This window comes from Megascapheus bottae, chromosome 14 (assembly GCF_031878675.1).
Source record: "Megascapheus bottae isolate mThoBot1 chromosome 14, mThoBot2.hap1, whole genome shotgun sequence".
In the NCBI taxonomy this organism is placed as follows: Eukaryota; Metazoa; Chordata; class Mammalia; order Rodentia; family Geomyidae; genus Megascapheus; species Megascapheus bottae.
Genome location: NC_143522.1, coordinates 33,428,464 through 33,572,642, shown reverse-complemented (window position 1 = coordinate 33,572,642; position 144,179 = coordinate 33,428,464). Strand labels below are relative to the sequence as shown.

Sequence of the window (144,179 nt, the reverse complement as noted above, 5' to 3'; positions counted from 1 at the left end):
TCTTTTCTTTCTTTTCTTGGTTCAAGTTGAAGATCTGAGATAATTTGAAACAGCTAGTTACTTAAACTTTCTGTGCCTTGATTTTTCCTAACTGTAAAATGTGTATCAATTCTGGGGCCTATTTTACAATATTGCTGTGAGGCTTCAATGAGTTAAATGATAAGTGATTTGAACTATGCCTGGCACAAAGCAAGCACTCTGTAGGTGCTTGGTTGGTCTTTGAGAACTGAACAATATGCACTAGTAGAAGAACTTCTCCCTTGCTTTTCCTCTCCCCCTTCTAATTCCTTCCACTTCCTCCTCCACTTCCCCTTCCCCTCCCTCTCACTTTTGATTAGTTTTTACAAAGTTTGAGTAGTGGAAGGGCACATATAAAAGGCATAAAATCTTCCTCTTGTAGGAAGTCAACACATTAAAAAAAATCTTAAAATAGAAATAGTTGGGCTGGGAGTTTGTCCTAGTGGTAGAGTGCTTGCCTAGCATGCACGAAGACCCAGGTTTGATTCCTCGGTACCACATACATAGAAAAAAAAAAAGCTGGAAGTGGTGCTGAGGCTCAAGTGGTAGAGCTCTAGCCTTGAGAAAGTCCAAGGACAGTGCTCAGGCCCTGAGCTCAAGCCCAGGACTGGCAAAAAAAAAAATAGTTTTGAAAGTTATGGACTCTAAGCAAGCAAGGAAGAAGAGAGCTGGAAATAGTGGTTTTTCATCAAAAGCTTGGACTCTTTTTTTATGAGGTGGGGGGAGCCCATCAGAGCTTGAACTCTGGCCCTGAGCACTGTCCCTGAGCTCTTCAGCCCAAGGTTAATGCTCTACCACTTGAGCCACACTGCCACTTCTGGTTTTTTGGCCATTAATTGGAGATACAAGTCTCAAGGACTTTTGTGCGTGGACTGGCATTGAATCTCAATCCTCAGATCTCCCTCCTGAGTAGCTAGGATTACAGGTGTGAGCCACCACACCCAGCTCTCCCTCTCTTTTTTAACACTATGCACAGTGGCAGTGTGACTGATTTGTTTGACCAGCTCAGTATTTGAAAAATGTTATAAACACAAATATTTGACTAAAAATACCTTCCCAAAACATGTTTTTGGAGAACTGCTTTGCTTTTGAATTTTTTTCATTGTTGCTTGCTTTGCTTTGCCCCCACAAGCGCCACCTCCCTGGTGATCTCAGTGGTACTGACATTCTCTGTATTCATTTTAATTTAAAAAAATTAATAAGTAGCAAACAAAAAGAAGAGGGTTTGTTTAGGTAAATTGTAAGTAAGCTTTCCCTTGTGGGAGTCTTTGCTTAATTAGGCTGCAGCTGGTGCTAATTTTCTCTCCACGGATATCTCATTTTGGGCTTGCATGTGTATTTGCCTGGGCTTGTGTTTAAATATCATACAACTTAAAGCTTTCATTTGCTGGCATGAGTTTGGATCCACCTGGAGAGGCTCTGAGATGCTCATCCTACAGAAGAGTTTAGTCATTTTTTAATCAGTCTCTCTCTTTGTTTATTTGTTTTATTTTGCTGGGTTGGCTAAGTACATGATCATGCTTGATCTTATTATCACATCCTATTCTTCCAGTTCATGCAAGCCCATTCCTCCCCCATTAAACACTAGAGGAAGGGGAGATGGAGAGAACGGCAAAACGGCCTCTGATTGGCTGGTTGGTGTGTGCACTGGTCCATTCACCGAGCAAGACAATCTGTACTGAGTCTCCATCCAAAAAATATGGCTTCTTGGATGCAAAGTGGAGGGTCAATTGCTTGCTTTTTCCTTTTTTAAGTGATAAATGGGAAATGCCATCTGGACATATTTTTCTTGTGTCTAAAGAGTGCTTCTGCGGGGTCTGCTGGCTACCAATTGCATTTCATTCTCCTCTAACAAGTGGCATCAGTCAAGGGCTCAGCTCTCTGTGGGTCAGAAGATGGAGCAATGAACAGAACATATTGTTGCTGATTCTTTTCATTTGAAGAACAAGTGGTGTATTTCACTTCATTCCTAAATTCAATGTCATACTCGGAGATGAATCATTTGGTGCAGATTCTTACTGCTCTTTTATTTTTCACCACGTTCATATTTTATAGAACCCATAACCGACTATAACAAAAAAGTAATTAGAGACCAACTGTCAGCTGTTCTATTTATATTTTCTTTCACTTGTGGTATTGGAGATTGAACCCAGAGCCTTGTGGGCGCTAAGCAACTGTTCTGTCATTGAGCTGTGCCCCCAGCCCATCATCTGTATGTGGGTTTTTTTCCATGCTTGGGGCTTGAACTCAGGGCCTGAGCACTGTCCTTGGGCTTTCTCAAGGCTAGAGCTCTACTACTTGAGCACACAACACCACTTCTAGCTTTTTTTTTTCTATGTATGTGGTACTGAGGAATCGAACCTGCGTCTTCATGCATGCTAGGCAAGCAGTCCCTATCATCTTCTTTTTTTTTTCCTTTTTTCATATATTTTTATTGTAATTAATAGAAGGGTTACATTATATTCACCAGATAGAAGTCTACCACCCTTTTTTTTAAACCTTATAAACACAATACATTTTTCTTTTTTTTATTGTATTTAATAAAAGGGTAACATGATATTTGCCAGATAGAAGGTGCATTAATTCACATACATTGATACTCTTCCACATGTCTTGGTGCCATTACCCTCCCCCCCCCACCCTCTTGGTTCCCCCCCCCTTCCCTGTCCAATTTCAAGTAACTAAATACAAATGTATCCAATATATCAGATAACAAAGTGAGATATTGTGTCAATATGAGATAACGAACAGCAAAAGAGATGAGATAACATAGCACATTAAGGACATCAATCATTCATTATATGGCTTTTGTTTCAATATCCTAGAGGTCCATTCAATTAGCTTCATACTATATGGCCTTATGTATCAAGTTTTTGCTCTATTGCAAATCTCTGCTAGTAGAGCCCAAGGTTTCTACTGATTATGACGAATGAGGGAAACCATTGAGCCTAAGTTCCTTTGAGTCTGGCTTACTTCACTTAATATGATTTTTTTCTAAGTCTTTCCATTTCCTAACAAATGGGGCAATGTCGTTTTTTTCTGACAGCAGCATAGAATTCCATTGTGTACAAATACCACATCTTGTGGATCCACTCATCAACTGAGGGACATCTAGGTTGGTTCCATATCTTTGCTATGGTGAATAATGCTGCAATGAACATTGGCTATCATCTTCTTTATAAGACAAAACTAGGGATTCTTTTTTTACTTTCACATGTGTTAAATCATATCACAAGATATGATTTAGTTATTCTTTTTACAAGAGACTTACAGATGAAGTATTGAAAGTAATTAGAAACAAAGTGATGTTGAACTGAGAAGACATGCTACGTGGAATAAGTCACACAAAGAAATAAATGCTATATATACCCACTTATATGAAATACCTGGAAGCAGTCAACCCCTAGAATAGAAGTAACCCTGGGACTGAGAGCAAGGGAAAGAGGAGACAATACTGAATGAGAACAGTTTGTCTTTGAGATGCTGCAAAAGTTCTGCTAATGCATTATGATGATGACAGTACATCTTTTTCAATGAACCAAACACCACCGATCTGTAAATTTAGCCATGTATTTTATACAAATAAAGAAATGAAAAGCAGTATTCCCCATATGATACTAATATATTCAATATAACATAGATATGTCCTGCAATTTTGTAAAATTCAAATGCTTGCTGCTTTCTCTATACCCTTTGGGTTTTCTTCCCCATAGTATTCCTCAATAAGCATAGACAAGTTAAATTTACACATGCTGTTATCATTCTAATCCATGGTTCTCTTGAAATGTGCATTTTATTGTATCCTAATAAATATTTCAGGCTAGAGACTACCCAATTTGTTCCCATTCTTATCCCCAGTGAGTATGGATATTGGGTTTTGGATTGCAGTAGCTGGAGGCCATTGTAGCTGCTCTCCTCAAATGCATCCTCAACAGCTGTAGAAAGCATTTCCACACTAGCTCAGCCAAAGGGAAGCAGCGGGACTTGCTTTAGGATTCGTCTGAATCAGGGGACTCTGGCACAGAGGCGAGTAGCTACAGCTGCGCACGTAGGCTCTGTGCTATGGAGCTGTTTCCAAAGCATTGTCAACTCTTGTCTGTTTCATTACCTTGAAACTACCTTCTTCCGTGGTGCTAATAAGCAGAGCTGATGGAAACAACCAGCAGTATCCCTGGGAGATGTTTCTTCATCAAGCAGCCATTGAGGGGATCCTAGTGGAGGGGATCAACTCTAGGCACCATTGTTCCGTAGGAAGATGAGAACTAGAAGACTAGGTATCTGCTTTGCTGCCTTCAATGTGTTACAGTCATGCTGATGACCCAAAAGAATCAGAGAGGAAAAAATACTACTGAGTTTGTGAATCTCTGATTAATGCATGGTGTGACACCCTTAGCCCAGTGCCAGCATCTTTCCGTTTTCTGCACATATATAATTATCTTGGTCTAGGAGATAAGCAAAAGCACCTGACCCATAAACAGACCCTGGCACAGAGGCAAGTAGGAAGTTGAGAGAAAAAATATGCTGCTGTCTATGTTCAAAAAGAAAACCACCTCTAAACCCTGGAAATGGGGAACCATTGACTCCACATCACCCTGAGAAATGTCTAATAGGCCTCTCTAAGGAAGATCGGTTAGGACAAGGCCCACACCTTTGGTTGTCTTGTTTATGACTGACTTGCAGAGGTACTGTAACGTTAAAGCAATACAAAAGAGTTGTGTCTGAGAGCTTACGATGAAATTTACCCATGCAGATGGAAATGATTTCTGTCTGGAAAAAAAATTATAGCCACAAGGTCAAAGTCTTGTTGGTGCGTGCCGTTTACCAACTTCATATAGTGATGCTCCTCATACTCTGTTTCTCCCGTATTCCTCGCATGCCATTTTATCACCTCCTGGGCTCCATTAATGAGTTCAGTAGTTGTTCAGTGCGTGCGTTGTAGAGCCCATATACTTTGACACCCATCTGCTTCTTGTGGCTTACTGTAGCAGACCATCCATGGTTCTTTGGCAATGCTGCTCAGAAGCCACAGTTTTCTCATTAAACATCAAAGACCCAATAATAAGTTTCCAGGAAACATCAGTGTGTGTGTGTGTGTGTGTGTGTGTGTGTGTGTGTGTGTGTGTGTGTGTGTGTGTGTGTGTGTGTGACATCATGCCTAGAATCCAGATGGTTTTTAATTGCCAACAATTTCTCTGAGTTTTAAACCAAGATGTTCTAAGTTTACTATCAGAAGAAAGGTGCTTGGGGGAAGGGACAAGGGAAAAGGCTCTGTCCTGACTCAGTGAGTGAGTGAGTGAGGCAGAACGTAAGGGTAAACTTGCTGATTCTGATACACACAATCCATAGGGTATAAACTGGGCTGGACTTTGCTATATGGCCTCAAATGTTGGACTCCTTTAATAATGCAACTTGAAATGAAATGAAAAGGACCTTTCTATAATATTTTTAAAGGGGAAGAGGAAGATCAATACTTATCCCTACAGGGTTATTGAGGAATTTTACTATTTAGTGGATTGCTGTTGTATAAGACAAAGCTCTCTGGATGTAAAGTTGGAAAAGATGAAAACAGAGTGATGCATTGGTCTGTGTAATGAAGTAGAGGAACTGAGTAATTTTCCCCTTACATTTTTAGAGGGAAGAAGTTGGAGGTCCTGAGAGACTTAGAAAAGGAAGAAGATGCAGGGCAAGACTGCTCATGCGTGTAATCACAGCTACTGGGGAGGCAGAGTTTGTGAGAATTGAGGTTCAAGGCCAGAGGGGGTAAGAATCTATTTTGCCCAGTAAGATTGTGTATCTGAGATCCCAGCTCTTGGAGAGCCATAGGTAAGAGAATCTTGGTCAGAGGCCAGTCATGGGTAATAAACACAAGACCCTAGGGGGGGGAAAAGCAAATTTAAAAATGGGGATTTGGCTCAGTTGTTAAAATGCCTGTCTAGCAACTATGAGGCCATATGTTCAAACCCAAACCCCGTGTTGTTAAGAAAAGGAAGAAAGGAGAGAGAGGGGAGGGGAGAGTGAAGGAGAGAGGGAGGAATCAAGGAAGGGATGGAGGGAAAGGAAAGAAGATAAGTTTCTGTCCGAAGAATTAACCTAAAGTCACAGAGGCAGACTCTTTGGTGGAACCAATGACTTTAGAGACAGTCCACCTCTGGCAATTTACTTGGAACTTTCTCCTGTTGTTCAGTAGTCATCCTCAAATCCCTAGCCTCTTGGTGATAATCAGTGTCCACAAGTGACAGTTAATGCAGGCAGGAATTGGGCTGATGAAGTTCACAAGAAATGTGGGGAGAGGACAGCAAGCAACCACTGTAAAGGGGATCAGGCCAAGGTCGGTCTTGCAGCCCAAGGAAAGGTTCATCCCCAAAGGTAACAAGACAACCCAATCCTTCTCTCTACCAGCTCTCAAGAAACCTGCTGGATTTCTAGCGGGACTCAAATCCTTTTCCTTAAAGAGTAATCTGAGAACCCTGGGGAAGTTGGGGACCAGATTATATAAGTAAGCCTTAAATTTCATCATTACTTTTTAGCCAGCTTCCTGCAGCACCAGGAAGGCTGAGGCAGAGGATCATGCATGCATTCAAGGCAGGCCTGGCTGTATAGCATCGCCCTGCCTCAAAACAAATAAACAAAACTGAATTAGTGCATACTGTATGTCTGCATTGAACCAGCACTCTGAACCGCTTTGTGGACAATGAACATACATAAATTTAAAAAGTCTAAAATAGCTCTTGAAAAGTTGATATAACCCATGAACCCATCCTAGTTATTGCTGCAGTGACTCCCAAATCTAGAAGCTCTTACTGGTTCAGAACAAGAGTAAAGGAGGTTTCTGGGTGCTGGAAAAGGATCATTGAATCACTAAGACAAAACAAAGCACAGGGTCTGGGAAGGATCTTCCTTAACAAAAGCCCTGGAACTAAAGTTCTAACCCCTTCATGATCTAGGAACTTCTGCACGAGTTACTTTGAAGTAGGATTAAGGAAGTAAATAAAATGTTAACCAGGATTGTTTAATTTTTCATTTATTTTTTTGTGCACACACACACACTCACCCTGGGTCTTGAACTCAGGACCTGGCCTTTTTTAGCTGAGCTTTTTTAGCACAAGGCTAGTGCTGTACCACTTTGAGCCATAGCTCCACTTCTGGCATTTTTAGTGGTTAATTGGAGATAAAGTCTCCCAGGGACTCTTTTCATCTGGGCTGGCGTTGACTCTTATCCTCAGATCTCAGCTTCCTGGAGTTTGCTGTGATTACAGACATGAACCACTGATGCCCAGCTACCCAAATTTCTTTTAAGGAAAGTGTAATCTCTGTCAGAGCAGTCCAAACACAAGAACTGGAACTTGGCTCAGTTCTAGGGCGATGTTTATTTTGGCTATTGTGGGGATGCCTGAAGGACAATTTGTTACATACAAGAAAGGGGACTGCCATTCCAAGACTGGCAGGCCTTGATGGCTACCTAGAAGAGAGGTGACAGAAAGCCAGACACCAGGTGGCCCTCTGGGTATAGCACAGCAAAGAGCCTGTCTCTAGAGGCAGGAGGGGGGAGGAGGTAGGGGAGGAGTGAGGTCTCTCTCCTTCTCTGCTTTTAAACCAGAGTGGAGGATTTAGTAGTAATCCTTTTGTTTTTGCTGTTTGGTCTGGAATCCATTAGCTTGGGTGGTCCAGGCTTCTGTGTTTTGTTAAAATTCTACATTTATTCTTTTCCCACATCAGCAAGAGCCTTTAGTAGTCCCCTCCCTTCCCCCACTTTGTTTCATTTCTTATTTTCAGTTAGAAATGAAGATAGTGTTAACAGAAAGACAGAAAGAGATAAGCTTTCACTTCATTGTTTTTGTTTTAAGGAAATAAATTCCTGGAAATTCTCCAGGTTTATATATTGTGTGGTTCTATTTTTATGAGACTAATTTTAAAATTCCTCGGGCCATATGGAAAGTGTCTGATGCTATTTGTTTTTCGAAGCATTTTTAGATACGAGATCTCGTAAGATCTTCATAAGATTCCAATTAGATGTACCAAATATGATTTTCCTTCTCTCCTCTTCTCCCACTGACCACAATCCCTGTGCTGAAATCTAAAGAGTGTAGCACCAAAATCAAGCCAAGTCAGAGAAACCCCAAGTAGGCAAGCTGGCCAGTGGAGGAGCTCAGATTAGATCTGATTTAGCCCTCTGCTCTTTCCCTTCACATCTGTAAATAGAGTCTCCCATGAATTGCTCTTACTAACTGGAGTTGCTGTCTGTGACAGATGCCTTATTTCCATTGGTCCTAGCCTATGGCTCTGGTGGCTTGAAACATAATTCTCTCCTTCTACTGCTCTACCAAGAGCTAACTATGTTTGTATTGGGCCTACGAGGGGTTATTGTTCAATGGACAAATGAATGAACAGGTAGAGTATAGAGCTGTGGTAGAGGGTGGGCCTACTGACCTATCTCTCTGAACATAGGGAAAGCTTTTTCTGTTTCTAGAAGATTCTACCCATCATACTCACACACTAGCTTCTGCATTTCCTCCCTTCTGCAGTGGTCGCAAGCCGTCCTGATGCTCCAGGCCGCTAGGTGTGAGAGTTCCTCTAGACTAGCCTCAGGCTCTTACCCTTTCCTGGGTGTCCTCCACTGGTGGGTTCAACCATGCCTCTATAGACATCATCTACATGCCGGTGACTACAAAATCCACTCTCCCAGCACTCTCTGCACCCTGCCCCTCAGCCAGCTAGCTGATCAGTCTTCTTAGGAGGCTACCTCCAATTCTCAGCATGTTCCAGACTGAACGGGTTGGGGGGACCCTCACTCCTCCCCTAGGCTCTCCCCCAGGCTGTCCTATTTGCCACACATCCCATCGCCAAGTCAGCCATCTGCACACCACCCTCACAGCTCCTCCTTGGCTCCTGCTCCATAGTTGTCTTATCTCCAAGTCCTCATCTGCTGAAGTGGACAACTTGCCTCCACTCCATCGTTTCTCAAGTGGACTTGAAATAGCTTTGGGCCTGTTCCCTTGGAACCAACTCTTATATCCCTCTAGCTCACACTCATCTGATTGTCATGTGGGTCACTGCCCACCCCTCCCTGGAATGGGATGCAGCCACATTTCCTATCCTAGACTCTGCAAGCCACGTTTCTCAGGCCACCAATGAAGCCTTTCTTCCTCCTCTTTCCTGCTCCTGAAGACTCTCCTCCCTCCCTCCCCCTCTCTCTCTCCCTCTCTCCCCCTCTCCGCCCCCAGTCACCGTCTATTTACCCTTCAGTTCTTGCCTTACTGAGCATCATTCCTCAGGCCTGTGTCATAGTCCTCTGGGGGAACATGCAGAGAATGCTGTTCTGCATAGATGCAGCTGAGTGTGATAATTGCCATGCAGCCCTCTCTCAGTGGATTCCGCACCCACAGATCAAAAAATACTCAGAAAAACAATTCTGGCCGTGCTTCTTCCTGTCATCCTTCCTTAAACAATAACATGTGGCAACTGCTTACACGGGAGCTGCATTATGAAGCACTGATTTAAAGTATTCGAGAGGACGGGCCGAGGCTGTGGCCATCTGGTTTCTATAAGGGACTTGCATAAGGATTCCATTTATAAGAGACAATGAAAGCCACAGTCAGGTTTATCTATCGTAGGTCCTGGAGCCAAGCATTCGTGGATGCCAAGGGCCACCTACAAACACCTTCATTCAGTAAGTGCCCTTTACTCAGCACCTACCATGTGCATGCATTGCTCTAAGCACTCAAATAATGATGCAGGAATCAAGAACATAAATGTTTGGGTGTTTTCCATTAAAGAAATAGAGAAATTAAAAGTGTTCATAGTAATGGTAGTCTATCAATACCTACATGTCTTTCTTCATGGCTAGCTTTTAATTTTGTCATTATGCTGGGCTTCATTCATCTGCTTGCTGGTATGTGTCAGCAAGCATCAGTGCAGGCTGGTACCTGGCAGTGGCTCAAATGCCTGGAAATTAATGAATAGATTTATCTGTAAAGTGACAAGTTAAGGGCAGCATGGAAATTTAATATTGTAACCAGAAAAAGAAGCCCACGCACGATCCCCCATCAATACCACCTTTCCCCCTCACCCACGAGTCATTAAAGATGCGAACACCTCTTATGGAATCGCGACCTCCCTTTGTACAATTATTTAATAGTAACAGTCAGAAAGTAAAAAGATGTGAAGATGGAAGAGGTGGAAAGAAAAAGTGGCTGAACATTGCTGCCACCTTGTGACCCGAGTCTGTATCACACAGATGAAAAACCACAGCCCGGGGTTTTCTATTTGCTCTAGAGAACAAGGTGAACCTGTTGCCCCTTGGAAAGAAATCCGTGTCCACAGCAGAGCTGAGCTTACTTGTTGATCCACACGGCTGTCTCCTGTTCCTCTGCCCTCTGCAGCTCCTCACTGCTGCAAAGCTTACTATACCTTATGGAAATGGGGACTCACCACCTTTTCTATGTCAGAGTGACAGGGATTCACATACTCAATAGATGTTGGCTATTTTTATTGACACTATCGTTATCAAGACATCTTTATGAAAACCAGATGACTGAAGACTTGAGCTCTCCCTGAGTGAGGACCTCTGCCCATACTTAATACAAAATCACCTGCTCTTTTTTCTCCTTCTCCTCCCCTCTCCCTCTTTATATTTCTTCCTGTCTTCATTTTCTTTCCCTAATTCCTCCCTCTCGCACCTTTCCTTCTCCTCTCCCCTCTTCTGGAAAATCTATTAAAATTGTTTTTTATATTTGTCTTAATCTTTATTTTTTTGGACTAGTACTAGGGCTTGAACTCTGAGCCTAGGTACTCTCCATTAGCTTTTTGCTAAGAGCTGGTGCTCTGCCTCTTGAACTACTTGCTACTTCTGCTTTTTGCTGGTTAACTGAAGGTACGAGTTACAGATTTTTCTGCCCAGGCTAGCTTTGAAGTGTGAACCTCAGAACTCAACCTTCTGAATAGCTAAGATTCGAGATGTGAGCCACCCTATTATAGATATGCTTTATTTTGCCCAACATATTTTTAATGTAAACAATGTTAGGAAAATTATGAGAGGCCTCAGAAACTCTCTTTTAAAAGTACTTATTTTTGAAAATCATATTGCTCTAGAAAATTTGAAAATATGGTCTCTGAAATAGCTACAGTACCAAGAAATCTTCAGGCTAGACAATAGAGTATAAGAATGAGGCAAAGTCAACTTCTTTAAACACTGAAAATGAGATTTTTAAAAAGATGGATTTGTTCCATGAAGGAACTCTAGAAGGATTGCATGTATCGATGCATGCATAATATATACACTTATTAAAAGGACATAATCTTGGGGGTCTCAAAGTGATGTTTACCATAGTCTGCTTTCAGGAAAGCAAACATACTGGATAATCCAATGAAACAAAAACTGTGAGGCTAAGTGGTTCACTGGCTTTAGACAGACTCCAGAATATGTCAGGAAATGCTACCCAGCAAGAGAAGTTATTTTGTCCTTTCTGTGTCCTTGCTAGTCTGAGGCTGTCAACAAATACTTATTTAAAAAAATCCTATTTCACTAACCAGTCAAGTTCTCATCTTTTTTCCCTATTCAACACAATTCATACCATAGTAATTTAATGATTCTAATTTCCTAAATTTAACAGTCTCCTTTTAGTCCACTCCTTATAGCAATGTTCAGGAAAGAGAAGTTCAAAATTAGAGCCTACAATATGACCTAGAAAATGGAATAAAGCAGGTGACCAGAAACTTAGGAGGTTTTATACGCAGAAGCCATGTCAAGTGTGAGTCTTACTTATTTCACTAGAAATATGCCCCATTTCTATGTGAGCACAGATGCATCTTGAGAATTGGCTCCTGCCTTTCCTCTTCACTGCTGGCTAGCTTACTTCCCAGAGATGGAATAGCGTTACATAGAGGAGATTTTTAAGTCCTGGCTGAAAAATGCTCAAAGCCTTGAGCAGTATCACTTCTTTGTTTCACCTGACTCTTGCATGAAATAAGACACCTTCCAGCAATTTCCTGTGCTGACAGATTGAGAACAGAGCTTCTGAGCCAAGAAGAAATGGAGTCCTGGCAGACCAGGCTGGTCACTTGGGAAAGACTAACACAGGACAGGAGGCACCTGCCTGACATTACCTGCTTATTTGAAAACTGTTCTCAAGTTCAAGGATCTAAATGGGATTCTATGTAGAAGACAAGGGGCTATTCATCCATGTTGAGGTCTCGCTTTTCAGAAGGACCCCTGTATTTGGAAAGCATTAAATCCTCTTTGTGACTTTGGTGAAAGAGACATGAAATGACTGATGAACGCAAATGGGTTTCAGATGGGAAATAATGGTTCTTAAAGGAATGACTGCTGAACATCTGGCGTGCCTTTCCTTTGAATGAACATTAGTCACCATTAGCTAATCAGTTACACCTGTTGACCCAATCAAACTCACAACGTCCTGCTGAAGGTGAAAATACTGATATCTAGGTCCCACCCTCAGAGATTTCAGGGTCATTCCTTGGGTTTGGCTTAAGATTCGGGATTGCTAAATGTCCCTGGGTGATTTTAATATGCACCCAAGATTGAATCCAACCACTCAGTAAACACAAGGAATCATTACTGTACTGGGGAATATGATTCAGTAATGTAAAATATGAAACTAGAGAGCTATAAATTGCCTGTTGAATTTTATCATGTGTTTAAAACAGTTTAACGGTTTTTATAGTTTTCTTAAATTGCTTTAACAGTTTTGTATGAGATGTGTGTACACTTGTATTTCTAATTATCCCTTGTATTAGAAATGTATCCTGAAATTGTTAATACTCATTGTGTCCATTGTAGGCAATTATTTACAAGTGGAAAAACAATAAATCTGCACTGCTTGACTATCTGTACATGCAGCCCTTCCTCTTGAGGCTGCTCTGTTGTAGATTACGCACTGTTGAAGATGGACCGGGGTAACCATTGGGTGCTTTATTACTTTTCTTATTTTATAACAAGCTCATCTTGTCTATTTGCTCTTTTATGGTTGAGTAAATATAACCGATGCCTGGGCGAGAGTCTTACTCTAGCAAGAAATAATTTACCTAACATTGATAGAAATGTGACTCTAGAAAATCTGTTGTCTTTATCCATTTGTGCTGCTATAGCAAAATATGTCTATGTCAGACTAAGTTACACAGAATAAAATTTTATTACTCACAGTTCCAGGAGCTTGAAGGGTCAAGACAAGGCTTCACAAGGGTCAGTTTTGATGAGAGCTTGGGCTCTGTTTTTAAGATGACACCTTCTTGATAGGAATCTGCTTTGTTCTCATCACTCCGTGCTGCCCCCCTCTCAGCCCATTCTTTCTATGTTTCCTTCCTTTCTCCTCCATTTTCCTAACACATCACTATGTTTTCATGTGGCAGAAGGGACAGAAGGGAGTAAACTCACACAGTTTAAGCTCTTTTATAAAGGCACTGATCCAATCCACAAGGGTGGAGCCCTCGTGACCCTGTCACCTCTCGGTACCATCACCTTGGGGGTGACATTCTAATATATGAGTTTTGGAGCATGATCACAGTCAGACCATGGAAGGTATTTTGAGCATGTTTCTTTTTCTTAGTCATTACCATAGTTAGAAAATGAACATAGCCCTAAGATAGAGCAGTAAAAGTGCACTGCTTTCTGTGTCATGTACAAGGGCCTGGTCCACTGGCCCTCTCTTTGGGGTCTGGACAAGACGCCAAGCTCAATCTCTTTGTGCCACTTCTCTCCAGCTAGCAGAGCTTCCTTTCCTCCAATTAGAGAACTCTCCAAACTCAGTTAATATGGCCTGGTTAACATTTTTCAGGGCCAAACTGAGCTATGACCGACAGTAATGTCAAAGCAATACCCATGTACTCACTGGTCCTTCTGCAGTCCTATTTGCTGTTGCTTCCTGACAACTTGCACTATTTTAGATTCATCACACCTTTCAGTTTTAGTACATCTAGGGATTTGAAAAAAATTCAAAGACTCTCATTTAACCTGATCAATTAAAACAGGGGAAAGGGGGCCGGGAGTTTGGCCTAGTGGTAGAGTGCTTGCCTAGCATGCACGAAGACCCGGGTTTGATTCCTCGGTACCACATACATAGAAAAAGCCAGAAATGGTGCTGAGGCTCAAGTGGTAGAGCTCTAACCTTGAGAAAGTCCAAGGACAGTGCTCAGGCTCTGAGCTTAGGCCTACGACTGGCAAAAAAAAAAAAAAACAGGGGAAAGGGCATACTTTGGTACATTCATTTCAATTAAATATTTAGATAATTTTGTAAATGTTACATAGCAACCTTTTCTTTTAATGCCTCAGAAAATTTTTCTTGGCTGGCCTCAAACTTGTGATTCTCCTGCAGCAGCCTTCTGATATATATATATATATATATATATATATATATATATATATATATATATACAAGTTATATAAGCATGTGGCTATACAACCATGTATCACCATGCCTCCTCAGAAGTCATTTGCAGTGTTCCTATGAATCTTTAGCCTCTTTTCCACTGCATTCCAAAATTTCCTGAAATAAAATTACTTTCCAGCAGGTGTTGATGGCTCACACCTTTAATCCTAGCCACTCAGGAGGCTGAGATCTGAGAATCGTGGTTCAAAGCCAGTACAGGCTCAAAAGTCCTTGAGACACTTATCTCGAATTAACCACCAGAAAACCAGAAGTGGCATTGTAGCTCAAGGCATAGGACAGTAGCCTTGAGCCGAAAAGCTCAGTGACAGCACCCAGGCCCAGAGTTCATGTCCCATGATTGACAAAAAAAAGAAAAAGAAAAGAAAAAAATTACTTCCTAGCCCTTCTTTGAGTACTTGGGAACTTCTTTATTTACTGGAAGCCCCATTTGTGCTACTTTAGTGCCACCTATTGGCTCAACTATTTTTATCTGAGCAAGAAACAACAGTAAAAAGCAAGGCCAGTTTTACACTCCTTTGAAGAAAAATAACTTTTTTTCCCCTCTAAGTTCATGAGTCAGACCCACAAAGATGATCACAGCCACTTCTGCGTGATTCACAGGCAGAGCTCAGCTACCTCAAACTACAGATATTGAGCTAACCAATCCAATACAGAATAATCCTGGTCCTTTCATCTATAAGGAATCTAGAGTGACAGGAAATCCTACCTTTGCCTATAACGTACAAGTTAACTATAAGGAAAGATGTCAACAGTGAACTTGAATTGATGTGGCTCAGACATCATTTGGACAAAGCAGACAATCGTGCAGTCAGGAGAAACACTGCAGCTATCTAGAGCAGGGAGATGCTGGAGTTTCAGAGCCTCAAATCACCCCAGAGGAGTATGTATTATAGTTGGCCTAAAATATATCCTTGTAACTGAGCCGTATAGGATGATAAAATATCTTCCTCAGTTTTAGATACTCTGTGTTGAATATATTTTAGTCACGTGTATTCAGCTGGCTCTGATGTATTTCAACCATATTAAGGTTAGGCAAAAATCTAAATACACAAACAAAAAGACAGTGTGACTGCACAGGACATCCATGTAATGGCTTGCCCAGGCATGAACTCAGTTCCTGGTCTCTTAAGACTGTTACCAGGTGCTGGTGGATCACTTGTTATCAAGAAGCAGAGATATGAGGATTGTGGTTCAAAGCCAGCCTGGGAAGCAAAGTCTGTGTGATTCTCATATCTGATTAACCAGCAAACCGCTGTGGAGTGGAACTGCCACTCAAATGGTAGAGAACCAGCCTTGAGTGAAAAACTGAGAGTGCCTTTGTTCCTGAACCCAAGGCCCAGAACTTACACACACACACACATTTTATACTATGTGCAATGCTCAAACGTGACTCAACATTGCACTACGCTCTGAGAGAAGAGAAAGAAGCTGATACAAGGAGCATAGGCTTCCAGGGAAGAAGGACAGACCTGTATCCACATGTGTATTTGTTCACTAAACATAGTGGTAGTGGCAGCTTGGGAAAATGTACTTCATTTTTCTATGGCTTAGTTTCACCTATAAAATGGAGGTGATAACAGATGACAAACTTTTAAAGACTAACAAGGGAATATGTTTGAAACCTAACTCTTAGGAAAGGTAGCTACATCCATGCAGCTGCCGCTGCCCGAATCTAGTTCTGCTCAACCCAGGAGAAATTGTTTGGCCTTTTTTTATTGAACTGTTGGCATCTGGCTTGTCCTAGCACATGACCCAGATTAGTTTCGTGTTCCCCGTCACATTTGAAAAGCTCTTCTTTATCACAGCATGGCATACATTTCAGAGTCCTGAATCGTGAGGCTTTCTCATTCCGGCTCTGCCAGGGACCATGTGTAAGGCTTTTGCCTTCTCAGAGCCTCTGCTTTCCTAGCTGGGAAACAGGGCTTGCATATACTGTGCAAGACTGTTGAGAGGAATGAGGAGGGAAGAGACAGCAGCAAGAGTGCTTCATGTACTCACGTCCCTTTGGCTTGCTTAGCTCTGCACTGCAGCTCTTTCACTGGTGGAAGGAAACTGGACATGTTTTTCCTCCATGGTGCTTCACCTCTGAGATCCGATGACCCTTGCTACCCCTACAATATGGAGAAGAACTGGGAGGGCATTTAGACCTATGGTGCTGAAGTCTTTTTCATTGTTGGTTCAATTCCCTCATATTGCTAACTGGGAGCGCTTGCCTATTCCCTTTGATAAATCATATCGCTTTCTTGGATCTTCTGAAAACTTAGTAGTTACTAGCCCACAGTCACCACATACCACTTGAAGAAGTTGTTCTACATTTTTGTGACTAAGCCACAACGGCCATGACCTGATTTCCTTCCCAAATCCATTCCTCGGCCAATCATCCTCATCTTGACTTGCACTCTTTTCTTCTAGTCTGCCACTTAATTATAAACGGGCAGTCATTCTTGGGTCTTTGCTTTCACTACGCACATGCCATCCATTCCACACATCTTGCCATTCAACCCCCAAACCTGTCCACTCAAACCTGTCCACCAACATTTCTAAAACAGCTTCCTCCCAGCTTCTTGTCTTTGCCAACCCCATTAAGGTCTGTTGTGTACTCAGTAACCAGACTGAGCTTTTAAAGAATTGTGAATTAAATTCGATTTTTTGTCTGTCTGATAGCCCCCATCTTACTTTTCTTTGGTTTCCCAAGATGCTGGGTGAGACTATTACAAGACTTTTCCAATGCATCTTCCATCCTCCAACCACCCTGGCCATCTTACTGACCTTTGTCCACTCCAAGCTCATTTTTGATCATTTAAATTTCCCAATATAGTTCTTTCCTCTGCCTAGAGTGTTCTTTTTCATGGTCTTCATGTAGCTGTCTGTCTGGAATTTCAGCTCTCAGGCAAATACCATCCACTTAGGGAGGCCATTCTAGATGACTGAATACAACATACCTGCTCAAGCACTCTACCACAACACTCTTTTAATTTTCACCTGAGCTCTTTCTTAATTTTCCATCTTACCGTATTAGAGGGTAGCTCCTTGAAATCAAGATCCTGACTTATCTCCTTTTTAACATAGCTTCAGGGCCTAGAACTGTACATGGTAGCTAACAGCTATTCAAATCAGTCCATCTGTGTGCTTCACATCAATATTTAACACCTCACACCACTAGAGGGCAATGAATCACCTAATTAGAATGAGGAAAGCTGTATTCTTTACACTTCCCACAACGAACTGGACTCATTGAAATCATGGATATGGCAGGCACTTATTTAAGAAAAGAACTTCTTCACAAAAGAAGAGCAAATAAATGGGAAAGGAAGGAAGGGGAAAGAGAAGGGAGTTTTAAAAAAAAGTTCATCAGAAGACATGGAAAAAAAATATATTAAGTGAAGTAAGCCAGACCCAAAGAAACATAGGCTCCATGGTTTCTCTCACTTGTAATAAATAGTATACACCTATATAGTTCTAACAGAGGATCATAATAGCTCAATTGCTGGTATATATGACCATATGAAATGACCCTAATCAAAATGAATTCTAAGATATGGAAACAAGAGGTTTTTCTCTTTTAAAAAAACAATATTGTACTGTTAACTTTTACTATGCAGTTAATTTCTTTTGTTTTTACCTCCCTTTGATTTATTCCCTGTGGTTGTATATAAGTTTATCATGTTTGGAAGAGGGACAAAGGTGAATGAATGCCCACTGAGTGATGCTCACTGCACACTGTTGTAAATTAATTTACAACTTGGAGGAAGGAAATAAGAGGAGGGAGAGTGGGAGAAAATGAGGGAGGAGGTAACACTGTTTGAAAAGAAATGCACTCATTACCTATGTATATAACTGTAACCCCTCAGCCGATCACTTTTACAATACAATATAAAAATTAAAAAAAAAGGTCATCAGGGCCAGAGTTTGGCCTAATGGTAGAGTGTTTGCCTAGCGTGCACGAAGACCCAGGTTCAATTCCTCGGTACCACATATGTACTTCAGCTGTGGCACAAGTGACAGAGCTCTAGCCTTGAGAAAAGCCCAAGGACAGTGCTCAGGCTTGAGTTTAAGATTATTTTAGGCAGATTTCTTGTTTAATGGTGTTGCTCAAGTTTGTTGTTGGTTTGGGTTTTTTTTTTTTTTTTTTTTTTGCCAGTCCTGGGCTTGAGCTCAGGACCTGAGCACTGTCCTTGGACTTTCTTAAGGCTAGAGCTCTACCACTTGAGCCTCAGCACCACTTCGGGTTTTTTCTACGTATGTGGTACTGAGGAATCAAACCTGGGTCTTCATGCATGCTAGGCAAGCACTTTAACCACCAGGCCAGACTCCAGTCCTGTTGCTCAAGTTTTAAAATGGGTATGTTGAATAACGGAAATGAGACTGAGAGAGAAAGAGCACACATTTTCTCTCATGTATGTGAGAACTAAGTACAAATACATATGAAAACAGATGCAGGACCACATGTACATAGACACAATCAAACTGATAAATGTATGAGATGTGCAGGAGTGGCTTTCCACCCTCTGAAGAAGTAACAGAGGCTTGTCTTGTCTTGTCTGAGGGGGGTGGGAGCTAGGGAGAAGAAACATACAAATGGAGAAAGGAACAATGAGTGAACATGGTCATAGCACTCAATCTGTGTATGTACAAACAGAAGTATGAAACAGGAGAGGATGGGTGGGACTGAGATAGATGGGGAGAAGAGGATGAAGGGATGACATTTGATCAAGATGATTTGTGCTTATTAGCTGACAGTTTAGATTGAAACTCTTTTGTGAAACTAATTAACATTTTTGGTAGTTAAAAGACACCAAATGTTTAAAAATCTCATTACATTCACTGTAGTGATATGAAATTGGGATGTCCAAGGAAACTGAAACGGTATCTCCTATTACCTATCTATCTATCTATCTATCTATCTTTTTTCCTTTGGTCATGGAGCTTGAACTCTGGGCCTAGACACTGTCCCTGAGCTCTTCAGCTCAAGGCTAGCACTCTACCCCTTTGAGCCACAGTGCCATTTCCAGTTTTTTAGTGGTTAATTAGAAATAAGAGTCTCATGGACTTCTGTGCCCAGGCTGGCTTTGAACCACAATCCTCAGATTCAGCCTCTTGAGTAGCTAGATTACAGGTGTGAACCACCGGTGCCCAGTTTTACCCATATTTTCTGCACATGCACAAATATATTTCTATTTATATATCTTCTTTAGTCACTGTTTTTATTTTTGCCTTTAAAAGTTTGAACCCTGAGCCTGGGTAAGAATTGGATCCAGGAGCAGACCCAAGAGTTCTTATGACTTACAACTGTGTCTTCTTGTCACTCCACTCAATCTTTTCATAACTCCTTCTTGAACAAAAATCCTGTTCCAACTCCATTTGCCTTATCCATTCTACGTCCTGAAAAAAGAACCTATTGCTGCTGTATTTGTAATCTATGGATTAAAGGTTATAATTATAATAATAATTATTATTCAAGTTGTTTTCTATCTCCTAGGGTGAGTTTCTGAGGTGACCCTGGGTGAGGAAGATGCACTGGCTCCCCTCTCCCAAACCTACTCCTCTGCTGCTGTTTAGGAGAAAATGTTCTAGGAACACTTGGTTGGGGAGGATCCCCTGGCCCCTTCCCTGTCCTGAGCACCTGGACCCGCAACCTCAACCTGTCTCTGAGTGTGTGGCACTGGTAATGCCAAGAGAGCAGCCAACATGGGAAAGAAAGCCCTGTTTTGGTGGCTGCCTCTTCCTGTGCACTGGGGCAAACGTGGCTTTCTTCCTTCAAGTATGGAGGGCCAGGACAGTCCTCTCTGAGTCTTTGAGCCCTCTGGCCTCACCCCTCCTGCCTGACCACTTTCTGGTACTGGGATTACCCAGAGTTGACCTGGCTCCCTTTGGTTATTTGCTGGGTAGTCTAGCAAAGGAGAGGTTCCTCACACAAGGCTCCTGCTCCCTGAGGACTTGAATATGAGCCTGGTTGCCCCCCGGGATTCCTACCCCTAGGGGGGCATACTGTCCCATGTCCCCTTTGTATTTGGAAACAACATACAGTGATCTATCTTGAGATGGATTTTTTTTTTCAAGAAAAACAGAAGATTGAACCCTGAGAATCTCTTGTGGGCGTATATTTGAAGAAGGATGTTTTCTTTTCCTTTATTATAATTCCACTTCGTTATAAGGTTTGATTTCTAAGCTTTTCTCTTACAGAAAGCTACATGGTAAATCTAAGCTATTGGCTAGCTGGCCTTGTGGGGGAGGGGTTAAGCTCCAACAAGGACTGTGCTGTCTGGACCTGCTGCAATGCCTGTCATTTGATAACACAGAATGTTCACATCCCTCGTGTGACCAGAGGAGGGAAGACACACTCTTCCCAGTGAACTCAAGGTGGCAGTGTGGAAATACTGGAGATGAATTTCCCAGCAGGGGCCCACCATCCAGGGGAGAAGTTCCATGACTGGTACATCAATGTGATTCAGTCACCTAGCACCCAGAAGACTACCTGACAGCACAGAACTTTCTAGTTGCCCTCTCTGCAGAGAGGAGAGTTGTCAGAAAGGAAGTATTCAGGTCTAGGTAGAACAAAAAACCTTTTCCTTTAAAAAAAAATTCTGGTATGATTCCCACGGCAGAAAGGTAACGGGACAGGAGAAATGCTAATATGTCTGGCCACTGGGATGGGCAGATGAGTCTGAGACAGGTGGATTTCCAGGGATCTATGGGAGAGGGGAGTGGCCCAGACTCTTCTAGTCATTTAGTAAACTGAGAAAGTGAACTCACCCCTGTGCAAGCTGAAGACAATAATCAGCTTACTTCTCTAAACTCTGATGAATCCTCAGATCTGGTATTACACCTCGCCAGTAACTCAGCGAGAAGAAGGCAAAACAAGTGTGAGAACGAACTCCTGGGGCCAACTTCACTGAGGAGACAACACGTTGTCACCACCACCACCTCTGTACAGGTGCCTGTGCCTGTGTATTCAAAAATAGTCATTGGCAGGAAACCCACAGAAGTCTTTATAGTCAAGGAGACCCATGGAAATGGAGAAGGAAGTTGATAACATTTTATAGGATGATGGCATCAGCTTTTGGAGTAGGATTTTAGAAGGACAAGTTGGGTGGCGAGTGAAGGACGTTCAACCCTAACAGAAATAAGATACCATGGTAACAAGGGAAGAAGTCGGGGTGTATTGTATGCATGGTCCACGCAGGCCCAGGACAAGAAAGTAATGGTAGAAATTTAAAGCAGAGTTTCTCAATTAAGGGGGGGGCGCCCACCCTGGGGACATCTGAAAGTCTCTAGTTAGTTTTGGTTATTACAACTATCTAGACACAGGAATTGGCCAGGATGATCTTAAGTCCCTCCAATGCACAGGACAGCTCGTCACAGCAAAACTTACTCAGCCCCATATGTCACTAGTGCTAACATTAGAAAACGCTGTTTTCAAGTAAGTTGGGTCTTGTTCTGGAAGGTCTTTGAAAGTAAAATGAAGTGAAAGGAATTTATTGGGTAGGCAAAGAGAGAAACAGGAGAATAAACATATCTAAAAATGGTCCTGGACTTTTACTTTTCCTTTTTTTTTTTGGTGTGTATGCTGGTCCTGGGGCTTGAACGCAGGGCCTGAGTGCCATCCCTGCTTTTTTGCATTCTACCGCTTGAACCATCACTTTATTTCCCATTTTCTGGTGCTTAACTGGAGATAAGAATCTCACAACTTTTCTGACCAGGCTGGCCAGATCTCAGCCTCCTGAGTAACCAGGATTACAGGCATGAGCCACTGTACCTAGTGCTTTGTCAATTTTTTTAAACAAAACTTTTTCTGTCAGTGCTTTGTCAGTCAGCCTTTGCTGTACTGTGAGGACAGTAAGGAAAACCTAGATAAGCTCACCTCTGTCTTAGCTCATTTTCTGCTTTCAAATACATAATACAACAGATTAAGTTATAAAGAAAAGAGGATCTTGGACACTGGTGGCTCACGCCTGTAATCCTAGCTACTCAGCAGGCTGGCAATTGCAGTTCAAAGCCAGCCTAGGAAGGAAGATCTGTGAGACTGTTATCTCCAATTAATCCCCCCAAAAGCTGGAAGTGGAGCTGTGGTTCTCGTGGAAGAGAACAAGCTTTGAGCAGATAAAGCTTAGGGGTGGTGCCCAGGCCCTGAGTTCAAGCTCTAGGACCAGCAAAAGGAGAAAAAGTTCATTTTCCAAAGTTGAGGGGCTCCAGCGGGTGATGCTTTTCTGACTGGTTCGGTCGCAAGCTGATACCAGGCGTTAGAGATGGCACGAGACAGGGAGCATGCGTGTCTCCCTGTCCTTCACTCACTCTCTTTCTCCTTCTCTCCCCACCCCATCTCTTAGGAACACCACCCTGATAAACCTTACCCAGCTCACAACCCTTCCTCAAATGCTCTCCCTCTCAAAACCATAACTGGATTAAGGTTCTAGATTCTTAGCACCTCACACTGCAGATGACACTCCAACTTGAGTTTTGGAGGGCCAAGTCATATTCAAATCAGAGAATCCTCAAACAACACGGAGTTTCCAGTAGAAACAAAAAACCAAGAACTTTACGAGATAGAAATGCTAGTTACCCTGAACTGATCATTCTACATTATAGTATGTTATATAATACATAGGTTATATATAATGGATATATATATATAATGGATAATGTATATTCTATACATTTATATTTACATATATTACCTAATACATGATATATCATATTAAAATATTATACCACATAATTCCAACTAGCATATGTCAGTTAGCATTAAAACTATAAAATATTATTGTTCAGAGGAATTCTAAAATAATAATAGTAGCAAAAACTACTATCCTGGCCTTCGCCAGGAAGAGGGAAGAGCCAGAGGACATAGAGTTTCAACTTTACAGGAAAATAAAGAATGGATTGAGAGATTGATGGACATGATTCCTGTACAATATTAGAAACATATCTTATAGCACTGAACTATATACCTAAAATGGTTAAGAGAGTGGATATTGAGGTTTTTTACCCTTTCATTTTGAGGGAAAAGCTATATTCAGCCTCCTGAGTAGTTAGGATTACAGGCGTGAGCCACTGTACCCAGCTAAATCATTTGTCTTATAAGCTGGAGATAGATTTGATGCTTGTGACTAGCCATTTGCCCCTTGCTGCAGAGGTTTGCCAGTGGAAGACCTTTTAAGATGATCAGAGTTTCTGTTTGTTCCTCTTGTCTCAGCCAGCTGCTCTGGTCCACAAGCCTCAGCCAGCTTGCAATGGCTAATACGCTTGGGGCCCAGAAGTGGAGACAGGGAAGCCAATAACTAAGATAAACCAAGCTTTCTGCCAGTAGCAAAAGCTAAACCCTTGCTGGTAACTGCAACCTGCCATGTGCATGGCCCCAGGATCCTGAGCCATCTCCACCACTGCCACTGCTGTATGTGGTGTCTCTAATGACCTCATACAATCTGAAGGTTACCACGGAGGTGACCTGTGCCAGGGCAGAATGTCCATATTCTTTTTGTCACTTCCCAGAGCAAATAGAGTTGGAAATACTCAGACATTAGGAAAGACATATAGAACTCAACAGTCAAGGATGGAATCCAGTTACCAAACTGGATGGAGGAGTTTTAAAGGGCTAAGGAGAAGACTTTGCTGATTTGATTTTGGCTGAAAGTGGTCTATAGAAAGGCTTATTAATCACTACTTACTACGTCCACTAGTGACTTAAAAATGAGGATTCTTATATGACAGGAGCTATTGATGGGTTGACTCTAACCAACTGTTCTGTAATAGAGGTCACAGGTTATTTCTCTTTTTCTGTGTCTTGTTCTTAGCATATTGGCTTTTGATTTTTTTTAAAATATTGTTATTGGGAGCAGTGGCTGACACTTATAATCCTAGCTACCCAGGAAGCTGAGATCTCAGGATCTCAGTTCAAAGCCAACCCAGGCACTAAAGAATGTGAGACTTTGATCTCCAATTAATCACTAGAAAATGGGAAGTGGGACTGTGGCTCAAGGGGTAGGGCAGTAGCCTTGAGCTGAAGAGCTCGGGGACAATGCACAAGCCTAGAGTTCAAGTCCCATGACACCCCCAAAAATAAATTAAAATATTGCTATTATAAAGGTGATGTATGAGAGGTTACAGCTACGTAAGTCAGGAGTACATTTCTTTTTAAACAATGTCATTCCTTCTATTGCTTTTTCCCTCCTGTCCTTATCCACAGGCTTTTAGTGTTTTATTTGTTTTTTCATACTATTATTTCAGGTATCATGTCTAACTTCAAGAAGAAAGGGGATGAGCTGATGTCCATTGCTTCATCCCATTTGACAGTGGAGGAGAAAGGTTTCTCATTTCAGATCATGGGTCAAAACTGGGTCATCTGGCTGCCCCAAACTTAAGCAGCCACTAGGAAAATGAGTTAACAGTCCAATTAATAGTCACTAGCCTAGAAGGTTAGCTAATTAGCAAACATCTCAGGAGACTCATGGTGAAGGCATCTTATCTTTAATAATCACCTGCTTTGTGAAATTCTCACAAGGATGGAGCTGAATGCTCTTTCTAAAGTTGAAGACACTGGATTGCATTTTCTAGTGGAATGTCTTTCTTCTCTGCTTTGTCTTGTTGAATAATCAGATGCCTGGGAAAGGGAGACGACATTGTGTGACTGAGAAGCTAGATAACTCTGACTGCTGGAAAAATATAGACTTGTCCCCACAGTTGATAAAAGGCAGAGAAAGGGATCCTCGATTTTTAATTGAAGTCATTAGGCCCTATAGAATGAGGATCACAGTCTCTTCCCTCCTGGACAATATGTGAATGAGAATCAGTTGTTAAAGGACCATTCAAAAATACAACTCTAGAAGAACACACCCCACATCTGCTTAGCAGTGCTTATTATGATTGTGCATGGGAGTGCAAAAAGATAGTTTGCTTTCCAAAGTAAATGTGGCCCGGGTATAGACGTTGTGATTATTCTTAAGATTTTGAAACCAATGAGCAGAACTGTCCCGCACCCCCAGGCCAGTTTAAAATCAGTGTGAAGGCTGTGTAATCTAACCAACAGCACTGAGCCAGCTCAGGTATTAAGGGCTAAAATGGATTAAACAAAAGACATTCCCCTTGTAACAAGGAGGGAAAACTTCAAAGGTGGGATTTGTTCTTGTTATGACAAAGGAAGTGGATTTACAAATGCCTTGAGGCACACCCCTCTGTGACTTTCAATTTGCTCTCCTGCACATGAAGAGATCTTTTCTTCCTTCATCTTCCCTTTTCCCCATCCCCCACCCTGCTCTCAGCCCCTCCCCGGGGTAAGAACTTCAGGTTAAGAGGATCTGATTGAGAAGGCTTTTTCCCGTTCGTGTTTTAAAGACCTGGCACCAGGTTTCTCTCCCATCCAATGGTCAAACGACACTCCCGGGTTCCATGAGTCATAAGTGTAGCAGTGACAGTGAGCAGGTGAGAGGGGGAGGGCTGCTTAGACTCCCACTGAGGCAGATGGAACACTATCCTGGTGCTTACATTTGCCATGAAAATCCCCACGAGAGCAATGCCAACACAGCCGACATATCCTAGTATATTAAACATAACTCCAGCCCATCCTCACTGCATAGATTTAACAGGGTCAGGATTGCACAGAGAGCCTGCTGTAGTGTTACAATAACTTTCATTGTGCTAATACAAAAGACAATATAACTTGCCTCCTAGGAATGCAGAGTACTTGGTAAGCTCTGGGTGACATATGTGTATGATATTTGATGTATATATGATATATGGGTGATACACGTACACATATATGTTATCTTATGGATACGTACATACATGCTAAACATATATCACATATGTGCACATACAGATATGCACATAGAAACATATAACCATGTGCACGTGTGCAACAGGTATGAATATACAAGTATGTTAATACTCTCATATAAATATAGATGATATATATTTATCAACCATTATACTCAGATGATCCTTAAAAGACTGAAGTTTCCTGGGGTAGAAATGGAAATGGTGCTAAAATTGGGCCTTGTGGGGTTGGGGCGATGTGAGGAGAATGGTGTAAGAGATGACAATGGTGAGGATGCATTGTACTCATGATCTAACTTGTTGAATTAAAATTTCTTATACAACTCCTTAAAGAAAAAATTTTAATGGAAAGCGGTGACACTCTAGCTTCTTAAACTTGACTGTTCTACAATCCCATTTAAAAGGAAAAGGAGAGAAAGAAAAAAATATATCCTACTGCTTCCCAGATGTTGACTTCAATTACATTTATAATTTTACTTAAACATGTGTGAACATAAAACTAGTTATGAACTCTTTATATTATAGCTCTTATTTAATTATAAAGCCAAAGTAAATGTGCCAATTATAAACAAATTGCAAAACCAATAAAATTCAAATTAACAACATTAAATTAATAGGACACACAGGGTGTTCTTAAAATTGAATTACCATTTACAGCATGAATATGTGCAGGCAGCCCCTCCCGCATTCTTTAGAATTCAACAGGCCAACTTTCTAGAGAGCCTTTTTCAAACTGAATACCATAAACCACTTGATCCTTTCATTTTCTTTAAATCATCATAATAATCTTTTCAACTGCGAATACACTGTTTCACTTTTCCAATGCCCTCATACAAACCTCACACACTGAGTCTGCCTGAGATCTTATCCATTCGCTTGAAACACAAAAAGAACTTCTCAGCTCTTATTCCACAAGCAACCCCAGACTGGGCTGTTTGGCTGCTGGACTCCACAAAGATTTACTTGCCATGTATAAAACACTCACCACTGAGCCACAGCTGTCCTTAGATCTTGATTTGAGGGTTATAAATAAGTCTTAGGGGCTAATCAGTATCTGTCCCCCCAAATTCATTCTCTTGCTACAAGATTGAGCATCTGAGTTTAAGAATAAAGATGGAAGCCATGATGGCAAGTACCAATGAAATAACTAGTTCCCATTTCCATCATCTGGCTGAGTAATATTCCCTAGCTGCCAAGCCAGTCAACAAATAAAGCTTATACCCAGGTTCTTCTCCTTAAGAGCTTACTACTAGAGATCTCACACACACACACACACACACACACACACACACGTACACGAGCATGTACATACAAACTACACACACGTACATGAGCATGTACATACAAACTTAAAAGCATTCATAGCTGGGGCTGGGAGTTTGGCCTAGTGGTAGAGTGCTTGCCTAGCAAGCATGAAGACCCAGATTTGATTCCTCAGTACCACATACATAGAAAGGAAAAGCCGGAAGTGGTGCTGAGGCTCAAGTGGTAGAGCTGTAGCCTTGAGGAAAGCCCAAGGACAGGGCTCAGGTCCTGAGTTCAAGCCCAGGACTGGCAAAAAAAAAATTTCAAAGTTCACTTATGTCATATCAACATTTTTAAATCAACACACATGGCTTAAAATCAGACTTGCAAATATGATTTGTCATATACATTTGATTTTCTAAAGCTTCAAATCACATTAGATCCTTTCTTCCAATGGAAAAGTGCTGTTTTTGTTGGACGCCATCTCTGGTTTGAAACCTAGAAAGCTTGTAGCACTTGGCTTGTGGTATTCTGAAAAATTTGATCATAAAGATGGTCTTGAAAGTTTTGACCGTAACATCCAAACAGAGCTTGAAACATTGCTACAGTTGAACTGGACGTTAACATATTTTTCCTCTAATTTGGTAATATGAAGACACTGTCTTAACTCCATTCATTACAGACTGACATGGACTGGATTGCGTAGAAACATGTGTTCTGCCTGGCTATTTCCACTGGTACAAGCAATGGCTGATGTGTATCGTCATGTTCTGATTGAAACACTTTCCAGTGAGGACTGGAGATGAGCTGGAGGTGTAGTTCTGCCACGAAGTGCCTGCCTGGTAAATAAATGCGAGGCTCTGAGTTCAAATCCTATTACTGTCAAAAAATAATATTACGAAGGAAAGCTAATATACGTTTAGTGTTTGGGATTTGACTTTCAAAAGTAGCTTTATCACACTAAATATAGACAGCCTTGTATTTGGAGGTACCTCCTTATATGATGCTACTTTTACTTCTGCTTTACCGGAAGGAAGTCATTTTCAACTTGAATGAATCATCATTCTGTCAGGAAGGTGCTCATTAGCCCCTATGCCTTGACAAACAAGTGTGTTCTCAGATCATCATTACAGTAGGTAGGCTAGTATGGGGACTTGTCTCAACAATGGGTTACTTCTGAGAAGTGATTCCAATTTTCCAAATTGGATGTAACTAAGTTTAGAAAGAAACAACAACAACAAAAAAAACACTGGTGGTCTGATGAACAAATTCTCCTACACCTGGGATAAGTGAGAAGAAAGTCATATAGATCTCACATCTCTGAGTCCTGTAATTTGGAACCCTGTAATAGAAGGAGAAAACAGCTCTGTGAATCATCCTGAATCTCAGCCTTTTCTCTGAAGGAACATCCCTGGGGAGTTAATGTCATGTCACTAAGTAATTAGATCTCCATTGCGTAGTGAAAAGAATTCCACACCAAAGGCAGGGTAATTCTATTAGAAAATGAAACCATGATATTGTACAGTTCTGAGGCTACTGAGTTTGTATTTAATTATCCAGGTAATGTAATTATACTATCAGTCCTAATCTGATATCAAGAGGAAAAGTTCTTGGTGGATTTTCTTTGCAAGGTTTTGTGAAAGAGCCCTGCAATTAATATGACACACTTAATTACTGAAGTGTAAAGATATCTTTGCAAGAATATATCCCCATCCAAGCAAGTACACTCTATTAGCTGCTTAGATCTTTGCCATTACTAATGTATTTGTGGCTTCTTATCTTATAATGACCTATGGTAATAATTAGTACTACCGCAGAACAAAGACCTTAGCTCTGCATTGCAAAGCTCAGTTCTGCTCAATACTCCACAGAACAAGGAGAAGGAATGAAGATTCCCTCACATGCTCCTAAAATGTGTTTTAAAAATTGATACAAATTAGATGTATTTGAGACTCATACTTCCAAACACCTTGTAAGTGCCACCAAGACGATTTTTTTCTTTATAATGTTCAACCTCTCATAAAACAGGTGGTGTGTGTGTGTGTGTGTGTGTGTGTGTGTGTGTGTGTGTGTACATATGTGTGTGTCCACACCAGTACTGGAACTTGAACTCAGAGCCCTTGCTCTCGTGCTTAACTTTTTTGCTAAAGGTTGGCACTCCACTCTACCAGTTGAGCCACGGCTTTACTTCTAACTTTTTGGTGATTAATTAGAGATAAGCATCTATGGCCTTTCTTACTTGGGCTAGTTGCAAACTGTGATCCTTAGATCTCAGCCTCCTGAGTAACTAGGATAATAGCAATAAGACACTAGTGCCCAGCCCATTAGCACTTTTGAAACTAAGTGGGCCTGATCAAAGTGTCACTGGAAAGCAGAGGCTACTCTCTCTCTTGTTCTTCATTTGTTTACCCCTTTGGCCAATAGCTGTATGGATTATTGCTTCCCAGCTTCTGATTCCATGCAGACACTGGGTCAGGATGTGTTATTATTGAACATGTTTTGAAATCTCCTTCCTAGAAGGCCAGCGTTCAGGGTGAGCTGGGAATGAGTCATTTGCAGATAGAAAGGAGAAAGGGAGCAACTCTGTCACTGAGTTGGGACCAGAATGAATGTATATTCTTATAGCCAGTATAAGAACTTGCTACCATAGTGATTGAGAAACAACTTTCTTTTACATTACTATAAAACAAATGACCACAAACTTAGTGGTTTACAAAATTAGAAGCTAAGTGAGCTGGCTCACATCTACAATCCGAGCTTCTCAGTAGATGGATATTAGGAGGACTGAGTTTGAAAGCCAGACAGGGGAGAAAGTTAGCAAGACCCTATTTCAAGAAATAAGTCAAGGGCTGGGAGTTTGGCCTAGTAGTGGAGTGCTTGCCTGGCATGCACAGAGGCCCAGGTGCGATTCCTCGGTACCACATACATAGAAAAAAGCCGGAAGTGGTGCTGAGGCTCAAGTGGTAGAGCTCTAGCCTCGAGAAAGTCCAAGGACAGTGCTCAGGCTCAGGATTGGCAAATACATAAATAAAATAATTAATTAATTAATTAATTTAATTTAAAAAGTTCCGTACTAGTCATGGACGGGACTGGCGTCAGGCCTGTTTGACACCCAAGTACTGGTTTCTTCTTACACTAAGCTACTTATCTGTGTCATAATCACAGTGTTCTGATTTAAAAAAGGAGGAAGAGGAGGAGGAAGAAGAGGAAAAGGGGGAGGAGGAGGACAAGGAGGAGGAGGAGGAATGAGGAAGAGGGGGGGGAAGAAGAAGGATTCTTAAATTCAGTAGCTAGCAAAGCTGCCTGCAGCCCACAGCCAGGGCTCAGCTTGAGAATGCAAAAGGAAAAAAAAAAACCAAACAGAGAGCAACAACTTAAATGGCTTCTTGCCTAAGCAAGAACGGAGTATGCTCCCTTGAGAGGCCACAGGCGTCGGAGCCTCAAAGCGCGTCCTGGTGCACACAACTCACTTCTGCAGCGCTAAGCCTGAATGGCATCTGGTGGCAGATAAAGCTTCTCTCCGTCACACAGCAGAGAGCTGCGTGGCCAGATCTTGTTTCGAATTACATTTAAAACCTGGAAATCAAATGATGTGTCCAGATAACTTCAGTGGTAAACCCCAAACCAGTTATGCGTCAGGTTCAGCCTCTGCATTGCTAAACAGCATGCCTTTATTCTCTCCAGGCCAATACTTGGACCTTCCTGCCAACAATATCAAATGGCAAGAGGCTGAATGTACTCTCTGTGTGAGCATTAAGGGGTCAGTGGCCAAAGAACACACTGCCTCTCCACTGAGAAAAATCTCATCTTTTAGATGTATCCTAACCCATGTTGAATGGACTCCTTCCTTCTTGGTTTCTTGAAGTTACTTCCTAGTATCTAAACTTTCACAAACAGAGCAAACAAATGTAGAATATTGATAACCCTGCACAAATTAGAACTCCCAGGTTTCTGAATTTCTTGTCTTTATCCTTGTTCTTGGAACAAATCTCTGCTGATAATTTAATGTAACACCATCTTAGGAAATTCCAAAAGTGGAGGTGCACTAGGAGAGCTGACAGCCCCTCCTTCTTCTAGTGGCCCTCTCAAGAGGTTTGTCTTTGTGATTGTTCTTAATGTTCTATTTCTTTTCTCTTTTTTTCCCCACTTATGGTTAATCTTATGTGGTTACTGTATCTGACTTTGCTACCTGGTATAATGAATATACATTTATTTGTTTATTTGAAATAGGGAAGGGAAAGGAGGAATACAAGATGATTGGGAGGGGGTAGGGGAGGGAAAGAGGGACAGAAACATGAGAAGGGGTATCAAGGGTCAAGAAGTAATGTACCCATTACCTGATGAATGTAACTGTAACTCCCTATACATTATCCAGACAATAAAATACAATATTAAAATTATTTTATTTTACTGTAGAGAGGATGTACAAAGGGGTTACAGTTACATAAGAAGGCAATGAGTTCATTTCTTGTCAAACAGTGTTATACACTCCCCTCCCAATGGCTCTTTCTGGCTAGCAAACATTCAGATCCTGGCAACAGAGGTAGGAAATGACTAAAATGTTTCTGTGCTGCTTAATTCTCATTTTATTACTAAGGAAACCAGGGCCTACAAGAAAATACAATGTCTTGAACAAGCCTGAAGGTCGTCTGGGCTTGAGCTGATCTATAGTTCTCACAATTGAACCCCATTTCCTCCAGAAGTTGTTCTGGCCTTCACGACCATCACTCTTCAAGGAATCTAGTCTTCTAGGTGCATGGGCTCATGATGATACCAGGTATCAGAAAATACCTTTAAGCATCTACATTGATATCCCTTGGAAAGTAGATTAGCTGGTTTTATACGTATTCATATAATGTTTTGTAAAATGGCAATTTCTTTGTACAATTAGTTAAGCATGATAAAAATATTTTTAAAAGACTAAGGCATATATTAAAAAAAGATTAAAGGTGAGTCTAATGAGCTCTAATCGAATGAGCCAAAGCAATATGGGCAGGGAGACACACAAGCTGGGATACCGAGCATGCACCAGTTGCTTGGAGCAGGGACATAATATTGGCAGGAGTCCATTAACATTGTTAATGTTAATGGATGTTAGTGGCTCACACTTGTAGTCCTAGCTACTCTGGAGGCTGAGATCTGAGAATTAAGGTTCAAAGCCAGCCCAGGCAAGAAAGCCCATGAGACTCATCTGCAGTTAATCATCACAAAGCTGGAAGTAGAGCTGTGGCTCCAGTGGTAGAGTGCTGACATTGAGCAAAAGAGCAAAGGGGCAGTATCCAATCTCTGATGGCAGGCCCCAGAACCTGCACTCACCACCCCACCCCACCAATAAAAGAAAAGGCTTTTTATCTTTCATATCTTGCTAAAAGAGTCATTTAAATATTACTGGTCACGTCACATTGTAGTTGTTTGGAAATAATTATATCCATATCACAGACAGTAAATAATAGATGTGCGTTCACTAACGTTTTATTCATGTTCTGTTTTAATATGGCAAACTTAGAAGTAATTTAATCTCCCAGTAAATTGAAGTGGTAGGGGGTTCTTCACACAGAAGACTGCAAGTTATTAATTCTGGGCAGTCTTCATCTTGTACAATTAGTCACTGTTTGCAGCTGGAAATGTTTTATTAATTTTCCATGGCAGTTGATTTTCCACAGTTTTCTCAGTTTAAATTAAGCAGTAAGAGCTGCTGTTTCTTCTTAAATAAATTTTCTTTCCACAAAAAATACATGCCTCTGCCTATGTCAATTTTCCCATTTGATTAAAGTGCCAGCAGGCAATTAATAACTTAATGCATTTTAAAGTACTTTTGGAAAAAGTAATTTTGAATAGCCAAACTTGTGTATTTGAATTGATTGTTGCAGGAGATTTAATAAGCATTGGAAAATTCCTAGAACCTTGGGACAGACAAAATGGGGCCCAGCTATTGTGATCGGGAGCCATGAGGCAGTGCCCAGAAAAGGCCTATGGTTGGCACTCATTTGGGAGGGCAGAGGGTGATTCTCAGAGGATTACTACCGAGCCTGAGGCTAAAGGCTGAAAGACAACCTCAGCACGGCCTTGTGGGGGCGGGGTGGAAGGCTCTAGGCTTCAGTGGTAGGGTTAGAGGAGGAAAGCTGTCCAGGAGAAGCCATTGGAAAAAAAACAAGGAGAGAGCACAGGGGAGCCTCAAAGATAGTGTGCTAAGCAGCATCCAGCCAGATGTAAAAGCACACGTATCAAATGATTCCACTGGTGCAAGGAACCTAGAATAGTCCGATCATTGAGACAGAAAGGAGAAGGGAAAATGGGGAGCTTTATAGTTACTAGATAGAGATAGAGTTAATTGATATAGAGAATGGATATGAATATAGTTAATGAATGTAAATAGAATCTTAGCTTGGAAGGATAAAGTTCTAGAGGTGGATGGAGTTGAAGGACTAAATTGAATGCCTCTGACTTGTACACTCACAAAGGGTTAAAATAGAAAGGCTTATATCATGTACATGTTACTGTATTTTTTTTAAAGCCTGTTCCAGCTATGATGTGGGAGTAGTTAGGTTCTCTGATGCTAAGTTCCTAGTTTCCCTGGGTGTCTCTGTAGAAGTCATGATCAACCCCACTAATAACACAAGAGCTAGCGTTCTGTGTAGCAAGCAGCTCACTGAGAGGATGTCGGGACAGCTAAGTAGGCTTCCTGCTACTGGGTGCATATGGCATAAGGGCACTACCAAGAAAGACAAACCAGGGCTATGATAGAGCTCAGAGAAAGACAGTGCTTTCTTCCTCTTTGCAGATGACTTGGGGTGTCACAGAAAACATTATAGGTGAGATGCAAGGTTTCATCACCCGAAGGCTGGTTGCAAAGGTGTGTGGGACAGGGGCCCAGGATTGCATCCAATGCGCACGGTTTCACATGATTCATCAGCAGAGTTGGAAAATCAACAAACAACAACAACCCCAAAAAAACAAACCCCACAGTATTGAAAATTATTTGTTCAAAAAAATGATGTGAGGATGTCTAGAACCAATTGGTTTTCTATTCATAAAGAAACATACTAGAACTAAAGGACATCTTAAGTGAAATAAATCAGGCTCAAAAACTTCTGAACATTCTCATTTACACACGGAAACTAAAAAAGAATAAATCGAAACTGAAAACAACAAAAGTCTCATCAGAGAGACAAACATCTTAGATTTTAAAGCCCATGCGCTGTAGGCCGGAGCTGACACATAACTCTCCCTCCCTTCTTCCTAGTTTGTTGCTGTTGTTGTTGTTTGTGTAAGTCCTGAGGCTTGAACTCAGGGCTGGTCACTGTCTTTAAGCTTTTCTGCTCAAGGATAGTGCTCTACCACTTGGAGCCACAGCGTTATTTTGGCTTTTTTTTAAAAAGTAGTTAATTGGAGTTATGAGTCTCGTGAACCTAAGCTGGGCGTGGTGGCTCACGCCTGTAATCCTAGCTACTCAGAGGTAGGCTGAGATCTGAGGATCGAAGTTCAAAGTCAGCCCAGGCACTAAAGAACGTGAGAATCTTATCTCCAATTAACTTCTAGAAAATGGAAAGTGGGGCTGAGGCTCAAGGGGTAGGGCATTAGCCTTGAGCTAGACAGCTCAGGGACAATTCCTAGGCCCAGGGGTTGGGTGATAGCCTTGAGCTGAAGAGCTCAGGGACAAGGCCCCGGCCTAGAGTTCAAGCCCCATGAACTCCCCCCATCCCCTGCAAAAAAAAGAGTCTCACGGTGTTTCCTGCCCAGGCTGGCTTTGAACCACAATCATCAGATCTCAGCTTCCTGAGTAGCTAGGATTACAGGCATGAACTACCAACATCCTGGCTCTTTTCTGGTCTGCTTATTTATTTATTCCTTTATTTTGGTTAGAATGAATCTCAGCTTTGTGCTTGCTGACCAAGCACTGTGCCATCTGAGCCATTCCCCAAACCCCTTCCTTCCTTTCAACAGAAAGTTTATTGGGTATATTTAAGGCATACAATATAATGTTATAAGGTACATAGAGAGCAAAATGTTTCCAACTGTGCAACACACTAACTTCACGTCTCAGAAGAGTCATTAAACAAGCATTTGTTGAAAACAGTTGAGCTTCTCAAAGCAGAAAGGGAAGTAGTGGTTACCAGAGGCTAGGATGAAGGAGGGAGGATGTTTGAGGGGTACAGGGGTTGAGTTGAATAGGAGGAAGATACACATCTCCCTAGCCTAGCCATGGCCCAGTTGAGTAATGATGGTTGACAACCATGAACTGTAGTCTTCTTGCATGTCTCCAGCATGAAGAAAAGGCAACTATCCAAGGTGGAAGAGGAGGACATGGCATGCGCCTTGGTCTGATCACTCCACAGAGAATACAGATACCAAAATAGCACACTGTGTATCCCATGAATATATGTCTTTACCGGCCAGTTTAATATACGCGTATATAACACTTGCCCACAAAAGTACGTGCAAGCACTGTCTGCAGTGAGAATGAAGGCCGGCCCTTACACGGACCTAGATTTAACCCACCCAGAGTATTAGCCAACCCACCTGCCTCGTGCAGAGCATCTTTTGGGAGTTGGGTGAGAGGAAGTTCCAAATCTGAGCTCCTGAATTTTGTAACCACTGTCTCCTGAGACTCTTGCTAGAATGATTCCAAAGCCTGTGTATACCAGATTGTTTTAATTGAGTGATTTATTTAGATGTTATGGCAGCTGACCAGAATATGAACTCTTGGAGAGTCATCATTTCTAGGGAAGCTCAGTCAAATGCCGTATGAAACCACAGTGAAGGTGATCGCTGGAGAAGTAGTGCAGATGTTTGGGTAAAATAAGGATTTTAAGCTTAGATGGCTCTGCAGGTGCTTTCAGCTTTTCACTTCACTTAGGAAATGGACACTAAAAATCACAAATAAGTAACATTATGTGGGTTTTAGAGTTTGGGGGGTGTGTGTGTGTGTGTGCTAGGACTGGGGGGCTTGAACTAGGGGCCTCATGCTCTTATTTGGCTTTTTTACTTAAGCTGCAACTTCTACTCCCAACTTTCTGCGCATTAATTGAAGCTAAGAGTTTAATGGGACTTTTCTTCCTGGGCTGGCTTCAAATTCTGATCCTCAGATTGCTGGTTTCAGAGTAGCTAGGATTACAGCTATGAGCTACCAGAGCCCAGCACATGTTGTTTAAAACCAAAGAAGGCGATCAAAAGCCTCCAGAGACTCACATACAGTCACAAGGCCTTCACACACTGCTCGGTAGCATTGGGCAAAATAACTCTCACCAAACTTTCAAGCATCCAAACAGGAATAGCCAACAATAACTATCTTGGCCAAACCTATTTATTGGTCGTAGCTGCTTAGCATGCTGTCTTGAGAAAAGCCCTGAAGTTATTTCTGGGCTCAATAAGCTGGAGTCCAGAATCGATGCTTCCAGAGGTGTGCAAGCAAAATAAGGGATAAAATGTCCTATGTTTACCATGACTAAACTAGGAAATGACTGCTAACCGCAACTTAAAAACTAAACATTTTAAGTTCGATGTTTCAAATTCTCCCTGATCAAAGCCCAAGTCTTATTTTCTCTGAAAGTCACAAGCTGCCTATAGCAACCTCCTTGTCCTAGAACCAGGATGAAAGGTCCATTTCCCTGCAGAGGAGCCAGCCAGCTTCACAGACCCTGCTGACCAACCCCCAAGGTCTCCCATGGAGACCCACCGGCTAGGTACTAATCCTTTCCTTTCCTTTCCTTTCCTCCCTCCCTCTCTCCCTTCCTGCCTTCCTGCCTTCCTTCTTTCCTTTTCTTTGTATTGGAATTGGGGCTTGAACTCGGCATTATCCCTTTGCTGTTTCTCAGGGTAACACCTGCCATGTTTCCTACCAAGTATCTGACATCAGATCAGGCTGCCATCTAGGAACCTTCCAAGAGGAAGAGGAGGGATTTAAAACTTAAATCATCTATCTATGCAGAAGCTTTAGGAACTTTTTCTCATGCTATGCTTTATTTCTTTGAACATTGAGTTAGGTGTGTTTCATTGTTGTTTTATAGACTTTTGTAAAACGTTGGTTTCTGTTTGGTATCCATCTGGGAGACAGCATATTTCTAAGTACTAGGTCTCTGAGAAAATCTTCCTTAGCTTCTCTTCCATATTAAAAAAAGATTTGTGTGACTTATTAAATAGAAAAAAACCATAATGAACTATAACCAGTAATCTCATCTGCTATGATTAGCTTTCACTGCATACAATAGCATAACTAAAACAACAGCAGAAACACCTAGATGAAATGGAAGTGTCTTTCTTTCTCACATAAGGAAAGAAAAATAGGTTTTATCCAAAGTAAAAAAAACAAAACAAAACAAAAAAACGAAACAAACAAAAAAAAAAAACAAAACAAGAAATGCAACCCAGAGCTGGGATAGCAGCTCTATGGTGCAGGGAGCGGATACTCTATAAATTGCTGTCTACCATTGTTTATGGTATGTTCTTGAATGAATGCTCAAGTTCTGGTGCTCTTGTCCAGCATCTATGCAAAAGAAACAAGTGTATGCTCTTCCCTTTGCTCTTCCTGGAAGTTGTACACCATATTTCTTTCCACATGTCATTGGCCTGACTTCAACCATTTGTTACACTCAACACAACCAGGACTGAGAGCACACTGGTTTGACCAGATGGTGATGTTATCAAGGTTACTAGTGAGGGTGCTGTTGCTGTTGTTATTAAACAAAGAGAGGATGACTGTTGGAAGTAAATTGGACTCTTGCCCCAAAGGAGCACCTGTAATCAGTAAGGACCTTCAAAGCTCTGTGAAGGATTGTGAGAGTGTTTGTGTAGAGTGTGTGGGTTCTGAGGGAATGCGGGCTGGGGTTTCTCCCCTCTAACTTTGTTTGTACAGCATTAAGTCTTGCTCTTACTACCACTGCCTCCTCAACTAGACATGAATTTTTTTTGTTTTTGAAATGTGGTGATAAGTATTGTATGGGAAATCTACCATTTTACCTCAGCTCTCAGATAGTTCCATCCCCAGAACGTTCCCAGATTCAACAACAACAACAACAACAACAAACAACCCTCATTGTGCCTTTCAACACTAAGAAAAAAAAAGACAAGAAAATTTTCTATTTTCTAAAAAAAGAAGTTTAGAAGTTGTCACTGATTATATAGGAAGGCTGCCATTTCTTCCTGCCCTGTTCCCTTCTTCCCCTTCCTTCCCTCCTTGGTCTCTCCCAACCAGCAAAAAGCCAGAAGTGCAAGTGTGGATCAAGTGATACAGTGCTAGCGATGAGCAAAAAAAGCTAACTATGAGCACTGGGTTCAAATGCCATTATTGGCAGAGAGAAGCGCGGGGGGGGGGGGGGGGGATTCCCAGGCCTCACCCATCTTTTCTCTCTCCTTCATTGCCTTTGTTCTCTAAATCATCCACAATTTATTTTGTGAGAGTTAATATACAACTCCTACTAAATGAATAAAGCTCCAAAGCTTGGGTCCTACGCTTGCTGTGCTAGCTGATGCAGCAACGGCCAGGCTCTGGGCGGCTACCTGCTGCCTGCTGGAACACCACACTCCTTGCTGGAGTCTTCCATTGCCTCTGTTCCTATTTGACTGCTAACCAAAGGTACTTAGGGATTTTACTGCTGAGTTGCATCCCTGCCAGTTTCCTCTGAGCTCCTTTGCATTGATTCCTAAAGAAATCATCAATATCTAAGGTTGGGTTTTTTTTTTCCATTTCTGCTTGCAACTGTACAGTGTGGAGCAACTTTTTTGAAGCACTAAATGGAAAAGGTGAGCAAACGGGCTATTGGGGATATAATGCCCTTTACTCTTGGGCAAGGGGAAAAAAAGCATTCTAAGCAAAAATTTTAAATCCTTTTCCATGAGTACCTTGAAGTAACGAAAAAAGGAAAAAAAGTGAGCTTGGTGGAGAGCATTAAGCAATTATCATTGAACATTATTTAAGCTTAACTGACGAAAATAATTGTATAAAAGCATATGAAGTACTGGAAAAAGATTCTGCATGGTCAATTTGCTTTCTTATATACAGTTGACGAGGTAAGCAAAAATGTTGAACTCCCAGAGCCTCAACTTTGTGAATTAATATAGCTTTGAAGGTGGCATTCAATACTGGAAGATGGCAGTGCATCATTACTGCAAATGGTTTGGCAAATGGGATTAAATCATTTTCAGCCACCTTAAAACCTAAGAAAATGGAAACATTGAGTCTCCCACAAGTGAATGTGCTTCTCTCCCACTTCAACCCTAACATAAACACTTTCCAGTATAATTTATAGTGGACCCTTAGAGCTAAGAACTTGAAATCTGGAACCACTACCAGTTGTATGCCCTTGCTTAAGTCAACTAAGCACTCTGTGCCTTGAGTTCCTCATGTGTCAGATAGAACTCTGGGTTGCTAATAGAGATGCTTAAAACAGGGTCTTATGCACAGAAAGTACTAGTTGAAACTCTTTCCATTTGTTTCACTTGCATGCTTGGCTTGTTACTTGCTTCTGTCTTTGCTCTCACTTTGGGTCTGTGAAATCTAGAGGAAGCATATTCACCAGCTCAATAGAATAGCCAGATAATTCTGATGCACATGATAAAGAAATCACCCCAGGAGAGCCTAGTAGAAGACCTGACTCAATAGAAGTTTACTATGTGAGGGGTTGAGTACGGTGGCGAACTCCTTTCATTCCAGCTACCCAGGAGGTAGAAGTAGGAATATTACAGTTCAAAGCTGGCTCACACAAAAATGTAAGACTTTATCTGAAAAGCAAACTAAAGTAAGAAGGGTTGGGGTGTGCATTGTGTGATAGAGTGTTTGTTTAGCAAGTGTGATGCTATCACTTCAAACTCTAATATTACCATGTATTACTACTACCACTACTACTACTAACAATAACAACAAGATAGCTCAGTAGAAGAATTGTCCAGACCCTGCTAAGGCATCTTTAGATACATGAGGAAATGGGAATCTGTGTGTCCCAGATAACTTTTCAGGAAAAGAAAGGCATCAGGCTGGAAGGGAGTTATTGATCAATGGTTTTCAGCATGAAATTGTGAGAAGTCAGAGAACAGATCTTGCAGGGCAATTGCTGAATGTCACAAATCAGTTGTTTGACTGTCTTCTAAAGAAAAAGAGAGCTCAGTTAACCACACGGAAGGTATATTTTACAAGCTTAGGCCCAGACTGGACTCTCACCAACATTTCCAACTCTCCAGTCTCCCCTTCTTAAACCTTTACCCTTTCCTAGCTGCTAAACAAAAAGAAGATATTTTAAAAAATCAGGCTGAGAGGGGTCAATTTATCAAGTCTTCAGTCTTGTGTCAGGATTGACTTGGAACTCCAGGTCCTCACAAGTACATCTCCATAGCTTCCCCCGGATATCCAAGAGAAGCGCAACCCTCGGTAGCACACTGTCTTCAGATTACCACCAGCACAAAGCCATAAGTCCTTTTTAAAACTAGTTTTTCAATCAGGCTCTGAAAAACATATGTTTACCAACCTGTTTCAGTGTCTGTCACTTACTAAGCATTTTCAAACTACTTTTCCAAGTTTTAACCTATCTTCACAAATACATACAGGAGAGGCTAGGTTACCTGAAGAGGGGGTCTGAGCAGAATGGAGCAGTTCTCTGAGAGAGCAATGAACTCCTAACATCCCCAGTGGAGGCCCTCAGTGCTCTGTCTCCAGGTCAATGTGCAATCTGGGTAAAGCATACAGCTGGTGCATTTGCAATGCCAGGACCCTTTTGCATGGGTCAGTGTCAAAAGATTATCTTATTCTAATAAACTACTAGGAACCCAATGCAAGAGGCTCTCATTTATTTAAGACCAAGCCCTGGGTAGATGTTCAACAGACATGGTCTGCCTGTAGTACAAACATTTCAAGTCCATTTTCCCATATGAAGCAGTTACATAGCAAACTGTTACCTCAGCACAGATGGGTGTAGGCCTATATTTTAATTAGATTCTGTTGAAAAAACACAGTGATACCCACAGAGTTGTGCCTAAGCAAAACAATGATCTATTATTGGCATAAAAATATTTACGTACTTGAACAAATAGTAACAGCTCAAGAAAGGTTACTTTTTGTCTCTCCATGAATGGGTCTGAAGCTTATCTGGTACAGTAGCTTCACTTTAGAGACAAGTCAACTGAGACCCAAAGATGTCACATGATTACTCAGAGTTACACAGCTGGCAGGAAGCAGAGCTAATAACTTAAGGAAGGCACTGCATTTTTTTCTTGAGATTTCTCAGAAAGTGATTGCCAGGACTGTTCAAAATTCTACATTGCCTGTTAAAGTGAGAGCCCCAGAACAACGTCTGGGGTCATTTAAATGACAAAACACAAGTCCCCCAAATAGTTTTAAAGCTGCCCACGTTCACCTGTTTTCCGTTGACAAAGCTGCTAATGGCTCTTGCCATGCCTTGCCCAGTTAAAGCACAGAACCAAAACATTTGCAGCCTGAGGAGTCCCTCCCACTGTTTGTAGATCAAACACAAACAGAAACTGTGGGAGGCTGGGCCATCTCTAACTGGGAGAATCAATATCAATGAAACAGACAAAATCCCCAAATCTCAAAATAATGAAAACAAAGATATCCAAGTAATAAAATCTGCTAAAATCACAAAGACAACACAACTCCGATCTCAGCTGGCTCAAAGAAAGTGTCCATTAACAAGGGATTAACACAGGGAAGTACACAACCAGTCAATAGGAAATGAAAACATTTCACACAGCCTGGTCGCATTTGAGCCCCCCTAGGATTATGGATGAGGGTTGTGTTGAGAGGATGTGGTTTTGACTACAAAAAGGAGCTTCCAGAAGCTATCGTCCTCACTTCAAGTGAGGATCCAAACTAGTATTGGTTGGACTAAAAATTTAGAACTGACAAGAAGATAAGGCCAAGTACTGATTAACTATCACTTGTAATTTCCAGCAGACTCTTCAGGAGAAAAACCATGTATTCTTCACTGGAACATCTTTGAAAGTATGAATTTTAGCCAAAGATCTCAAATACCAGAGTTCTGGGGGAGAGAAGAAAAGCTAAATAAATAATCAAGATGGTGGAATGTATTTCGGTTAGAATTTCATAAAATAATTCAAGTAGCATTTCCTATGCCCTCTAAGAAGACAGTCCTAGAGGACAGAATAGCTCAAATGTTTCTGTCCCTCCAAAATGTGCACAGTAACGCATTCCTAAGAGCCTTGTGGTAAACCAGGAGAGCTCCACTCTAGCGAATGAAATTGATATTCTCATAAAGGAGACTAGAAAACTTCCTTCATCTTCTATCATCTCTACCACATGACGACCCAGCGGGGAGATGCTATCTTGGATGGAAAGACTGAGCTTTTACCAGACCCTGGTGGGGTTTTCTTTCTTGGGCTTCCTAACCAATAGAAGTATGAAAAAATAAATGTCTGATAGTTACATGTTGCCCAGCCTAAGGTACTTTAGTTTAGTACCATTGTATCAGGAACAAGCTGATACAATGGGTATTTTTCTATTTAAAATAGCTTTGCTCGATTAGATCAGAAGCAAATACCAAAATAAATATTGTTAACATTGACTATAGACTATTATTCTTAGAATGACTGTAATATCCCTAGTTAGTAGAGAAGCAACTATGGAGTTTAATTAAATGTATGCTTCTCATTTGATGAAATTCAAATGTGTCTTCAAGGTTTAACATTAAAAAGTAAACAATTCCATTTGTAAGGAGGGTTTTTTCCTATTTTATTTTAGTATGAAGGTATAACTGCATTAATTTGGTGAGTATATCTGTGGCCAGGTGCAATCATTTTCAAAGAAATGGAATTTGTGTGCTGATTATGAGTAGCTTTGAATAGAATCTCAGTTTAAAAATGATCTGGCCTCATGAACATACCAAGCTCTGTGGTGTGTTCAATACTCTGCAGGTGTGGGTTGGCCCAGAAACACCAAGTTTAATTCTTGGAAATATATTTCCAAGAACAGCCAGAATAGCAAGAGAAAGAAAGAAAAAGAGAAGAAGAAATGAATAAAGGCTGAATTTCTCACAGAAGATGGATTCACAGAGGTTCAGATCATAAAAATGATAGAAAATTATTACCCCCAGGTACCAGTGGCTTGCACTTGTAATCATAGTTACATAGGAGGCTGAAAATGAAGGGTTACAACTGAAGCAAGCCTGGGAAGGAAAGTCTGTGACACTCTTATTTTTGATGAGCCACAAAAACACTGGATGTGGAGCTATGGTTCAAATGGTAGAGTGCTAGCCTTGAACAGAAAAAGCTAAGGGACCTCTAGAGTCCAGGCTCTGGGTTCAAGCCCCAGAATTGGCAAAGGAAGGAAGAAGAAGGAAGGAAGGAAGGAAGGGAGGGAGGAAGGAAGGAAGGAAGGAAGGGAGGGAGGGAGGGAGGGAGGGAGGGAGGGAGGGAGGGAGGGAGGGAGGGAAGGAAGGAAGGAAGGAAGGAAGGAAGGAAGGAAGGAAGGAAGGAAGGAAGGAAGGAAGGAAGGAAGAGAGGGAGGGAGGGAGGGAAGGAAGGGAGGGAGGGAGGGAGGGAGGGAGGAAGGGAGGTATTCCTAATAGTTCATAAGTGAAAGACCTTTTCATACACATAATGAAGCCTTGGATCTGTTTAAAACTGAAACCATGCTGAGAAGTGCACAGGGTTTCTGTGACACAGCTTCCCTGGCTTCCTCATGGGATCTGCCTTCTGGGGTCTACTCATCAACTGCCATCCTCCAAACCCCTGTCTCCAGCGCTTCCCTGTCCACATGTGCACACAGGAGGCTCGCACACAATCACCACACCTTCCAGCTACTAAAGCATCCTCAGTTCACCCATGAGCACTCCGTTTCCCAGACATGAGACTTTCTAACATGTGATTTTAGCAAAGATGCAAAGCTTAATCTCCAACTTGCTACTTAAAGCCAAAGGATTTGAGACAGATTTGGGGGAGCTAAAAAAGCTTAGCTAGAGGAAGAATCAAGAATAGTTTGAGGATCGTTTTCTATATCTAGCCGTGTGGGAGACACATTTTCACATAAATGTTCTCCAAACCTTTTTAAGAGCATCACTTAGCTAAGTGGCATGGCTTAGCATCTCTGCCTTTTTTTTTTCCTTGAGCAGAGATGATTTCAATGTCAGGCAGCTAAATGGCAGCTCGGCTCACCCTCATCCACAGAGTTACAAGGCAGTCGTTCATACAGGCCTTTATCCAAACTTCTCTGGTGGGATTTCGACCCGGGGCCAGCCTCGACAAACCACTGTTTGTACCGGTCACGAGTGTGACAGACAAGCTAGGCTTCTTAAGAGAACCAAACTTTTAAATGGGGACTAGAAGGGACCTCTTTAGAACCCAGTTCCAAAGTGATTGATCCTCGTGTTAGGTGCCTGATCATTCTCCCCCTTGTCTGCTTCGCGTGCTTTATTTAGATAATAATACTGTTTGCTGGCCTTACCTGCAAACGGAAGTCACCTTGAGACACGGCTAGCAGTGAGACACTTTCTAGGGAAAAGGTCTTCTTTTGGTGAGGAGAGGAGGTTCAACTCAGGACATATGCTGTCACTAGGCCTTTTTGATCAAGGTTGGCACTGACTAAATTGACTCACACCTCCACTTCTTCTCTGCCCTTCTTTTTGTTTGTTTGCCAGTCCTGGGGTTTGAACTCAGGGTCTAGACACTGTCCCTGAGCTTCTTTTGCTCATGGCTAGCACTCTACCACTTGAGCCACAGCATCACTTCCAGCTTTTTCTCTTTCTTTCTTTCTTTCTTTCTTTCTTTCTTTCTTTCTTTCTTTCTTTCTTTCTTTCTTTCTTTCTTTCTTTTTTGCCTGTCCTGGGGCTTCAATTCAGGGCCTGAGCACTGTCCATGGGCATTTTTTTTTCTCGAGGCTAGTGGTCTGCCACTTGAGCCATAGCACCATGTCCAGCTTTTTTCTATGTATGGCATCAAGGAATCAAACCCAGGTCTCTGTGCATGCTAGGCAAGCACTCTACCACTAGGCCAAACTCCCGGCCCCCAGCTTTCTCCGTTTATGTGATACTGAGGAATTGAACCCAGGGCTTCATGCATGTAAGGCAAGCATTCTTTTTATTTTTTATTTTTTATTTATTTATTTTTTTTTTTGCCAGTCCTGGGCTTGAGCTCAGGGCCTGAGCACTGTCCTTGGACTTTCTCAAGGCTAGAGCTCTACCACTTGAGCCTCAGCACCACTTCTGGCTTTTTTTCTATGTATGTGGTACCGAGGAATCGAACCCGGGTCTTCATGCATGCTAGGCAAGCACTTTAACCACTAGGCCAAACTCCCGGCCCCGGCAAGCATTCTTGCACATACTCAGCCCCTGCTTCTTTGCCCTTCTGCTCTTATTTCTTCACCTAAAGGTGTGGCAGCTGAGAAGCAAAACTCAGGGAACTGCACTATGCAGGGCAGAGTGAAAAGACACAAGGACGCCGGCTGGGCTGTTGAGGTCTCTCATCCTGTATCTCCCCCAGCAATCTTGTTCCCTGAGTCAAATAAAGTTTCAACTTGCTTATACCACCAAGTGCCAAGTATGCTATTATTTGCCAGTTCAGAACTTTTTAAATGAGCCTGGGTGCTGGTGGCTCATGTTTATAATCCTAGTTACTCCGGAAGCTGAGATCTGAGAATTAAGGTCCAAAGCCAGCCTTGAGAAGACAGATCTGAAAGACGACAATATCCACGTAACCAGCGCTGAGCAAGACTGGAGGTACGGCTCCGGTGGTAGAGGGCCAGCCTTGAGTGAAAAAGCTAAAAGGGCATTTGTCTTGGCCCTCATTTCTTTTTTTTTTGTATGAAAGGATATCTTTTATTACTTTTTCAGCCAGTTTTTTTGAAATTATTGTCAGGGTGATGTATAGAGGGGTTACGGTTCCACAAAGAAAAAAAAGAGAAAAAAATAACTTCACATAGTACATTAAAAGCAGCAACCACAAAGCTAAACCTCTCGTTTTCATATCCTGGAGTTCATTTCGCTTAGCATCCTTTTATATGGTTATATGGACATAGCTATTGAGCAATTGTGACCCTGTGCTAGAATACCCTAGACTTATACTACTTATTACAAATGAGAGAAACCATGAAGTGTATGTTTCGTTGGGTCTAGCTTATTTCACTTAATATGATTTTTTCCCCAGATCTTTCCATTTCCTTACAAATGGGGTGATGCCATTTTTTTTCTGATTCTTGGCTCTTATTTCAAATTCCATTACTTATGCCAAAATAAAAAAAAACGAGTGATAAATTCATAATATTTTTGAGATACTTTGATCCTCACCTTCTCCAGACTTTTGTTACAAAGCTTACTGGTACATGCATATTTCTTAGCCCAAAGACTGGCTCATAATAACAGGAAATATTTTTTAATATTAGTTGTTAAATAGCTATCTCTTTTTCTTTGCGAGAACTTGAAGGAGTTCTCTTTGAGTTTTCCCTGAAGTATGAGTCTTCAGGACAATAATCTAAGGCAGAAAGTACAGCTAACTTTTCTGTATGGCCCCTTATTGCAGTGTACTGGCCTATGAATAGTGAATGTCTGAGAACAGCCCTTCTTGTGAGGGAGATTTCCCTGGCTTACTGTGAATGCATGCTATCTGTTTTTAACACTCGGAGAGAAAGCTGTTGCTTTGTTTTTAGTGAAACTAAATGCCTTGGCTAAGTTCCTTCTTCTTGAGTATCATCAGTTAAATTCTGACATCAGCATTTCACAGAGCATTTCAAGTTAAAGACCAGAAAGATTGACTGGATACATAGGTTTTTGCCTCCAAATGCTGAATCTCCCCTACACATACACACGCGTGTACACACACACACTTTTTCCTAAGTGGCTACTTTTTTCCTAAGTACGTGATGTTATCGTAATTCATATTCTTTCAGTGTTGTCTGTGATTAGCCTTCAGTCTTGTAGACAAGGTGATCAATTTTTACTCATTTTATCTTGTTAATTCGTGTTGATGCCTCTTGGTTCAGCACAATCAATATAGAAGGGTTTAAATATATGTCCTGTGAGCAAGTGACTTAGCTTATACTGTTATGCATGTCACAGCACAAGGCCCTTGACACACAGCTACACGACACACAGCTCCACTATAGAGCCCTTCCCAGCCTCGCTTCAGTTTTGTTCAGTAAAAAAAATGTAATATATAGACCCAATGAGATGTCGTTCAGCCATTAAAAGAGAAGGAACCTTTTCTTTGTGGTAAACTGGATGGGTCTGGAGGTTATTCCAATAAGTGGAAGAAGTGAAATAGAAATAAATGTTACCTCTTCTAGTCATAGGTAGATTTTTGTTTTCTTTTTGTGCTACTCAGGGCCCACTGGGCTATAGAAATACATTTTAAGCCATTTAAAAGATACAGGTAATATTAATTTCAAGCTGGGTGCCAGTTTATTTCAAACACATGCCCCTATAATCATGATTATCCAGGAAGCTGAGATCTGAGGATCTCAATTCAAAGTCAGCGCTGGCAGGAAAGATGGTAAGACTTTTATTTCTAATTAATCACCAAAAAGCCAGAAGTAGAGCTTTGGCTCAAGTAATAGAGCACTAACCTTGAGCAAAAAAGCTCAGGGACAGTGCCCGGGCCCTGAGTGCAAGCCCCAGGACCAGCATACACACACACACACACACACACACACACACACACACACACACACACACACACACACACACACTTAATTTCAATAATACATTTTGCTTATCCCCCAAATATATCCAAAATGCTATTATCCCAACAAGGGGCATACAATAAAGACGACTGCACACCTATGCTTACATAGCACTGGTCCCATCAGCCAAACTATGAAATCACCTGACAAATGGACAAAGCAAATGTGGCACACACAAGCGAGGAAGCATTATCTAGCCTTTGGGCACCATGAAACAGCATCACTTGTATAAGCACATGGTAAAACAGAAATTATATTTAACTTCATAGCGTTTATTGAGCTTGTAAGAAAGAAGCCCTGGGCAGAAAAGACCACCTGTCTATCTGAGAAATGATTGCTAGTTTAAATGGTTACATGAGCCTTTTGTACTGTTTGGATTTTTTTAGCATATAAATGTAATTTTTGTTGGTCGACAGTAAAACAATAGCAATTATAGATATGGATATAGCTATGTAGTGTCATTGTTGGGCATTTGGTTTTCTTTGGGGATAGAGATTTACCACTCAGCCTAGACTTGTCTCAAATTTGGAGTCTCTTTCACCTTTAATATAAAACATGAAAAGTTCAGTTATCACATAATATAAAACATTACCTTACTAATTTCTATAAAGAAGCAACATCCATCATTATTTATTAAATAATCATTTGGTAGGTATTATGCTATTGTTTTTTTTTCATTTCATACTCAAGATGAAGTTCCATGAGTGTAGATATTTAGATGTTTTTCTCCGGAGGAAACAGAGGCTGGGAAAGGCTAACCTGTTAGCCCAATGTCACATAGCTAGACCTAATTCTCTCAAGTGCTAGACACTGGAGCTCTGCCTCTGATCTATCCCCTATGTTCTTTTCTGCATATCATAGTAGCTCACAACAGGAAAAGGTCTGCATAGGAACTAATTTCATGCCTTGAGCTCCAGTGTGGCCCCTACCAGGTAGAAGTACTCAGAAAACATTGACAGGTTGCCTAGCAATGGAGAAAGGGGTGTGTGTGTGTGTGTGTGTGTGTGTGTGTGTGTGTGTGTGTGTGTGTGTGGTGTGTACATATACTGCAAGGTGAGGGAAAACACTGAAGGAGAGCCAGGACAAGGGAGTGTCTTTCAGAACTCACAGTGACACCATATCTCTTCATGCCATCCTCAGCCATACCTCATTTGCATGGGCAGAAGTAAAGTTAGCTGCAGAACCCATCATTTTGTGTGCTTAATGGGACTCTTCTTACCTGCTGATTCCCATTAAACGCTGTTTAGAAAAAAATAATTGTGTGATTTGGCCCTGTTGGCGTGAAGTGTAAATCATTGGTTTGGCTGCTAGATTTTAACATTCAAGGTGTGCAAAGAGACAAGCAGCCTTTTATCTATCTTGCTTGCTTTTTTCCCCCCAAGATGCTTTCACTAAAGAGAAGAGACGCTGCCAGATGGTCCCTATTGCAATTGGCTACATGTGTGCGGCTGGCTCTGCTGGTGGCCCTGCACTGGCCATGTCACAGAGCCATCAGTCACGGATTACAGCTGCAAGGGGAGCCCTGGTTTAATCTCATTTTTGAATGAATTAATATTATTAGTTTTGACAAATTAATGGTATTAAACGTTCAAGGTTAGTAGGAATTATGTCCATGTCCACCTATTACTAAACTAGCACCATTCCTGTGCTAGAAAGCTCGCAGAAGCAATTCCATGTGATCCTTTCTATTTTCTAAAACGCATCTTAGAAGATTGAGAAAGATGGGCTAATAGACCTATGGGCCAGTGTTTTGTTTTATCTGAGGTATAAATCTGTACATTAGTCTGTACTAAAATGGACTACGTCATTTATTTGCCAGAAGAACACATTCCTTGGTGGTGGGTGGTTACAAATCTTTATAACTGGCATTGTCAACCTTCTGCATCTGAGGAAATTCTATCTTTCTGGAGAGTTTTGAGCCTCTTCACACTCATTTCTCCCTTCTTTAAAATATATCTACTAAAGTATAACCATATCTTGATATCCATATCGTGTGTGTGTGTGTGTGTGTGTGTGTTGTGTGTGTATCTGTCTCTGTGTCTGTGTCTATGGGTGTGAGAGAGAGAGGTGTGGGGAGAGGTAAAGGAAGGGAAAGGGCGGAGTGGGGGAAGGAAGGGTAATGTGGGTATATATGTACCTCCTTCAGTCTGAAATTAATTTCCTTAGTTGAATCTAAATGAAATGCATATGATTAGAGTTCTATGGCAACAAGACTAAAATTCATGTCTATAACTGACATTTTAAAATACATAATGATCAAATGTGAACAGGCATGTTATAGTTTAATTATATTACTGATTTAAAGATGTGAATATATATAGACAGAGAGAGAGAGAGAGAGAGAGAGAGAGAGAGAGAGATTGAACATAACTCCTGCATGCAAGTTGTTGGGAAACAGGCTTTCTATTTGACCCTGGGTTTAAAACCTTTATCCTCTCTCCCTACTACTTAGAAGGTAGAGTTCAGAAGACTCTATGGGAGCAGCCTAGGCAAAAATTACAGAGACTCCCATTTCAAATAATAAATGGGCATGGTGATATGTGCCTGTCATCTGTCTGAGGCTATCTTGTCTTGGACAAAAATTCATGACCATATATTTTTTTAAATTTTTTATTGTGATTAATAGAAGGGTTACATTATATTCACCAGATAGAAGGTGCATAACTTCACAAACATGGATACCCTTTCTTATGACATGGTCCCCATTTCCCCCCCTCCCCCCCCCCGCTTATCTTGATTTCCCCCCTTCCCTGTCCAATTTCGAATAACCAATTAAGCACATATAAAATATGTCAGATAGCAAGGTGAAATATTGTAACAATATGAGATAACCAAGGGATGGCAAAGGAGATGAGAGATGACATAGTACATTAAGGACAACAGTCACTCATTATACGGCTTTTGTTTCCTTCTCCTGGAAGTCCCTACATTTAGTGTCATATTATTTGGCCTAATGTCCCTAGATTTTAAGACCATATTTTTTAAAATACCTAAAATCAAGAAAAGGACTAGGAGTATGACACAAATGGTAGAGTACCTGCCTGGCAAGAATGAGGTCCTGAAAAGTGAAATAAAAAAGCACTTTATTATCCTTCTTACATCTCATTGGCCAAAATTTGGCCACTGATCATAGTACAAGATAATGAGATCATTGCACAGATCCGAAGAGTCTACCTTTCTTGTAATCAGTGTATCTCAGCCTTATACATGAACAAAGTTTTTAAAGCAGGCAACCAAGGGTGAAACCATATGTAGTCATCAATGTGTGCCAGAGAATCTCCATTCAAAGTCCATTTTCCTTTACTGCAATAAAAGACCAGACTTCCTCTCCCAGATCTAGCTAGGGTCCCGTGAGAATCTCTTCCCAGGCAGTGTCCTCAATACTCTATTTTCTACCACATCTCACCTGGCAGACGTTTTACCATCCTTTACATTACCATACTGGGAACCAAGAATCCAGCACATGATTCTTTAAAAGACACACTCAAAACCATATCCAAGACAAAGCAAGGTATAATATAATTTCATTTCAGCACAATATTTAGAAATTATGCAGGTATTTTACCTTAGTATTAAAAGTTTTTGTCCCAGGATATATTTTGTACTTACAAAATATCTCCACATGAATGGCCATTACTAGCCAGCTGTTATTTTTCCCAAAATATCTTCTCATCTAGAACAGTTAATTTCATATCATACTCAGTGTTTGGATTTGTTTGTCTTGCTTAGCTGACCAAATTTCCACTTGTTTAATATCTTCTCATTTACCAAGCAACTGTCTACTGCAAAATGGAGGCAATTTTTTCCTTCTTTTAAGTTAGGTATATAGCTGGGAAAATTCATAGCTAGAATATGGGATCTTTTTCCATTATACTACACTCCACATATTACTATTGTTAATATTATTAATACTTGTTGTTGGTTGTAGGGCTTGAACACAGGGTCTGGGTGCTATCCCTGAGCCTCTCTACCACTTGAGCCACAGCACCCTTTCTGGTTTTTTGAGTGGTTAATTGAAGATAGGAGTCTCATGGGGACTTTTCTCCCTCATGTGACTTTGAACCATGATCCTCACACATTAGCCTCCTGAGTAGCTAGCATTACAGGAGTGAGCGAGCCACTGGCACCTGGCTTATTTATGTTATCCTTGCAGCAATTGTTTGTGTCCTTCCACTTCAATGGGTATTTTAACTGTGTACCCATGATCGGTAAGATTGTGCTCCGATGGAGTTTATTTTGGAAAGGTCCTCAGAAGCTGTAATGGTTAACTTTTTGTGTCAACGTGACTAGACCACAGGGCACCCAGATTTGGGCAAACATTATTCTGAGTATTTCTGTGAGTGGATTTTTTTTGGGAGGAGGGTTAAGAATGACATTTAAATCAGTATACTGAATAAAGCAGATTTCTGTCTCTAATTGATATAGGTTTTATCCAATTAATAAAAAGCCTGACAAGAGTGAAAAGTCTTTCCCTCCTTAAGAAAGAGAATTTTCCAGCCCAAATGCCTTTGAACTAAGACATTTGTTTTTCCAGTCTCAGGATTCAAGCTGACACATGAGCTCTTTCTGAGTTTCAGCCCTGCTGGCCTTCAGACTAGACGAGCTCCTTGTGTCTCCAACTTCCAACATACCTGCAAATCTTGGGACCTGGAGCAGAATAGATGAGTAGATGATGGATAGACAGACTGCCTGGCAATTGCACTGTAAGACAGGCTTCACTTTTGACATATTTTGCAGCTCTGTCAGTTGTATTAGTAAAGGTGAAAATTTCATGGCTGGGGATACTGTTAGCGTGAGAAAAGGCCAGGCTTTCCTCCACAGCATTCTAGGGCTAGAAGGAAGAAGAGAGCAGGGTGTGGAAAGTTCAAAGTTGCCTTTAAATCATGTTCAAGAGAAGGCAAGAGGATGTGAGGTTCCTTGCACTGTCCCCAGCTCCCTTCAGGATCCGAGGGCGCTCAATGTCGTCCAGGACACAGACACTGAAGGACTATCCCTCCTTTAAGTGCCTCTGTGATTGTTTTTCTTAGAGCAGGACTTCAAAGAGCTATTCCTAACTATTCCTCAATCCCAGCACAATGGCCAGAACTTGCACATTTTGATTCATTTGATCCTTAGGTGTAGAAATCCCTTTGGGCTTCACCTGGAGCTTTCCCCAATTTCCATTTAACTCATACTATTTTGTTCAATATAATCTGCCTTTAAATAAGCCTTATGTGATGGCAGCCCAACCCTCCCACTTTAGACCTAGGATCTGGGCCAACACCCAGGCCAAAACCTGTGAGGTATCACTTCTCACGAAAGCCTGATCCAAATCTTTGAGTGACTCGGCCATTTTTCTACAGAGGTAGTCAGTTAACTCTTCTATAAACAAATATTTCACAGAGAATAGCAGGCAGTTATTCATCTCCACAGGTCTGGGTGTGTGTGTGTGTGTGTTTCCCAGCTCTTCTTTCTTTAAGATTTTGCAATTCTTAAATATCTTCCAGTTCTTCCCCAGAGATTCTGAGTGTTCTTTTTGTACCAGTATATTTTGTACCACTTCTAACAACACCCAAGGAGGTTCTAATCTCCCATAATAATTAGCTCTAACCAATATTTAAGTGCTTTCTTTTTTCAAGTTCTGTTTGTTTTGCCCATGACACTAATTTATGGTTAGGTTATCGTAATGGCAACTGTAATCATTTACATCACTAAGAGATGCATAAGCTTATAGGGACCTTATTTTGGGGAAAGGAGAAGAAAACTACTTGGTGTTGTTTATTTTTGTTTGAAAATTCTCCCAGGACTTTCTCTTTCCACTTTCCTTCATTCTAGGTATTTTAGGAATAACTCACAGTGAACTTGTCTGGGGAAAACTGCCCTGAGCTGGTCTTTAAGTTAATTATTCCTTCTTTTGGTTCTGTGAATGGGCTGTTCACTAACACTGTCAGCAAGTGGAATGAACCAAATTACTTTAATTATGGAGTAATTGCACAGAGTGATGGTAATTAAATCTTGATCAGTTTAAGTGAGTGAATTAATTGCTCTAACTTGGAATGCACACCACAGCAAGAGGAGTTATTTTGTAGTTTAATTAACACCATCCACTAAAGTCTTATCATATCTAAAATGCAGACAATTAATGAGTTTGATATTATTCTCACCTTCGCAAGAACTAGGACAGAATACATGCTGAGAAAGGCGACATACTAGGAAATGATAGAAAACTTAATATTCTTGTCACTTGTATAGTTATATTGGTTGCAATCTGTACTTTTGCCTTCTGGAGAAATGTGCAAATAGAAATATTTCCATATAATTAGCTTCTGGCCCCATTTCATTTCAACATTCCCTGATCTATGCAACAGTATACATTGCAACATTTGTTAATGTTTTACATTCCTACAGCCTGAATTTCACTGGGAATGTGCACATCATTTACTTTCTTTGCATTCTATTTCAGAAAGTCTGTTTCGTGAATAGATATGCTTGGGGTCTTCATAAAATTTGATCATTCATCCATCATTATTTATTGGAAATGGCTTTCCATATTTCTTCTCTTAACTGTTCCTGGTGCTGGGAAATGTTTTGTGTTTTATAGAGTAAATTTCCCAGTTGATCTTGACCAGTGGCATTCACCCTTAACTCTGAATTAGAATCACCTACAAAATTTGCCCCCCCTTCTTTCTCTTCTCTCTCTCAACACAATTTCTCTCACACACACAATTTCTCTCTCTCTCTCTCTCTCTCTCTCTCTCTCTCTCTCTCTCTCTCTCTCTCTCTCTCTCTCTCTCTCTCTCTCTCTCTCTCTCTCTCATATACAATCTCTCCCCATCCCCCCATTCTCTCTCTTTCTCTCTGTGTATTGGGACTTGAACTTAGGGCCTTGTACTCTTGCTTGGCTTCTTGCCACACCCCCACTTCTGGCTTTTTACTGGAGATAAGAGTTTCTTAGATTTATCTTCTGGGACTGGCTTTGAACCCTCAGCCTCCTGAGTATCTAAGATTACAGGTGTGCACCTCTACCAGGAGAGAATGGTCTTGAAAAGGGCATGGCTGAAGGCAGATGGTCCAGCATGAATGGCAGATGTTCCTGGCTCTGGGAATGGAGTAGATGTGGTTGACAGGAGATACTTCAAGACAGAAAGAATTTCAAACAAAACACAACAAACAAAACCTTCAGCTTCGGAACAAATCAATGAAAAGCAACACTGATCAGGCCCAGAGTAGCCCTTTGGCTCCATTATTTAATTGAGGATATATTCTTGAACACTATAAGGGGTTTCCTTTCCTTTTCTTTCCTTCCTTCTTTCTTTCTTTCCTTCTTTCTTTCTTTCTTTCTTTCTTTCTTTCTTTCTTTCTTTCTTTCTTTCTTTCCTTCCTTCCTTCCTTCCTTCCTTCCTTCCCTCTTTCTTCCTTCCTTCCTTCCTTCCTTCCTTCCTTCCTTCCTTCCTTCCTTCCTTCCTTCCTTCCTTTCTTTCTTTCTCTCTTTCTTTTTTGTGAGTCATGGGGCTTGAACTTGGCCTGAGCTCTTCAGCTCAAGGATACCGACCTACCTTTGAGCCAAGCTCCACTTCCCGTTTTCTAGAGGTTAATTGGAGATAAGAGTCTCAGATCCTTTTGTGCCTGGGCTGGTTTGGAACCTTGATCCTCAGATCTCAGCCTCCTGAGTATCTAGGATTACAGGTGTGAGCCACCGTGCCTGGCTTGTGTTTCCTTTTCTTTGCAAAATAAAATCCAGTGCATAGCAAGTCCATGCTTGAACGAACATAATTTCCCATAAGCACCTAAAATGTGTGGCTTTTTGGTCTCAGCTCTGTGAAAACCCTTATAGTTTCTCGGGATGGTGAGTTTGTCCTGTGTTCATCTCAATATAATCTCAGTACAAGTTGGGTCCCACATTTTCTTGGGAGGTAGACTGTGCGTTGGTCAGAGCTGTAAGTCCTGAATCAACCTCTGCAAATGGAACCACAGGTCTCAAAGGGGAGGTAGTGAAATCATCAGGAAACGTGCTCAAGCACAGTTCTCCACAGCTATCTTCACCTCATTCTTTCCCAAAGGAAGACCAAGAGGCCATCCTGCTCAAGTAAGAGGTGAGTAGAAGGCAGGCACTGGTGGCTTCTGCCTAATGCTACCTATTCGAGAAGCTGAGATCAAAGCCAGTTCAAAGCCAGCCCAGACAGGAAAGCCTGTTAGACTCTTACCTCCAATTAACCAGCAAAAAGCTGGAAATGGAGCTGTGACTCATGTGGTAGAGTGTCAGCTATGAGCAAAGAAGTTAAGAGGTAGTATCCAGGCCCTCAATTCCTATTAATGTCACACACACAGAAACACATACATACGCACTAGTAATAACAACAACAACAATGGGAGTAGAGTGCAACAGAACATTGAACATTAGTAGAAAAAAGGAAAGCACTCTCCTTGGCAGGAGGTAGAAGGTAGGCAGTGGCTAACAGTCTTTTAAGTATCAGAGCTGGTTATATTATTTCAAAATCACAAAATGGTCATTTACTAGTATAGAAAACATATGCACATGGAAGATTCATGTGGTAGAAGAGAAAATGAACAGTGAAATCAGTAACAATAAATCGCATAGAATTATAACTATTACTGGCTATAATAAGATTTGAAATTTAGTTACTGGGGTAGGAGAGAAAGGAAAAAAAAATCCACGAGTCTTTCTGTGCCATCTTATTTTTTTGAGAGGTAGAAATTACCTGAAATCACTTATTTTAATCTGCAACAGGATAGTTATGTAAATGGTTTTAAGCAGAGAGCATCTTAACAGTTACTTCTATTCCATTTAACACAAATGCTCTCAGGAGCACATATTGGTTTGAGTGCAATAAAATTCAGATGACTTGTTTACCCAGTGCTTCTACAAACCTATTTTGCAGATTATTTTTTTCTAAAACTGTTTTTTAAGCCACATAAACCCTCCAAGTGAGGATTCTTAATATGCATAACCTTGTATTTTGGTAGAGGAATAAATGCCTTTGCAACCCATAAAACGTGTTAATATGGGGATAGAAATTTTTATCCTACCACATCTACTAGGTCCAATCAACTGAATGGATTAGGCCCTAAATAATCTGACATTAGTATTAAGGCAAATATATTTTTTTAAAAAAAAACATGTGTATCCATTACCAACACATTATGGATGGAGCTTGAGTCTTTTATCCTCAACTCTTCAGTAGAAAGCATCACTACTGGTGATGTTAGGCATAAAGTGCCTATTGTTTTACTTGCATCACTTTTTTCAATTAACAGCACAGGAAAGACTTGATGGCCATTTAAGAAGCGATTTCTGAGAGCACATTAACACACAGGGGGCCTTAAGACACACTTGTTCAATTGTCTTTGTTGTGACTGAGGGGTGGCTGGTGTGAGCAGGCCATGAATCAGTGTTCATTTCACAACTGAGCAACTCTGCAATGACAAAAGGTACATATTAGCTTCTAAACACCACGAATCAAGTTCAATTGTCATCCTTTTGAAAGTAACCGGGTGTAGAACAGCAGTCAGCCCCAGAGAATTGGGTCCAAGACTCCTCCTTTCCACACTACAAATCCTTGAACGTTCAGGTTCCTTATATAACGTGGCATAATATTTACCTATAACTATAGATCCTCCCTCTAAATTTTACTATGTAATGCAATGTAAATGTGAGACCATTTACCTAACAAATGTCATTGTAACAAATTTAATAGTGGAATAGCTGCATTGTTTAGGGAATCGTAACAAGGAAAAAATCTGTAGATTTTCAGTACAGATAAAAATGTTCCACTTGAGCGAATCTGAAGATTTGGATGGGACTGTCATCTATCTATTTATTTATTTTTATAAAATGTTACTGGCTTTGCTGTACCTATCACCAGTAGTTATTACTGATAGGTACATTTGGGACAGCTGCCATTCATTTCCATTCTAAATAGCACCAAAGAATACCTAGCTGTGTGGCTCCTGCTGCCTGCCCTCATGAAGTTTTCACTCTCCATGATGAATTTTTAAGTCCAACAGTGGTGTGATGAAATGCTCTCAATAACCTAGACCATAGTACACTGCTGAAGTATGAGGTAAATGTAGATGGTTGCGCAAAGGAATCATAGCTGGGTGAAGAAGTGAGCGGAAGTCTTATGAGAAAGTGGTGTTTAAACTGATGTTTAAGGGCTGGTAAAACAAAACAAAACAAAAACAAAAGCAGCTTTGGGGCTGGAGGAGCCTGATTAAATATCACTCATCAGTGTCCATAAATATTCCCAGGACGGTGGATTTAAAACTGCCAAGTTAACAGCTTGAACTTGAAGAGGGAGGAAGCTCACAACTACTCTCGTTAATCAGGCCATGCCGACCCCAACACCAGGAAATAGGACATTGGCAAGCACCAAAGACTCAGCAAGAAGTGAGTCTGTCCTAGGAAAGAAAATCGCATTTTCCCCCGAAATGCAAGCATGATCCTAATGATAAAGTTTTGAAAACTGTATTGAGAAACTTTCCTATTAAAGGTGACACAGTCTTGGCTTAGCACCAACCACACTTTGCAATGCTTCTCTCTGGGGCCACTGGTCTTGCCCTAGTCTATTTTGTGTCTTTCTTCGCATCTCTTAGGAGCAGAACACACATTTCCGAGATGATGCCTACAGACCAGAAGTGCAGGCTGTGCCCCTAGAACAGATCAAAGTTACACACAAACATGGAATTAGATTGGATTTAAAACTTGGTAGAACTTGGCTGATTTGCTCTCTCTTAGCTATATGTTTGAAGTGTTCAGTGGGGACCCCAAGTCCTGATCTCATCGCTCAAGAACTATTAAAATGCCTCTGGTGAATCTGACTTTAATTCACCATGACTGCTAAAACAGAGGCTTTAGAACTAAAGCAGGAGCAAATCTTCCTGTGTGAGATCAGAGATCTTAGGGGAATATTCAGAGGTAGAAGCTTCGGATAGTGTATCAAAAAAAAATAAATGGGACTTGAATAGATCCGCCAATTTTCCAAGTGAAAATCTATGATTCAAGAGGGAGAAGTTGCCCATTTAATCATTCACCCATTCATCCATTCATTCATTCATTCATTCACCAATGAAAGGATTAAAGTAGATTTTGTTTTTGTTGCTGCAGCCCTTGCCGCCTCCCCCACTTTCTTTTCTCTTTCCGATGTACCCGAGTCTTCACTCCTTCTCATTCTTTGATCTTTGATTCACTGACAACTCACAAGCTTACAAAAACTGGTCTTGAAAGAATGACTGTCTCTAGGATGAGAGAGTTCCAGTGACCTCAGCAAGATGCATAAAAAGCCAGAATCATTTATAGCTGTTCCAAAGGCAGGTTTTTACAGCAGTTAGAGATAAGAGATAAGTTACAACCTGCACCACATTGCAAGGACAAACTCTTCTATTCTCAGTCTTTATGGTGAACTTGGGAGTCTTACAATCCAGATTCACATCAGGTGGATAAAGCCTTTCAATTCTATTGGGAATCGCTTGAACTGTCCACTTTCCTCTGACACAACACGTATTTACTGGCCATCTCCTGTGGCCAAGTGCTCATCTTTGGGTGCATGAGTGAGCACCACAAAGAAACGAGTCTTTCTCTATTGGAATCTATGTTCTCATCATCCACAAGGCCATGGGCTGCCTGATTTTGGTTGGGACGATAGCTTGCATAAGGAGACAAAACTAAAAGGAAGGCTGGAGACAGAATTCTAGGATTTGGGAGTTCTAGATTCTTTGCTGAAGTATCATACTGATAGCCTTCTTCTTGGTGTACCATATTCATTCGAAATTAGAATGAACGTCTTCTACCAAACATTGCACTTTCCAGAAAGGACTTCCAAAAAGCATATGACTCTTCATGTTATGATATGTATATGAAGTCTTCCTCCCCAAAAGGCTTTCCAGATGGTGGTGCCATTTGAGAAGGTTCTGGAAACACCAGGGGCCTAGCAGGAGGAAGCAGGTCATTGAGGGCATGTACTAGCGTGTATCTTATCCTTAGCTCCTTGCCATCTCTCTCTGCTTCCTCTCTACCATGGAGTCACCTGTGCCATTCTTCAGCCCATGATGTTCTGTTTTCCTACGAGCCTGGGATCAAAAGAGCTAAGGTCTATGGACCGAAACCACTGAAACTGTGAGGCAGCATAAATCTATCTTCTCTTAAGTTGTTTATGACAGAGATTATGTCACATGGATGAAAGAACACACCACATACTGAGGAATGGTGTGAGGTAGAAAATCACAAATATAAATCTCAGTTTATTTGCTAGTAGTAACAGGGCGGGCGGGGGAGGTTAAACACTTAAGACAAAAGATTATTGATTTCTCTGAGTGTGAATATAAATTTCCCGGCTCTGATAAGAATGACAGAGGTTTCAAATGATCAAAATATTACCAGGATAGTCTTTTAGAGACTAGAATTTCCGGGCATAGTGTTAATAAAAGAAGACTGACTTTTAGATGAATTCCTTATTTAAGTTCTTTCCAGATAGTATATCCTCCATTTTGCCAGCACTATCCCGGCTCTGGTGCTTTGACAAACCACTGTCTTTTTTCAGGTGTTATTCTATATCTATGTCACTTATGAAGTGTTTTCTAACCAGCCCATGTCAAGGGAACGCTAAGTATCAGTTTCTTCTAGGATCTCCTACAACCCCTGTTTCTGTGCTCCTTGCTATTAGCCCTTATTTAAGTGACAAGATAACTGTGGTGCACTTTTTCCTACTCTTCCTCTATCTCCTCAGGGTGCATCACCTACCAAATGACAGTAATTGGTCACTGTTGATTGTGGGAGATAGTGTAGACAGCAAACGCAAAGCCGTGTACTGCCAAGACCTTACTCTCTGTGTGGTTAACCCACCTATGTCTCAGCTTCTGCCCAGATTGTGTTCTCCAATAGTCCAGTTGTGTTTAGCAATGTTTACATGGTGGGCCAGTACAGCTGGCCCCTCAGGAATGTCTTAGGATGGGAGCAAAGGAAGAAAAACAAAAGTTCAGGAAAAGTTTGGAACCACAGAGCATATAAAAGAACGTGTCTCCCAAAAAGCTGTGCTCCTGCCTTTGCCTCAAATGTGTGGTCTACAGACAGCACAAAGAAGCCATCTGATGGGGAGAAGAGCAGGAATACCTAGCAATGGGAGGTAAGGGCAGTCAGACCCAGCAGGGCCACCTACTAATCATGAGCTCAAACCCTGGTGATTCCAAACACCATGGGAATACGTTCCCTCTGCATGCCTCATTAACTGGTCACCGTGCAATGAGGTGGTAAGATTTCACAGATACAGTAAGATAGGACCAGAGGAACAGCTATGCAGGTTTGCTCAAGAAGTGCGACAGCCCAATGGGATGAAGCCTATCATCCCGTCACGCAGGAGGCTGAGACAGGAAGCTCTTGAGTTTGAAGTCAGCCTGGGCTACCTAAGTATACAAATGTCTCAAAAGGATAAGACGAAGTAAAATAAATAAAATAAAATCCGAGTTGGACACAAGAAAACACCAGATCGATCAAATGTTAGAGTGACTGTCGTGGGAACTGTACATCTGTAAGTTTTTCCAGTGAGATTTTTGTTGTTGTTGTTTTTGTTTCTCTGTACTGTTTTACTCATGTGACTACGTAATTTCAGAGGTTGGTAGAATCTGGGGGAAAATGTGGATAAGAAAAGAAAAGCAAAATAATCACATTGGATCAGTAAGAATGGAGATAATCATGAATTGCAAATAAAACCAAGTATCTGGAAGCCTGCCTGTGCCCTGAAGTCCTCAGCTCAGGAACTAGAGAGACATTGATTAGCATTGGTTTCTGGCATTTTGCTATCCCCTACAGGGCAAGAAGAGGAAAAGTAAGACTTGGGGGTCTACAGCCAGGATGGGATGCCTCTCACCCTCCTCCCATCTTCCTTATTACCCCTGAGCAGGTTAATTAACCTCTGTCTCTTAGTAGGCCCCAAAGAATCGATTCCTGTGTAGTCAACTTAGACCTGTGGTTCTCAACCTGAGCTGCAGGCATTGCAACACACCTTTGGGGCTTTGAAATTGGTCTCCTTCATCCCTTTCAGAGATATATCATTTAATGGGTGTAGAGTGTGTGCCAGGAGCCTGGGTCTTTTAACCATGCCTCGGGTGATTTAAATGTACACTGCCCAAGGTGAAAACTCCTAGCTTAGAGTCTGCTGGGATGGAGTAGTCCTACAGTTCATTGAGCAGCTGCTATGTTTTACAAGAATCCTAGCTAATCCAAATGGACTGGCAGATAGCTGTGCTCTTCCTGAGGGGGACGGGGGTCACAGAGATGCCATTCCATTTCCTCTTCCAAATCCAGGCCTTTCCTGCCACAGCTGCTGCAGGAAGGGGTGGGGAGGTGGATCAGGACTCACCTTCTCAATGCTCTTCTGCCCTCTCAAGACAGAAAAGGTCATGAAACAAGAAGAGAGTTGGTAGGATTCCTTTTTCCAGGAATGTTGGCCCATTGTCCTTGAGCTTATTTTCTTCCTCACAGTTTTGCTGCCACTATAGACCCACGGAAAGAGTTTCTGCCACATCTACACTTCACCTTCCTTGTTCAGATTCTGCATCAAGGAGACTAAACTAACCATGCAAAATGCACTCCACAAGCATCTCCTTTTGTGTTGAGTACCAAGTGTTAAATGAAATTACTTTGGAATAGTAGTTACAATTGGTGAGGGGACCAATCAAGGGAAAGTCAGTGAGTTGGTCTAGCTCCTAATTGATTGACTGATGGTTTGATTTGCTTGGGGGGGGAGGGGAACTTTCTACTAGCTTTGTTTTCTTAAGGCTGGTACTCTACCAACTGAGCCACAGTTTCACTTGCAGCTTTTTGGTGGTTTTATTCGGAGATAAGAGCCTCATGGTCTTTCCTGCCATGATACCCAGATCTCAGCCTCCTAAGTAGCTAGGACTAAAGGCATGAGCCATCCGTGAATTGCTCTAGCCCCTTATTCAAAAGATGGTCAAGGGGCTAGAAGCATGGCCTAATGGTAGAGTGCTCCCCTGCCATGCACAAAGCCCTGGGTTTGATTCCTCAGTACCTCGCACACAGAAAAAAAGCCAACAGTGGTGCTATGGCTCAAGTGATAGAGTGCTATCCTTGAGAAAGCCCAAGGACAGTGCCCAGGCCCTGAGTTCTAGCCCAAGACTGGCAAAATAATAATAAAAATTAAAAGAAGGTCAGCTGTACCCACACTGTGGGAACATGTTAGAAATGCAATCCCAGGCCCCATCTACCAGTCAGAATTCACACATGAAAGACTATGGTGATACACGCTCCTTTGAGCAGCAGTTGTCATGATCAAACATATTACTTTGGTCCGACTTTGTTGGGACCAACAGATGTTTTATTCCTTGCTTTCTCTAAGAAATCCTCTCATCCTTACACATCACACACACACACACACACACACACACACACACACACACACACGCACCTTTTTTTTTTCTTTTCAAAAAAGCATGGTTGCAATTTTCCCTGCCCTTCTGAAAGTACAGGAAACCCAGAAGTGCAGAGGGCTTGGATCTAGCCCATCACCCCATGATACGTCTTCTGTGAGAGTTCTTCCATGGCCCCAGGAGCTTTGGCTCAGCTGCTTGTGTTTAGTTACGTTCTGCACCAGCAATTTTAGCATTTGGGAAGCAAAATTCATTTTTTCTTTCTGTCTCTCTGGATTATGACAGCCTGGGGCCAGGGAGGTAAAGAAACAAGCAGTTGGAGGAAATCAGTCTTGGAAAACTCAGGTGTAGCCAGAAGATCAGAACTGATTTTATTATACGTTACGGCATTTTCTTTCAGCCTTGGAAATCTCTTCCTTTGTATGGAAATGAGAGAGTTTCTTAAATTAGGCTAGGAACAAAGGTGGCCTTTGCTAGTACAACTCCTAAGTCCTTCTATTGAGTTACACTGGAAATGGGGATTGCTTTCTCTGTTTGGAATAATTGCTTTCTGAAAGGTTAGGGTAAAACCCTCTTCATGAAGATGTTCAAACACTTCTCATATTAATTGCTCTTATTAATGAGGGCACTGCAACTTCATTTAACCTAACATCAATTGTGGTTTTTATTTTATCAAGTAGTAAGATGAACCGCTCTCTCAGATGCTCAATGGCCTGCCTCTGTAACACACCCATTTTGCTCCTTGTTTCCGCATTAAGAATAAAGAACTCACCTTTGCTACTGAACACGGTAAAAAATGAAAGCTGCCCAGAGGGGAGTGAATTTATTCTACCAGGGGGAAGTCTTCAGAGTTTAAAGGATGGGAGTAATTTGGTAGCACACTGTGTTTATTCTCTCAAAGTTGCATTTCAGAGAATTAATTTATGATCCAAAGTCATAAGTTAGAAATACAATCAAACTGATTAGTATCATAGGACAAAAATTAAAAGCAAGGCCTGTGACCTTCACAAGTCTCCGCTGCTCCTCCCCCATAAGCCCCCCAAGACTTCTTAAGGGAACATTTAAAACATAAGCTTTTGTTTCCTCAGTGTATAGTGCTTAGGTCAGATGGCCCCTGTGGCATGGCTGAAATATTTCTGAGTGACTTGCAAATGTGTCATTTAACCTGCTGTTCTTCCAAAGAGGTAGGAAAAATGTTTCTTGCTGAGATAACCTGAAATCAAATAAACATAATCTCTTTAATTCTTTCTAAATAGTTCCATGTTTTAAGTCTAAGCACAATAGAGCACAAAGCTTCTAGATTTTTTTATGTGTGTAGTGTTGTTGGATTATTTTTCCTTCTGTTTGTATGAGTTGGATTTTAAGAATATAACTTACATTTACAAACCCAAGGGACACAGTTCTTTTGGTTTGGAGACACACATAAAAGATGACAGTGTTGCCACCTGGTTAAATGAATGAGTGCACTTTCATAAGAATGTGGTCATTAAGCAAAGACAAACACTCTTATTTATAATTAACCATCACTTGGTAGACTACAGGAGAGTTTGGCTAGGCAGGCAACAAATTGCACAATATTTCCTAATGTAAAATTGGTTCTGGTCCATTGTTTTTATTTATCTGAAATAATGGTACTCACTCAAGTTTGTAATGACACTGTCATGGCTGGCAGGAGTTTGCTTTAGGTATTACATTTATTCTCTGTTCGTCCTTCTTTAAACAGAATCTCCAAGGAGAAAATTTGAATGTGTCTCGGGTTTAAGAAGAAAGGAAACAGTAAAAGCTTTTTGTCAAACCCCACTCTGTAGGATGTTATTTCAGATTGTTTCAAGATGTTTAATAATTCTTGTTTGTTTGCTCTTCGCATAGTGTAGTGGATAAAAAAGATTGCCTTCTGCTTCAAGGAGAATTATAAGAGGAGTTGCCATATTCTCTAAGGCTTGGAGTTGTCACAAAGTGGTCTATTAATTTCCTTTGCACTTTTATGAGGCAAGCCTACCTAACCTTTTGCCCAAACAGGGCATATTTATCTAGTTCTCCCCAGTGGTGGATAAATTTAGTGCTTTGGGAGTGTTTGGTTTTCTTTACTGCCACTAGAGTATGCTCTAGTGCCACAATATTCAAAATATTTTTCTTTAGATAGGCAAGACAAGTCCATAAACTGCCTAGAAAAAGACAAAACAAAATAGAAATCATCTCCCTCTAACTGCAGACATGTTTTGTTAAAATAGCATTTTCTTAAGCAATTTGATTGAGGCCAGCCTGGAGACTATTATTTCCATGTTCCTACATGACATTATTCTGAGTTGTTTTGTTTTTCTTTTGTGCTAGTCCTGAAGCTTTAACTTCTTGTGCTTCCACCTAGCGTTTTTTGCTCCAAGCTGGCACTCTACCATCTGAGTCATGCCTCCACATCTAGCTTTTTGCTAGTTAACTGAATATAAGAATCTCCTGAATTTGTCTGCCTGGAGGGGCTTGAGCCAGGATCCCCCGATCTCAGTCTCCTGAATAGCTTGGATTTCATATGTAGCCACTAATAATGCCTAGGGTTGAGTTCATTTGAGGTTGGGGGGAGGTCTGGGAACTAGTTTTAATTCAGCTGTGATCAGGTGATGAGAAGTATTAGCTCCCAACCATCCCCAAGCTACATTTCTCTTGTCTAGAATTCACTCCTCTGGAGAAAGAGGACGTCTGTAGCAAGGATGTACCCATTATTTTTATCCCTACTATCATATGTGTGTGCATATTAAATATATATATATATATATATGATCCCATCAACCATCTGAGAGGCTGACTTTTGTCAGTGTCAAGGCATTGTTTGCCTTTGTCTCAAGTTCCTGTGGCCGATAATGTTTCATTCAATGTTGGATGCTCTGGGCAGGGGTAGATGAAGCATGTCTACTGGCAGGTATACAGACGCCAGTGCCACGTTCATCTATGAGATGCTAGCACATCTTAGCAATCCCGCTTCCTCATCCCTCTGGAGGACAGATAGTCATCCCCTCTTGTTCCTGCCCAAGAGAAGGCAGCTCACTGAGACTCCCTGTAGGCACTGCAGTCCTAGGTTCCCTTTTGTCGCCAAGGATCTACAGTCCTTTGGCTTCTAGGCCTTTCAGCTGGGTCAGGTGCTTGCTTCGGAAGCACGGTCACTAAGATTGGAAGGATGCAGACAAGATCAGCGTGGCTCTTGTGCAAGGATGACAAGCAAATTAAGTGAAATGTCGACACGTTTAAAATATACAAGTAAGCACATATAGAGTCATATGCACATGTACACAAATATATGAACAGCAGTATGGTATATGCAGGGGAGAATTCAAATTGTGTGACTCTTTAGAACAATAAAATCACAGTCTAGTGAAATGAATTCCAGGAATTAATGTATATCCTGTGAAACTAGGAAAACTGAGAAGCCAGATGGGCCGGGGAGGGATGGGAGAAAGGTGAAGGGGTAATACAGTATAGATGGAGATGCATTGTCCTTATAAAACTGACATATTGAATGGTAACCCCTTTATACACCTACTTAAAGATAATAAAAATAGCAAGGGAACCTATGACTCTATAGACATAATGTTTTATTTCATAAATTAATATGTTTCTATGACATACAAACCCTTAGCCTAATTGTGATTAAGTTCTAAATACTAAGTCCCAGTGATTGTAAATAGAGATTCCCTCTTGAACACTTGTTTGTTAAACTTGTCATTTAAAATATAATGTAAAAATCAACGTTAATAAATTCTTTAAAAAAATAGCAAGGGGTGACATTGTTCAAGAAGAAATGACTTACGTAACTGTAACTCCGCTGTATACCATCTTTATAGTAACAGTAAAAAAACAGAAATTTAAGCCAGGCACCGATGGCTCACACCTTTAATCCTAGCTACTTAGGAGGATAAGATCTGAGGATCACAGTTCAAAGCAGGAAAGTCCATGAGACACTTATCACTAATAGACTAGTCAGAAAAACATGGAAATCCTGCTATGGTTTAAGTGGTAGAACACTACCCTTGAGAACAAAGAGGCTCAACACTTAGGCCCTAAGTTCAAGTCCTGGACCAGCAAAAAAAAAAAAAAGTTAATTAAATTACATTTAAATTAAAACTAAAAAAAGGTCATAAAAATGTAATATAAAAACTACTTTCAAACCCTAGCTGGGCGCGGTGGCTCATGCCTGTAGTCCTAGTTACTCAGGAGGCTGAGATCTGAGGATCACAGTTCAAAGCCAGCCCAGGGAACTAAAGAACATGAGACTCTTATCTCCAACCAAGCACTAGAAAACAAGAAGTGGAGCTGTGGCTCAAAGAGTAGGAAGGTAGCCTTGAGCTGAAGAGCTCAGGGACAGTGCCCAGGTCCAGAGTTCATGGATGGACACACACACACACACACACACACACACACACGCACGCACACACATGCACGCACACACACACGTACGCACGCACACACACACACATACACACACACACACACACACAAACCCTACTTTCAGACCCTAAATGTCAGTCATATTATTCCAGCAGATTCTGAAACCTGGACCTCATTTGTCTTCATAATGTGTAAGTTTTCTGCTCAGGATTCAGCAGTCACTACCCCTGTGTCCTCATTCTTATAGCTTCTAGCCATAGGGTTTCCTAAGACAACTTTCACAAAAGTGTGTTGCTGCTTTTGCTGGACACTGGAGGCTTAGCTCAGGGGCAAGCTGTGGGCCACCCTGAAGCAGTGTGACCTCCCAGAGCCATTGGTGGTAACCTAGTGAGTCAGCCTTCCTTCGCTCCTGACGGGCCTAAAGGGACCCATTCAATGTCTTAAAAGGGTAGCGTAAGAGATTTAGACAGCCCCCTTTTCAGAAATCATGACTAATCCCTTTTAAAGATACCACAAATAAAAGCAAATTCTGATGGTTGTGGTAGGGGGTGGGGAATAATGTGTAAAATTCTATATTCTATGAAATAATGCAGAATCACGGTGAAGGCAAAGAAAAGTTCAGACATTCATAGATTTAGATAATACTGAAGAAAGTTCAACAGGGAGCGGGGGTGGAAAAGAGCTCAGAAGAAAATGGCAGAATGTTTAAAACTGAGAAGAAAAGGAAAATAAAAGCTTGATAGCCAAATGTATTGACTGAAAAGTGTTTGAGTGTAGATATGATGGCACATTTAATTTCAATTCTTCTTCCTCTCTGCTACCAAAGTGAGGACCAAAGACCACATCATACCTAGACTATTACTGCCAGTATGTCATCTCCTTCACGTGTCTTTCTTCTTCATGTCTTCTCCACTCTACAACCAGAGAGAATTTTTAAACACAGAACCTTCTAAACTATAGAAACTTTTAAACTATAGAACCTTTTGAAAGTTTCCTAATATTTTTAGAGCAAAGGTGGTGGGATAGTCCATGACAAGGCAAAATACTTTGCCCCTTTTCCAACCCAAGATGCTAGTCAAATATTTGGTATTTTTTAAAGAAAATTTTAAACAAATGCTACTACAAGTATTACTCCTATTGTTGTTGCTATTATTGTTACTATTTGTCAGTGCAGGGATTTGAACTCAGGGTCTCTGAACTTCACTGTGTCCTACCACTTAAGCCATACCGCCAGTGTTTTGGGGGTTTTCTTAATTGTGAGTTAGAGCACTGAAAGTCAATATTGTCAGGTAGAAGACAATTCTATTCCCAGCTTTTGTGACATTTGGATTCTTCCATAAATGTTGGCTTGTCCAAGAAGGAAAGCAAGGGCATAACAGCTGGGGGTTTGAGAAAAAACGTAGCTAAACTAAAGCAATTAGGGAGGTCATCAGAGACATGAAGTGGTTTCTCAACCATTTTGAAGCAGGTAGAGACCCAGAGTCACTTGTCAGCAACACTTCTAAATAAGGACTGACGAAAGATGCTGGAATGGGGTAAAGGGAACAGACAGCCATCTCTTTTCATGCCAGCCTGGCACTGGTATTCACAGTACCTTTCTTTATAGATTTTACGTGGGGGTTGGGGAGGTGGCTCAGTTGATAGAGCACCAGACAATGTGTGAAGTGGTAGTATGAGTTCAGTCCCAATCTTGGATCAGAAAGAAAGAAAGGAAGGGAGGGAGGAAGAGAGGGAGGCAAGACAGAAGGAAGGAAGAAAAGATCTCATGTGGATCGAGACAGTGGCACCAGCTGAGAATATCAAGTAGACTAAGCCCAGAGTGTTGTAGCTATTTAAGAATAAAGAATTTGAACACGTTACTCTCTGAACTACTATGTGCATGCTTACTATCATGCAAGTTCCCTAACAAAAACTCTAGATTACTCTATATAATTGCATGTTTACATTTCTTATCATTACATTTCTTTTATCATTGGCTTGTATCTCAGATCTGGTTAGCAGAGTATTTCTTTAGGGTGCATAGTTTGAATGATTCACTGAAAACAGCCAAGTTACATGTCCCCTCTACACCTCTTCTGTATCTCTTCTATATCTCCATCACATTTTCTTCAATCATAAACTAATTTTGGAGTACTTATTGTGATTTAGGCATGTCCTTGGCAAGGGAAAAAACAGTTCTAGTATTCAATATTCATTTGGTATCTAATAGATCATTTTAGTATTATCATCTTTCTGAATGTAAAAAACTTCATTTTCAAAGCAGGGCACTGATGGCTCATGCCTGTAATCCTAGCTACTTGGAAGCTGAGGTCTGAGGCTTGTGGTTCAAAGCCAGCCTACTCAGGAAAGTCAGAGAGACTTTTATCTCCAATAAACTAGAGGAAAAAAGCCAGAGGTGAAGCTGTGGCTCAAGTGAGATAGCATTGACCTTGAGCAGAAGAACCTCAGGGATAGTGTCCAGGGCATAAGTCCAAGTCCTAGGACTCAAATATCTACCACCATCATCATCACTACCGCCACCACCAAAACCAGAACAATTATTCATTTTCTCCATCTGAATGACAGCAAGAATTTGAAAATACCACAAACATTTTAAAACTAAATTTGTTATAAGATCTTACTTATTATAGGTCTCTTTGGTGTTGCAGCCTGCTATTTCTTTCCCAAACCACATAGTGAATTAATGGTTTGGATTTTCTAGACATCTGTCACTGGCAGAAGAAAATAATATTTCTCATATATTTTCCTTTTGTTTGCATATCAAGGTTCTCTTTGTGGAATGCAAAATTTATGTTCAAAAGTAAAATGGTTTTGTAAGAGATTTCTATTAAATTTGATCATCACAGGCTGGGAGCATAGCCAGTGGTAGAGTGCTTGCCTCACAAGCAGGAAGACCTGGGTTTGATTCCTCCATACCACATACACAGAAAAAGCCAGTAGTGGTGCTGTGGCTCAAGTTGCAGAGTTCAAGCCTAGAGCAAAATGTGTCCAAGGACAGGGCCCAGGCCTTGAGTTCAAGCCCCAGGACTGGAAAAAAAAATAGATCATCACAAAAAGTTTTGAAAGAAAATTGATTTCTGGAAATCTACTGTCCTTGAGTACTCATACATTACATAGCACTAAGAAAATGCTGGGAAATTTATGAGTTATTTATCTCATGTCAACTCAGGTAATATTTTGGTATCAGTTCAAAACTGTCCACTAGGTGCAATTGTTAATCTTGACGGTCAACTTAATTGAATAGAGAGACATCTAGGAGATTAATAATACAAATTTCTGACTAAATGTGCCTGTGAAGGCTTTCCAGAGATGACTGGCATGTGGGACAGAACCTGAGGGGAAAGACCCACCCAGAATGTGAACATCACCATTCGATAAGCTCTGGGCCTGGATGGAACAAGAGCAGAAGGAAACCAGCCAGCACGCTCCCTTCCTGCCTGGGTGTGTCTGCCCATGCTTCCTATGGCCTGTGGACATCAGACTCTAGCTTCTTCAACTGTTACCTTCTCGAATTAGTGACTGTACAAAGAGACTCCAGACTTTCAGCCTTGGACTATGGCTGTATCATTGGTCCTTAGTCTCCCATCTTGTTGAATAAACAGGTGCTGAGTTCCCCATCTCTTCTTCCCTCAGACAGTCACCATGTAACTAGATAGCCTCTGATTATGTAAGCCAATATAATAAATCCCTCTTTATAATCACTTTGTATAAATCTCCTTTATTATATGCAAACACACTCTAAGGAATCACTTCAGACTGGGCCGGGAGTTTGGCCTAGCGGTAGAGTGCTTGCCTAGCAGGCACAAAGACCTGGATTTGATTCCTTGGTACCACATACATAGAAAACAGCTGGAAGTGGGGCTCTGGCTCAGAGAAAGCCCAACGACAGTTCTCAGGCCCTCAGTTTAAGTCCCAGGACTAACCAAAAAGAAAAAGAAAAGGAAATCACTTCAGACTTTCTTATCTACTTTTGAAAATATCAGATGCATTACATAGAATATACTCATGTGGCCAGCGCCTAAATCAAGAAACATTAAGGCCTATATAAATCCTCTTCCTTCATAACTCTATGTGCCCCGAGGGAACTACCATGACACTAGTTCAGAAGGAATCACAATGTCCATCTAGGGACATTATATCCATGTATTCTTTGTAGTAGTAAATTATGTAGATGTATCTCTAAGAAATACAGCTTCACTTGATTTTTGTTTTAAAGACCAAAATCATTCTATACAATTTTCCATAGCTTTTTCCTTTTGCTCCATACTGTGACTGTCATCTGTAATCTTCCCTTGTAGCCAGCTGTAGTTTGCTTATTTTCTTCATTGTACATATTAGAATTGCATGACCATATGAGGATGTATTTATTTGGTTGCTGATGGATGTTTGGGATTGTTCCTATTCAAAGGCCTTTATGAGAAGCCACGTTGTGAATATTTGTGGCCCCTGTCTTCTTTTGCTATAAATCTGGAACCCTACTTCTAGGTTGTTAGCTCTGTAAATCTTTTTCTCTATTGGAAAAATAAGTGATTTCTAAAGTGGTTGGACCAAGTTACATTCCTCTCAACATTTAGTTGCCAATTGTCTACTCTGTAGAGAATACATACCTTTGACTTTGTAAAGGTGGAAAGGGTGTATTTCAGATTTCTTTGGTTGCCGTAAATTCAGATACTTCCAAGTATTTTTCTAAAGAGGATGGGTGTGCTGTGTGTGCCTGTCACCCCAAACATAAAGAAGGCTTAAGTAAGAAGGATAGTGGTCCAGGTTGGCATGGCGCAAAACTGCAAGTCCTATCTGAAAATTAAAGGGAGAAAACAAAAGGGCAGGGAGAGCTTGGCACATTTCTCAAGCTGTGTACCACCCATCTAGCAAGTACAAGGCCCAGAGTTCAAACCCAGCATTACCAAATATGTGTATTTTTTTCCTTAAGGCACTAGAATAGATATTTGTATCTCTTGTATTGTCCTATTATACATGGTCTATTCAATAGTATTTCTAATTTTTTTTGCAAGTTCTGGGACTTGAATTCAGGGCCTGGGCACTGTCCTTGGACACTTTTTGCTCGAGGCTAGCACTCTGTCACTTAAGTCACATCACCACTTATTGTTGCTTTTTCTGTATATGTGGGAGCGAGGAATGAACCCAGAGCTTTGTGCATGCTAGGTGAGCACTTTACCACTAAGTCACACTCCTGGCCCCAGTATTGCTACCTTTTAACCTGAAGTTTCAAATAGAAAATTTTGTCAATTAAGGTAAGATAAGACCCATTTGACCATGTCAAATGGAAACTTGAGGGAGGATTATAGGCTTCTAGATTATTATATTTTAAAGCATATCAGTAGATTATGCCTGAAAATTCATAAATAATAAGAAAGTGACTATGAGGATGTGGAGATAGCTGGAAGCTATTTTCCAAGCAGCCTGTGTCACACAGCCCCGCCCTCCAGAAACTTACAGGAGAGCTGACAAAGTATGATGGAAATACTGAGACATGGTGATTGCCAGGCAATATAGGTATAATACATGACAGTAGAAACGCTGTTCTCCTTTTAGAGTGAACTAGACACATCTGAGACTGGCACTGATTTCCAGTGTGATTTGAAATACATTCCATACAGGTTTTCCTCCTCTCCTGCCACACCAGAAAAATTTACACAATCATATAAAATAGAGGCTTAAAATGTTTATAAACATTTCTATAAACTCATAAGGAAACATGATATGTCAGTGGTTACACATTGCATCAACTGAAACATAGTAGTTTTAAGGGAGAGCCCAAGTAGTGTAATTCTGTAGAAAGGCAAAGTTAAAGCCCAGGAGAGTAAGCATCAGGAAAGGGAGCTTGCATGTGGAGTAGGGCGGGGGACTGGGAGAGGAGGCAAGGCGGGACAGAGCAGTGAACTGGAGGAGAATGCAGTACATGTACTACAGACTTAAGCAAAGTCAAGGGAGGGGGTGAGGATGTTGAGAGGAGTGCAAGATGCTTCGTATCCATGAACTGCTTTGCTAAAGGGCAACTTCTTTGTATAAACAACTCAAAGATCTTGTTTAAAGATTCCTGCTGCATGATTGCTCTCTAGTCCCCCCCCCTTTAAATTGTGGTTATTTATATAATGTTTGTGTTCATTTCCCGCGGCATTAAAGGAGGAGACACTTGTTATTTACTTATTTATGAGCTATTTTCATTATTCAGACACTCAAGTTAGGAAGATGCTCTAAGAGCAAACGATTAACATACTGCTCTCTGAAAATGACTCGGTGATTAAATAGTCAGCAGGGAGAGTTACTGCTATTTACAATACTATAATCAATCTACATAACTGTGCGCGTGGCCTCCCTTGCACAAGACCGACTGCACCGGCACCGAACCCACGCCGTGCTTTAGCGAGGGCCCGAGTCCGGGCTGCAGACGCGGGCTCTGGTGCAGTTCCACCCCCCACCACAGGGGGCAGCGCAGCTCCGCCTCGCTCGCGGCGTGTTCCTGGGCTTCAGTCTCTGTCGGAATCAACCAAGTCAGTGTGACGGGGGGCGCACGGCTGTAGGGCGTGCCCGAGCCTGCGTTCAGGAGAAGCGATCCCCTCCAGAGGACCAGGCACGTTAAGACACACCGTCCGAGCGAGCGGCTGGGAGCACCTCCTAGCTCTCGTCTCTCGAGGGCGTGGCATGCTCGCCCCCCCCCCCCCGTCTGGGCGCCGAAAGGTTCCGTCCAGCGTGCGGGCTCCTCCCGGCAGCCGCCGCGGCCGGGACGCCCGCGCCGCCCGGGACTCGGGACCGCTGAGCCCCGCGTGCTCCTTGTTGTGTGTCCTCGTCCATGGGCCTCGGCGGCGACGGCAGGGCCCGGACGCGGGGAGCGGCGGGCCGCGCGGGGCCGCGGCGTTCCGGGGGCCTCCGCGGCGGCGTCGCCGTGTTCGCCGCCGTGGCCGCCGCGTTCACGCTCACGCTGCCCCCCTCGGTGCCGGGCGGAGACTCGGGTAAAGTACTCGCGGGCGGCCTGCCGCCTTCGCCGCCGCCCCGGGGCGCCCGGCCGCCCCGGCTCCGCCCCGCGCGGCCTCCCCCGCTCGCGCAGCCCCGGCTGCCCTGCCGGGGCTCCCGGGGGTCGGGCTGGCGAGGGCGTCGCCCGGGCTCCCGCACTCGAGCCGCCGCTCCCCGCGTGGCCTCCGCGGGCTCGCTGCACCCGGGAGGCACGCGGGTGGGGCTCGGAGCCGCGCCCCGCAGGCCACCCCTGGGCGTCCCGGCGTGGTCGGCCGCCGGGGCGGGGGGCGGGTCGGGGAGGACGTCGGGAGAGGAGCCCAGCTGGCGGGGCCGGGCGGAGCCCAGCCGGGCCGGAGCCCAGCCGGGCCGGAGCCCAGCCGGGCCGCAGCCCAGCCGGGCCGGAGCCCAGCCGGGCCGGAGCCCAGCCGGGCCGCAGCTCAGCCGGGCCGGAGCCCAGCCGGGCCGCAGCTCAGCCGGGCCGGAGCCCAGCCGGGCCGCAGCGCCGTTGATCGCGGGTGTGGTCGGTTCCCTGCGTGACACCCAGGGCGAGCGGGGCCCCGTCATAGCCGCTAACTTCGTGAGAACGGTGGGGTCCTTCGGCTTGGAATCCGTGCCCTCAACAAAGTTTTGCCGCCCGAAAAGCTCACTTGTAGGCAGTGACTTTGAAGCACGGTGCTTGTAGACAAGAAATGGGGGCCAGGCTGGCACCGAGCCGGGGCCACAGCTCCCGCCACCTCAATTTGGGGGTCATCTGTGGGGCCCTAACACGAGAGAGCCGACTTCTGTCGAGAGAACAGGAGAGCTTGGATGTGACCGCGCTGTCGCTCTGTCACTTAACGCTGGAAGCGATCCACCGCCGCCCCCCACGTGGGGTCAGCAAGTCCAGCTCCCAGGGAAGAAGGGGAGTGAGGAGTGCACGGTTCCACGAGGCCACCTGCCACACTGAGAGCCTTTGCTTCCCCCACCTTCACGTCATTGCCTTTCCTCCTCCTCTCAGGTCCTATAACACCAGGAAGGGTAATTAGTGTAGCAGGAAATGGAGTTACCAGGCTTCCAAGATGAGTGCTAAATGATGGGAGTTGCTGTATGAGTTCATGCATTTGGCATGCATTACTCTGGTACCCATTAAAAATACTTATAGCAACTTTAGCCTGAAAGCTGAGGGAGTTGTGAATAATAATTAACATTTATTGTGCACTTACTGTTTGTCGGGCACTATTCCAAGTGCTTTTTATGGGTTGTGTTATCTCTCCCAGCTAATTTATGAGGTCTTCCTTGTAGATTAGAGAGAGGCAAGACTTAGTTTATGTACACAGTCAAAGCTAGTAAGGAAAGGCTGTCCAGGGAAGGAACTCAGATAGGATTATTTTAGAACGTGTCTTTTTTGTTCAGTAGTAGTTGAGTTTGAACCCAAGGTCTTGTGCTTGTTAAGCAGGTTTCTCTATCAGGGAGTCACATACCCAGTCCTTGCTACCTAAGAATTTTCCAGGCAGGATCTCCCATGTCTACCAGGGCTGGCCTCAGATTACACACCTCCTGTTATGGCAGTCCTCTTGCTCAGCTAAGATACTAGGAGCACCTTATCACATATACTTAGCTTATTGCTTACATTGAAATCTTGGTAATTTTTTGTCTGGAATGGCATCAAACCATGATCCCCAATCTTTTCCTCCACAATAGTTGAGACTACAAGTGTGAGCTCACCACATGTGACTTAGAGCAACTTCCTTCTTTCCTTTTTTTCTTTTTTGGCCAGTCCTGGACCTTGAACTCTGGGTCTGGGTGCTATCCCTAAGCTCTTTTTGCTAGCTCTCTACTATTAGAGCTACTTTCCTACTCTGGCTGACTTCTAAGTTCGACCCTCAGATCTCAGACTCCTGAGTAGCTAGGATTACAGGTATGAGCCCTGTTATAGCATACGTTTTTTTTTTTTTTTTTTTTTTTTTTTTTTTGCCAGTGCTGGGCCTGAGCTCAGGGCCCGAGCACTGTCCTTGGACTTTCTCAAGGCTAGAGCTCTACCATTTGAGCCTCAGCACCACTTCTGGCTTTTTCCATATATGTGGTACCAAGGAATCGAACCCGGGTCTTCGTGCATGCTAGGCAAGCACTTTAACCACAAGGCCAAACTCCCGGCCTAGCATACGTTCTTAATATCTAGTTCTCGTCAGTTGTTTTTTTCTGAAATTTGTTGTTTAATCCACCATCACATATACAGTGATATTTAAAGTCTTATGTTTAATGTGATGATCAAAAATAGTTATGTATAATGTTTTATGTTCATTTTAGAACATCGTTTATATGTTCAGTGTACTATCCTTGAATGTTTCTGAATTGCACTTTCTATCAATAAACAGAACACATTTCAAAACCAAAATAAAGCATGTAGTCTTCTTCCTGAGATGTCTTAACATATGCACCATATGTGTGGCATTGCTAAATTACTATTGCCTTACTTGACATATAGTTCTTTCTTGGGCATCAGTGCTAGAGTCCTTTGTGGGGAGGGTGGGACTGTAGCCTTCACAAAGTTCACCAGTATGGAGGTTGACAGTTTAAAGGTAGTGTCTTTAACAGACTAGATCTAATGTCGGTGTAATATGACTCAATCATATAGAGGGGAGCTGGTTGGGCAAACACTGAGCTTGATGCCAATCTGTATCAAACCTAATACACTACAGAACTGCTCGGGAAACAGTCTCAGCGCGCCAGGATCTTACATTTAGAAACTTTTGGGGTATCAGAAAGGAATCTTCCATTGAACTAAAAATAAGCAGTTCTGTAGCTATGGGACTTAAGTTTGAAGGGACCTCATTGTAGAAAGTTGGGGAAAAGCAAGAACTCTTAAAAGTGTTCAGGATACAAAGAGAACCTTGATTTCTAAGGTGCTGTGAGTATCTTTAGAAGGCTGAAAAGATAATCCATAAGCAATATGTATGTGCCTGGGTGTCCTCCCAGGGGTTCTGGAAAGAAGAATGAGTTGCAGGGTAGCAAGACTACGGATGTGATGTGTCTTCTGGTCAGCTCTGTGCCAGGGGAAGGGCGGGCAGTGATGTCTTGGCTGGGCCCTGACATATAAGAAAATGTTTCTTAAACTTGGTAGAAAGGACTGAGCACAATTAGCCAGACTAGCAGCAATAGAGCGAAATAGACGTGGGCAGGTTCTAGGAAGGAGAAAGAAGTGACTGATTCTGGTGGAAGGCTGGAAAAGGTGTGTGAGGGCAGCTGTCATCAAGAAGGTGGTAACTGAACTAGGCTTTAAAGGATGTAGGGGAAAATATGGCAGGCTGAGGAAGTGAATGATGAGAGATGGGAAAGGGCCTATTCAGAAACACTGGATGTTCAGATCTCATGGGGTGAGTGCCCTCAATCATATGGATATAAGCCTTCCAGAGACGCTTTGAAGCTACAGACAGCTTAACTGATTTGTTGAAAAATCTGAACTTACTTCAGTCATAGAGTAACTGTTAAGAAATTTCAGATTAAGGATAGGTTCCAGCTTGTTTTGTTAGTGGTGTGGGCGAGGGAGTGGCAGACCTCAGTAACCAACCAGAGGAGATTGGTCAAACCTTGTTCTGACCAGGCTGAGGGAGGTAAAGTCCTAGTGAGAGCTGAGACAGTAGAAATGAAAACCAGAAAGCCGGTACCTACTGAAAGTTAGAAAATGTTCCTGCTAGGTAGTTGTAACTTTCACAAACTGCTATTGACTGATGTCTTTCATTCTTCTGTTCCATAATGTATGGAGATGACTCGAATAGTCTCTGCTCAGATAACACATGATGGTAATAAGCAGGCATTGAATTATTGCATTGTAATTTTTAAATAGCCACCAGTAATGAGGAACTGTACATATACACTAGAATGATCTAATGGTTTTAAAGGGTATGTAGGAGAGATGACAAAGCAACCTGGAAGAAATAGTTGTGAAATGTTGAAATGTAACCTAATTAATGTAGGTAAGGTATCCAGATGCTAGTTATTAGGGCAGGATGACACATTTTATGCTGGGTCCAGACCTCAGACCTCCAGGACCTTATGTATTATACAAGTGCATCTTTATATAGACTGTGCTAAATTCTTGAGAGAATATTACACGAGTACTTTATTAAAGCATTTTCATATTTCTAAATGACTACAACCTTCAGAAGAGAAAATTCAGCTTTTTTTTTTCCTTCAAAAAAAAATGAGTAGTCAAGGTATATTTCCACTGACCAATTATTGAGACCTATCAAGGATAGGTTTGTTCACAAAGACCTAAGGGAGGAAGTATTCTTAGACTATTTCATGCTGTTAAATCTCTATAGATTTACAGTTTTATCCAGTCAAATTAATGCAAAACCCCAACGCAAGCATTTGGATTCTTAAAATTTTGGAGGAGTGTCATTCTCTAATAGTAATTATTGGTTTTACATTATTTTTTCACAGGGGAACTGATCACAGCCGCACATGAGCTTGGAGTAAGTATTAGTTTTATTGTTTAATCAATGCTCTCATTAGCAGTTTTAGGAATTAAGAAAGTTTAATTAAGCACGGAGTAAAGCAGATTAATTTTATTTCCAAACCCTAGTTTTTAGTAACTTATAAGTACAGCACATGACAATTTACTTTAAGTTTTAAATCCAATTAAACTAAATTATAAAGCAAAGCCTTTACTATATGTACAGTGGCTGGGCTTATTATCACCCCAAATTTTGTATAAGCTGGAGAGAATAAATCGGGTTAACAGTTTTAATAAGTTTATTATTTAATAAACTTTACTATGGTGTATGATCCTTTTAGTCAAGACCTTCCAACTGTCAGTGCAGTGAGTAATCCGATATCGGTGTGGTCTTTCAACTTTCTAACCAAGGCAATATTTCAGAAGTTGATTAAATGACCCTAATGTACTGTGAACCCAGAGAACAAACTGCTTAAGAAATGACAATGAAATAGGTTACCCTTTCTCTAGGTGACGTACCATGAAGTAGACACTGCCAAATACACTGAAGAAAATATTTACTTGTCTTGGCACAGGAGGATTACAATGGGAAATCACTATCCAAACATTTAGTCAGTGCTGCTTTATCTTGCTTCTTGTTTTAGAAAGCGGCCTTTTTTCTGTTGAAGCTGGTGGGATGCTTCTTTTCCAAAGGAAACCTAACTTGCCCATTTTTCCATAGGTTGCCCACCCCCCTGGCTACCCTTTGTTCACCCTGGTGGCTAAACTGGCGATCCTGCTGTTTCCTTTTGGTTCTGTTGCCTATCGAGTCAACCTTCTCTGTGGCTTATTTGGAGCAGTAGCTGCATCGTTACTTTTTTTCACAGTTTTCAGGTAAAGTAGTTGGTGAATTAAAATTAATTTTGAGTAATTAGAGATACCATTCCTTATGGCCAAGTGAATTCATTTAAAAGAAAAGAAGGAGGAGGAGGAGGAGGAGGAGAAGAAGAAGAAGAGGAAGAGGAAGAAGAAGAAGAGGAAGAAGAAGAAGAAGAAGAAGAGGAAGAAGAAGAAGAGGAAGAAGAAAGACCTTGTGTGTTTCCTGAGTGGCTTCTCTAACCTTTGTGATGTCACTCCCTTAATTTGCAGTAATTTCATATGCATTCAGACCCTCAGATGGGTCCCCAGTTGGTTCTGCTTCGTACAATGGAGTGAAGGTGTCACTAGTTCATTATCACAGTTCTCTGGTTAGGCAGAACTAATGAGGTTTGTCATTTCATGGAGATGCAGATGGGCCAGTTTAATTCAACAATATAAAAGCTCATCTTTTAGTAAATGGTAAAAATCTTTTAATTACTCACAGAATTGCTGATGGACAGCTGCCTGTGAGGCTGGGCCCAATGTCTAATTATATTGTATTCTAAATATAATCACCTTGGATACTTTTAAGAATGAGATTGGGAGCCAAAAAAAGCCACACTTGGGATGCAGTTTGAGTGAAGTTTCACTTTGTATTATTCTAGTTGTAAGGAAGGGGACAAATTAGACTCCATTTATTTTACTGACAGAAACCTTTCTTAGTGTGGAAGCTTCCAGTTTTTCAGATGGTCATTGGTTTACTACATTAAGGAACTCTTGTCTATTGAAGTTTAGCTTCTTTAAAAAAATGTAGTCTAACCTAATGTAATGTTTAAGAGGATCATAATACAAATTATATGTGATGATAGGACAAAAAACTAAAAACACTTTGCAAAAAATTTTGCATTTTTATAAAAACAAAATAATTTTAATATAATTTTAGTAACATTTGAGTACACATAATTTCACATGTTATTTTGGGAGACTAATATTTTATAATATATAATAGTCACAATATTGTCCTTGAATTAAATTCTTTCTAAATTCTGTTTGTGTTATTAAAAAACAGGCAAAAGTTAACATAAGTGTAACTCTAAAATTTGCTTTTAGATCTATTTGTAGATTGCAGTTCCTGGTCATTTTCTAAATGTATGTTATTATTTAATTTGCTTACATTTAATCTTGCACATTTTCAGTGACTATTGAATCTTTTTTTATTGTAATTAATAGAAGGGTTACATATTCTCCAGATAGAAGGTATATTATTTCACAAAGATTACTACCCTTTCTAATGTTTTTGTCTCCATTTCCCTCCCCCTTTCCCCCTCCCCTCATCTTGTGACAGTTGAATCTTTAAGTATGAAATATTTAAAGTAACATCACAGCATGGGTTGATTAGTTTTGAATATATTCCTTTTCTAAATGGCTACAATGATTTTGATCAGAATTATTTTTCCTGAGTCTTTTGTAATTATGAATCTGCTAGTATTGTTTCATTGAAAGAAAACTGATCTTCATATTTTTAAACATCTGAGCTGAAATTTAGGATTTAATCTATTTTTCATTAAATATATGAATTGCATATTTTCACAAGACATTTTAAGGCAGACATTTATTTATTTCATTATAAAGGTGATGTACAGTGAGATTACAGATACATAAGTAAGGTAATGAGTACCTTTCTTTTAGGCAGATATTTAATAAAGCTAATACATTTATACTTCATCTTCACTTTAAAAGATCTTTTTCTATAGCATACACATACACACACACACACACACACACACGTGTATATATATTTAAATGTTAGGCAGATACTAATGCTCTTAGTTAAATGAAATGACTCATTTTCCAAAACTTTTTTAAGTTTGGCAAAATATTGTTGTGCCATTCTACATGAGAACCACTGTAAAAATATGTTAAAACCTTTTCAGAATCCAGATAACTTTGGACAATATTTTTTGTTTTGTCCACATTGAAAAGTAGCTTTGGTTAGTTACTGTGTTTGATTTAGTGAGTTTTAAATAAGCCTGTGACCCTTTTCTTTTGATACACAACATTGATGATACATTTTATAGTAACACTCTAATACTATTATACTGGCTATTTGGTTAGTAATGCAGTATTTTGGGAAAGTTGCTTTCTTTCCAAAACAGGATCTAACAATATTATCACTCACATACATTTTAATATGAAAATGTTTCATCATTTTGAATACAAATAACTGACAAGGTACACGTCCTTTGGGAACAACCCAGTTCAAGTGGCAAATCTGTTTTGTCAAACAATAGACACCCTTCAGAAAGGAGAAGCCATCTCTATGGTAATGGACTAACAGTAGCCTATTGATTGAGTGGAAGAAGACATTATACAATGTCAGCTGGCTTGTTACAATTTCATTTGTTGTATGACCTAAACTTAACCTCTAAACCCTTTCTTCTGTGAATATAAACCCAACAGCAGGACACAGTTTGTGTACAGCCATTACAGTGATGGCTTTTTTCCAGTCTTAGCATCCAGTAAATATATTCCTTTCCAGGTTGACGCCTTTTTCTGAATTTGTTTAGGAGACATTTCTCTACTTTATTCATTTACAGACCAAATCATTATTCTATTTTGTTGTTGGATGTCAAGGAGTTTGGATTCAAGAAGCAGTTTGATTCTTTCTTTTTCCCATCACTTAAGAGAACATTACTGTACATGTGGGATTAGTGCTGACTGGTGTGCAGCAAATTCATTCTTTTAACAGGTTTAGGGTTTTTTTCCCCAGGTAATTGTTCACATAGCATTCACTATATTTAGCTCTTGGGGTGGACATAAAGACTTTCTGTACCTTTTAAACAAAGATTGTATTTCAGAAGCAAATTTCTGTTTAAATGTGTTGATGTAAAAGCTCCATTTTTTTTTTTAGTAAACATGACTTAGATTGAAAGAATTTATTCATTTCTTCCAATTACTATGTAATTTTTGCTTTTTCTTGCATCTTTCTCTTGCTTTTAAAAGCCGTAAGATGTCATTAACACTGCATTTTTGTCAGTCTTTGCTAATGGTTGGCAAGAACTCATTTGTATTTGCTTTGCCCTAATTTAGACAACATACGAGTAAAACAGCACATTGAAAGCTAGATGTGCCATTGTAGTTTATTGAATTAAGAATAGTAAGATTGTGGCAGTTTCTGTATTTATTTATGTCTTGTCCCTTTCAGGGGCATTTTTATGGTGCATTAGGTTAGAGGAGTTTATACATTTCATTTATGTGAAATAATCCTTCATTTAATTCATCTACAGATCTATGTATTTAAAGCAATATGATAAAGTTATTGCTTTATGGGAACTGAGATTTTTTTCTCTTTGAAGGGCAATTTTAAATTTGACAGTATGATAGGTCCTATTTGCAATTCACAAATCCATTAATATAAACAATTTTTTAAACTTATGAGTAATGAAAATCACAAACATGAACATTATTTAACTTTGCTTAATATTTGAATGTCAACATTATTTTTAGGATGTGTCAAACAAGGACATATGCAATAAATAGGAGGCGTGTTATAGCCCATGTCAGCAAGCAAGTTCATTTTATAGGTGCTGGTATCCCCAAGTAGCCAGAAATGTGCTGATGACATTGTATAAGAATACTGTGCCTTAAGGGAGGTCCAGCTTGCTTATGACCTCCAATGAAGACATAAGTTGTATCATTTATGTTGGCAGTTAGAGGACAGAAAATAAATCCTCAACAGGCTTGAGAATTAGCAAACTATTATTTACTATTATTTCAAACTATTAGTAGCATGGAACTGTGGAAAAATTTACTAACAATGTTTGTTAAGCCATTGTGTGAGTTGAAAATAAAACTTTTAGTTTTTATGATCAAAATTCAGTGTTTATTTTAAAGAAAGTAAGACAAAATAGTCATTAAATAAGCTTTTTTTTTTTTCAGGTATTTTCCCTGAAAGACAGTTTCCAGAGCTTAAATAAAAACACCATTAGCATTGTATAGTAGGAAATCAAACTTGTTCATATCAAGGAGTTTCCTAGAATGCATGAATCTTAATAATAGCTAAAGATGTATTAAAAACTATGCCTGCTTACTATCAAAAACTTATGATCAGTTTTGGTAATTCTTAAATACCTTCTGGCAAGTTTGCGCCCATGTTGTATGCATAGAACTTTTGTCATTTTTGTGTTAGGTATTTCTTAATGTATAGCTGCTGGGAATTAATTTGATTATAGTTTTGGAAAGTAAATGCTTGATTCCTGAACACTGTATCTGCTATTTCTACTGCTTCTGTTAAGATTCCATTCAGCAAAGAATAGAAAATTAAAATGCCATACCTTAGAGAATGCAGAATCTCCTGCATAAGAGACATTTGGATTTTCCAGCTCAAGGAATATTTTTAGATTATTGCCATAGAGAATAATGTGAAGTGCTTCCTAATTTTGAAGTAACGTTGCATAAGTAACAGTCTCCAAGATTTTTTTTTTTTTTTTTGTGATTGGAGAAGAATAGGAAGTACTGGTGCATTAATTTCCATTCAAGAGAATATCTGTCTTGATCCCTGGTTAATTGATCATATATTTCTCTCATACTTGTATTAAAATTACATTGACTTAGCCTGGTTAAGCATATTAAGAGCCTGGTTCATTTGCATTTTCTTATAAGTAGGGGGACATATTAGGCTCAAATAGCGGTGCTTCATTTTGAAGGGAGAAAAGCGGGGCAGAAACTCTTTTAAGACTGTAGAGTTTTTTTTTCTGACAGCTAGTCAGAGTTAGAATTAGTTCAAGGAAATGTTAATAATGCACTGCCTGGCCTAATCCCTTTGATATCACCAGGTATCCTCCTGTTCATGGGTTAATTGCTTTAAAAGCGGAGGCAATATTCTGAGCGGTGGGCCGCTTCACCTTTTCACAGCTGTTACCATTGAGTGACAACTAAATCCCATGTGTAAGATGAGGAAGAGCTCAATCTCCAATTGGGAGAAAATTTATGTAAACCGCAATCCCTTCAGAATGTGCGGAAGTCATAGACTTTCTTGATTTACTCTGCTTTTCCCAGAAAGCTCTATTGTTCACTTTCCTAAGTCCCATCAACCCTTTGTAGCAGAATATCACAGCGGCAGCAGATAGCTTGAAATATATAAATGCTATCATAGCTCTGATTAATAGCAGTGCTTATGAGTCAAGTCTGATAACAGTGCAGCTCTCCACTCAATTTCAGATACTGCTAATGGAATCTGTCTTCTCCAATTGTAATATGAGAAGGCCTAATTTGCCATGGAGCTTGGAGCTGTCACCAGTAGGGGATTGTGGGGTCAGATGGGAGCTGCCAGGTTTTTGCCCTGCAGCTTGTATCTCTCACTTTGAATAGAGCAGCCCCCTGCCTGCCAGTTAGCTGATAGGCCGCCCTGGGGTTTATGCCACCATCTACAATAGGAAAGGGCTACATAGACTGACTTTATAATTGTGAAGTGAGCTCATATTTCCACAGCTACTGTGCTGCATAATTTCTAATAAGTGGTTTTAACAAATGTCAGATTATGAAAAGTTTCCTCAATTACAAAAACTTATAAAACATTTGAATTGCTAAATCTGTTTCCTGCCGAGATTTTGCCACTGGAACTAGTCATCAGTTATTATGGCAATACTAATAAATGTATGTATTTCTTAAAAGTACAAACAAAATGATAAGTCGTAACTCATAACAGATGACCCGAATTTCAAAGCCATAAAAGTAGAAAGGAATCTATGCTTCCTAACTTGGTGTAGTAAGACTAACATTAAACCACTTCTTTTATTTGTGTTGCCAATGGAAAGTTATTGAATACCTTCATCCTATTGATTTTAGCTATTTTAAGCATGCTTTACTTTTTCTTCATATGCTTTTAGTATCTCAAATTGTAAAAAGTTTGCCTTTTCTGAGTTATCAGTTAAAAAGGACTTAGTGTGATGAGATAGAAGCCTTGGTCCAGTGCTTTTAAGAGCAATTCAGTTTTGCTACTGAATGTAAAATATAGCCTGCAGATTGAGTAACAAGGTAATCGTAAGATCTTATGTGTTTTTATTTTATTTTATTTTGCCAGTCCTGGGCCTTGAACTCAGAGCTTGAGTACTGTCTTTGGGCTTTGTCAAGGCTAGAGCTACCACTTAAGCCACAGCACCATTTCTGGTATTTTTCTATGTATGTGCTACTGAGGAATCGAACCTGGGTCTTCACGCATGGTAGGCAAGCACTCTACCACTAGGCCAAACTCCCGGCCCCTTATGTGTTTTTATGACAGGATTGGCTGTCATCTATAACCTGGCATTCATTTAAACTTCTCATTTAAACTTCTCAAGAAGGTGTGGCCTCCCATTGCACGTGGTATTTGGCACTCAATGGAAACTCACGTAATAGTGATTCCTCTCAAGACTGGTGCAATGCTTTCTTTTAGATAAATCCAGTGTGAGGTGATGGGATGTAATGAAATGAATTGTTTTAAATCTTGCCCAGCTGTACTATTGTAGTTATGCATTAATTACATTGAATCTTAATCATGGGAATTGTGTGATTACATTTTATTTATAGAAGCTATTCATAATCATCTTGCATTTCAGTTTTTCTTTTTCTTTTTTTAAATCAAGAATAATACTTGATCCTGTTAGAGTATTGGTATTTAATGTCTGTGTAGCTGAAAGTTCAGAGTAGAAATAGTTTTCCTTTTGATTGATTCTCAAGAAATAAAATTAACCTTAGTGGGATTTTATCTGGGGCGTCAGTAAATTTATAAAAGTGGGAGATTTTATTAAAGATGGAAATGTTTTAATTTTTGAGGCCCAGTGACTATCATGATATATACTTAATATAACAGGTTTGTTGAGTTGAACATGGGAATATTTAGATCCCACTGCTCCCTAGCTGCCCACGAATGCACTATTCCTACAGAGCACTGGATCTTGGAGGGAGGTGGGGGGCAGGGGAGGGTTCACAGCACACATCTGATGCAAGAAAGAGGTTTTTCCTCATTTATGGCCCAATTTTTACTCCTTGCAAACTGGAGAGTTAGAGCTGTGGCACTGATTATGTGACTAGGCCAGGAAGGAACAGTTGCATTATTCTCATGAAACAAGAGCCAGAGATTAAGGTCAAGAATGAGAGATTTGGGGCTGATTGCACCCCCCGTTACCACACTTCTCCCTGTGATCCACTGCTGACTTTTTCGGTACTTGTATGAATTGGCACTAATAGGAACATATCAATTGTTCATGTGCTGCATTGTTATGACCTGTCTACCCCAGTTCTGTTACTTCGTGCATGCTAGGCAAGCACTCTACCACTAGGCCAAACTCCTGGCCTCTTACTTTTGAGTAGGAGTTCGTTATGAGGGGTACTATACCAGCTGTGTTAAGTTCTCTGAATGCAAGGAACACTGAAGACAAACACATTCATGAATTTGATGAGGCACATCAAATGTGTGTTTGGACAGAATTTCAGGTTTCTGGTATTTGCCTTTTGATTGAAGGTTAAACAAACATGTGACTCCACATGAAAATCAAATACTGTGTTGTAGAAAGAAAAATATACCTTATTATCATTGATAGCAAGCCCGTGTCAGGGGTGTAAATTGTAACCTCCTGATTTATCCATTGTGTCAACAAGTGAATAGTATTCTAAAAGGGTGAACACACGAGATGGTAGTCGTATTCGCAGGAATCTTCTCTATAAAGTCTTCTGATTTTATAGACCAAAAAGAAGGCCGAGCAGTTTTTGTTTTTTAATTGTTTATGTTTGTGGTACTAGCTACTGAACTCAGGGTCTTGAATATGCTGGCAAACGATCTACCACCATCTTGACAATTGTGTTGTAGCCAAGGCGTTCTGTTGCCTACACTTGTTAGGACCCTCTAATAACATCCTAACTTCTTTAGTACTGAATTTCTGTCATTTGCTTTAGCTAGGTGAGATTTAAATACTTGACTACTTTTCCCATTTATTATATGGTAAATCCTTCTTTGTGCATAAACACTGGATTCCCTTGGACCATAAATTAAGTGAAAAGCAGTTGGGAAATTTATTATGACTATTCTGTGTGTTTTATATGTAAAATATTAGGTGTTTATATAAAACAAAAATGACTTGGATTTGATGTTTGATTCATCTGTGTCATTGCTTTGCTCTATTATTAGTATGAGACCTTACAATTAAATATACCCCTCTAACAGTCTGTGTGACTATGCTTTATAATTCAATTGATTGTTATTAAAATTGTCATAGCAATGATGTTTATATGGCCTTATAAGTCAGGTTATACCCTAAGAATCTGTATTTCCTTTGAAGCAAAATTTCCTCTGATCTTGTTCTATGAGAATCAGATTAAAAATGGAAAATACTGTTTCTCATACTGTGGCAAATTCATCATAAAGTTGCCATAAGTTCAGTTGAACTATTTGTAATATGAGAACCTCTCAATAAAGTTCTCTACTTCATTGCCAGTTTATTGTTAATTCTGTTGATGTAATTTAACTAGTTTCGGTAGAAAAGTGTGTATTTTGGATTTGGGTTCTTTTGTTTTTTGTCTGTCTTGGGGTTTTTTGCTCAAGGCTAGTGATCTACCACTTGAGCAACAGCTCTACTTCTAGGTTTTTGGTAGTTAATTGAAGATTAGCATCTCAGGAACTCAGAGGCTGGCTTTGAACCATGATCCTCAGATCTCAACCTCTTGAGTAGCTAGGGTTATAGGCATGAGCCACCAGTGCCTGGAAGAAAATGTGTGTTTTTCATGAATTTTTTTTTTTTTTTTTGCCAGTCCTGGGTTTTGAGCTCAGGGCCTGAGCACTGTCCTTGGGCTTTCTCAAGGCTAGAGCTCTACTACTTGAGCCTCAGCACCACTTCCAGCTTTTTTCTATGTATGTGGTACCGAGGAATTGAACCTGGGTCTTCATGCATGCTAGGCAAGCACTTTACCACTAGGCCAAACTCCCGGCCCTTCATGAAATATTTTTAAGATTCTGTTTAGCAGATTATCAATTTCTTAGTTGCTCTCTTAAAAAAATTGTTACTTAATTGGGCTTCAGGGATTGATGCCTGTAATCTTAGCTACTAAGGAGGCTGAAATCTGAGGATCATGGTTTGAAATTAGCCACAGCAGGAAAAGTCCATGGACTTTTATCTCCAACTAACAGCTGAAAAGGTAGAAATGCAGTTGTGGGTCAAGTGATAGAACCCTAGCCTTAAGCGGAAAAGCTCAAGGAAAGTGCTCAGCCCCTAAAGCCCTAAATTGAATCCCAGGACCAGCATGCACATACACCCCCCCCCCACACACACACACAGAGATTGCAACTAGCTTGTCTAGTCACTCAAAGCACACTGCTTCAGAATAATAATTGCTGACCTCATGACAGAGACCCCAGTAACCAAAATGGACAATAAATTCTTTGGAGACTTGATGAATTCTATAAACTCATAGGAAAACACTTTTTGTTTAAACTCCTGAGCAGAAGATAAAGGGCTTCTCAGTCACTTTGTTTGTTAAGAAAGTTTAAGATTAGATTTCCCTTCAGAATTTCATCTTTATGATACTGATGGCATCATCTGTAGAAGCCATCTATACAGTTACACCTTATTTATAAGGAGGTCTACTGGTATTTGGCTCAGTAAGAAAACCGATAGGAATTTTGAAGTATATTGCTTGAATTTTTGCAAAACTTGGGGAAATGTATATGCTTCTGTATATATCAGTATGAGAAATGCAAAATGAGTAATTTTGTTCATATTATACCCATACTCTTCCCCACAGACTAAAGACTTAAAATGCAGAATGATAGAAAGAAGACATAGGAATATGTACATTAAAAAAGTTTGATGAACAAATCTAAAGTAAATCCAAGACAGCATTTTATGGGGACAAAACAGTAATGGGCATGGTTCTTAAAAGAAACAGTTTAGGGCTTGGAGAATGGCCTAGTGGTGGAACGCTTGCCTAGCATACATGAAGCCCTGGGTTTGATTCCTTGGTACCACATACACAGAAAGACCAGAACTAGTGCTGTGTCTCAAGTGGTAGAATGCTAACCTTTAGAAAGCTCAAGGACAGTACCCAGGTCCTGAGTTCAAGCCTCAGGGCTGCCAAAAACAAAAACAAAAGGCAGTTCATCCCAATACTGAAATATCTTTCACTTTTACCAGTTAAAGAAATATTTCTTTCTAATATTTCATTGTAGGCCTCTAGCAACCAGTTTTGAAGCCTAAAGATTCTCTGTCTCCTGACTACAGTAGTGAGGTTATTGGAGTTATTACTACAAGAAAAGTTCTTGGCACTTTGTAAATAGCCTGGTGGGATTCCACTAGTCAAACACATTTGTGCATTAAGGTATTAGGGGAAGTCCAAAGTTGGAGATGTATTAAGGTATACATCAGTTGGTTATCAACTAAAGGAACACACAGTGCTGACACAGATAGTTTTTCCTGGCTTGTATTTGCCAGTTGACCTCAAAATAGCTCAAGCCAGCCAGACTATGTAGGGTGAAAAGAGCAATTACCTAAAAATAAAGACAATGAGGGGTGAGAAGTTTGGTCTAGTGGTAGAGTGCTTGCCTAGCATGCATGAAGACCCGGGTTTGATTCCTCAGTACCATGTATATAGAAAAAGCCAGAAGTGGTGCTGTGGCTCATGTGGTAGAGCGCTAACCTTGAGGAAAGACCAAGGGCAGTGCTTAGGCCCTAAGTTCAAGCTCCAGGACTGGAAAAAAATAAAGACAATGAAAAATTGGGAAATACATACATTGTGTACCAACCACCTCTTGAATTTCAGGACAAGTACTTAATTTTAATGAAAGTCTTGCAGTTCTTTTTTTTCTATCACAAGCTGCTTAACCAGTTTTGCTTAGTCACACTTTTGGTTATTTAACCACACACAGTTTTGCTCTTCTACTGTGACAATTTGATATTAACTTCCCCAAACCATTTTTGTCTTACTCCCTGGTATGACTTTAGCTGTCATTCTCCTTATTTCATTGATGTTCCATGCTTTCTTTACATTCTTTTTTTTTTAAATCTCCCCTCTCAGTTCTCTACCGACTTTGCTTCCTTCCTATGCAATTTAAGCTCTCTGTTTTGTCTGCCCCTCCTCTCAAAGGCTGGCTGTATCCGGTCTCCCTAGGCATGATGGGTGGTTCTGTAGACCTCTTCACAGCAATGTACCCTAATCCTGTCCACAAAATCTTTGCAATCCCTAACCTCAACTGAACATTTATCATTATCCACACCCTACCAAAACAGATGTGTCCAAGCACTTCTGTTTTTCTTCATCCACTAATTTATATAGTAAATGCTGATTGTGAATCTTCATACAAAGCAAAGATTTAAAGGTAGTATGTTAAAATTCAGTTTGACTTGCAAAGTGATAATGAAATTGAAGAAATGTATACAAGTAGAACCTATGTACACCATTTCATGAAAAATAGTAAATGGTGGGATATCCAAAATGTTTCATTTTCTATGTATAGTGCACACCAAAAAACCTTTCTGCTCTTTAGGAATCGTCAGTGTCTTCCATTTTCCCAGAGTACTAACAAGATCACACAGTTACTTTCAGAATTTCCTCACAGTTTCCCTGAAAATGTAATCAAATAATGCAGTTTTCAGTTAGGAGTTTTGGTTGCAAGCAATTGACTTAGCTGTATTTAACAGAAAAGAAACATTAAAAGGAAGCTGGGAAGCATTCTATATTTCAATTGTAAAAAGACAAACGATCCAGTTTAAAAATTGGGCAAAGGATCTGAGTAGACCTTTCTTCAAGGAGACCATACAAATATCTGCTAAGTCCAGAAAGAGAGCATCATTTGCCTTTAGGGAAATAAATCCAAACCTAAGAAGATGCTCCTGAACACCCAGAGAGTATTGACAAAGACTGTGTTACAATCTCCTACACGTCTGCAGCAAGTTCTCTGATGCCAAAAAGGTTGAGAATAGTTTTGATCTCCATTCTTATTTTTACTTTACAATAAGTTACTTACCTTCAGTTCTGTAACTTTACTCAACAGCCTCAGATTATTTCTGACAGGAAAGTCAAGTGAAAGAACACATAGATTATTTATTGCAAAGCCATCCTGACGTGGGGAATGATGGGGATTCAGATTTTGCCAATGTGGGATTAATCTTTAATGGAATGCTAATGTTCTAACTCTTAAGTAAGTCTAAGGTGACTGAAGAAATTTATCACTGAAGTCAATAATTTCACCTTACTCTAATTTTTAAAACCTTGTGAAATAGCAGAAAAAAGCAGTTAGCATAATTCCAGTAATTAATGTCAACAGTTCAAATACTTAGTGATGTCTTCCTGAGCATAATAACATGTTTTAAAACTCGCTGTACATGAGTGAGTCTCCACTTCTCTCCTTGAGGCTTCATTTACATCAAGACTTTCTTCTCACTTCTCTTTGACTATTTGAGAATGTTAAGCTTTGCCAAATTTGCCTTTCAAAAAAATTAGATTTCAAAACTTCCTTTTAAATAGAATTCAAACTTATCGTGTATGTTAATTGCCATGTGACCTTGGAAATATACTAAATGTCTTTGTTTCTCAATTTCTTTATTTGAAAAGAGGTATTTGTGGATTTTTTATTAAGTAAATTTTTTGTTTTGATAAGATGTTTCAGATTTTTCTAAGGATCCTAATTTACATTTTAAGTAAAGGAATGAATCTTGTATTGTATGCCAACTTTCCAAAACATTGACAGGTGAAACTAAAAAAAATTCTTTTAAAATGCTAGAAAGACTGGAAGATTCATTCATTCTTTCAGTTATTGTTTACTATGTGTGTTTCCTATATAAATAAAGTTCATTTGCGGTTCCCATTTCTAAAATAATGTCCAAGTTGATAGACAATTAAATACTACTTACACTTAGAAATGGGAAGTGAAATTTGAGAAAATAGGGAGATTTGAATGACTAGAAAAGAGCAGAAAGGGCTGAGAGCATGGCCTAGTGGTAGTGCTTACTTAACATGCACAAAGCCCTGCGTTTGATTCCTCAGTACCAAATACACAGAAAAAGCTGGGAGCGGTACTGTTGGTTCACGTGGTAGAGGGCTGTCCTTGAGAAAGCTTAAGGATAACGCCTATTCCCTAAGTTCAAGCCCCAAGACTGGCAGAGAAGAGAAGAGAAAAAAAAGAGCAAGAAGATCATTCTGTTCCAACACACAGCCAGAACAGGAGTATTGCACTAGGGGTGTCAAGTTAGCAGGGAATTTTGAGGCACTCGACTAATTGCTGGATATTATGTTAGTAATTTAATGAATGGGTAGCATCTAGTTTATTGGAAGCCTAATCCCAGTTCACTAATTTAAAATCTCTCTTAATTTCATACTTGAGAATCTGAGTTGAGAGCCAGATTTCTGATGGATCTGAAATGCATGGCTCTTGGCATTTTGGAATGAGAAATTTAAGAGCATTTGATAATTTTAATGTTGAAATTCACATCGCTGTTTAAAATGTGAGGGGTGTGTGTGTGTCCATGTGCCCATGCTGGTTTTTTTTAACTCAGGGCCCAGGTGTTGTCCCTGAGCTTTTTTGCTCAAGGCTAGCATGCTACCACTTGACCTGCAGCTCCACTTTTGACTTTTTTGTTGGTGAATTGGAGATAAGAGTCTCATGGACTGGCTTCCAACCATGATCCTCAGATTTCAGCCTTCTATGTAGGTAGATATGACTACAGGAATGAGCCACCAGCCCCTGGCCTAAAATGTGAATCTTCTTCCCTCCCTCCCTTCCTCCCTGCCTCCCTCCCTCCCTTCCTTCTTTCCTTCCTTCCTTCCTTCCTTGTACCTGACCTGGGGCTTGAAGTCAGGGCCTGGGCACTGTCTCTGAGCTTCTTTTGTTCAAGGCTAGTGTTCTACCACTTAGCCACAGTGCCACCTCCAGCCTTTCCTGAGTAGTTTATTGGAGATAAGAGTCTCATGGTCTTTCTTGATTGGGCTGGCTTTGAACCATGATCCTCAGATTTTAGCCTCCATAGTAGCGAGGGTAAATCATTTTTAACTTCAAATTTGTGACCATCACATCCTTTACTTTATGCTGGGAAGTAAAGGTAAGCAATACCTGAATTCAAATATTCTGTGAGACATGAGAATGAATGTTCTGAAAAAGGTATTTTACTAATTTGTGTGTGTGTGTGTGTCTGTATGTCTGTATGCACACATGTAGACACATATACCAGTACTATGGCCTGATCTCATTGATCTCAAATACTCTTAGTTGTGGCTAGATTGCTTGTTCACAGCCAATGCTGTACCACTTGAGCCATGCTCCTAGTCCAGCTTTTTGCTGGTTAATTGGAGGTGGAGTCTCTGGACTTCCTGAAGCAGGCTAGCTTCAAACTTTAGTCATCTTGATCTTAACCTCCTGATCTTAGCTAAGATTATAGGTGTGAGCTACATACATGTTATTAATAGTTATATTTAAACATACTTTGATCTTCACCAGACCATCTCTCCTACTTCTTGACTCTAGCAAGAAAATAAGCCATGATTATTATCTCTAGCTACTAGCTCTTCAGATTTTCTGAACTGGCTTAAATTCTAAAGTTTATGTCTGAGAACTAAATTTTGTTGGTTTTTTCACTTGTTTGTTGATAGTCTACCATGGGGGTCTTTATAATTAAAATCTGTAAAAAAAAATTATTACATAAAGTAATATACTAACCAGCTAATGTGCTGGGAAAGTGCAGGGTAGCTGTCATAATTTCTGCTGGTTCGGTGTGTGAGAAGGAAAATAAAGTCGGTCTTTTTTGTTGCAAAAGAAGATTTCATGTTATCTGTATTTGCAGGCTTTCTGGCTCATATGCTGGAGGAATCCTTGCTGCGGGGGTGTTTTCATTTTCTCGGCTAACATGGCAGTGGTCCATTGCAGCAGAGGTTTTCAGCTTAAACAATCTGTTTGTGGGGCTGCTTATGGCTCTTACTGTACATTTTGAGGAGGCAGCCACTACAAAGGAGAGATCAAAGGTAACCTATTTTGATCAAAGTGAAATCACTTTTTGTTTTAATTTTTTGACAGATACTGTGTTTCTTCTGAACTTGCTATAGACACTGTTTATTCTGATTACTGTCAAGATAATCTAGGAGGGCTAACAGAATGTCCCCAGTCCTTTTATTGTGAATGGAACCCGGAGAGCCCTTGTGAAATGTGAGACTTCTCCATCAGTTCAGAAGTGATTTGGAGAATGAGAGCAATATGGAATCTTCTGGAAGTCTCAGGGAAAGGCAGGCTGGTGGGTTCGTTCGCCATCACTTTTGTGTGTGTGTTACCATAAAGTACCAAGCTCTAGTTAGACCGCCTTAAATTGCATATTATGGTACCTTGACTAACTATAAAATAGTCTGAATTAGTTTAAAAGGAGAGCATCAAATGTCAAGGCAGAGCCATTCAGAAGAATTTGCAATGAATTAAGGCAAACAATCTTATTTAAATCATTTGAAGAGGAAAGGACTATCTTCTGAGACCTAGAGTCTTCAAACTGGAAAATGCCATATCATTTTAGCATAGGCAGTCTTGTGTTAACAAAGACTCTTGGTTTGTTTGTAGTTCCCTTAAATCTGTTAGAGTTTTTCTTTTATTTTAAAAAAACCTTTTTGCTGGATTATGTTAAAAAAAATCAATCCATTTGTTAGAGTGCAAGCTGACATTCAGGTTGTAATGTAAGGGCATTGCAAACGAGTTCTGTAATGGGGTTGAAAAACGGACTCAACTTCAAACACAAAGAAGAGTAGGAATTTATAGCCAAGGAACAGGCTAGACACTAGTAGATGACAAGTTACTGAGAGAAAATGTCAGGCAAACGGGATATTCAAGCTAAACAGAATTAACAGTTACTTCCGAGGGCCGACCACAAGGATCACACATCACCAGAGGAAGAAGATTTAAAATGTGATCAGATATCTTAGCCAAATGGACATATTAGGGTTATTGACAAGATTGGGCATTGCAGAGATGAACAGAGAGCTCCAAAACCTGGACTGCTTGAGAAGAGTGCTCAGAAGAGCCTGTTAGACTTGGTCAATGAGAGAAATTTTATCAAATATGAACAACAAAAGTAAAAACCCAATGGAGGAAAAAATCAATTTCTAAATAAAAGATGTTTTATTTACTTAATAGGATAAACAGAATTATTCAACTCTAGTTACAGATTTTACTTGAATAAGATTACATAAGATTGCCAATGTCAGAAGTTACATGGTGGTTAAAAGACTTTCTAAGTGTCAGTTTGAAAGTAGTCATTTAAGTTCATGCTGCACGTCTTTGATGGAAAACATGAACAAAAAACAGTGGTGGGGCCAGGAGCATGGCCTCGTGGTAGAATGCATGCCTAGCATGTACTAAGTCTTGGGTTCAATTCTTCGGTACTGCTTACCTGAAAAATGCCAGAAATAGTGCTATGGCTCAAGTGGTAGAGCACTAGCCTTGAAAAAGCCCTAGGACAGTGCCCAAGCACTGAGCTCAAGCCCCAGGACTGGCAAAAGAAAAAAATGTGATCTGTGCCAGATGCCAGTTGCTCACACCTATAATCTTAGCTACTTAGGGGGCTGAGATATGAGGATCATAGGTTCAGAGCCATGCCCCATAAGAAAGTCTATGAGACTCTTTATCTCTAATCAGCCACCAAGCTAGAAGTAAAGGTATGGCTCAAGTGGTAACTTGAGTGAAAAAAAGTTAAGGGAAAGCCGGGCATGGCAGCTCACACCTGTAATCCTGGCTATTCAGGAGGCTGAAGACCGTAGTTCAAAGCCAGACCAGACACTAAAAAATCTGTGAGACTCTTATCTCGATTTAATCACCAGAAAACTGGAAGTGGCAATGTGGCTTAAAGGGTAGGGCTAGTAGCCTTGAGCTGAAGAGCTCAAGGACAATGCCTAGGCCCAGAGTTCAAGTCCCACAAATGACCAAAAAAGAACAAGTTAAGGGATGGCTCTAGGGTCCTTTATTTCAAGTCCTAGTAGCACCATATAGATACACACACTAATGATAAATGATAAATACTAGTGATTGTTGAAGTGTGATTACTAATGTCCTTGAGGTTTATTATAACACAGTCTGTCATATAAGTGCTTGGCTGTTATGTTTTACTATTGTGGGAATTTTACCTTTATACCCACTTAGAATTTTAGATGAAATTTTAACGTAGTTTTTTCTATGATTTATTTTCAGATCGCAAATATTGGTGCTTTCTGTTGTGGCCTTAGTTTATGTAACCAGCACACAATAGTACTGTATGTTTTGTGCATAATACCTTGGATTCTCTTTCAACTTCTAAAGGAGAAGGTAAGCATTTGATTTTTATAAAAAATTGAAGTTTGTACTATTTCATTTAGTTTCAACTTAGCATTTGTGTCTTCAGAAAACTCAGGGCTTTAATTTTTCATGAGTTTTATGTAAAGCATAAATAGCCTACGGTTCTAACAATATTGACTACTAAAAGAGGATTTACAAAATTATGCAATATTGATTGTAGTAGCATCTGGTCTGTTTCATAATTGTCTTTGTGATTCTGGACAGCATCTCAATATAATAGGCAAAGAGATGCTGTGCAACAGTATCATATGTCCTTAATAGTTTTGTTACATGTTCTGAGATTCAAAGTGGTACACCAGTCATACTTCATTCATTTACTCTGGTGTCTGCTTGGTGCCCTATGCTTTATCCACACGCTACAGATTTCACTCTCAACAGACAATATTGTTGCCAGTGTGAACTCACGAAAATCTGAGAAATAACTACCGTGTTACTTAGAATCTGTTTCCCTAGAATTAAGAAATACTACTTTATGTATTGTCTTTCTATAAAGAAAAAATATTGTTAATTAACATAATAATTAAAAAGCAAAATAGGCAAATTTACTTTGTAAGGCATTTGAGAGATTTTGATAAACAGAAGGGCAGAGAATTGACTTAGACCTGAACTCCTGCAGGATAAGTGCCTTTTACTCTGACAGCTTCCTTCTAGAGGGTAGAGAGTCCACTTACAAGGCTAGTATTGAGGTCATTTTACTTTATTTTATTATTTATTTGTGAATAAACTTAGCTATATTTATTTGTTATTTTACTGTTTGCTAATTGTACCTAGCTATTTCTATTGTAGTCAGAATTACAAGAGAAAACACCTAAAACATAATATAAAAATAAGGAAATCATTATACCAAAGCTTTGTATAATTGGTTTTTTTTTTTGTTTTTTTTTTAATGTGGTGACAACAAAGCTAAAAAGGGTCATGTGGAGATTAACACATTCTTATTCCATCATTTAAAAATAAATAGAAGAGAAACACAAAGAGCGACTATATTTTGGAAATGAATTCTGTGATGTCAATCATGTAAATCCTTATGTAGGGGACATTAAATAGCCTACCAGGCCATGTTTTTAGTAGAGATTTTTATAGTGTATGCTGAAAGTTCTTCATAGGATCTTTTATATAATAAGCCCTTGATAAGAAATGGAGACATATATATCTATAGCTGGGTTACGGTAGAGCAGGTCTGTAATTGGAGCATTTGGAAAGCTTGTTGAGTTTGAGGCCAGTGAAAGAAGAGTAGGGAGGTAAAGGAAGGAGGATGAAAGAGAAGAGGGGATACTCAGCAAGGATTTTTCTGTTGAATCAGTGGACAACACAGCTTCATCTGAGTAGACATCCTAGGGACTTAGTCTTGAGGAAGGATGCAAAAAGGTAGTGTTCTGTGTTAGTTAGTGAAGGAAGCACTACACACTTTTCAGGTGTGACTCACAGCTGACAATTTAAGGCTGTTTGCCAGATTTCTCTGTGGGCTTCTGATAGACGGTAGAATTTTGGGAACCATGACTCTTCAATGTTCCTCTTCCATTCCTATTATTTAAATAGCAGAGGCTGAAGACTAAGGTCTACCAATGAAGAGCCAGGAAGAATCCTGGGTCAGTTTCAACCTGACTGCTCTGCTCACTTAACTATTAGGGAAGCTTTAAAAAGAATGTGTGAGTGAGTGAGTGAGTGTGTGTGTGTGTGTTTACATTCCTGGGGCTTGAACTCGGGGCCTGGGCATTATCTTTGGACTTTCTCAGGGCTAGCACTCAACCACTTGAGCCACAGCCCCACTTCCGACTTTTTCTGTGTATGTGGTACCGAGGATCAAACCCAGGGCTTCATGCATGTAAGGCAAACACTCAGCCACACCTAGACCTCTCATGCCATAGTTTTTGTGTATCTCATGACTGGTCTCAAATGAAAACACTTTATTTTTAGTTAAGAGTGCTTATATGAAAATGCTAATGTAAATCAGTTGCTGCCTCTACTTCTAGAGAATGCAAGCCTTGGTTCTTATAATCATTTTCACAGATAAATTTGGTTTTTTTAACAGAAAAATTGGTGATTTTCAGTTATGTGTATAAGAGACCCTTTCCCCAGTTATTCAAGCAACCAGTGTTTGGTTCTTCGTAGTATACTAGAGTTAACATTCTTTTTGGACTCAGTCATTATAAACCCTTGTCAGTATTGTCCTTTATTTTGCAAATGTACAGTTGAGGGTAACTTGAGAATAGGGAAGGGATTGGACAAGATGAGAGAAAAAGATAGAAGTGGTAACAGCCATAATGCTTTGTTCACTTGACTTGTAAAACTACTTAATAAAATAAAATAATAAAGAAAGAAATGTCCAGGTGAGAAATATATTATCCCAAATAATGCATATGGAGGCATTGTTATATAAAACAAATCTCCTTTAGTATTCATCCTAGTCTAAGTTCAAGGGGGAAATTGCTTTTAAAGCTAACTTTATTTGCATGAGATATTTTTATGAAATGTTCAGAACCATCATAGAAAGAATTATATGGCCATGTATAATTGTAATAAAGTATAGAGTTGAAGCTGACTCCTAATGAAATGAATTAGTTTTAGGACAGATTGGAGTGTCCTCAAAATGAGCCAGTCAACACCTAATCACTTCCAAGTGGGTTATCTCAGCTGTGCAATACTGTATGTCATGACATGGTTTTAAATACAAAAGATGCAATAAACATGACACTCACGAGTCTTTATTTGCTTCACTCAGATTTTACCTGCCAGGGAAAGTAGTTCAGGCGAATTCAATTTTCTGGTAATCCACAGTAATCAGAAGGTTTAACATAGTATTCTGCAGTGCCTTCATATAAATTGAGAGATCAGCTCTGAGCAAACACATTTGGTGCTTCCCTGGATATGTTCTTGAAGTTCCAGGATGATGATTAAAATAAACATTATTCTGCCACACAATGTGCTCTGATGCAGGAACTGTCTCTGAGCTGTTTGCTGACGTTGACTCTGTCCTTCGCCGCTGGTTTGCTCCCTTACATATACCTTCCTATCTCATCCTACATCAATCGTGCTCGCTGGACCTGGGGAGATCAGACCACACTGCGAGGATTTCTGACACATTTTCTCAGGGAAGAATATGGAACATTCAGCCTGGTAAACTTACATACAAAGTACTCCTAAGGAGATATGTGGCAAAGACCTCTAGGTTCTTTGAGGATCTTGATTGATGAGTGTTTAGATTTTTCACTTTAGTTATTTGTGTAACTTGTCCTTTGGAAGGAGGCCTCCTATATATGTCTCAGAAAACTCAGAGCCATTATTAGCTCTAGCATTATGCATATGTAGATCAAATAGACTTGAGGATTCCAGGCATTAAAAGGAATCTGCAACTTGCAATTGAAGCTTTTCTGTCTAGTTAGCTTTGGTACTTGTGAAGACACAAGTCTACACACATTAGTGTTTAGATTTACTTGTTGAACTCAAAGCCTGGTTGCTATCCCTGAGCTCTTTTGATCAGGGATAGTGCTGTACCACTTGAGCCACACAGCTCCACTTCCAGCTTTCAGTTGATTCATGAGAGAAGAGTCTCACAACCTTTATGGCTGGCCTAGCTTCGAACTGCAATCCTCAGATCTCTGCCTCCTGACTAGCTAGGGTTACAAGCATGAGCCACCAGCACCTGTTTAGTTTCAGAATTAAGGTCTCTCTGTCAAAATGTTGAAAAACCTTGCTTTCCCTAAGTATATATCAGGAGAAGCTCTAAATGTGCTTGTGATATAGGCTACCTGGAAAAAGAAAGGAAAGAGAGAGATTTGATTTTTATAGAGACTGTTGTTGGATTTGGTTTTCCCCTCCAGAGTCTGTGCTTTATGTTTTGGTTAAGGTAAATCTCAAAACAGTTGATAATATATGATACCATTTTTGCAGAATTCTAAACCTCACAGAAACTAAGTAGCAGGAGCAGGAGAGCTATATATTTCTGAAGAGTAGGGGAATAATGAACCCCAAGTTCAAGCTAGTTGTCTTTTAGGCATAAAGAAGAAGAGGCTAAGCTGAGCATTGGTGGCTCATGTATGGAATCCTAGCTACTCAGGCAGCTGAGATCTGAGCATTGCAGTTTAATGCCCAGCCCAGGCACTAAAGTCTGAGACTCTTTACCTGCAATTAACTACCAAAAACCTAGGTGGCGCTGTGGCTCAAGTAGTAGAGTACTAGCTTGACCTGAAGTGCTCAGGGACAGGGCCCAGGCGCAGAGTTCAAGCCCCATGACTGCCAAAAAAAGAATTATTTTTATTTCTTATTTTTATTTTTTTGTTGGTCCTGGGGCTTGAACTCAGCCCAGGTTCTGTCCCTGAGCCTTTCTGTGCTCAAGGCTAAAGCTCTACCACTTGAGCCACAGCACAACTTCTGGCTGGAGATAGAAATCTCAGGGGCTTTCCTACCTGGCTGGCTTCAAACCATGATCCTCAGGTCTCAGCCTGCTGAGTAGCTTAGATTATAGGAATGAACCTATGAAGGTTGTTTAGGGGAATGGTGAGTTACAGATTTTTTAAAAACTCCTGCTTTAAATATATATTATATATAATATCTGCAAGATATTTCATAATAAAACTTTAATAAAATGATCATCATTTGGGCATAGAATATTTGATACTTTAGATTTGTTTCTTCTTTTCTTATATTGGTTAATACATAGGAATACAGATTGAGGAAGGGCCCTTTCAGATTTAAAGTGTATCGTTTATATATAATTATAAAAATTATGGGCTATCATATCATAATAACTAATCAAACTCCTAAAAAGAACAGTCTATAACAAATACAAGAAAAAAAGCCTCATAATTCATTAATGTGTTATTTCTTTTGGCATAGTTTAATTGACCTAGCCAATTATTTCTAAAATTCTTCCTTAAAGGGTGGCCAAGGTTTCACTGAAGTTCTGAAGACTTTATATAAAGAGAGATGGCACAGTTATATTTAAAACTTGTATCTTCTAAATTGAGAACATGAAAACAGCAATCCAGCAAAGCTTTATATGAGTGCTTGTGCAAATAAACTTTTCTCTTTTATGTTTAGGCCAAATCTGAAATTGGAGCCAGTATTTCTACGATATTACTGTAAGTATGAAATATTGGGAGTTATTTTCAGGTAAATTTTCTCTGTGCTGTCTTTGATGATGTGTAGGTATTTTTCTGAGTTTCTCTCCGTTAACCAGTATGGCCCAGAGTAAGTCTGTCTCCACAGGTAACATTGGTTTTAGATCCTGAACAGAATCTAGTTAGATACAGTAAGCAATGCATCAACAGTGAAGAAAGATACGAGGCTACTAGAGTGAACACAGGAAATGGGAAGTGTTTCAAGTGTCAGTTTCATAGAATTACTCAATGTCGTATATTTTTTTTGTTGTAGTTTTTTATTTTTTAATATTTAAAACTTATACAGTGTAAAACAACTTGAGAAGATACTATCAACTTAAAATAGCAATACCTACTATAATGCTTTATAAATAATTAATTAATTAATTTTGATGTCAGTCGTGGAGCTTGAACTCAGGGCCTGAGTGCTATCCCTGAGGTTTTATGCTCAAGGCTAATGCTCTATGACTTGAGCCTCAGCTCCACTTCTGGCCTTTTGGTCCTTATTTGGAGATTAGAATCTCAGAAACTTTCCTGCTAAGGCTGGATTCAAATGGTCATCTTCAAATCTCAGCCTCCTGAATTACTGGGATTATAGGCATGTACCAACAGTGCCTGGCTATAATTTTTTATGTCAGTCCTGGGCTTTGAACTCAGGGCCTGGGCACTGTCCTTGGGCTTTCTCAAGGCTAGCACTCTACCACTTGAGCCACAGCACCACTTCTGGCTTTTTCTGTGTATGTGGTACCGAGGAATCAAACCCAGGGTTTTGTGCAAGTACTCCTGGCCCAATACAATTTTTTTAATAACACTAAAGTGATTTTCTGATTGCCATTTTGAGATTTGTAGAGCTATTTGAAGAAACAATGAGAAGAATAGTTCAACTTGATATTTGAAGCAGCTCACAGGTTCTCCAATTCCTGCCTCCCTCCCTCCCTCTCTTCCTGCCCCTTTCCCTTCCTTTCCTTTCTTCCTTACTTTTCTTTTTCTTCTTTCTCTCCTCCTCCTCCTTCTTCCTTCACTCCCTCCCTTTTTCTTTTTTTCTTTTCGTGTCTGTACTAGGGCTTAAACTCAGAACTTTGAGCTCTCACACAGTGCTTACTTTTTCATTCACAGCTGAAGCTCTACTATTTGAGCTTCAGTGCTGAATTTTTTTTTCTGGTCAACTGGAGTTAAGGGCATCAGATTTGTCTGCCCCAGTTGGCTTCAAACCTTAATTCTCAGATCTCAGCCCCCTGAGGTATCTAGGATTAGCTGAAAAGCTCAGGGATAGCACCCAGTCCCAGAGTTCAAGCCCCATGACAGAAAAAACAAAGATACATCATTGTAGAAAGTTTAGAAAACATGATTAAGGAATAAATAAATTTGAACAACCTACTAACTTCTGAGAGAGAGATCATACTATTATATTAATCTGTTTACACTTTTTTATAATTTTCTAAGTTTTTTATAGTTTTGTTTTTAAGACCCTGATTTGTGCCCAATACATTTAATCAGCTCTCATGTTGGCACCAAAAAAAAAATAGATTCTTACTATTTTTATTAGCCTGTGGTTTTACTTTATACTATCTTGAAAATATTTCTGTCTTCAGTAATTCTAATACCGTTTTTATGGTTCTTACAAACGAGTGATTGACTGGTTGTGTGTGTACCCTTCCTGGGCTTGAACCTCGTGGCTGGGCTCTGTCCTGGAGCTTTTGTGCTGAGGGCTAGCGCTATTACTACTGGAGCCACAGCGCTACTTGGAGCTTTGTGATAGTTAATTAGAGACGAGACGCATAGACCTTCCTGCCTGGGCTGGCTTTGAACCGCGATCCTCAGATCTCAGCCTCCTGAGTAGCTGGCCGCATGAGCCACCAGTACCTTGCAGATTTTAAGTATTTCTTCGGATGTCTGTCTCAGACTTTTATGATTCCTTTTTCTTTTTTCATTGGGGAGAAAGAGTAGCAGAAGCCATAGCTTCTTCATTGGTGGTTTTGAGTGGACTGTGTCCCACATAGCCCATGTGGAAAGAGTAACTGCTTGTTCTTTTCTACCTGCCTTCCCAAGGTCATTGGAGTTAGTATTCAGGATTATTGTGATATTTTTTACCTTTAGCAACTTCCACTGGATCCCCAAAGAGTAACCCTAGACTACATATCCAGCTGGTATTAGTTGCACATAACAGTCATTTATTTAACGTAAGTTAAATACTGGCTGTTAGGTTTTTAGCTGGGGGAGGAGGGGAGGAGATTAAATGAAAGCCAGAGTCACTCTTCCCACGTGGTTGGAGGCATAGCCCTATACTCTCTGAATTAGAGAATTTCTACTCTTAATTGTTTCAGGTGGACAGGAATATTGAGAAAGGTGGTTTATAATTAACCTACAAGAAAATCCTTCAACATGATGGGACCAAATAATCTACCCTTTTCCTGTCAAGCAAATTAAATTCTTTACTCATACATATCTCTAAATTGCAATCCTGTACAAGGAAATTATTGAATCTAACCTTAGGCAGTGACCATATTTTAGAGCTTTCATTTAAGCAACAGGTTCCCTAAGAATTAATTTAAGACCGACTCCATTTCTTTTGAAGAAAGAGGCCTCATGCTGGAATCAGTTTTTCAATTTCAATCAGGATTGCTTCTCATGGTAAGATGAGTCTCCATTAGTAAAGTATACATTGTGTGTTTTCCTTAATTATGGCATCACATTTTCTTCAGTAAAATTGCCAGTAGGGAGAAGTTTCTTGAGATGGTGTATGCCGGGGCCAGCCGGCAGCAAACCAGGGTTCGCAGATTGGGGTTCCTGAAATAGGGGGCAAGGACTAGGAAGAAATAGAAGAGAGACAGACACACCGGGTCCGGGATGTCTGCAGTCCAGGTAAAGACTGCTCCGTTTATTTTTCACTCCAGCCTCTTCCCTTCTTGAGACCCAGGGAACTTTCAGGTGTTACCTTCATATGGTAAATCTCAGGTTATTTAAACAGAATAAGGCCAGAAAACAATAAGACAATAAAGCCATTGTCTGATGCAAATCAAGGTACAGTTTGATTCCACTCTGGCTGCCAACAGGTGTATAAACTTCTTTCTCTTTTTTTAGAAATGAAAACCTGCTATAGCAGTGACAATATCAGGACTTAGGCAGCACTTGAAGATTTCTTATGAATTAACAGAATGATTTAGTGTAATTGGGAAGAGGAAAATAAATTTCTCTGAGATTAAACATTTTGCAAGCCAAGTACTGTAGACAAGGAGACTTTCTTAAGGAAGAAGATAATCCAGAAAAGAATGATAGAAATCCCTAGGCCCCTTTTTTCCCTTTATGATTGGATCTTCAGAAAACTGATTTAATTTCGTCTTCATTTTTTATCTCAATGATCACCACATATACACTGCCAACATAAGTTCTTGCAAGCATCTTCTTACCAGAGCAATCAGGGATCTCCTATTCTGTATACCAATGCAAAAAAAATGAAGAATTATTTGTCCTGTTTCTGTTCTAATTTATATATGTTGATAACCAACATTTGAAAAACATCTTTAGAACTATAATTCTTTCTATGGCATTTTTTCCTTTAACTTAGAAGATGACAAAGTAATTTAAAACTCTAATCACAGTCCTTAAAATCGTGTCAGTGTAGGGCCGGGAGTTTGGCCTAGTGGTACAGTGCTTGCCTAGCATGCATGAAGACCTGGGTTCAATTCCTCTGCACCACATACATAGAAAAAAGCTGGAAGTGGTACTGTGGCTCAAGGGTAGAGCCCCAGCCTTGAGGAAAGTCTAAGGACAGTGCTCCCGCCCTGAGTTCAAGCCCCACAACTGGCAAAGAAATAAAAATGGTGTCAGCACATAATCAGATTTTTTTCTAGAGAGAACATTTTCTTTGAAATTCATCAAATATATTTTCAGCTGATAGTTTTTATGTTACAGTTCTCAAGTAACCAGTATGAAGACTGAGCTTTCATTCAATATCCAAGCCCTTGCAGTCTGGGCTAATATTTGTTCTGTGAAAAAGTGAGTAATACAATTTTTTCTTTTGCTATTTTTTTCATTAATGCGAATTAATGGGTTGGGTGGGTTTGTGTGCATGTGTGCTGGTAGGCTTGAATTCAGAGTTTCACACCCTCACTTGGCATTTTCACTCGAGGCTGGTGCTCCACTGCATGAGTCATACCTCCACTTTTTTAAATTAATATTTCAAAGATTTCCTTGTAGAATGGTGCCAGTATTATTTTATATTCTATTAAGGCAAATATGTACTGCTTACTTACTCTTTTATTCTATCCTCTGATTATAAATAATTTCAAACATTTGACCAGTTTATGAGAGTTGAGACAGATAAGTCATTTGATGTCCTAAACCACTGGTGTAAAGCAAATGTTGATTTGCAAAAGAACCAAGCAACTATTTTAATTTTCTGATGGTTAAAAAAAAGCCTTTGAAGTTTAGAATTATTAATTCCCATTAGTTTTTTATTCATTTGCTTCCTAATCTGTTGGTGTGAACATAAGTATACATATATTTATAGTTTTCCTTGCTTAGCATTTAGCTTCATGTAGAAACCATTCTCCCATATTAAAAAAAAAAATCCTTAAGATACTGTATGATATATTCCTTCCATTGACTATAGTAAAAATTTTACCGATGGATTGATAATGCTAAATACCAAACCCAGGGCTTTGTACATGCTGGGGAAGTGCTCGGTGACTAAGCTACATCCCTCACCAGTCCTTCACGACTAATGTGAAAGAATTGTTATACTTTTCTACTATTACAAGTGATGCTAATACTAAACCACCTTTCGTGATTAATGGTTATTCATGCTTCTGGCTTTATACATGCGTGCCAAATAACAATCACCTGTTATATTTTAAGATTCCTGATAGAGATGTTATTTAACCTTTCTCAAGCATTGTACTAACATACTTTCTCATACTACTAAATTCTTAACAATACGGAGCTTTTACATTTTGAAACTCTTATTATATTGTGCTTGAAAATAGGCTTTTATTTTTACATGTTCTTGGCTGCTTCACATATCTAATAAAATTCTTTAAAATATTTTTGTGAATTCCACCTTTACATATTTGCTAAGTCTACAGTGTAATTCAATTTTATTACTATGTTTAGTGTTAGTTATTCCAATGTAGATTTTTAAATTTTAAATATTTCTTATTAAAAATGGAATGTTTTTCTAAAGTTTAACTATGTAACATTAACGTATACATATAGGCAATTTTAAACATAGTTTAATCTTATTTATTTATTTTTTTTTTAGGGACAGACAAAATCCATCACTAGTTTGGCTTTTTACTGCAATGTTTTGCATTTATTCATTATTTTTTGCTTGGAGGGCAAATCTAGATATTTCAAAGCCACTTTTCATGGGTGTGGTAAGTTTCACTTAGATATATCTTTTTTTTCTTCCATATTTTTTTATTATAATTAATAGAAGGGTAACATTATATTCACCAGATAGAAGGTATATTACTTCATATACATTGATACCTTTTTCATGTCGTGGTCCCCATTTCCCTCCCCCCACCCCTGTCCCTCATCTTGTTTTCCCCCTTCCTTATCCAATTTCAAATAACCAAATACTCATATATCCAATATATCAGATAACAAGGTGAAATACTATAACAATATGAGTTAACCAAGGGACAGCAGAAGAGATGAAAGATAACATAGTACATTAAGGACAACAATCACTCATTATATGCCTTTTGTTTCTATATCCTGGAGGTCCTTACATTTAGAGTCATATTATATGGCCTTATGTATCTAGATTTTGTTCTATTGTAAAACTCTGCTAGGAGAGTCCAGAGTTTCTACTGATTATGACAAACGAGGGAAACCATTGAGCCTATGTTCCTTTGGGTCTGGCTTACTTCACTTAATATGTTTTTTTCTAAGTCTTTCCATTTCCTTACAAATAGGGCAATGTTGTTCTTTCTGATAGCAGCATAGAATTCCATTGTATATAAATACCACATCTTGTTGATCTACTCATTAGATATAGCTTTTAACTAGAAAATTTATAAAAATTGTTCAGATTTGTTTTACATGAGCCTTGTAGAAGGGCAAATGATTTCAGAATTGTTAAAACTGTAAATATGTTCTTATAAATCGCAAATTAAATTGTTGAGCCATCAAAGCTATTTTAGAGAGAAAAAGTACATTCTTTTTTAGTTAACAGAGTAGCTACATTGATAAATAGACCTAATTAGCCTTGAGCTAAAGAGCTCAGGTATAGCGTCCAGGCCACGTTCAAGCCGCATGACCCACGAAAAGAAAAGAAAAGAAAAGAAAAATAGACCTAAGATAGGTCTATAGTGTGTGTGTGTGTGTGTGTGTGTGTGTGTGTGTGTGTGTGTGTGTCTTTATGTTTGTGTATGTGTGTGTGTGTTTGCAAATATAGGTCTAATTACACTTGAAATTTTTTTAAGGATATCTGGCTCAATGGATGGATGGACGGATAGATGGGTGGATGGGCAGACAGAGGGACTGATGGATGGATGGATGGATGGATGGATGGTATTCATCCTAAGAGGAGACTCTTATTAATCTGTTTCCTTGCTTCTTTCCTTACCAGACCTAGGCCCAAAGAACTTATATTTCTGTTTTCCCTGGCCACCATCTGAGGTTAGGGCTTTTCTCTTATATAGTAGAAACTCTTAAGTGAAGATAGCCCTTTTCCAGCCGTAGGAACACATGGGTGTTTTTATGTCCAAGAAGCCTATAAATAATAACCCTACTTGATGAATACCACTGTGAATCAGTTGAAAAGCCAGAAGAACCAGTAAACTGAGTAGGAGTGTCACCCTGAAGTTGGAGGTGGTGGCACCATCATGGGCAAAGGAATGTCCTCGTGCTGCTTCTAGAGCGGCTAGCCTCACCAGTAGTCACCAGACTGCCATGCAAGACAGCCCCAGCCCATCTCCCCCCACCCACAGGGGCCACAGGGACAGTCTCCTGGCCTAGTGCTTCCTGTGGACAGCTGTCCTCTAAAGGAAAAGGGGAGGAAAAGGAAAAGGAAGAGCTGTGCAGGCCTAGCCCCAGCTGCCACCCCACAGGAATAAGTCAGGGAGGGGAAAGAGAGGAGAGCTTGCTTGTCCATGTGGAAAAAGGAATAAGTGGAGCCTTTCTCTACTTCCTCCAACCTATGTCCTACTGGGGTTTAAGGTGAAGGCTACAGTACTGGGGTGAATGCATGGTTACAAACTCGGGGGGAAGCGGGGGGGGGGGGAGTGTTTCAAAGTTGGAAAAATAAAGTGACCCAGGGCTAGACTCAGGAACTGAGTGAGGAGCGTCTGAGTAAATAATGTACTTGTGAAGTCCCCATTGCCTGACAGCATCAACTTCTTGCCTCAACAGTGTGCTGTGGGTCTCCTTCACAGGTGGAACGATTCTGGATGCAAAGCAACGCCGTGGTGGCTGTCCTTGCCGGCGTCGGTTTGTCTGCACTTGTGTCTGAGACTAACCGAGTGCTGAACAGCAATGGGCTTCAACATCTGGAGTGGCTTTCAGCAACTCTGTTTGTAGTTTACCAGCTATGTTGTAACTACAGGTAACACTCCAGCCAGAGATAGCTGGCTATTTAGGTTCTGTAGCTTTATTCTATGTTTAACTTCTATTGGTTTCTAAGACCTGAAATGAGATAGCTTGCAGTGGTTTTAAGCTTTAGGGGTTGTTAAGCATCCAGAAGCAGAATCTCAGCATGGGTGCTTGTGGTTCCAGGACTTTGCAAACAACTTACATCATGGGTATATTTTCCTCTAAATAACCTTAGAGGTCAGGCAAATCCTAATTGCTCAGAAGGCTGAGATCTGCCAGGCGTGGTGGCTCACATCTGTAATCCTAGCTACTCAGGAGTCTGAGATCTGAGGATCAAGGTTCAAAGTCAGTCTGAGCACAAAAGGACCTGAGACTCTTATCTTCAATTAAAGCACGGGAAGTGGGGCTTGGCTCTAGGGTAGGGTGGTAGCCTTGAGCTGAAGAGCTCAGGAACAATGCCCAGGTCCAGGGGTAGGGCAGTAGCCTTGAAGAGCTCAGGGGCAGCGCCCAGGCCAAGTTCAAGCCCTATGACCCACAAAAAAAAAACAAAAAACAAAAAAAAAACACATACATTCCAAACACTCTAGAGATTCTCCAGAAACTGGAATATATGTAAAATTCCATGATATACAATGCCACTTTAATGGAAAATAAAAAGATTTGGAGTTTTTTCAATGCCCTAAAATAACTTATTTTATGCTTCTAAGAGTTCATCATTTGGTAATATTTGGTCCTTGTCCAATTAATTTTGGACGGTAGAGAATATTAGTTAATTTAAAATTAAGTGCTAATTGCTGGGATGTAGCTCATTGCTCATCTAGCAAGTACAATATCCTGGGTTTGATCTGCAGTAGCAAAAAGAAAAAGAAATGGTCTGGGAACATGGCCTAATGGTAGAGTGCTTACCTAGCACATATGAAACTGTAGGTTCGATTCCTCGGTACAGCATACACAGAAAAAGCTGGAAGTAAAGTGATACTGTGGCTCAAGTGGTAGAGCTCTAGCCCTGAGTTCAAGCTCCAGAACTGGTTAACAAAAGGAGGGGGGACAGGGAGTCTGGTCCAGTAGTAGAGTGCATGTACAAAGACCTGGGTTCAATTCCTTCATACCACATACATAGAAAAAAAGCTGGAAGTGGTGCTGTGGCTCAAGTGGCAGACCACTGGCCTAGAGAAAAAAAGCCCAAGGACAGTGTTCAGGTCTTTGAGTTCAACCCCCAGGACTGGCAAAAAAAAAAAAAGGAAGAAGAAAAGAAAGAAAGAGAAAAAAAGAAAGAAAAGACAAAAAAATTGAGTGCTAAGTATGATGTATATAATTAGCATTATATATATTTTTCAAAATCTTTTACAATAATCACTGCAGTGAAAATAACAGTATAACATAAAATATCCAAACTGTAAATGAGAATTCATTTTTTCTAACAGTATTCAGTACATTGCTACAAAACTGGAAAAAAGTCTCTTGATGTTCTATTAATAGCCTAAGATTTAGCCTGTATTATTTTAATAAGATTGAATTTCCCCTTTCAACTTGTCTTTAAAAAAACCAAAGTTCTTTATACAAGGGTAGAGGTCCTGTGGGGAAGACTTCACCAATCATGATACCTTGTGGGATGGACTACACATCCCAGGCACAGCCACATCATTGGTTAAGGAGGGGCCACCAAGCCTTAATATGCTCTTTTTTATTCCAGTCTCTCTTCTCTGAAATCCTTTCACCAGGGCAGTCCAGACTTAGTAACAGGGATATCTGCACAAGGCTGGATGGTTTATCTTATTTTGATTTTTTTAATTTACCTAGAGAAATGACTAGATAACAAGTTTCCTGATGAAAAAAAATAGTTACGTATACATAGTAGGAAGCTCTCCTTGATTCCAAAGGCAGAGAGGATTGTATTCCTAGATGAATAGTTTGTGATACTTAGTGATTCTGCTTCAAGCAGTGTTCCTGGGCTTTGTCAATCATTGTGGACCCCATAACTAGAGGAAGACCTTTCCTAGTTTTTCTGCATTGTCTCTCTTGTAGTCCTTTTCTCTATTCATAAAAGGTTCTCAGAATCCATGCCCTTGTTCATTATGGTGAGAAGGTCCATTTCATCATTGAAAGGAACAGTATTGCTGTAGGGACCAATAGCAAGTAATGTCTAGAGAGAAACAAAAACTCAGCAAACTGCTTTATGCCTTCCTCTTCATTGGTCTCATTTCCTAGAGTCCTTGGGAGAAAGAGCACAGGGATCTTGGGCTCCTGGGAGGTGGTGGGAAGGACCATCCTCTGCATGCAAGAGTTATACGAGTGTCAAACAAATTTCTGTCAGAAATTGGAAGGTTTCCTTTTATATTTCCAAAAGTTCCGTTGGAGAAAATAGAATAAACATGAAATTATGTTAAATTTTCTGTATCAGAAATTGTTAAGTGAAGTTGCATTACTTTCTGGGAAAAGCTGTTCTTGATCACTGATTCCTTCTGTATATAAATAATTAAAAATTTTAAATGGAGTTTAAAGCTGTTTTGTTCATTTACTGTTAACTCTGCCCTTTGTTATCAGATGATAGTGGGGTTTTTTTCCATAAATATACCCCTCTTCTCAGAGGATAGCAATCAAAATATTTTGCAATGCTAAATGTAAATTACATGTCCAGAAAGAAATAGCAGGGAAAACAAGCTGTTTTTTTAAACTTTAGCAAATACTTTCTGTTTTAACTTTTAAAATCTTTTTATTTAGTATTTGTGACCAAAGAGCCAACACTGTGGTTAATAAATTTGCAAGGAACCTTCTAGACTCTATGCCTCCTGATGCAATCATCTTACTTAGAGGAGATTTACCTGGAAATTCCCTCCGTTACATGCATTACTGTGAGGGGCTGAGGCCTGATATCTCATTAGTAGACCAAGAAGTAAGTATGTGAAAAATGTAGTTAGAATATAGCCACCATTCTGAAACATTGTTAATTCCTTTTATCTTGTTGATGAAATACATCTGTCATTCTAGCTACTTGGGGAAGCCAAGGTAGAAAGATCATTTAAGTCCAAAATGTAAAGATTAACCTGGACAACATAGTAATACTACCATAAATACATAAATAAACTTAAAAAAGCAGTGATCGATACACTTGTTGGTGAGTTTTTTGTTTTGGTTTAGTTTTACTTTTTGTGTGACAGGAGGGTCTTTCAATGTAGCCTCAAACTCAGAAACTGCCTCAGCTTCCTGGATACTGGGATTACAGGTGTGTGCTACCATGCCTAAGGCATCATCATTCTTAGGCAGAAGGTTTGTCACAGTCTTTGTTTATTTTCACTCATGGTATAAATTATATAAGTTGTTTCTTTCTCATTTATACTGAATGGTTTCATTAAAATTAATGTTAGCTTGGCATCTATAATCCTACTTACTCAGAAGGATGAGGTCCGAGGATCACAAATCCAAACTAGCCCAGCAGGAAAGTCGATGAGACTCTTATCTCCAGTTAACTAACAAAAAGCCAGAAGTAATAGAGCAAAAGAAACTCAGGGACAGTGCCCAGCCCTAATTTCAAACCTCAGGACTGGCACCAAGGGAAAAAAAAAAAGTACATAAATGTTAAGTTCAAATAATAGGTTAGGTCTCTAGCTCACATAATAAGACCCAAAAATATTTATTATGTTTATTGTAATATAAAACTGTTATTATTTCTTGAATATTTAGTAAGTTCTACCATTCAAATTAACACTGTATACTAGCCTAGAGACTAAAATATATTAAGTTAAATGTAAAATAAATCAATCTGTCAGTAAATGAGCAGTTCACTCTGCTATAGAATTTTTGCATAGCCTTTATCAGTCTTATAACAAAACTATGTTAGAAGAGGAATTCTGAACATTTTGATGGCTTTGAAAACAATTTTTCTGCAACTAGAAAATAGTACTTGTGCAATTTATTATCTGTCTCTGACATTTTCAGAGTAGTCATTAGGAAAAGAGAAAATTTTAATCTTGAAAGAATAATGATAAATTCAATCAAGCAGAATATTAGGCAAATACTTATTTGATAAAGTGTTGAATTAAAAAATAATTAGAATTTGGGGAGAAAACTGTACAAAATACTTTCAGATACCTTATGTGAAATGTTTTACAAAATATATATACATTAATAAGTTATTTTCACTTACATTATGTACATAAGTTGATGGATTTTATCTTCAGTCTAGCTTCTGGCAAAAGCTAGCTTATTTGTTGGAACATGCTATTGCTGTAGATTGTGTGTGTGTGTGTGTGTGTGTGTGTGTGTGTGTGTGCGTGTGTGTGTGCACACACACATGTGCACCTGAACTCAAGGTCTTGCACTTTCACTTGTCTGACCACTTGAGCTGTATCCTCACTTCTGGCTTTTTGCTAGCTAATTGGAGAATCTCACAGGCTTTTCTTTCTGGGCTGGCTTTAAAACATGATTCTCAGATCTCAGCCTCTGGAATAGCTAGAATTACAGGTATAAGCCACTTATACCGAGCCAAACAAAAGGGCTTTTGATTTTGAGGCTTAGCTTATTACCTCATTTTGTTTATGAAGGACAGAATTATACCTTATTTATTACAGGTGAATAATTTATGTTCTTTTGAACAAATGCATGAATGAGTGGAGATATGTTAGATTTCTATATTTTATCTAATTGGCCATCAAAGAAGTTTCAGCCAAGCCTCTCAAACCTAGAGCTGTACTAGAGGAATGTACAGAGTGCTGGAGTAATACACTATGGGACTGTGGAGACTGGAAGTGGCTGATGGTGATACTGTTCTAAAAGCCAAGTACACATTCCCCACAAATAGGAATGGAGAATTCATCTGGGCTGTAGGTCAACTGCATGGAGGCTAAATGAAGCTGGGTATTAATGTTGTGGACGGTAGACTTTCCTTAACTCATAAGACTCAAGGTGTAACTCACTCTTAAAAGAGTGGTTCCATCACCAATTCATTTGTTCACAAGTATTTTTTAGTTATTTAATGAGTGTGTTTACACTGGGAAGCCTTTTCATAATATTTGATGCGCTTGACTCTTTCAGGCAGTATACTAAAAGTATTGCCTCCTGTGATTTTTCTGCAGATGATGACTTATGAGTGGTATTTACCCAAGATGGCAAAGCATTTACCAGGAGTCCACTTTCCTGGGGACCGATGGAATCCTGTGGAAGGAGTACTACCCAGTGGAATGGTCACATTTAATCTTCATCACTTTCTTGAAATAAATAAACAGTAAGCATTCTTTTCATATAATAGCTTTTCTAAAATCTTAAGCTTTTCTAAAATTGTTTCTGTAGCAGCTGTGCCTCATCCAAAAGACCAATTTTCTACACCTATTTCCCTGTCACTGGTGAGATTATCTTTGTAATTAAATTGAATATCTGTGCATAAATGAGGCTAGGCAGAAATAAATGTTATTGTTCTGGGTAAAGGAAAAATAAAGACAGATTAGCAAGAACAGCAAATAAGATCTTAGCACAATTCTGAGAAATTGGAGATGTGCCTGCCTACTTGAAATCATGGCAGGTGGATCACAAGCAATTACAGTTTCCTCCTGATCAACCCTGCGGACCCCTTTTAAGTGCAAAGCAATTCTTTTTCAGGAATAATCACTATATAAAAATAGCTTAAGGATTTTTATAGAGGATAAAACATTTTTTAAATAAGAAAAACGCCTACAGTTTATGCTAGCTGAGAATAAAATAAGAGAATTGTGAATTCTATACTTGAGAACATAAAATTATTTTGTAGTTAAGGTCAAGAATAAATAACTCCTTCAATGGTGCAGTGTTGAGCATTTCTCCTGTCTATGAAATGCTTGGGATCATCCAGAGCTTCAATTAGAAGAAAACCTTATTTCATGATTTTTTTTTTCTTATAAAGAGATCTTGGGGGAAAAATCCCCATAAATTCCAAAGTTAAATTATCTCTTTCTAAAAACAAGATAACGTGATATTTTCAATGACAGAACTTGTGTTTACAGTGGCTCATGGAAAAAAATCATTTCCTATTATTTATTCCTTTTACCACTTCCCTCCTGTTTTATAAAAGTAAATTTTTACTGCAGTTTTTACCATATATCTTGGTATTTGTTTTTACTGATCTTGCAATTACCATTTATATACATAGTTTTTCATAGTCTCTTTTGGGCTACTCTTTACCATTTCAAGTGCTGTGTATAAACCTTTGCTGTATATATCTCTTGTCCTTCTACTTAAGTATTGTGTTGTCATATATGCTATATATAAGCTAATTGCCTTTTCAATTTTGATACACATATTAAAGAATTTAAGAAAAACCACAATTCAGTAATATTTATCCAGGTATTTTTCCTGGTCTGGAGCTGTTCCTTCAACCCTAATATCCCAACTCACCTCTGGTGTCTTTTGTCTCTCTGAAGACATTGTTAGCATTCTACTAGAGCATGACTGGTAGCAGTGTGCTTTCTTTAATCCTCCCATTATCTGGAAATGGTTTTATCTCACCTGCTTTCCTTAAGGTGTGCAGACACAGACTTCTGGGTTGGTAATTATTTTCCTCAGGAATTAGAAAAATGTGTTTTTTAAAGATACTTTTGACTTGTGTGTTTTCTGATGAGAAATCTACCTTCATTCAAGTTATTGATTATCCTGTAGTTGAAATGTGTCAGCTTTCGCTGGCTGCCTTCAAGGCTTTTTGTTTTTAGTTGTAAGCAGTTTGATTTCAATGAGTCTGGGCATGGGACTGGTTTTCTTTTCAGTTTTTTCATTTTGTTTTGGTCAGTCGTGGGACTTGAACTCTGGGCCTGGGTATTGTCTCTGAGCTCTTCAACGCAAGGCTACCACCCTACCACTTGAGTCACCGAGCCACTTCCCATTTTCTGGTGATTAAATGGAGATAAGAGTCTCACAGACTTTGGTGCCCAGGCTGGCTTTGAACAGTGATCCTCAGATCTCAGCCTCCTGAGGAGCTAGGATTACAGATGTGAACCATTACGCCCGGCTTCTTTTTAGTTTAATAACCTGTTTGGGATTTGCAGAAGTACTTAAATCTGTAAAATTGTCCTTCATAAAGTGGAGACTGCCCAGTTGTCCTAAGATTGACCTGTGTTCATTGTAGTTCCAGTGTCTTTTCTGTCTTCCAAATATTTGCAGTCATAGTTGTGTGACTGCCACATGTGCTATTGACTTCATGATCCACGACTGACCTGGGTAGTCATTGATCTATCATCAATTCTGTAAACCCCATTCAGCGGCAGATCTGTGCATGACAGGTTGAGCTCACCAGAGTTCACATCCAACCTCTCTTCTGGTCACCTTAGTCCTTCCCAGCTTCCTAGGTCATTCATTCATCCTTAAGCTGGGGTTTTTGCTTTGTTCTACTCTGTTCTGTGTGTGTGTGTGTGTGTGTGTGTGTGTTGCGTATGCATGCGTGCTACTACTGCTACTAGAGTTTGAACTCAGGTCTTGTGCTCTCACTTGGATTTTTTGCTCAAGACTGGCACTCAGCTTTTTGCTGGTTAGCTAGAAATAAGTGTTCCTTGGATTTGTCTGCCCAGGCTGGCTTCGAACTGTGAACTGCCTCCTGAGCAACTAGGATTATAGACACCAGCCACTGACCATTTCCATTTTTATCTATGAAATAAAGAGATATGGAAGGCAACATATTAGATACATATCAGTTTTCATCGTAATAAGGCTTGATCCCAAGTGATAGGAAGATGTTTCTCATTTATGTTTTTCTCCTTACTACCATCCTCATAAGCAATAGTTTTATACTAAGATAAATTTCAAGCATATTATTTGGGAAAGATTTAATAAACCAAAATGTTCATAAATGTTTATGTAACTGAAGTTTAAGAGGTCATATGGCCCCTTTTCGGCCATTGATGAAGCAGGAGTAGCCAAAATGAAGTTCAATCCCTTTGTCACTTCTGACCGAAGCAAGAGCCGGAAAAGGCATTTTAATACACCTTCCCACATTCTTGGGAAGATTATGTCTTCCCCTCTTTTCAAAGAGCTGAGACAAAAGTACAACGGGTGGTCTATGCCCACCCGAAAGGATGATGAGGTGCAGGGCACGATAAAGGTCTGCAGGTTAGAGAAGTAGTCCAGGTTTACAGGAAGAAGTGTGTCATCTACACTGAACGGGGACAGCGGGAAAGGACGATGGCACCACTGTCCACGTGGGCATTCACCCCAGCAGGGTGGTTATCACCAGGCTGAAACTGCACAGAGACCACAAAAGGATCCTGGCACGGAAAGCCATATCCCACCAGGTAGGAAAGGAAGAAACAATTGAGAAGATGCAGGAATGAAGTAATCAACTTTCATTAAAAAAAAAAAACCTTCTTTAAAAAATGTCATAGGCCGGGAGTTTGGCCTAGTGGTAGAGTGCTTGCCTAGCACGCACAAAGACCCGGGTTCGATTCCTCGGTACCACTTACATTAAAAAAAAAAAAAAAAAAAAGCTGGAAGTGGTGCTGAGGCTCAAGTGGTAGAGTGCTAAGCCTTGGGAAAGTCCAAGGACAGTGCTCAGGCCCTGAGCCCAAGCCCAGGACTGGCAAAAAAAAAAAGTCATAAACCAGATGCTGGTGGGGTTGTGGAGAAAAAGGAACCCTACTACACTGCTGGTGGGATTGTAAGCTAGTTCAGCCACTCTGGAAAGCAGTGTGGAGGTTTCTTAAAGAACTGAAAATTGACCTTCCCTATGATCCCACCATACCACTTCTGGGCATCTACGCTGAACATCATAACCTAAGATATGATAAGGACACCTGCTCAGCTATGTTTATCTCTGCACTATTCACAATAGCCAGGTGATGGAAACAATCCAGATGCCCTACTGCAGATGAATGGATACGGAAAATGTGGTGTGTGTGTGTGTGTGTGTGTGTGTGTGTATATATATATATATTATATATATATATACACGCACACAATGGAATTCTACATAGCTAACAGACAAGATAAAATAATGGCATTTGCAGGGAAGTGGATGAATCTAGAACGAATCATGTTGAGTGAGACAAGTCAAGACCAAAGGAACAAAAGGCGCATGGTATCCTTAATATGTGGCTATAGATCCAAACAGTGCAAGAGCGAGGACTCAATATTAGCATACCCAATGATATAGACATGGTATGGGAAATATAAACACAACTACATAGACATAAAAACTTATGACTCTATAGACATAATGTTTTATTACATTGATTAATACATATCTATGACATACAAACCCTTAGCCTAATTTTGATTGTGTTCTAAAAACTAAGTGCCTGTGATTGTATATAGAGATTCCCTTCTTGAATACTTCTTTGTTAAACACGTCATTTGAAATATGATGTAAAAATTAATGTTAATAAAAAGGTCATAATAAAAAAGTCATAAAGGAATTTCATGAATTTAGGATTTAGAGTTTTAACTTAAAAGCACATCATGTATTTTGTATCTTTTTCATAGAAAAGAAACATTTACTTGCATTGGAATCCATGAAGGTGACCCAACCTGGAGAAAGAACCATTCACTTTGGCCTTGGGGGTCTTGTGACAAATTAGTTCCTACAGAGATTATATTCAACCCTGAGAAATGGATTACACTCACAAGAAACATCTATAACTGGACTGAAGAATATGGAAGGTATGAACAGTTAGTAGATAATACTATTTTATTTGCCTAAAAAATGACTACATTTTGAGATGCTATAGTGAGACCTTGTCTCCAAAACAAAACAACAAAACCCTATAGAGGAGCTACAGGTCAGAAGCTATAAAGATCATTGTAAGGAATATCCACATTGTGTAATAGGCCAAAGTTGGAAAAGCAGACATGCATCACATCACTCTGCCTCCATCCAAAAAGAAAAGTTAGGAAATAACACATCTTGAACGTGTGGCTCAAATGGGAGTGTGGAAAAATCCAAGTGAGAGCCCAAAGCCTTGAGTTTAAGCCCTAGAGCTGGCACCAAAAAGAAAGAAAAGGAAAGAGAAGGGAAGAGGAAAGGAGGAAAAAAAATGAAAGGAAAAGAAAAAAGGAAAGAAGGGAGAGGAGGGTGGGAGGGAGGGAAGGAAGGAAGGAGGAAGGCAGGCAGGCAGGCAGTAGAGAGGGAAGGAGGGAAAGAAAGAAGGAGGGGAGGAAGGAAAGAGGAGGGAGGGAGGAAAGAAACGAAGGAAGAAAAAGGAAGATCTTCAGACAGATGAATAGTATATGTGTACACTATTACTCATTATTTTTATATTTTTAAATTTTAAATTTTCAATTAAGAAAAACCAACAAATGGTTTGATTAATGTCTTCAAGCAGCATCAGAGCTCCAGCAGTGGTTTCTCAAAGCCAAGGGGGAGGAGGGCTCATGCTTTCTCGACATTTAACTTTTCTGTTAGTTGTTAATAATTACTTGCTGCACACAGGGTAGGTTTCATAGTGGCTTATACCTTTCTTCTGCCACCTGGCTGCCACCTAACTGCTCTGGAGGACTGACCCCTACTCTTCCCCCAACCTATAACCCTCCCGCCCCCCAACGGTCTCTTCTTAGCTATCTGGCTCCACTGAAACTCATTATACAGAGCACATCTCTCCAAAACCAAAATTTGATGCTTAAACTTTGTTAGTTTGATCACTGTCAGTACTTCAATATCCAGCATAGTTTAATGGTCTTATTAATTATAAAACAAACATTATCTGTCTATAGTAATAAATGTAACTGTTTTTCTTGAAACTGAAGATTTGATCCATCTTCTTGGGAATCTGTGGCCAATGAAGAAATGTGGCAAGCCAGGTAACCAATCTTCATTTTAGCTTTTGCAGCACTGGGGGTTGAGCTGAGGGTCTCACACTTCCTGCACAAGTGCAGTACCACTTACGTCATGCCCCCAGCTCTGCAGTCTGGCACTTTTCACTTGGGGAGTAAACATAGATGTTAATAAAAGTAAGTTATGAGCAATTATCTGGTTTGAGGCATTGTACTAATCATAATAACCCACAAAGAAGCTTTACTAACCCTATTTTATTTTATAATTTTCTTTTTTTTCTTTTCATAGATTTTTTATTGTAATTAATAGAAGGGTTACATGATATTTGCCAGATAGATTTTCTTTTTTTGCCAGTCCTGGGTCTTGAACTCAGGGCCTGATCACTGTCCTTGTGCTTTCACAGGCTGGTGCTCTACCACTTCCAGCTTTTTCTGTGTATATGGTCCCCAGGAATCGAACCCAGGGCTAAATGCATGCTAGATAAGCACTCTACAACCAGGCTATACTTTCAGCCCTAACCCTATTTTATAAAAGAAGAAACTAGATGTGCAGGCTACATAACTACTAGTGATAGAGTCCAAAGCTCACATCTGACTCTGAGACATCTTAACAACTACACTCCTAGTTTAGCTAAGTAATGTGAGAGATCTATTGAACTTACTTGTTTATTTCAACCTTCTCTTCCTTTGTAATACGTCTAAGGATTATGAAAGCCCTCGATTAATTCTTACTAGAGGTTAGGCAGTGAACCAGCCTTCAACACCTCATACATGAATACAGCCCTCATGGAGCTCTCAGTCTGATGGAGCACATTGACATAGTTGCAGAAATTTGACATGAGTATGGTAGGTGTTTTACTGTGTATTCAGAGAGAGAAGTTATACTTCCCATGTAAAGTATTGAAGAGTGACACTGCTGCTTTTAAAAGTTCTTGGTACTATTTTTTTGCTGATCAAATACATTTCATTTTTAATTTTTGTAATTATTGTTATAATGGTGATGTACAGAGGGTTTACAGTTATATTAGCTAGGTAAAGAGTACATTTCTTTGTGAACAGTGTCACCCCTTCCCTTGCTCTCTTTCTGTTTTGCCCGCTCATCCCACCCACAAGTTGTAAAGTTCATTTCCAACATAGTGTGCAGTGAACACCACTGCTGCTCTTTTGTTCACCCTTTGTCCCTCCATTTCTGTGCCTCCCCTTACACTCAAAAAACAGACAAATGAACCCTAGTGTTATTTATTTAATTATTTAGTGCCAGTCCTGGGCCTTAAACTCAGGGCCTGGGCACTGTCCTTGGGCTTTCTCGAGGCTAGAACTCATAATTTATTCATAAATAAATTTAAGGAAAAAAAGACCTGATCAAAGATACATGCACAATTCTTCATTATTACTGAATTCAGGAAAGCTGGGGAGAAATCACTAAAAGAAGAATAGGCTGTCATTCATGCAGGTATTGGTTTAATGAAAATGCTGTCTACAGCTCGATGGGTTCGTTTGGTCAGTGAGTCCATCTGACTTTGAAGACTTGGTCCCACATGGCGGGAGCTCCTGCAGTGGTCTTCAGGGATGTGCTGATGTGCACAGCAAGTGTCCTCGTCAGCTGTGGGATAGTGGGGAAGACCTGGAGGAGAACAGTCACGGCAGCCATGAGGAGTGAACACTTTTTCCTAAAAGATTTGGTACTAAATGTGAATGCAGTATCTTGCAGATAGTATCTTAGTTCCAAGTAATACAATAGGAAGTCCTGTGAGTCTGAAGTGGTAGTGTGCATGTTTGCCTAGCAACTACAAGCCCTGAGTTCAAACCAAAAACAAAAGCAAAAAAAAAAGGTGTGTGGTTATGGAGGAGGGGGTGGAATTATGCATATTAGACCAAGTGAAAGCCCGGGAGATTCAGCCCTGCGTGAAAACTTGGTAGTGTGATTTTAATGAAGATCCCTACATCTACCCACAGGATGAAAACTCCATTCTTCATTTTTAGCCTGGCAGAAACAGCGGACACGCCTTCTAGTGTGAAAGCTCGACTCTACACTCACGCATATAACGTATGTGACTCTCCCATACGGAGGGATATTTGGTGGGAAGATGGTAGTGAATGGAATATTTATTGCTTTGTTTCCAGCTTATCATGGGCATTCTATCTATAGGTAAATGCTTAATATGAAGCAGATGATGGGCAGACACTTCTTCCACGCACACAAGATGTTTGTGTGTGTACATGGTATGTTACCATCCATGGTAAGGAGGACTTTGTGGATGTGATTAGGTTCAAGCTCCTGCTATGGGAGTTTATCCTGGATTACCCAGATGGGCCTGATGTGATCTCAAGGAGAGTTAGAGAAGGCAGTGAGGGCTGAAGTCAGAGGAGAAGCAATGTGAGGCAGGGTGTGGGTATGTAGATATAGATATATGGGGGGGAGGGTTGGCCCTGGAGGAGGAAGGACTGTGGATTAAAGATTGAAGTTAGCCTTTAAAAAAAAAAAAAAAGAGGAAGGAAATCAATTGTCCCCTAAGAAATGCAGCCACAACTTCTCCCGACCACAAATGCAACGTAATAAAATTTCTGCTGCTTCAAGCTACCACGTTTGTGGTAATTTGTTGCAGTAGCAGTGGGAAACGAACATAATGGCTTTGTGCAAATAAGTTTTGTCAGCTTACTGTCTGTGCAAAAGTCCTGATCCTGAATATACTTGTCACGATGATTGTTCATGAGTAAAAACAAAGGCTGCAGAGAGGCTGTTTCTGACTGGCCTGGAAAGCCAATAGAACCTTCTTCTTAGAAAATGCGGCACAAATTGGTTCTATCCCCTGAGAAATGGAACGCATATGAGAGCCTTTGCTTTTCTGGGAGACAGCACTGGGCTCTTCTAACATCTGCAGAAACAATCTTGGAGTTTGTCTCACAGAAACCAATATCCTGGCAAGGGCCCCTGAGCACCCAGCCCGGGCTCTCAGGCCTTGTGCCCCTGTACATTCTGTTCCCTTTAGACTGCTGAGGACCTACACGGCCAAGACTGGCGTTTAGTCAAAGTAGCCTGGTGTCTAGTCATGACTAATTGTATTACAAAATTTTGCAGTAGGGGCCAGGAGTTTGGCCTAGTGGTACAGTGCTTGCCTTACATGCATGAAGACCCAGGTTCAATTCCTCGGTACCACATATGTAGATAAAAGCCGGAAGTGGTATAGTGGCTCAAGTGGTAGAGCTCTAGCCTTGAGAAAGTCCAAGAACAGTGCTCAGGTCTTGAGCTCAAGTCCAGGACTGGCAAAAAAAAAAAAAATGGTTTAGTTTATTGTTCATTCATTTGTTCCTTACTAAACATTTGTTGAGCACTCATTCATACTACATATTGTGTTGGAGATACTTTTCATCCCCATTGTCAAACAAGGTGGCAGGCTACAGAGGGAAGTAAAGGTTCCAGGGCTCCCTCATGGTCCAAGCACACACAGGTGAGATGCACAGAGATGGGCTTGAATGTCATCTTGAAAAATCAAGAGGAAAGGGCCAGAAGTTTGGCCTAGTGGTAGAGTGCTTGTCTAACATGCACAAAGACCTGGGTTCCATTCCTTGGTACCATATACATAGAAAAAGCTGGAAATGGTGCAGTGGCTCAAGTGGTCGAGTGCTTGCTTTGAGAAAAGCCCAAGGACAGTGACCAGGCCCTGAGTTCAAAAAAAGGAGTTAGCCACACAGTTGGTGAGGCAAAAGAGCAGGCGAAGAGGAAGTCAGTCCATAAAGAGGAAACCACAAGGACAAAGTTAGGAGCCCCTGGGCCTTTGCCATTCAAGCTTAGTGAGAGGGTCATTTCGTATAGGAGGTGGTATGCTGGAACTCCACCTGGTAGCTGGAGGTCTGGGTTCGAGGCCCATTTTACCACTGTCAATTTTCAGTTAATTAACTTTTCTAGGCCTTGAGTCTTCTCTTTTCCTTAAACGTTAAAATATTAGCTCTTGTGTTTATAATCCTGTGAAAACTAGGAATATTTTTGTTGTTGGTAGTGGTGGTGGTCGTGGGGCTTGAATTCTGGGACTGGGTGCTGTCCCTGAGCTCTTCAGCTCAAGGCTCCTGCCCTACCACTTAAGCCATGGCGCCATTTAAGGTTTTCTGATGGTTAAGTGGAGGTAAAAGCCTCACAGACTTTAGTGCCCTAGCTGGCTTTGAGCTGAGGTCTTCCTATCTCAGACTCCTGAGTAGCTAGGGCTACAGGCGTGAGTGACCCTGCCTGGTAGCAGGCAGTGTTCATGTGGAGAAATCAGTTGCTTTCTTCCTGTTTTCACAATGATGTGTGCTGGGGTCACTGGTGAGGCTGCAGTTGTAGCTCATTTGTGGATTCCTTGTTACAGCAGACTTTGTTTTTCAGTGAATGCAAAGTATGGCTATGGTTATGGCTCCAGATGTACAGTAACATTTGTAGGACAACTGAAACCAGTTATGTGATTGGTCAACACAAATCTACCCCCAGTACCAGATTTTTAAGAATATTCTTATTAAGTGTAAAGAACATTGGTTATTATATACACTTATGTATGTAAGTATATATATATATATATATATATATATAGCTTATTCATTAAATGAGTTGATAGTAGGTACAGCAGTAGTAACAGAACTGTTCTCCACAAAGACTAACATCAGAGGAACATATAGAGAAGAAAATATAATTCCACATAATGAGAAATTACTGGTTACCTCAGGTACAACAGATTGGACTCAGTTGTCCAAAATAACTTAATAGAATGTTCTAGAAAAAGATGGCGTGAGCCAGGCACAGTGGCTCAGCCTGTGATCCTGGCTGCTCAGGAGGCTGAGATCTGAGGATCAGGGTTCAAAGCCAGCCTGGGCACTAAAGGACCTGAGACTCTTATCACCAGTTAACCTCTAGAAAATGGGTAAGGTGGTAGCTCAGGGACAGCACCCAGGCCAAGTTCAAGCCCCATGACCCACAAAAAGAAAAAAAAAAAGATGGTGCGATTGTTCCAGAGAATTATAGGGAGGTCCTATGAAACTTCTATGGAGCAGGTGGGGAAATAAACATTCCTTGAAATGCTGCCCCCAAACTCTTACGATTTTGAAAAGCAGTTTACTGAGCTAGGTGTCAGCAGCTTGCTACACTCTTACCCACATTCTGCCTTGGAGAGAAGAGGAGCAACTAAGAAGAAGATGAAGAAGAAAAGGTAGAGAGAGAGTAAATGGGAAGAGGCTGCCTTAATAGCTTTGGTGTGTATGAAACTGCTGTGAACCTTTACTATTTCATACAACAAAAGGACCAAAGAGAGAAGCTGCTGCAAAAAACAACTTGAAGCGTGTCGATTATGAAATTTTAGACGTGCATTTGTCTTGCTCTGAAGTAGGAGTTGGAGAGATGGAAATGTAATTGGTCCCTTTCAACAATAAATAAGTACTTGTCCCATAGAAAGCTTCATTGATATTTTGTGCTCAGAGCCTCTAGAGAACTCCTGGGATTGCAACTCTGACGTGTCAGTCCTCAGTAAAGCTGTGACATTTACAGAGAAGCAAGCATAAAGCTCCATCTTGCATTTGGTGTCTGCTTTTCGATGTTAAACTTTGATGCACATTTCTCTGGAAATTTTAATATCAAAAATTCTAACCGTACACAATTAGCACTGTGTCTGACATTGAAAAATCATTTCAGCATTCTTGTGGACAAAGTTTTAACTTAAGATTGTAAATAATAAGCTACTGTGAAGATTTTAAATGTCTCACTTGAAAGCTGTCTCTGAAATTGTCCTCTATACCCATTATACTTGAGGATGGAATTGTTCGGAATGTTTTCATTGTTGCTAATTATTACTATTGTGTTTAATGTAGAGAGAAATTCACAAATAATCTGGAGCAAAATTTAAATTCCTTCCACTTTTTTTCCCCATGCAGTCTGCTAAAGAAAGCTATTTTTTCCCCAGCAGCTAAATTTAGAGTTTCAACCTCTCTGCCTGTTGAGTAAAAAGCTTTCCACCAGTTAGCACTAAATCCTTCCCCAGAAGATCTTTCTGGAGGAAGAGCATTTTGTCCTAACACATGTGTCTCGGGTTCCTCCCACAACATCTGAAAACCCTAGAAGCAATCAATCATATTTGAGATGAATCATATTTGCTTCCTGCCACTGTAATAATTACAGTAACATCCTCGCATTTTCTTCATAGCCTAGCAACGATTAGATCTTTACTGTATGTAGCCTGCTTGGATTTTTTTCCCCCCTTGTGCTATATTAATTCCTCTGTTTTGTTGTGGGGAGGAGGGGGAAAGAGACAAAGAATAACAATGGAATAGCAACATTTTTGCTGCTGTTTTTCAGTTGTATAAGGAGATTGTCAGCTTACAAAAGGAGCACCCAGTGAATTGGCACAAGAACTATGCCATTGCCTGTGAGCGGATGCTGCGTCTTCAGAAGACAGACACAGACCCAGAAGTCCTGTTATCTGAAACCATCAAACATTTTCGCCTCTACACTCAGAAAGCACAAAATGATCCCCAGCTAGCTGATATTTCAGTTGCTCTCAAGCACCTAAGAAAAGAACTGCAAAGTCTGAGAAATAGGAAAAAGGCCTGAGCCAGCAAGAGGTGAAAAACCTGCTCGTCATTTTGCTTCCAAAATTCTGAAGCAAAAAAAAAACAGTAAGAATTAGAAAGTGAAGCCATCTCCGAGATATAAGAAGCCTGGTGTCGTAGTACTGCGTCAGGGTGTTCTGCCCGAGATGTGCAATGTGTGCACATTCTGTGTATCCCAGGCTACCAAATTAGTATTTGCATGAGAGGTTTTCAGTACCACCTTTCTCCTTCCACACTCCTTCACCAGATGACTGGCTTCCTCATGAGCAGTTTTACGACACTGAAAACATTACCCAGAAGTCTTTTAAAGGCTGTGCTTATTAGAATCAATTTTAAAGGTTAAATTCTTAAAATATTCATACCACTTCTGTTACTTGCAAGTGAAATTTTTTAATAGAATGAACCTATATATACATCATGTTAGGATTTCTTTTTTAAGTAATTGGTTATTCCATCATCTCACACTTCATACTACATACTTTTCCGAGTAGGTATTATTTTGAAAAACATTTGAATCTGATTGTCTGGATAGTTTTCCTCCAATCACTGCAAAGAAAAGCTAATTTAATGTTTTCTTATTTTAGTTACGGAAATGAATGGCAAGTTAAAAGCATTTTCTATTAATTTATTTCATATTTACGTTTTGCTTCCTTTTAGACTCACAGATCTAGGCCCAATAATTAGTAGGCTTCTGCTCCCCAAATCCAAAAAAAAAAAAGAGAGAGAGAGGAGAGAGGAGGGTAAGTATTGGGAGGGGGGTGGGGAAGTTCAATAAATTCATTTCTGTTACAAGCATCTTTTATACATATTACTAAAGAGAACCGAGTAAGAAATGCAAATAATGGTTCTTTATTTTATTATGACAGTTAATTAATAGCAACCTGTTTTAATGAATAAAGTCACTCAGAGTCCTTCAGCACTTCCTAAGTAGAGGCCAGAATCTGTAGGGATTCTTTTCCCCCCAATTGTATAGCTCCTAGACTCCAAGCACCATATAGGCCCCTGTATAGAAATGCTCACTAATGAAGAGGGAGGGCCAGAAGCTTGTCTGCATTCAAAGATCACTGGTGAGTCATTCAGCAAGAAAAGGCCCCTTACCAGGAATAGTCACAGTTCCGTGGCATTGTACTAGCAAAAGGGTCTGATCAAAGGTCTCCTGCGGAGCTTGCATGGTTCCCTTTCATACTACGACCATAATTAAAACCACTAATTCTCTTTTAAAATGCTGCAGGATGCCATGTAGGCATCTGTCTGGAGTGTCCTTTGTGATGTCATAAGCTGTTAAGGACCGGTGCGAGGGCTTTTGAGCGAAATGCCAGTCATGAAGGTGCTTCAAGACAAGGGTGCCTCTAAAAGCTTGACAGGGCCTTGACTGCACAATTCGAACTGAATTTGCCCCTTGTCAGCTGCCAGTAAATAAATCTCAAAGGGGGAAAAGCTGAAGTTTCATTACCTGATCCATGGGGCTTTGTTGGTTTTGGCATCACACAGGGGAAGCTCTTGCCCCGCCATTCTCTGGATTTGAAGATGTCCATTGGAGCCTGCAGTGCCTGGACAGGGTTCAGAGCGGAACCTTTTGAAGAGTGTCAATAGTTGTAACAGTTCAGCTGTTAGGAAGACAAATAAATGGAGGAGCTCATTCATCGGCTTTTGGCTCTCAGTGCCTTTTGCCCTTTTATCACGGCCTTATTAGGCTCCTACTCATCTTGAACCAGAAAAAAATGAATTGAAGTTGCTGAGGACTAATTGGCAAAGACTTTTAATCATGGGCCAAGAACTTTCACTGACTTGAAAGTAACTTCTCCACAGGGAAGAGCCAGAAACCTGGTTTACCTTAAAACCAAAACCTGTTGGAGTTCAATGTGGTGTAAAAATTTAAGAAAGCGTTGATAAATTGTCTTAAGTTTACCCATTTGAAAGAAATTGTGCAAGCTGATGAATTTTTTTTACTTATCTGGGAAAAAATACAATAAAATACAAAGGTTTCTTAAAAATGCATTGTCTTCGTTTTGGAAAAAATGGTGTGCATATGTGTACTGGTGTTTGAACATCTGTACCCACGAGGGTGAATATTTATCTGCATGCCTGTGTTACCCATACAGTCTCTAAAGAACCTTATTAAAGTAACATTTTCATTAATCGCCTTGGCTATTGATAGAGGGACATCCAATGCCATTGGAGAATATCTACTTTTAACTTCCATGTCTCTACTGACTGAATGCATGTCTGAAGATGCTTTGTAGATGGATCATTGATAAACCCTGTACATAGATTATCTGGTATTTGTGCAAGGGTGACTTCTGGCCACTCTACCTTTGAGAAAGTACTAGTATGTGACCCAGAGAAGATAGGATCATCGTCATTGAAATTTCTACAGAAGTGGAGAAGAGGTTTAGGGATGGGTATTGGGCTTCAGTCCCAGACCCACTGTTTGAGGTACGCTTTCCCTTCTACGGTGAAGTTTGACAAGCTTCTTTCTCTTTTCCTTCCTTCCTTTCCCTTCCTTTCTTTTTCTATCTCTCCCTCTTTCTCTTGCTCTCCTTCTGTGTCCCTCAGTTCCTCTCTCTGCTCCCCCCCCCACATTCTCTCTTTCTTCTCTTACTTTCCTTGACTAGGGGACAACACCATAAACTAATAGAAGGGGCGTCCTTCAGCCTAACCCCGGCATGAAGAGGACGTGAAGGAGATGACTACCCATGCACGATTTGGCCAGCATCCTGTTAACAGTGCCTCAGGAGTGCCAGGCCTTGGCAGAATGACAGGAACCCCACAAGGCCAACTTCTGCCTGGACTTTGGCCTGAGAAGCCAGTGGGAGCCAGCAAAACTGTCTGCCTTTCCACATGCTGCAGGGCCCCGCTGCCCTGGCATGGAGGCTGGCAGACGCCAGAGGCAAGTGGAAAAGGATGTTGTAGGCTTGGTGTTCTCTAACAAACCCCCAAGTGTGTTTGGCTCTCGGTGCCTCTGATGGGAGTATGCACAATTTATGGTGCTCATTTCCCCTCTTTTTCATTTGTTACAAGCACCTATTGGTTTTTCAGTGCCTTTGTTCCACTTCTCAAAATGTAGCCAGAATAGAAGGAAATCCATTACTGGTTTGCTATTTTGAAAACTTATTATAGAAATCATGAAGTGTTATTTCTGCCATTACTGCTTTCTGGTAGTGCAGCCATGTTTAGCTTTTAGGATATTTAATTAATTGAATAGGGTTATCCATGACCTAATGACATCAGTTTAGGCTGAATGGTAGTTTAAATTTATGTTTTACAAGTCAAACATCATGAATCATTAATCATAGTTCCTGTCAATATCTTTCATAGCTTAAAAATGCTAGTTCTCTTAGTAGGAAAACAATCTAATTCCAAAGAATAATATACTGAATCCTATTAGAGAAAATCCTTCTGTTCATTGTGCTTCAGCTATATTTTGTAGACAGACTACCCGTCAAGTTTTTCCTAATGTTGTGTTCCTCTCACTGGTTCCATCCAAGTGCTTTGATTAGATAAAACAATTGTAACCCAAGAAGAGATTCACACTACTTGACTTTTTGTTTTGGATGCAAAATTATTCTCGGGCTTCTACTCGCAAACAAATAAGTGATGTTTCCAAGGATTCTGGAAATACTGCAAGGCCAAGATCTTGGCATAGCATTACAGAGCAAGCAAGGCGCTAAAGCTTCTCTGTGATCACACTTGATGAAGTTGTCATTGTCAGCACCCTCAAAGGATCTGTTTGATTTGGATCAGCATGGATGATATTTCTTAAAGCCCTAGAAATAGTACAGTGTGCTTACCTGGATATAGGAAAGTAAACTAGAAGGAATATATCTTGAAAAGTTTCTCCTTTTTTTCAGGAAAAAAATAGAGATCTGATAGCCTTCCACAACCTAATGCATGTCTGATGGACCATATGTACTAGAATGACTAGTTCACGGTATATTTAAAAGAGTAGAGAGAGATGGAAACATTACATAATTGTAATAGCAGTGCTTTTAAAAGTTACTTTCAAAATTGAGTGTTGTTTTTTATGATTGTAGCAAAAACTACAGAGAAAGAAGCAAGAGAAAGTATGTGGGGCAGGGGGTATCTGAAAGTGTACTGGTGTCAAGGGCAAGCTGATATGCCAAAACTAAAAATGTGAGGCCAACAATGCCTACCCTCTACATTGGGTTCTCTTGCTCTTTTCTTCAGATCCAAAAATGTAAATGAAGATTACTTTTCAGCAACATAGATATTGTGATAATATTCAAGTTTTTTGATTTGCTAAGGTTTCAAGATAAAAGGTCAAGATCACAAAGGCAAATAACTGGGCCATTATCTGCCAGTGATCCTGTTATACAGAGCAGCAAGGAGTCGTGCATAGTTGGCTTTAGATGAAAATAATGTTGAACTGTAATAACAGACAAATAGAATGACAGAGGGGTGACCAATCAAGATACGTTGTACTCAAAAATGACATAAAGATAATTTTTTGAATACAAATAGGAATAAGCCAACTGTGAGATTTAACCCTCTTCTAAACTTGATCTTTCAGAATTTGTGATGTTTCTGCTTAAAGTGGTATCAGAGGAAGAAAAGTACGATAGATAAAAGTCAAACATAAACCTTACATTGGTAAAATTGTAATTATAATAAACTAAATATTATGGCCTATGTCCTGCTTTTAAAAGAATCAGACCATAGCCATCTTCTATTTAGAAATATTTCGGAGGATGGTTTGTTTGTTTTTGCCAGTACTGGGCTTGAACTCAGGGCCTGGGCACTGTTGTTGGACTTTCTCAAGGTGAGTGCTCTATCACTTGAGCCACAGCACCAATTCTGGCCTTTTCTTTATATGTGGTACCAAGGAATCAAATCCAGGACTTTGTGCATGTTATGCAAGCGTTCTACTGCTGGGCCACATTCCCAGCCCTGTAATGTAAGTTTTTTTTAATATCATAGTTTTTAATATCCTACATAAAAAATATACACAGAACACTATAGAACTTTTATATAAACATCACATGCTCACCACTTTGTCATTTGTCAGTTTTTATTTAAAAAATAAAAAGCCGGACAATAATTTTAGAAGTACCAATGGGCTGGGAAGGGAAGGGTAAAAGGAAGTGGGGGTTGTCTATGCTCTATACAAAAATGCACCGGAAATTTCACCTAGCTGTAGACACTGCCTTGTGAAAAAAGAAAAGTTTTAAATAGGCCCCAATATGTGTTACCTTCTTTATCAAAATACTATGCATAATCTGCACAGATAAAATCACAAATCAGTATTGTCACCTTTTTTTTCAAGAAAGCAAAGCAAAAAATAGTAGAGTTTTTTTCTTCCTCTTCTAATTTTAAGTTCTCATTTAAAAAAAAATGTCCAGTGAGATTACAGCATACAAGTGTGGTCTCAATGCTACTGTCTTATGCAAATGACAAGTGCATTAAGTCTCAAACAATGAAACACTTGGGCAAAGAATTCTTTCAACAACACACACACACAAAATATCCTTAGTATCTGTGGCTGTGGTTCATATCCAGAAGTATGTGTGCTGAAAAGGTAACAATACTAAGGACTGTTTCTCATCCCTGGATAAACCAATCAGCTACTACCTCAGAACATTGACAGAAAAGAATAATTTCTTCCTATACCTGATATGCCAAAACTTGAACCCAGAAACTGTGATAGTGGGTATATTGAAAATCTTGAGAAAACAGTAAAAAAAAAAAAGGGGGGGGGAGGGGAATGGAAGGAAGGAAGGACAGAGAGAAGGAGGGACAGTCTGGAATCTTATGGTCTCTTCCCTTAAAATAGATTTTGAAAGTAGAAGGAACACATTATGTATTAACAGTGCTTTTAAAAGTTAACATTTAAGCTTGGTGCGGTGGCTCACGCCTGTAATTCTAGCTACTCAGGAGGCTAGGATCTGAGGATCAAGGTTCAAAGCCAGCCTGGGCACAAAAGGACCTCAGACTCTTACCTCCAACTAACCTCTAGAAAATGGGAAGTGGGGCTTGGCTCTAGGGTAGGATGGTAGCCTTGAGCTGAAGAGCTCAGGGCCAGTGCTCAGGTCAAGCCCCATGACCCACAAAAAAAAAAGCTTAAAAGCCAGGTTTTTTATATTATGATTGTAGCAAAAGCTACAGAAAATTTAGAAGGAATTGGTTATAAGTGAAAGATGATCTGCTCATCAAGAATTCAGAGCCAGATGCCAGTGGTTCATACCTATAATTCCAGCTACTCAGCCGGCTGAGATCTAAGGATCAAGGTTCAAAGCCAGCCTGGACAGGAAAGTCCATGACATTCATCTCCGATTAACCACTAGGAAACTGGAAGTGATGCCGTGGTTCAGAGTGGTAGAGCACTACTCAAGAGGCTGAGATCCAGAGGGTCTCAGATCAGCCATCCTCGGAATAAAGGTTTGAGAGAGTCTGTCTCTGATTAACTAGCAGAAAGATGCACTAGAAACATGGCTCAAGCAGAGCACCAGCCACATGGAGTAGGTTTACTGAGCACGAGGCCCAAGTTCCAGCTCCAGGAACAGCAGACACAAAAAGGGAAGCATGGTGTTGCCTTGAGGAGTCTAAGGTAGGAGAACCATGAGTTTGAGGCCAGTCTGAGCTATATAGCCAGATCCTGCCCCTAACACAAACAAACGGAGGTTCCTTTAATGGAAGAGTTAAAAAGCCAGACAAGCAAGGAAACAGAAGGTGAAAAAGAAAGATTTGCACACTCAAAACAAAAACTAAAAACCAGAGTTTAATTCTGAAGAGCACAACAGTTAATTCTGTGATGGAGTACTTCTAATTAGTGGTTGTTTTTATTTGATTTGGTATAAGTTTTGGCCTACGTTATAGAATACTTATTTGACAGGAAGACTGTTGAATGACATGGTTGTTTTCTTCAGGGTGTAGCCCAGGTACCTAATGGTGAATGTTCACTCACACTCACCTGGGTACAATTTCTTCACATGAAGAATTGTGCCGTCTAGCCTTGAGCTGAAGAGCTCAGAGACAGCACCCAGTCCCAGAGTTCTAGCCCCATGACTGACAAAAAAAAGAATTGTGTCTCATTGGAGTAGGCTTTAAACTGTATCATAAAGTCAGTTTCTTAATGAAATAGAATGAAAAGTACCATACTGCACCTGAGCTAACAAAAGGATAGCTTTAAGTTTCATTTCATAATATGAAACATGTTTATGTAATATAATGTATTTTATATGTACATAAAACATATATAAATAATACAATTATATAAATGTGTTTCTGAGTCAAAATATATCAATATAGGTAGAAAGAGAAACTATATTATTATATATATTCATGATTGTGGATCATGAACTTGAAAGCCACTAGCTTAGGAAATGCTAAAAGGGTTAGTAAGGGGTCATTTCATAGTAACACAACTAGTCTGGTTTGACATGTGACAGTAAATGAGTGACTGTTACTTTCACAGCTCTAAGTAGTGGTGGGTCCAGAGGGAGAGCTTCTAGCTCTCCACTTCTCTTATAGTTCAGTGAAGTCAGCTGTACTTGCCATCAATTTTACAGCACATTAAAGTATGTAAATAATGCAGCCATTTCAAATTGTGGCCAACGTTTCTAGAGGTCCATGGTGTGGGAAGTCAACTATGCCATGGAATCAAGTGTTGACCTTCTTTTTCCCCTTCCTCCAACATGTGACCCTACTGCGCTTCTTTTAGACAAGGCCAATTGTACACTTGGCTTTGGAGTTCTTCCACCTAGCCTGCATTTAGAAAAATATACTCAAAGACTTTACTTCATGTGATAAGAAAACAAAGTCACTTTGAAATCCAGGAACTTTAGTATAAGTCAGCTCCTGGGAGTTTTATGTTTGAAAAATGTCACACCTATTTGTGCATTTCCTCCCCTTCCTAAGCCAAGTTCAAAACACAGTTCTGGTTTTGCAGAACATGTTCCAGCTCCATAGAATGTTCATTGAGTTGGAAACTAGAATTTGCTCCCCAATAAACAAGGCCCCCCGTGGCAGGTACTCATGACTATTTTGGTTGGTTCAGCCACTGTTTAAAATGCCAAGGTTCCACAAGGTAGAGACTTCTTTGAATATCTGATTTCTTACTTAAGAACCAATTCTGTGGATTAGTGGTAATAATTCCAAATCTGGCTACACATGGTTTGTAAAAATGTATAATAAGAGTAACAATCACTATTTTATGACAACTAGTCTTGATAATATTTGCCATCCATTGAATTGCTTCAGTGGTTTAAAATTATTTGAGTCTTTTATTTCTTCTCAGAATTGGAAGTAATCTGGCCCACCCTGTATGGGAGAAACATAAATTTGGTTTCTCTCATAAACACTAAGATCCCACAAACCATATTGCATGCAATGTGTGTGTTATTATGACTGTTACTTTAGCTGGACATGGACTTGAACTCGGAGCCTGGACACTGTCCCTGAGCTCTTTTGCTCAAGGCTAGCGCTCTACCACTTGAGTTACAACATCACTCCCAGTTTTCTGGCGGCTACTTGGAGATAAGTCTCAAGGACTTTCCTGCATAGGCTGGCTTTGAACCACAATCCTCCTATGTCAGCTTCCTGTGTAGCTAGGGTTGCAGGCATGAGCCACCAGTGTCTGGCGATCCATGTATGTATGTTCAATACAAGATGACCTCCTTCACAAGTAAGCCAGTACTTCTTTTTTGTCTGGTCCTTCATTGAACAAGTAAATGTTTGATTTTCAAAAGTCCAAACCCACTGAATATTGCGAGCTAGTTTTTACCACGCCACGGTGTGAACTTTCAGAAGAATCAAAACTAGAGCTTTGTTTCCAAGCCATCTCCTGCAGTCACATAATACCGGGATTCTGTTGCTATGAAACATGATTGGCTTGGAATTTTGGTAAAATAGAGATTCTGCTTTTTTAACCACGGCGCTCCTAGTGTGAATAAATACCTTCAGCTCACTCCATAAAGCTCCAGGGGCTGTGTGCTGCCTTGTGCAGACAGCCTCTTCGGTCCCAGGGAGAGGGGACCTAGCTCATAGCATCAGCTGCATGAAGAGTGTGAGTAGAAGAGCCAAGAGTAGAATCCAGTCCTTCCTAACTCTTACTTTCTTAGAAGACAGATTATTCTATAAAGCACAGATCTTCTTCAGACCATCACTAGAAGCCCTGTTGTGATATGGTAATTAGCACTAAACTCCCAGCTCTGACACTGAATAACTATATGACTTAGAACAGATTTTTTTTAACTCTCTGTTTTAATCCCCTTCTCTGTAGAATGGGGCTATAGCATTGCTTCATGGTAGGACAATAGGATGAGACCCATTGAGATTTAGAAAGCACTGTGAACAATGTTGCTGCATTTCAACTGCTCAGGGTTAACTGTTGTCATTAATGTTTCAGTAAACATGGTTCTGTTTCTTTCAGACTCTAGTAACATAACTCTCGAGCATTTCTTAGTAATCGTGCATGTTGATACACTCTCATAGTTCCAGCACTGGAGAGAGGGAGGTGAGAAGAGCATGAATTTGAACCAACCTGAGGTACAGATAAGACCCAGCCTCAAAACAACAGAAAAGCCTGCACATGTGTTAGGTACACACACACACACACACACACACACACACACACACACACACACACACACACGTGTGCATGCATGCATAAAAACCACATGGACCCACGTCCATGATTAGCCTTTCCCTTCTGTTGGATTTCCCAAACGAGAACGCCCTCCCTAGAAAGGAGGCTTCAGCATTAAGGTTCTCTGGCTTTCATATCTCAATCTTTCATTATCTCTATTCATTTGACCTTAATTAACTTTCCCCCAAATCCTGAAGCGTGTTGGACCTTGAAACTTCCAAAGAACAGTCTTAGCATAGTTTCTCCAGGTCACTGGAGAAATGGCATGGGGCAGAAAGCTTGATTCTTAGTACAGGGCCATTGCTGGACTTACAAACCCATTCTGGAGGCAGCATCAATGATTTCTGAGTGGGGATGAGGGAGTGACCAAGGAGTCTATTTTGTAAAGGAACTATCAATTCACTTAATTTTTTAAATTCATGTAATCAACAAACATGTCTTCTACCAACAGTGTGTTAGGCCTGGGTACCAAGTTTTAGAGAGGAATTAGACAAGTGCCCTGTATCCTAGGATGAGAGCCAAAATGCAAGTCTTAAAAATACCCAAGGTTCATTTTTAACCACTACGACCCAAACAAGAAAGTCAAGCTTACTTTCTCAATCTTAAAAAGATGTCTTGACTTTGCTGTCCCTTGGGTATCTCATATTGTTACAGTATCTCACTTTGTTATCTGATATATTGAATTTATTTGTATTTGGTTATCTGAAACTTGATAGGGAAGGGGGGAAAACCAATACGGGGAGTGGGTGGTGGGTGGGGGGAGGGTAATGGGTACCAAGACATGTGAAAGGGTATCAATGTATGTGAATTAATGTACCTTCTATCTGGCAAATATCATGTAACCCTTTTATTAATTACAATAAAAATATTTTTAAAAAAAAGATGTCTTGAGCCAGACTGGGTGGCTCATGCCTATAATCCAAGCTACTCTGGAGGCTGAAATCTGAGGATCTTGGTTCAAAGCTAGCCTAGGCACAAAAAACCTTGAGAGACTCTTATCTCCAATTAATCATTAGAAAATAGGAAGTGGGGCTGTGGGTTCAAGGGTGATATAGCCTTGAGCTGAAGAGCTCAGGGACAGTGCCCAGGCCCAGTGTTCAAGCCCCGTGACCCACAAAAAAAAAAATGTCTTGAGAAATGTTTACCATTGCCTCTTCCATCCCAGTGACAAGTTTCCCACCCTTGCAATGTCTGCATCAAATTCTTGCATTATCTGGAATGCCACTGCATCCTCAAAGGGCCACAATGGATCACAAAAGGGTCATTTTCCCCTCTTTATCATAGTGGTACAAGGCTCCCCACAGTCTCTCCCAGCACCCATATCTAAAACCTTTGCTAGACTTCCTTGTCTATCTCTTATATGTGACACCAGATTAAAAACACAACCAAAAATCTAACAAAGAATCCTCCATTTGCCATCCATAATAGCAGAAAAAAAGCAACTGAGCAGAGACATGTGTCACCTGGCAGCTTCCACCTCCCCCCTCTCCTTAGAGATATCACTCAAGTTCTTAATGTCCCAAAACACACACTGCCCTGGGCACCTGCCTCTGCTTAGCTCCGCTTTCCCTAAAGCATAGAAACGAAAACCATTGCTTCCCCAGCATTCTAGTCCAAAGTGGACAATTTCAATTTGACTATGAGAAAACATCTCAAAAGGAGAGACAGTCTACAAAATACTTGGCCAGCATTCTCTTAAGAGTCATGAAAGACGTGCCAAAAAAGAAAAAAAGAAAACTGCAGGGAGGTATCGAGGATCAGATCATAGACCTGAAAAAGAAATTCATAGAAAACACGGGTGAAATCGGATTGAAAATCTAATGAAAGTAATAATATTCATGCTGATGTGCATTCATTGAAGTTGACCATTGTATTAGTTATGTAAAGTATTAACTCAGTAGAATTAGAAAGAGACTTCCTAAATTATTTTGGCAATATTTCTGCAATTAATTTCTAAATTAATTCTAAAATCATTTCACAATACAAAGTTTTACCCCTATCCCCAACCCCCCCCCCAAAAAATATTTTTAAAGCGGCTCCTTTTTGTCCTTATTCTGTGTCATCCTTTGTTGACTGTTTTAGGCCCCAAGACAAACAAAAGATGGGACAGGGGTCTTTATTACTTGGGTGCACCAGTGATCAAAGAGACAAAATCCTTAAGGCCAAAGGCCAGGGGCCTGCCACCAGCCCAGCCATTAGGACAGATGACCTGCATTGGTCCTGGGCCTGAGCTCCCTCCCCCTGACAATCCAAGGAACCTGGGTGAGGAGTGGGTATCTCCAGGGAACCTAAAGCTCTGGCAAGGCTCATGGGAGGCTTGCGCCATTAAATTCCCCTCAGAGCCACCAGTCTTAAAGCCAGTATGAAGACAGCAGGATCTGGTCCTGGCTTGTTCCTTGCCTTCTTGGTTTCTTCAGTCAGCTACTACAAGGAGACGAGGAAGTAGGGGCAAAGCACCCTTAATTCCCTCTTTCCAAAGATGATTCAGGTTTTTGTAGCCTTATTAGCATTTGCAGATAAAAAGACATTTTAAGAGGCATTATGCTAAGTAATTATTCTTACATGTTGAGTAAAAGATAATTTGGCTCACTAGGAAATTATTCCTGCCACGTACTGAGTTGGGTGAGAGCTTGAGAATTTGGACAGCGGGCAATCTCTGTATTGCGAGGGGAAATTGGGTGGGGGGGAGAAAGCAACTCAAAATATTCCACCAAAGGTAAGACCTTGTAGCAAAAATGGTTTTGGCTGGATGAAATATTAAACCTGCTACTATAAATTTCACGCCTCACATTCCTAAAGCAGATGTGGAGTGGTGATGCCAAAAGTTAATTGGAAATAATGTGACTTGTCTTGTGTACTTTATCCAGTAGAGGGCACAGCAGATAAGCATTGTGTGTGCCGGTGACAGCAGCCGCTGATAAGGCTTGTTTGTAATTGCTTCTGTAAAGATATGTAGCAACATGCTTGGATGCTTATTTACATTTAGGAATGTGGTTGGGAATAGGCGGTTTAGACTTAGAAGTTTGGTTTTGTCTGTCAATACATGGGAGACTTCTATTTGTTGCAAGCATTGTATTTACCAATGTGCAATGTTAAATTGCTGGATTTAATTGTTACAGTACATTGAATTATTCTATTATTTCTTCCTTTTTTTTATCCCAGGAAAAATTCAAACTTTCTAGGCTTTAGGGCAGAATAAAATAGCTCTGAGCATGTCAAAGTCTCAAGAGCACATTATTTTCTTATTGGATTGTATTAACTTTACAGATGGAAATTTGAAGAATTAGAAGGCTTAGAGATGGGAAATTTGGAGAAGAAAAGAATAATGTCTTAAGATTTCTGGAGGGGCTAACCGGTAAGCCATTTTGAAAGCTTGCTGATGTTAATTCTCCTAGCAAAAGACATAACAGACCCTAAAATGATCAGGAATAGGCACAGAATTGCTAAGAAGGGAAAGAATCTTGTGTCACACTTAGAATCACCAAAGGACTATCTCTCTCTCTCTCTCTCTCTCTCTCTCTCTCTCTCTCTCTCTCTCTCTCTCTCTCTCTCTCTCTCTCTGTGTGTGTGTCTGTCTCCCTCTCTCACTCTTTCTCTGTCCCTCTTTTTGTGTCTGTACCTCTCTCCTCCACCCCGAACCTCTTTCTATTAAAATTGTCCCACATTTTTCCTGAGTACACTCCTATGAAAGCAACTTTGCACAGCCTGGGAGAGGGTGTTTGGCATTTCCACTTAGTTTAAAAAACAAACACAGTCTCCTGTCTCAGATGCATGTATTTGTCCCTGAAGGGACAGGAGCATGACATATATAAACAAACATTCATCCATAAGTGCTCTAATTGGTTGCTGAAGGGAAAGCTGGAGGAAAAGTACCACACACACACACACACACACACACACACACACACACACACACACACACTAAACAAAAAGGTCTAGGCCCCGCTCCTGGCAGGCAGGAATCAGGCTGTTTCCTGAGTATCAGGTGGCTGGGAGTAGGTACCCACAGGCCAAACTGCCCTCCCTATCTAATCCAACTCTTGGTAGTCACTAGTCTGGAGGGCCTGAAAACTGGGTTGTCTCCAATTCTGTCCTCACTACAGATATCTCCTCTCTCTCTGGAGGTCTTGCCCATAACTTTGGCTGTCTCTGCAAAGAAGTGCCCACAGGAAAATGAGCATGAAGTGGCTAACCACAATCTAACTCTGTCCCATTTTCAGTTTTGAGCCTTACACTGTGAGCAAGAATTATCAGTCTTAAAATAAATAGAGGGGCCGGGAGTTTGGCCTAGCGGTAGAGTGCTTGCCTAGCATGCACGAAGACCTGGGTTCGATTCCTCGTTACCACATACATAGAAAAAAGCTGGAAGTGGTGCTGAGGCTCAAGTGGTAGAGCTCTAGCCTTGAGAAAGTCCAAGGACAGTGCTCAGGCCCTGAGCTCAAGCCCAGGTCTGGCAGAAAAAAATTAAATAAATAAATAAATAAATAAATAAAATAGAACACACTGGGTAAGATGGCTCATGCCTGTAATCCTAGCTACTCAAGAGGCTGAGATCTGAGGATCTTCGTTCTAAGCCAGCCCAGGCACTAAAGCCCAGTTAATCACTAGAAAATGGGAAGTGGAGCTGTGGCTCCAGGGGTCGGGTGGTAGCCTTGAGCTGAGGAGCTCAGGGACAGTGCCAAGGCCCATATGACCAATAAATAAATAAATAAAACAAAAACCCTGATGGTTTTTTCTTCTAGAAAACAAGTTGAAGAGAAACAGAGCCTGGACCAGTAGGTAAAGATTGCCTTATCTCTTCCAGACCTGCCCTAAAACTCTGTTTTTGCCATTTGGATTACTTTCTTCTTGTTTATTTTTGGCTTGTTTTTGTTTTGCCCTTTGTTTTTGTCACATCATACCGTCTAGGCTGGCCTGGAACCCATTCATCATCCATTTGCCTCAGACTTCCAAATGCTGGGGTTCCAGATGCACACCAAGTGTGGCTATTGTCTCTGCTATGATTATCTTTACTCCCAGAGATAGGAACTGTACATCCTGTTGTCATTTCCTCTTTGAAACTTGTTCCTATTAGGTGACTTCCTCTGAATGGACCGCCATGCACTCCTATAAGTTTGAGGGTGATGAGAGGAGAATACGTTGTGATGGTAAAGGAGAGAGAACAGAGGGTGACAAGGTAGAAGCCATTTGTCCTTCACAAGGTCATGGCAGAAGAGTTCAATCAGCTGGATTATTGCCGTAGGTCTAAGGATGAGTTCAAGTTGAAGTTAGGACTTCCAGAGCTCTCTTCCCCATTCATCTCTCAAAATTCTGTGGCTAGCTGGTGCCTGTGGTGCCTGCCTATAATCTTAGCTACTCAGGAGGATGAGAGCTGAGGATCACGGTTCAAAACCAGCCCAGGCACTGAAGTTGGGAAACTTATCTCCAATTAAGTGCCATCACTGGAAGTGATGCTGTGGCTCAAAGTGGTAAAACAGTAGTCTTGAGCTGAAGAACTCAGGGACAGTGCCCAGGCCCAGAGTTCAAGCCCACAACAAAAATTCTGTGGCTAGAAAGTTATTTTTGCACCCATCAACCCAAAATGATAAGAGCTGAATGGCTCCGTTTTTTCTTTCTCCAGTCCTGAGGCTTGATCTCATGGCCTGAGCACTGTCCTTGAACTTTCTCAAAGGCTGAACTCTTATCACTTAAGCCACAGCACCACTCTGGCCTTTTCTATGTATGTAGTACTGAGGAATCGAACACAGGTCTTTATGCGCACTAGGCAAGTACTCTACCACTCTGGCCCCAGCTCTGACTTCTAAAAGCTGCAGCTACCAAAAAATAAAGTCTTCATTGTCCCACTCTTCTTAAATAACTGCTTCCCAGAGTGATTCCACACAGCACTGAAGGATCCTGCCACCAATGGAGCCATGGCCTTCTAGAACCTTCTGAGATGGCCTTCTGACAAAATAGGAAACTACCACAGCTGTCCCAACTGTAGAATAATGACACAGCCACCACCACCATGAAGCCACCTCAGTTCCAAAGTCACTGTAACTACTACAATCAAAAGCAGCCTACCACCTACCCCACCAACAAACCACCCCATGCCTCTACTGCTCTTCTCCAGCAACACAGCGAGTGATCAGGTATCTCTGACCCGTGCCTGACAGCAAACTGAGCAGCCATGATGCCTTCAGGTGTCATGTGAGTGCCACACCCACACCCAAACCATCCCTGCAAGGGCACCTGGGAAGTGCAGTTTTAATCTTCTAGCCTCTTCCTCCTCACACAGCATTCCAAAAGAGGACTGGATTAAATGGTGTCTAAACAATCCCAGAAATGAAATCCTGCTTCCTATTAAAAAGGCATATTTACAAATTATATGTAAGAGCAAGGATAATTTTCTTTAACACAAACCAAATGTATATTCTGAATAAATGAACAACATAAAGGTGTATAGGTAGTGAGGTCAACAGAATATAAAAGGGGAATGAGAATTCTCTTATTTCCTCTTTTTCAGTGGTGGAGGAATTAGCAAAGGTTAACCCAATATAGCAGCTCTTCATGGTACCAACCAGTACATTAACTAGAAGACTGCTAGTCATACTTACAACCACCCAAAAGCTGGTGGGTAGAACTGAAGACTAGACAAAAACACAGAGAAGGTCATCACCAATCCTAGGAATTGGGTTTCTGTGCATGAGTGCTAGAATGGGACAACACTCCAGAAAAGATCTTGGGTCTTCCACGAAAGGGGAGAATACGAAGGCAAAATCAGCATATTCTTCTCACCTTTACTCCGAAGGCCATCCTGACACTGCTCAGGTCTGAGTGTGGCCATATCTTCAGATCACTGCTGGCAAAAGCTCCAGAGCATACCCAGGCCCTGAATTCAAGCCCCACAACTGACAATAATAATAATAATAATAATAATAATAATAATAGCAATATATGAGAATTCAAAATCAAATGACTAGAGAGACCACAGAACCTGCACTGTTCTGAGTCATTTAGAAACTAGAAGTCATTAATGAAGGTGGCTCACACCTGTAATCCTAACTATTCAAGAGGCTGAGATCTGAGCAGGAAAGTCTGTGAGTTTTGTGAGAAAAAAAAAGCCAAAAGTGCAGCTGTGGCTCAACTGGTAGAGCACCAGCCCTGAGAGAGACCTTGAGGTCCCAAGTTCAAGTCCCAGCACTAGTATAAAAAGGAAAAGAAAAAAGCATTTGCTCTGATGAAATAACAGAGAGCTCACCCAGACTAGAGAAGGGCAGATGG

The 144,179-nt window shown here is 40.4% G+C and overlaps 1 protein-coding gene, 1 non-coding gene and 1 pseudogene across 2 annotated transcripts; all 3 read left to right on the top strand.

The window, feature by feature from the left end:
• The first annotated feature begins 66,575 nt into the window (after positions 1–66,575).
• On the top strand, positions 66,576–66,683 carry LOC150055038 (U6 spliceosomal RNA). Its single transcript, XR_016537763.1, has one exon. It is a non-coding gene; the product is annotated as a U6 spliceosomal RNA (small nuclear RNA).
• Positions 66,684–74,565: 7,882 nt separating this feature from the next.
• Tmem260 (transmembrane protein 260) lies at positions 74,566–133,029 on the top strand. The gene is made up of 16 exons (XM_090344969.1): positions 74,566–74,792; positions 79,216–79,247; positions 79,950–80,101; positions 94,867–95,044; positions 97,245–97,358; positions 100,326–100,505; positions 102,429–102,469; positions 106,400–106,483; positions 107,748–107,862; positions 109,870–110,039; positions 112,748–112,919; positions 115,099–115,247; positions 119,459–119,635; positions 120,719–120,772; positions 122,702–122,792; positions 127,059–133,029. Exons 1-16 carry the CDS (start codon positions 74,633–74,635, stop codon positions 127,311–127,313), a joined length of 2,124 nt encoding a protein of 707 aa, XP_090201095.1. The 5' UTR covers positions 74,566–74,632; the 3' UTR covers positions 127,314–133,029.
• Positions 117,859–118,831, top strand: LOC150055037 (large ribosomal subunit protein uL24 pseudogene; annotated as a pseudogene).
• Positions 133,030–144,179: the final 11,150 nt, after the last annotated feature.

Excerpts from the sequence above, each read along its gene's own strand:
- Tmem260 (XM_090344969.1), top strand. The coding sequence starts at position 74,633 with ATGGGCCTCGGCGGCGACGGCAGGGCCCGGACGCGGGGAGCGGCGGGC. Across the intron at positions 74,793-79,215 it reads GGTGCCGGGCGGAGACTCGG|GGGAACTGATCACAGCCGCA; the intron begins GTAAAGTACTCG and ends ATTTTTTCACAG. Across the intron at positions 120,773-122,701 it reads GAAGAAATGTGGCAAGCCAG|GATGAAAACTCCATTCTTCA; the intron begins GTAACCAATCTT and ends ATCTACCCACAG.